General features: G+C 38.4%; 3 protein-coding genes across 3 annotated transcripts in view; 1 reads left to right on the top strand and 2 right to left on the bottom strand.

The window, feature by feature from the left end:
• Positions 1 to 46576: 46576 nt before the first annotated feature.
• Positions 46577 to 114556, bottom strand: LOC131993547 (kinesin-like protein KIF20B). Its single transcript, XM_059359506.1, has 35 exons — positions 114441 to 114556; positions 111835 to 111891; positions 111637 to 111745; positions 109106 to 109195; positions 108762 to 108884; positions 107420 to 107558; positions 105557 to 105741; positions 103617 to 103671; positions 101686 to 101892; positions 101061 to 101172; positions 100562 to 100633; positions 99986 to 100132; positions 98732 to 98894; positions 96858 to 97007; positions 96625 to 96750; positions 93879 to 94018; positions 93671 to 93791; positions 92069 to 92267; positions 90682 to 90830; positions 88933 to 89400; positions 87122 to 88299; positions 84784 to 84922; positions 83208 to 83330; positions 82988 to 83042; positions 81897 to 82022; positions 81313 to 81446; positions 79568 to 79723; positions 78603 to 78779; positions 75568 to 75687; positions 73959 to 74066; positions 72548 to 72757; positions 53922 to 54008; positions 52140 to 52257; positions 49099 to 49253; positions 46577 to 47920 (listed from the first exon to the last, which is right to left on the bottom strand). Exons 3-35 carry the CDS (start codon positions 111742 to 111744, stop codon positions 47840 to 47842), a joined length of 5721 nt encoding a protein of 1906 aa, XP_059215489.1. The 5' UTR covers position 111745; positions 111835 to 111891; positions 114441 to 114556; the 3' UTR covers positions 46577 to 47839.
• Positions 114557 to 119018: 4462 nt separating this feature from the next.
• LOC131993649 (high-affinity choline transporter 1-like) lies at positions 119019 to 134300 on the top strand. The gene is made up of 8 exons (XM_059359641.1): positions 119019 to 119202; positions 124003 to 124119; positions 126224 to 126379; positions 128706 to 128854; positions 129014 to 129157; positions 131467 to 131620; positions 133193 to 133410; positions 133536 to 134300. The coding sequence occupies exons 1-8, from the start codon at positions 119019 to 119021 to the stop codon at positions 134094 to 134096; spliced, it is 1683 nt and encodes a 560-aa protein (XP_059215624.1). The 3' UTR covers positions 134097 to 134300.
• Positions 134301 to 138687: 4387 nt separating this feature from the next.
• The window catches only part of LOC131993625 (steroid 17-alpha-hydroxylase/17,20 lyase), an 11053-nt gene continuing 5561 nt past the window's right edge, over positions 138688 to 144179 (bottom strand). The window contains exons 5-8 of the mRNA XM_059359617.1: positions 143659 to 143877; positions 141783 to 141952; positions 141089 to 141192; positions 138688 to 139174 (exon numbers count right to left, since the gene is read on the bottom strand). Of these exons, the coding sequence (XP_059215600.1) occupies positions 138894 to 139174; positions 141089 to 141192; positions 141783 to 141952; positions 143659 to 143877 (774 nt within the window). The 3' untranslated portion in view covers positions 138688 to 138893. The remainder of the gene's footprint in view (positions 139175 to 141088; positions 141193 to 141782; positions 141953 to 143658; positions 143878 to 144179) is intronic.

Here is a 144179-nt window from a genome sequence, read left to right as displayed (position 1 = left end):
ATCCCCTACAAAACAATCGCCCCGAGGAACACATTTCCTTACCAACAAACCGTCTTGGAGAAAATAACTGCAGGCTGCACTGTCCACCTCACCATCTGTGAGAACCTTCGTGTAAAAAGCCTGAAGGGTAGGATCATTTCTCTGCTCTTTCACCAGGTCACTGCAAGACAGAGGCAAAGGAAACATAGGCACAGGAAACACAGACTCCCTTTTCCGTCTATCTGTTTTGTCAGAACCATCACTGGGTCGGCTCTGAGCACGCGTCACAACACAGCTGGGAAGGATCAACTAATTTCTGGGAGACTCAGAACCTTCCACCTGGGAAATGAAAGTGTCTACTGGCACAGGGACATCAGGCCACACCCGATTTCCAGCCAGGTAATTTCCTAAGATGACCTGTATACCCCCCATAGGCAAAGAAGGACGTACTGCCATGGCCACATCACCTGTCACTAGACTTGAACACAACATCAACTAATGCTGTGGAGCAGCAAATACTGTCAAACCGATCCCTCGGACATCAACACTGAAACCAGTCTCTGTCTCAGGGGAGAACGGTAACACAGAGTCCAGAATGAATCAGTCCAGTGCCCCAGTATCTCTTAATATCTTCACAGGCACCTTTGTGTCACTCCCCACCAATGAAATAAAACCAACAAACACAAACATAGTATAACCAGAGTCAATCTCATCAGCTAATGAATCCGTCTTTTCTTGCTCCACTACAGGAAACTCCATCACAGACTCAGAGGAATGGGGTTTTGTATGTGCCTTAACTGCAGCAATGACACTGGCCCTTTCTTCTGCACGCAAAGATACAGTAGCCCCAGATGGTTTTGCTCTTGGAAAACCAGCCTTGGATTTTCTCCTCCACACAGGACACACATTTCTCCAGTGACCCTTACCAAAACAGTAGTTGCATACACGATTAGGGTCAAATCTTCCCTGTAAACCACCATCAGCTTTAACAGGAACCTTTCCTGTGTCTTCAGACAAGCTCTTATTGGAGTAAGTCCCCACAAAACCCTCTCTACAACCATGATTCTCAGCAAAAAAAACCTTATGGGTCAGGACAAATTCTTCAGCCAACTGGGCAGCATCAGAAACCTTGGTTACTTCCTGTTCATTAATGTAGGTCACAACGCGATCAGGCAACGTGTTTTTGAACTGTTCGAGCAAAATAAGATCCTGCAGATCCTCCAAAGTCTCTACGTGGGAAGCAGCATGGCAACGGATCTGAACCGCTGGCGATAAGCTTCTGGTACTAACTCGTATGCTTTAAGTACTGCCGCTCTAACCAACTGATAGCTACCGCTATCCTTAACGCTTAAGGCAGAGAAAACCTCCTGAGCCTTGCCAGTAAGTACACACTGAAGCAGCAAAGTATGTTCCGTGTCAGACTAACCATCGAGCCTCTGCCAAACGCTCAAACAACACAAAAAAACATCAGGGTCCTTTTCATTAAATTTGGGGATTAACCGCAAATTAAGAGCAACATCAAATTACGTAATCTGAGAATCAGAAACTTCAGCCCCTCTAACCTTCGATGGCTCAGGCTGAAGCTTCCCTTCACTTATAAGCTCCAATGTGTAACGTTCCAACTCTAACTGAATCTTTCTCTCCACATGAGCCAGTTCAGCTTCTCGAAGGCAAGCATTCTGTCTCAACTTTTCCAACTCCAGAGCATTATTTTGTTCATGCTGGAGCTGTAGCAAAAGAAGCTGTTTTTGTTGTTCAAATGTCAAACCTGCCCCAAGTCCAGTCAGAACAGAAGCTACATTAGCCTGTTTACTTGACTCACTTATCACAGGAGAAACATCAGAAAAACCACTAATTTCTACAGGTGCACTAGCACCCACTGCTGAGGCAGACAAAACCTTTTTCTCCACCAGATGTGCCTTTAATGTTGCCAACATAACATCTTTTTTGGGCTTCTTATGAAGTTCAACATAATAATAATCAGCAACCTCTAAAAACTGATCCTTTTTGTACAAGTTAAGCAATTCCATTGTTGGTCACTGCACAAATTCCTCAATTGAAGCCATTTTCTTATTTAGGGAAACACTAAATACTCAAACACTATAGATAGGCCAGCACTGTGCCCTGCACAAAGTTTTCCCACCTTACCAGAGAGTGTAACAGGCTGCTTTAGATATGGAACCCCATCCCTCTAGCTAACTGCCTAAACAAACTATCTGACTCACTCAACCCTAGTCTTCATGCAGGTTAGTGGCAGGTTAAATTAAGCACCAAGCCCAGTAACCCGGTTGACTTCCAGCATGCTGAAAACCACCTAGACAGTCATGGAGTGCCCCTGAGCAATTGCTCTAACCATTTCACTGCACAAAAATAACAAACTAAAACAAAAAAAAGGGCCAATGGAGACAACTAGTGCCACTCATTGCTTAAGCCTAACAGGAATAAGCGTTCCAGATGATTTTTCAGCCCTTACCTCCACTGGCAGCTGTAGAAAACAAATCTGCTTCAACCAGCCAACCTCTATAGAGTTCACTTCCTGGAATACACACAGCCCAGTAACAAAACAAGTGTTTTACCCCTACTAAATACCAGAGTAGAATGTAAAATCTGTGTGAAACACCCCCCTCAAATACCCACAATACAAGATTCCCAGCATTAACTTTGCCTACGGACGAGCCCCCATTTGTTACCACCTGGCTCTAAGGTGGCAACAAGGAGGGAGGTCACACACAGATAGATCATGAAAACTAATTTTATTTAACATAATTGAATTAACTTATTTACAAATGAGTGGTGTGTGTAGATAAGAAAGGAGTTAGTCATGTCAGCAGTGTGTGGATGCGTGGAAAATATGGTGAGGTTTGTGTTGTATGGTGCGACAAACCAAACAAAGGAAGCCACAGTGTTGGACCTGGAGCCTGCTGAGAGAGAGTGAAGCTCTGCAGAAGGCCCTCCTTTATGCCTTCTGGAGAGCCCATCCCACATGGGCAGGTACAATCACAACCCTCCCACTCTACCCTCCTAACCACTCCCAGTACCTTCAACAAAAGCATCTTCTTCCATTTCCACAAATATGTGGCAGAGTGCTGATGCCAAAGCCACATCCATGTTGTGAACTGATTTTGAAATTGCAGCGCTGAATTTAAGCACGACGTCCAATAACGCGATGAAGCACAGCTGCACACTCTGAAGGCTGTTCCATTTGTGCCTTACTGGGGATTTCCACCGGTCCACCTGGTTCAGGACCCCTCACCCTCTTCTCCCGCAGAGCTGCTCATGGTGAAACTTTCTGCAGAAAATCTCCTGTTCAACAAGGAATTCTGGAAGAACTCCCAGTCTACCCTGCACATCAAGGTTGAATTAATGGGCGCAAGGTTCATTGTAACCGCCAGAGAAGACTTCCTCAACAACAAGGAGGAGCTGGCAACTTAATTTTCAAGGCAGCAAGTTTTTGAAACTCAGCCTGAAACCAAATCTTCTTCAACGCCCTCTTTGAAATGGTTTCTCTAATAACTGGGCTTGGATGAGAAAATCAGCAAGAACTTTAAGTACAAAGGATTTGGCCTGTACTCAATTATTTGGTTTATATTTAAGTATTATTGTTGTGATATTCCTGTAGCTACATCATCTAGAGTTTTATGTTAATCTTGCTTACATGCAAACTAACTTTACTAACTTCTTTGATTTACTCACACGTTGATTTACATACAGTTATATTTTAAATTAGCTTTTAACAAAAACACAGCTTTGTAGAAGCTTGTATAGCTACACATGGCCCAGGCCATCCCTTTACAGCATGTCATGGGCTCTGGTGCAGCGTGCCATGCTCCCTCATCAGAGGGGATCTGATGCACCTGATGAGCTCAGCTGGAGCTCATTCAGAGCTCATCAAGCTCCAGCAATTAAGCCTCATCAGCCCAGCACCAGTTGCCAGATTGTCTTTGTCCTATGCAGAACTTTCCAGCGATTTCCCTCGGTTTGATTTCCCGGTTCCGATCCCGTCTGTTCCTGACTGCGTCTACTTGTCTCTGCCCTGATAAACCTGCCTGCCTTCTGTCCCCGACTCTGACTCCAGCCTGTGTGTTTCCTGGTTGGATTTTCGCCGTTCCTGTGTTGGTGTCTGCTGCTCCGGATTCTCTGAAGAGGATAACTCGCCAGTCGCCTCTGGAGTTTCCTGTGGAGCTCAGTGTTTGTCAGGCTCAGGCCCCGTTTACACGAAGAGAAAACGCAGATATTTCCATGACGTTTGGCCTCTCATTTACACGAAAACCCAGTTTTTATCACGGAAAACGATTATTTCTAAAAACTCCGGGCAAAGTGGAGAATTTGGAAAACCCCCGTTTTGTGTTGTCGTGTCAACTGGGAGAAATAGGGTTTTAGGTTCTCACGCTCATTCTATCTAGTTGTTTTGAAAGGAACAGGAAGTGTTATTCGTTGTTGATTCTGAGGATTCTGATTGGCTTGCATGGCTTTATCCTTCTTCTGGTTTATCCACTGCCGGCCGTAGGTTAGGCATACTTACAACTGCGCTCGACGGCGTATTTATGCAGGTTGATGTAAATGACAACTTTTTTGAAAACGGAGGGGGGAAATATTCGTTTCTCCAAATACCCTGCCATGTATAAACGTGGCCTTACCCTGCCAGCTCGATTCTACGCTGTGGACGTTCGCTACTGAGCTCGCCTTCCCTGCTGCAGAGCTGTGGTCGGGACTCTGGTATTTCTGCGTCATTCGAGACTCTAGTTGCAAGACTGTCTTCGTGTTTATTGTTTCCTGTGTTACCTGCTGTGTGTGGAACAATAAAAGAAACCTCATTCTCAATCTTGGTTGTACTGCATTTGGATCCTGCCTGATTCATGACACAGCATGGGATTTAAGACTCTTTGTCTTGAGACTAGTTGCAGCACAAACAGACACATACTTTTCTCTCTTTTGGAAGCCTACACTGTAGATAATCTTATATCAGACCTTGTAGCTCTGTACTCCATAGATTCTTTTTTTGCTTTACTTTGTTTATTCAGAATAAATATCTTTGTGGAATATAAATGCTATCTATTTAAGGTTGTGCACTGTGAATGGTATGTCAACCTCTTCTATGAAAATAATTCAACATTCCTTTTTGATTATAAATATATTTATTATTCACTGTGGATACATAGTTTACTAACTTATATTGTGCATCCTGATTTACTACATAAATATGGGTCATATATTGCCGCCTGTACAAACAACCTATGGGGTCATTTTTGAAGGGAGACTGTTCTTGTGATGGTGTGAATTGTGTTATAACTCCATTTAGTTCATATCAAGGCTTAAAATTATGGATAATAAATGACGTTGCCCCTTTGAGTGACAGGCCTTGGCTCAGTGTGGCATGTTTTTGCTAGAGCCACAGGAGAAACCCACTTTAAGTTTTAGTTCAGGTTTTCAGAAACCTATGGGTAATGTCATTATTTCTATGGTGAGACTTTGCATATTTGAATAATGTCAAAGTAACTTTTCCAGTAGGGGTTCCTAAAACTTTTCCAGCATAACAAAAAATGTCATTTTTTTTCACCTCCTTCATGAGTTACAATGAACTGTGGGTTGACATTTGAGTGCTTTTAATCATTCAGTGTTTTTCTACACTTAGACAGAGGACGTTGAGGAATAACAGCCCTCTTTTGTGCAAAGTTAATGGAAAGCCAAAACAACTGTGAAAAATATATATCACGCAATGAAGAAGAAATCCACTGTTGCAGTGTGGCTGTCATCATGCAGCATGTGGCAAACAGATCTGTTGTCCCTGCTGCCTTCGATATCCAAAAGTGTGAGAAGAACTGCGACATCACTGCTGTCGAGGCCACCTGCCCTCTGAAAACACCCCGAGGCCCTGAGAGGACGGGCTGCCAGAAGTTTTGACAATGTGAGGATTGTAAGAATCCTGCAGCTCCGTGACTCCAACTCCAAATTTTCCCCAGAAGGAATCACACTGAATGATTTTTATCTCCTCCTCCGAAACCCGAGAGAGTAATGAAACATTCAGTCTGATTGTGTTCCACCTTTCAAACAGATGAACAAAGTGGCAGCCCGGCGAGCACTGAAAATAAATAGGCTTTCACCAGGGAGTGTATATTATTAGGTGAAATCAGCAGTTCTGCTTCAATAAATAAGGTGAAATAAGTGTAGAGCTGGCCAGTTAGCTGGTAATTTCAGTCTTTGAATGAGAAATGACAGTTCATAGATAGATAGACAGATAGACAGACAGACAGATAACTTTATTCATCCCTGGAGGGTAATTAGGTTGTCACAGTAGTCCGGTATTCAAGTACAATAAAATACAATAGAATAAAATACTGAGGTAGAATAAATAAAAATAACAATAGAAAAAAAAAACAGAATAGAACAAGACAACACTTAAGAAGTTAAAAAAAGATCAGTTGGTTAGCAAGATGATGGTAATTACACTGATAATATGATGGCAACAATGCTATAGTGACTAGACAGTATATAATAATAATAATAATAATAATAATAATAATAATAATAATAATAGTACAGTATATAATATATAATATAATATGTAATAATAAATAGTAACAATATAAAATACAAATAAATAAAATAATTATAAATAAAATAATATGATATATAATATTTAATAATAATAATAATAATTATTATTATTATTATTATTATAAGGCCGGTTTAATAATAATAATAGTAGTATATTACAGTATATCTATATACAGTATATTCATCACAGAAATGCATGGGTTTGTAACAAGCAGGTACTCCTAAAATATGATTCCATTCCATATTTAGGAAAAAGTGACAGACTTCATACTAATTTCTGGTAAAAGTGTTATCTAAGAATACATTTAATGAAGGGCAGCCCTAAAGGAAGCGCTGCAATGATTGGAGAAGTTTCTCCTTCAGTTTTTGTGCCTCAGAGCTGATGAATCTAACAAGGACACTCAGTGTCATTGATGTGACACAACACTCAGAGACAGAACATGTGCACAGCAGCACGCACAGCATTATGAAGGCTGAGGAAAAGGGACTTGGTAGTTTTATTCATCATTAATAGTTATAATTAAGTAATTATATTTTTTCTGATATCTTCTACATTCAGATTCTTCCAAATTGAAATGTTAAGGTAGATTAATTGCTTTTTACTATGATTCTAGCATGTTAATATGCACATTAAAATAATAATCAGCCAGCTGATAAAAAAATCATGGTTATTTGTTGACAATGATAACAGCACAGGATGCATACAGCGTCCACCATTTATCTCCAACTCTCTCCTCTGTGCAGTGGTCTTTGCTTCCTGCCAGGAGGTCCCAGTCTTATTGAGCTCCATTTGTTCTTGGGTCTTCCTGGCTTCTTTCTTCCTTGTGGGTTGTAGTCAAGAGCCTGTAGTGACCAATCCAACTCCACTTTCCTCTTTTGATTTGAATGTTAATTTGCTGCTGGCTTGTCTGTTTCCACTGGTCTACATTTGTTATTTTGTTGGGCCACCATTAAGGTTGCAAAAAATACCGTGAATTTTCAAATTGGAATTTACGAGATTCTATGAGAATTAACAGAAATTTAAAAAAATTGGCCCTGAACAGGGAACTTAGATACAGTTGTGGAAAATATATTTTAGTAGCAGGTACACTTAAATATCTGCTATTCCTCAATAACATGGCACACTCTTTTTCAACATTCATATTTTTGTTGTTCAATGAAAAGGAATATTTCCAAAATTCTCAAGCTTAACTTCCCCTCAAAAGTTTCTGGATATTTACCAAAAATTTACCAGAAATGTTCCACCCCTTTGCAACCCTAGTCAGCATATCCTCAGTATGTATCAGAGGCAGTTTTCAATAAATACTTGCAATCTGTTGTTGATTGCTTTAGCGTTTTTTTTTTAGGTTTCACAGCCATAGAGAAGAACTGATTTTACATTTGAGTAAAAAGAAAATCAGATTTTTGTGTTTTTGGACAGCTGGGAAGAGAGTCAGCACACATGGTAAATGTTAAGTAAAGCTAATTTACAGCTAACAGCTCTGCTGAATCTGCAGCCTTCTACATGTGAATGGATTTAGTGTAGGGTACTTCCATGTGATGCATCAATCTGCAAAATAAGGCTGGGCAATGTGGATGCAGTCATTATCATGATTTTAAGGTTTTTTTAAATCATAATTTGGAGAGAAACCGTTAAAAAGAAACATAAAATCAAAATCAAATTACCATGATATGATGCAGCTAAAAGTTAATGAATGGTAATATTTAATGTCCAGCCATACTGCAAAACTATATATATATATATATATATATATATATAATAAAAGATAGAGGGCATGTTTTATCCGCCTTATTAAAGGTGATCTTGATATAAAATGAACTAAATCTTTTCCTTGACTTAAGTGCTGCCTTGAGTCTGGATTTCATTACAGCTTTCTCCTTGCAACCTGCACACATCCTGCACGCCCCCCACCTTCCCTACTTCACCATTTTAAAGCTCCTTCAAGGTTAGCTATGTTGTCCTGTGAATGTAAATTAACAGAAAATCTGCTATTTGGTGGACTCTTTGATCCCGGGTGCCTGCATCGAGTACAATGAATGCATTTTTTAGCATTTATTCGTCTGCGTAAAGCCGCTGGGAATGGAACTTTGTAACCCTGAAAGTGTAAGTGATGTGCAAAGTGTAAAATATGACCAAAATTCTTCTGGTTCAGGTATGAAAATATGTAAGAGAGTTGGGAATGAAAAGCTATTCCTGTTCAGTCAAAATATATCCACCTATTTGAGGCTTGCCTTAAAAAAAAGACAGTTTGTTAAGAAATGGGACAAAAGGGAGCTGAAGTCAGACTGAAGGTCAGCTGTCAGCTCTGTGACACATTCCTGCTGCATTGTTTTCCAATAGTTTGAAGCTGTAAATCCAGTAGACATAATCCTTCTCACATGGTGACCTTAGATGTACTGTAGCTGCAACATATGTCATCTTGGGGCTCGGTGTCTTGCTTAAGGGCACATTTGCACGGATATAATCCAGCTGTTATTGTTTTTTTGAAGGTTGTTCTAACCAGCAGATTGTCGCAAGTTTACCAGAAAGCATCACCACTGGGAATCCCTTAATAAAACCTAATTTAGAGTTGCTTTATTGGGCATATTTGAAATAATCTTAATGCATCTGGAGCGCAGCCTTTTCTTCAAGGGCACAGACAACAAGTATGAGTGATTTACACAAAGACGGGCCGATAAGGAGGCACACACAAACACACACTCCATCTGTAAATCTGTAAGGCCGCGGGGATTGACAAACTGCAAACTGTATAAAGAGCCAGAGCGAGCTTGGAGCAGTTTGTTAGGATTATACAAGATGAAGCTACTGGAAAATATCAATAGACTAGATTAGTTATCCCGGAGGGGAAATCAGGCTGTAGCAGCAGCAGTAGCAGGTAGTAATGGGATAAATCAAAGAGGAAAGGGAGATAAATAAGAGAAGGGCAAATGGGGGTTCTTCAAACATACACAAAAGACAATTTGTGTATGTGAATAAACATGCATGAGTAAACAGTCCTATCGGCTGCAGGGGAGCAGAACAGAGAGGAAATGAGAAATATCAGCGTTACTAAACAGAGCGGAGCAGAGGAGGAACAACAGGTTTAAAGTTCCGCAGCACTGAGATTATACACTTTAAACTTTAGTTTTCATGCAAATTAACGCAACAGAAAACAGGAAATTAAATCAGTGACTTCATAACCTTTTAACGACTGACTGATGTAATTATTAGGGCTGGGACTGAATTAAAAAAATTAATCTAATTAATTAGAGGCTTTGTAATTAATTAATCGAAATTAACAGCATTTTAATCGCATATAAATATTTGACCTGAGAACAGTGAGAAGTATTTTTTTTCACATGGATTTTTAGTATACCATTGAATAATGACTGAATACATAAGCTTAAGCAACAAAAATATTGTTTATTTTTTCAACTTCTGATACATTTAAGCTACATTGTACTTTCTTAAATGTTTTTACATTTTGGTATAATTCAACTTTTGATTGCAAACATGGCAGCATAGCTAGAAACAGCAAATGTTTATTATTATTATTATTATTATAACCTTTATTTAACCAGGAAAAGTCTCATTGAGATTAAGAATCTCTCTACAAGAGTGCGATAGCCAAGACAGACAGCAGCACAATTAACAGACATAAAACACGTAACAATGAATTAATATTAAAAAAAAAAAAAAAATAAAATATCCAAAATATTTTACATAGCGGCAACAACAGAAATCATTTTCTTTGTTTTCATAACTGTGGCCACTTTGTTTCAACATTACAGCTCTGAATTATTATACAATGTCTGAGTACTGTAAAATCTATAATGCAGTACATACCTTAAATGTGTGCAATGTTGTGGAGGACATTAACGCCCTTCATTAGACTCCGAATGTATTATTATTATAAGATGATGATTATTGACTGGATTGACAGAGTCAATTGTTGCAGGTTTCTCCTTCTCTGATGAAAAGTGTTTGTCATTGCTCTGCCTCTAATTAAATGTGCTGCTGAGGCTGTTGTGACCGACTCTCTATTGGAAAAGAAATCTGCAATCTCAGTGGAGCTAACCTTGATAAATGAAGCTTAAATGAAAATAAATAATATATGCATGAATATGTTTTCATTATGCTTCATTTTCTAGCATAATACATTACCTAACTAATTATCATTGATTACAATTCTTCTCACAACATGCTGCAGAGGTATTCTGTGAAACTCCGTCCTGGACTTAAACACTCAAGTCGGTGCTGGAAGGATTTGCTGATTGAAAAAAAAACTAGCAGTGCTGTTTTTACATGACATTGAATGAATTCTATCTTGTGTTTGGAGTTGTGGGCGAACAGAACAAGACATCTGAAGATGTTGCCTTAGGAGCTCAGACATTTTACAGATTAAATGAGACCGTACTTAACATTTCTACTGTGGGCGTAGCACTTTGAAACAATGAGCCCTCATTTAAATCTGTTTTTTCCAAGTTAGGCCTTACTAAGAAAGCAGCATAAAAAAATAAATAGATTTGAACATCTGTCTCCTGCCACTAAAGAGCTTAAATTACAATCCATGTAGGATGTATAGGTAGATGTATAAGTAACTTTGATGCAAGATATCTATACCTATACTATACTCTATAACTATATATATAGTGTAACTAACTATGTAACTATATATAACTATATATATATTACTATATATATAGCTATATATAGTTACATATAAATATATATAACCTCTAGGCCAGGAATCGGGCTTGTAACTGGAGAGTCGCCGGTTTGAATCCCGGTACTGACAGGTCAAGGACTGAAGTGCCCTTGAGAAAGGCACCTAACCCCCCTGCACAGCTCCCTGGGTGCAGTGATGTGCTGCCCACTGCTCCTTGCATGGTGTGTTACACTTGTGTGTAAAACAGTATGGGTTAAATGCAGAGGTTGAATTTCCCCATTGTGGGATTAATAAAGTAATTAATCTAATCTAATCTAGAGGTGGTGACGGTTTTCTATATATATATATATATATATATATATATACATATATATACATATCTGGATGTCATGGCGGCAATGGAAGACTACGGGTTGCCGTCAGTCAGGATGCAGCCCTCTGTCTCTCTGAAGGACAATTTCAGGCGCCGTGATCACCGCCGTGGATCAATTGCAGCTTTGCCGTTTCCAGAACTCAGCCGCCTGATTCCTCACCTGCACTAAAAAACGTGATCACATCACCCCCTCCTCCATCGCTCCACTGGCTCCCCATCCGTCACCGTATTGACTATAAACTTCTTCTAACAAATTCCTCCATGGTCTGGCCCCTACATACCTGTCTGTTCTGAACCACCACACCCCCTCCAGAGCTCTACGCTCAGCTGACCGGCTGCTGTTGGAGGAGCCCAGGTGCACATTAAAAACAAGAGGTGACAGGGCCTTCTCAGTAGCAGCCCCCAGACTCTGGAACTGCCTCCCCCTCCACATCCGTGCAGCGCAGTCCCTAAATGTTTTTAAGTCTCACTTAAAAACCTGCCTCTTTTCTCTTGCCTTCAATTAAAGTTTTTTTTTGGTTGGTTGGTTTTTCCTCCGGCAAGTGCTAGGGGATAGTGTCCCCTAGTAATCCCACAGTGCCTTTAAAGTTATCTATTCTTCTTTTAATTTATTTTAACCCTTGCAGGCAATGTCTTTTAACCCTTTTTGTTTTGTTTTATCATTTTTGTTTTTATTTCTTTCACCTTTCTGTATTTATTGCACTTTATGCACTGTTATGTGAAGCACTTTGGTGCAGCTCAGCCGTCTGTAAATGCGCTATAGAAATAAATCTGACTTTGACTTTGACTTTGACCTGATGGGATACAGTGACCATCTGGAAAAGAAAAACCTTGTGCAGTCTGTACCTGCACCAAAACAGATAAATCATTCCTGAGCACACACAACAGTATCTTAGCTTCATGTTTATTCTGTGTTTTCACATCCCAGAAAGAATTTCATCATCTTTACAGCAGTTGGACATAATTCAGGAGGGATCAGTCTAATTGCGGTACAGCTGTGCATGTGCATGTCTTCAAATCTCCATCTGACTGTCTGATCACGACTACACTGTGCCGATAACCCCTGTTTCTATTTCCCACTGCCTCCACACTCGTCACGGTGATGTGGGGAGAAGCAGCACCGTGAATGTGTGACATACTGCTGAACAGATGGCTCCACTCCGCCAACAGTAAGAAATAATATAGATTTATTCCATAAGGATCTGACACCTTTGCAGTGTGATGTTCTCTAAGTGGAAAAAGACGCTTTCTCAACTAATGCACTTGAAGCAGCAAATGACACCTTTTAATTCACACCAGCAGCCTGCCCTATTCAAGGTCAGAGGCAAAAAAAAAAAAGGTCAGGGTCGGAGATCAAATGAAATACAGTGATTGAATACACTGAATCACATTAACATTTATGTTTGACCAAAGGAAGACTTAATGGAGCGTGTGCAGAACCAAAAATTAGTTGCTGCTCAGAGTTCAACAGCTGTACTTTTTCATTGTGAAGCTGGATGTTGCATGAAAACTTCCCTGGGGAACATAAAGCTGCAGAAAAAAAAGGCAAGAAAGAGCTTGACCTTGCGAATAGAGAAATCACACATAAAGATATTTTATGCCTCATTAGATCATACAACATCCAGTGGAAAGGAGGGAAATGCATCCATACACTGAGTCATAAACACACTGTAAAAAATGTCTGTAGATTTTATGGTGAAAAACTGCTATACCATGACAGTAAAAGGCCGTAAAATAATAAATGGGTTAATTCAGTTTCAGTAACAATGAAACACCGTAAATGTTTATATCAGCCAAAATAGCATTTTTTTTACATTTTCTTTTTGAAAAAAAATTACTCTACTGTAAAATACACTGGCACCTTGTTTGTAGCAAAAAATATGCTGTAATATATATACAAGCCATCACTGTAATTTTTGCATTTATTTTTTGTAAAAAATACTTTTTCTTACTGTTAAATGTACTAAACACCATATCAACAAAAATATACTGTAATATTTAATGGTAAAAGTATGTTCTTGTCAATTATATGGCAGAACAGCATTTCTTTTGATGGAAAAACTTTTTAATTTTTACACTAAAATACGAAATAAAATGGCAATCTTAAATGTGAAATCAACAGTGCTATTATTCTTCTACCGTAATATTAGAAAAAGTTGCACCGTATTTATTACGGTAAAGTTCTGGCAACCACAGCTGACATTTTTTTACCGTAAAACAACAGGTTTTTTTTACAGTGTGCAGGATCACTGTAAAAAAAGATTGTAGAAATGACAGTAAAACATTGTCAAATTGCATCAGAAACAGGATGTGAAATTAAAAACTTAATGTCACTGTAGTAGACACTTTTTATTACTGTTACAGTTTTTATTATCTAAAATTCAAGGAGAAATACCATAATGTCACAAGGACACCATTACCCTAAAAATAAAGGGACTACTCAGTCTACATTACAGTTTTATTTTAGAAAACCCACTCACTATATTTTTTACGGTGAAGTTCTGGCAACCACAGCTACCGGTATTTTACTGTAAATTAAACAGATTTTTTTTTTTTACAGTGCATGTTGTACATTCACTGACTTTGCTGATGAAATGTGAGCAGACAAGTGAGTTTTAAATGGCTGCCACATCACCCAGAGTAAAAGCTGTTATTATATGACCCTTGAAATGGGTTCAGAGGTCCAAATAATGTCACACACTGCAACAGTCCTGGGTTTGAGTCTTTCATGCATTGTCGCAATAAAATGAAACATTTTTTTCCAACATATGATTTATAATGAACACCAGTTATAGACTAATATCGCTTTCTTATGGAAGAGGATTGGGGCCAGGTAGGACAACATAATAATGAGAGGATGATTTTTTAATTTATTATGCAGGTCAAGAAAGAAGTCGAAATGTTGAGATTAAAGTGAACTTTTTGAGTTCTGTAAAGTTGTAAAGATCTTCACAGTTTGGTTGTTCCTGTCAATAAGTTCCTTATCCTGTCAATAAGTCATCAGAGGAATATTGTTTTCTATCCAAACAGCCTTGATTCCAGTCCCAAGATATCGTTCTTTAAATCCCGAGAGTAGGACATGCAGCTCACCTCTCATGCACAGATCTTACAGAATGGATAGAATTGTGGTTGATTTTTTAACAAAACAGTCCCAAACTGTTTATTTTTTTGTTTAATTTAGATGCAATGAGCAGCCAGGGTGACATATGAGTAAAAGATAAGAGATAAGATTAGATGTAACTTTTTCATTTAATGGGGAAATTGAATTGTCACAGCAGCTCAATATACAGACATATAGATATAAGAACAGAAGAATATAAAAAATAAGACTGATACATACGTTCTATGCACATTATATACATACATTTTTGCTATTTGCCATTATTATTAATATATATTATTGTGTTGTTAGTTTTCCTGAGAGTACTATTCCAACGTGGCTATTCCAACATACAAAGTGATTATGTACATTCACTGAGTGAATATTTAGAAAATGAAACATATAATTCTTGCTAGAAATGTGATCAAAATCAATTTTTACGCAGAAACTAAGTCAAAATATAGATTTTTTTCACTAAAAATGAGAGAACTGTCCGCCATGTTTTCTGTTCTGACCGCCGGAACCTTGAAAGTCACGTGACTTGGAACAAACCAATAGGAAAAAATATCCATGGAATAGCCACAGGATATGACATTGTGTCATTATGTCATTAACTTGCATTGTAGCGAAATCTGTGTCAGTTTCACGGAAATTTGAGTGATTCCGTGGTTATTCCACGGATTTTGAGTTAAGCGAATCCGTGGCTATTTCACGGATTCCTGTGAGACCAGGTTCAGAAAAACATGACACGAATGCAGTGTGTAAAGCCTATAAACTTGTATAAATCGCTCCCTGTGGGTGAGAATGGATTGTATTAATAGACTTAATTTGAATGGTTGCATCTACAGTACAATAAGCTGAAAATAGAAAACGGTACATTTCAAATTGGTGCAATATTGTGTACATAATACTGTAACAAATATAGAGCTGCCCTCTGAACGTCACTGATTGGTGTGCAAGCCAGGCTATATAACGATATAAACATTTACTAAAAGTCTCTCTTAGACACTCAGCTCTGGTGCTGAATGTCAACAAATCTGGCTAAACCATTTTTGAAACAGACACTGACACTGGTGCAAACTGTTCAACTGTTGAACAGTATGATTGAATCTTCCTCTGACAGCGCTGAGACACTCTGGGGTGTGCTTGGATTTTATAGCTGAACTATGAGCAAGTCGCACATTTTTTATTGCTCTGTGTGGAAATCTGATGTCTCCCAGTATGTAACTGTGATTTGTAAAAAGTCACAGTGGAATATATAGTTTGGAAACAGTGAGGTCGTCCCGTGGGTGAGGTTATATGTGTGGGTTGAAACATAAACAAAGAGTGAAGTTTCTACACCAGCCTGAGCTCTGGTGAAGGGCAGTGTGGGTGGTGGAGCAAATCAGAAATTGCAGTGAAATTGCCTTCAACAGTTTGTGAGTGGAGCTTTTTCAGAGATGATTTTTCTGCCATCCAGACGGACAAGAAAACATTTCTGTTAAAGTTTTATGTAATCCTGTGTGTTTTACCTTACTGTCCAAATATGGCTGTAACATGAATGACTACCAAGAGAATTAATCTAACCTTGGTAAGATTTACAATGCATGGTCTAAAGCAGTGGTTCTCAATTGGGGGTACGTGTACCCCTGGGGGTACGTGAAGGCACTCCAGGGGGTATGGGACATTTTAAAATATACATTTAAAAAGTAGCATCCATCCAAAAATCCTTTAAAAATAATTATTTAATAAATATTTTTAGGAATATATCAGTATAAGTTCATAAAATGAATTTTATATTCAGTAGGCTATTCAATTTCATAATCCTAAAAAACCCAGAGTGTCCCCCATACCAGGATGGCTGGACACAACCTGTCATATGACACCTGGCATCACCTGTCAATCACTTGAAGACTCAAAGATGGAGTCGTGGTTGAAGTGTAGCAGTTATAGTTTTAAATGGTTACATGGTCACTGTTTTTACCACATTAGTTTCAATCACTACATTTTAGTGATGAGAAATATTTGTGTGTTTGAATGTTTGAAATTTTTTTTTTTTCAATTGTATGAATTTTGTATGTGTTTATCAGTTCCAAAGTTTAATAAATCAGACACTGATGGCACAGCACTCTGGTTTTAAGTCTTTTTTTTTACCCAAAAATGCTTTGCCCTGGTTAGGGGGCACTTGGCTGAAAAAATATTTCACAGGGGGAACATCACTGAAAAAAGGTTGAGAACCACTGGTCTAAAGTGTATTTAAAACGTGTCCTGCTCCACTTTTACGATTTAAATATCATATAATCTGCATGCAAAGTAAGACACAGGTGGAAGTTGGGTTGTATTTAATTATTTATTAAATCATAGCTGTGTTTTGAGTCTAGGTGCACCTGAGCACTTGGTGCTTTGGCACTTATGTGTTGAAGTGAGCAGATTTTTGCAGAGGAAACAGATCTGCTCCTGCTGGAGCAGATCTGTTTCAGCGTGTGAGCAGACAGTCAACTGCATTTGACTGCATTTCAGCAGAGTGTACACACGCTGTGCGCCCTTTAAATACCACAAAATCCTGACATAAGCTTTATTTAACAGTTTTAATAACAGCATCATGAAGATTTCTGAGGGTGTGTCCTTCTGCTCCTCATCACCATACCCTTCTCCTGCTCCCTGGGGTATGATGGATGCTCTTTATGGATCAAAGCTGATGGGAATGGAGGTCATGCAGAGTGAAACGACAGTATGACTGCCCCCAAGCACTGTGGTCATGAGCGGGTGAAGGTGCTGACATGAAATGTTCCTTCTGACCAAACCTGAGCTAATCCTCAGGATATCTGCTAGTATCTAACAGAGGCACGGAGCTTGTGTACACCTAGGGCTGTTTCCACTACTGGGCAATACCCGGAATGAGAATGAATACGAGCAGTCCGGAGCCGGCTTTTGTCGGGCCTTTTTTGTCCCTGTAGAAGAGCAGGGTCTTTTTTCTCCCCTGAAAACAGCCTGGTTACTGATTGGATAGATCGCTAAGCAGGATGTGACGTAGTACTCTACACAACAACAACACGCGCCTTGTAAAAGCCGGCAAAGCAGTGTTGCCAACTTAGCGACTTTGTTGCTAAATTTAGCGACTTTTCAGACCCCCTTAGCGACTATTTTTCAAGAAAGCGACTGGAGACAAATCCAGGAGGTGTTCACTTAGCGATCTCTGTTTGTTTACAACAAGCTGTGCACAGCAATGCTGTTAATTCACAATCACTATGTTAATGATCAGCGGAGACTCTGGGCATAATTAGTCATGCTGCTTTCAGCTGCTGACGTTGTGCACAACTAGCGATGGCAAAAACCATACGTCACCTCTGAAGTCTCTAAATCCCTCTGGGGGTTAACTTGCAGTGGAGACACGCAGAGTGAGCGGACTTTTGAGAGGGTGTGGCCTGAGACTTTCCTGGTGGACACTTTCCCCCGGAGTGTTTCTCCGCAGCACTGTAAGGTAAAGTGTTGATAATATGTTGCAGGACTTCGGCAGAGCCTGTCCCCTGCAGCTGACATCTAACAGCTCACTGTGCCTTCATGGAATATTTATCCCTGAAATATTTCAAACATATCTGCTGATTAACCATCTGAACTCCAACAAGCTGTTTCAGGGCTTTTTTTTTTTTTTTGCTCTTTCAAATTTTACTCACTGTGACCTCATATTTCACTGCAATATATAAAATCGTTATAAAATATATAAGTCCTGCAGCTCTATGCAATCAGCACAATCATTGCTAGAAGTGGAACAACTCAAATGTGTGAAATGTGACAGAATAACACAGTTATAATGACAAAAATCATAACAAAAAAAATGCAGGTTGAATTTCTCTGCCCACAAGTGTGACAAATGTTGTAAATACAAATAAAACAGTTTTATCCACGTATTGTACAGATTGAAATATTGTCATGTTTTCAGTCTCTCCTGTCCTCTCCTCTCTGCTCTGTGTAAACAGATTTTAAGTGAATATTTGTCATCTTTGTCATCTTTGTTATCTAGTTTTAAGAGTTAATTTCTTATTTTAAGCGTTCAACATGCTTATTTCTAGATTTAACAATCTTACAGTTTTTTACAACCGCTATGACCCGTTTGTCAGAACCCTAAAAAAATTTTCAAAACTGTTAACGCACATCACACCTGAAACACACAATTCCCCAAAGAGTTAATTTCATGGTCAAAATCACGCAGTGTAACTAAACACAGACACACTCATCCAAAATACAATAATACACTAAGACAGTTCACGAAATCTACCAAAGCACTGACACACGTTGTCTTCAACAGAAACATTTAGTCAGTCACAGCACAGGGTCATAAAAAACAACTGATGGAAGAACACAAACTGAATCAATTGCATGTGTCAAATCTACTTTTTTCCTTTTTCTTTTACAATACAGTTTTTCACAACCGCTATGACCCATTGTTCAATACTTTTACCGCTTTTTCAAAACTCTTCACACAGTTACCACAACATCAGCCTGTGTGGGCGATACAATTAACACAATTCTTCTTCTTTTGACACAAAATACACACATTTTACACAAATGAGTAAAATTTATACAAAATTAGTTTTAACTCCTTTTACACACAAGCTCAATCAAGACCAAAACAGTAGATGATAACTGGTGAATTTTCAATTGCTTTCACACAGTTTGTCAAAACAGAAAACCTCATGTTCAAAACTAATGAATTGAAGATTACATTGATCAGCTTCTGCTCCTTTTTCTTTTTGTCTATTTGGCAATACAGTAATGAATGACAGCTGATTTTTTTTACCTCTTTACTCTACTGTAAGTCATTTTAATTTGCAATACAGTAAAGTGTTTACTGCAAATCCTGTCATTTACTATCTTCTTCTTTCATACGTAAACATTCTGCAAAGCTGCTCTGACACGGCTCGTTCACTTTCTGTACTGAGTGTTGTACAAAAAAGGACCAAAATTCATGGCCAACAAATGAAAAATGAAGAACATCATCACAAACATTGTCTCTATGGAGGCTATTTTGTCCATTTTTGAATCATTTTCATGTCTTTTCATGTCTTTGTAAGTCATTTTGTGTCTTTTTTAGTCATTCAGTCCAACATAAAATGTGATTTTGAATCTTTTTTTACTTTCAAAACACTATCATGCTCAATAAAGAATTTTACAGTAAATGTTGCAAATGTGAACAAAGGTCGCAAATACAACATATACGTAAGAGGGTTCCATCCAGTTCTATCATTTTATACTAAATATATTTGAGCTTGTCTCCAGATTTACTTGGTATATCATCATCAAACTGAAACTGGCCTCATGGAGTTTACAGCCAGAACTTTAGAGGTAAATTTACAGTAGGGCTCCACGCTGCTTTGTTTTCTAGTCTGGATGATGAAGAAGTCATGATTTGGTGCTTTTGGAGACTCCAGAGGGTTAATTTACATGTATGATCAATACAATAATCTGTTGATTGTAAAAGAAAAAGGAAAAAAAGTAGATAAGAAACATGCAAAGTAAGTGATTCGGTTTGTGTTCTTCCATCAGTTGTCAGTGTTTTTTATGACCCTGTGCTGTGACTGACTAAATGTTTCTGTTGAAGACAACGTGTGTCAGTGTTTTGGTAGATTTGGTGAACTGTGTTAGTGTATTGTGTGTCTGTGTTTAGTTACACTGGGTGATTTTGACCATGAAATTAACTGTTTGGGGGATTGTGTGTATCAGGTGTGATGTGCGTTAACAGTTTTGAAAAAGTTTTTAAGGTTCTGACAAACGGGTCATAGCGGTTGTGAAAAACTGTAAACAGATTATTGTATTGATCATACATGTAAATGAATGTTTGTGATGATGTTCTTCATTTTTCATTTGTTGGCCATGAATTTTGTTCCTTTTTTTTGTACACTTTTGAACACTCAGTACAAAAAGTGACCGAGCCATGTCAGAGCAGCTTTGCAGAATGTTTATGAAAGAAGAAGACAGTAAATGACAGGATTTGCAGTAAACACTTTACTGTATTGTAAATGAAAATGACTTACAGTAGAGTAAAGAGGGAAAAAAAAATCAGCATTTAGCTGTCATTCATTACCGTATTGTCAAATACACAAAAAGAAAAAGGAGCAGAAGCTGTGCAATGTAATCTTCAATCCATTAGTTTTGAACATGAGGTTTTCTGTTTTGACAAACCGTGTGAAAACAATTGAAAATTCACCAGTTAACATCTACTGTTTTGGTCTTGATTGAGATTGTGTGTAAAAGGAGTTAAAACCAACTTTAAACATGTAAAATGTGTGTATTTTGTGTCAAAAGAAGAAGAATTGTGTTAATTGTATCGGCCACACAGGCTGATGTTGTGGTAACTGTGTGAAGAGTTTGGAAAAAGCATTAAAAGTATTGAACAACGGGTCATAGCGGTTGCTGTAATTCAAGAAATCTTATCAAGTGAAATTATCTGTCCATGCAGCAAGATTATTTCCCTCAGATTTAGTGTTTTTATCTTGTTTTTAGACACACCTTTTTTGCAGTGTCCAGCTTTTGGCAAAGTTAGCTGCTCTGATACATCTGAAAGTGATCCTGAAATATGGCTGATATCTGAAACTTTACTCCACAGAACTGGTGGCTCTGATAAGTCTTGATCTAAAGTAACCTGGAGTTGGTGACCTTGATTCAAAGTCTGCCTCGCGGCATCAGTACTTCATGTTTCTGGCCTGAGCTGCAACTTCAGTCTGACTCATTGCCTCGTTGTTGCAGGCTGCAGCGCTGTCAGTCTGCCCTGGCAGGCAGCAGAGCCTTCATAAATCCAGACTAAGCGGCGCAGCCATCATCAGTCATCCTTAATGAGAGCAGCTCTCCACATGCAGGACTTCCAAGTTGAAAAAGATGAATTTTCTTGGTAGCCAACGAAACAAAAGCAAGAGCGAGGCAGCGTGACATATCTGTGTCAGGTTTGTCACGACGTCCATGTTAACGCCTCACAGCGTATCATTCGTCTCTGCCGGGTCTGTTTCTGCATCTGTTTGATTGTTAGTCTCACATTTTCAAGCGTCGCAGCAGCACTCACATGCACCTTCAGATCTGAGGCGTTCTCACTTCAGTGCACACACCAGTGAAGTAACCTTGAAAATTAATTTGGGCTAGATGTTTACTGTGATGGATGACTTCACTCAGGCACGTTTCAGGAGTTACTTTTTGGCTTCGTAGCAACAACTGAAACAAATGACTGCTTGAGAGGAAGAAAAACACATTAAAAGCTTAAATATGTGAGCAGAGTAGTAAATGGGTTTAGTGTTCTCTAACGTCCTGCAGGCCACGTTGATTCGCTTCAGTTTTCTTCGGCCTTCTATGAATTAATGTTTTCTTTTGAGGATTTCAGTACGGTTCTCACCTCTCCTGAATGGTATGTTACGTTTTGTTAATTTTGTCAATTTAACAAACTCTGACTCTATAAGACTGGTTTGTTATTCTTTTGGTATGTCATGGGACCACCTGCTTACACTATAAAAAAAAGATAAACAATCGCTACTCAATAAAATTGAGGCAACAGATTGCACACAATATAATTAATTAAATCTACTACATTACAAGTTGAGTTATTAACAACTTAACTGGAAGTGCCTGTCATTGAAAAACAGACTAATTTGTGTTGGATTCATCCAAAATTCTCTTGAATTACATACACATAAAGATTATATTTAATGTGGACAAAATAAGTAGATTGTATCTCAAACATCTTTATATTAAAGTAACTTAAACAACTGCCTCAAAATCAAGTACGCATTTATATTTAATACATTTTATCAAATATATTAAGTAAAATGAAATGACTACAGAATAATTTATTACAGTGTAGAGACTGTTGCTGTTTTCCAAAGTCACTTCCTTCGGAGTCGGGTCCTCCAGAGGCGAGGCCAGAGTCCTTCCTTTCTCTCGTGTAACGCACAAATGGGACAGCCATTGCGTAATTGGACGTCTTGCTTAAATTCAGCGCCGCTCTCTGCCTTTTGCTAAGATCAAGTGTAGTATCTGTTTTTATCAGTTTAATAAAATGAATAAATAATTAAATTTTAAAAATCAGCACCGCAATTTTAGAATCAGTTCACAACATGGATGTGTCTTTGGCATCAGCACTCTGACACATATTAGTGGAAATGGAAGAAGATGCTTTAAGGTTGAATCTCCACGATTTAGCAAGTAAAAGCCACAAAATAGATTAAACCTGTATATTTCATTGACCCTGGCTGAATTTAGACACTACTTAGTTTCATAAAAGCAGCGGTGCATAATTCACCATTGAGATGTGTTCTGTGTTTTTTTATTTTTTATTTTACAGTACAGTACAATAACAGTTATTTATAAGTAACAATAACAGATAATAGCAGACTTTCGGTCCTTGTAAACACAATAAAGAAATGTATAACTTTCTGAATGGCATAGCTATATATACTTTGCACAATGCACATAGTAGGCCTACATCATCATCTGACGCATATAAATTAATTAACAATAACTTTAGCGACTGAGACGGCATTAATTAACCGGTAATGTATCAAGATGACATTTATTGTCTTTAGCTAAATATTCTTTCATTTATTTATGAATATGTTTTTGCTTGACTTTGAACACAAGCTCTGTAAGTTATTTGATAACATTCAGTGTAAACTGAAAATTCTTATATATTTAAATTCATATTGCACCGCCGGCATCGCTCTTTCTACGCTCGCCATTTTTAAATCTCCCGGTAGACCGGTGTGTGCAATGCTTTATAGGTAGTCGGAGCGCATGGAGGATACACACACGCATCCTTGGAATTTGTACAGAAGAAGGACTCTGTCCTCCGGAGGATCCTCGACACTGGGACAGTCCTTCGGCGGACATAGTGTCCTTCTAATCCAGCCGTTTGAGCATCCTTCCTTGACATTGGGAGACAGACTGTTTTTGTTTTTCCTCATCACCTGTTCATCTGCCTGTCACTATCTCTCCTGTCATTGCACATCTTGCCCCCCTCGTCTGCCCTGCAATCACCTCATTCCCTTCACCTGTGCTTCCCCGCCCACTGCCACACCTGGCCCTCATTATCCTCATCAGCCTCCCATTCAGTCTCCCAGTCATAAACTACCCATTCTCATTCACCCTCTGTCATATTGTCATGCCACAGTTTTGCCAGTATTTTTTGCTCTGCCTGTGACTTCTGCTAGAGGATTTTTTGGCCTCTCTCCCCTAGTTTAGTTAGCCTTTAGTTTAGTGCCTAAGTTGTTTGCTGCTTTAAATAAACTTTGTTTTTGGACACCCTGAAGGGTGTTCCATAAACAAAGCCTGGCTCATTTTGATAAGTCTCGCTAATTTAAGTGAGAGATGCGTTTAATCAAAGTGGCTTACGTGACTCCCTGCTCAGTAACCATGGTAACTTGTACTGCAGAACTAGCCTGGTCTGGGTCAGGCTAACTGACGAGCTCACAAAATCCTAAAATACAGTTCTGTCATGTTTCTTTTCGTCCACACGTCACTTTTGTCATGTCCGTGCTGTAAGTTTAGACTGACTTTAGTACAGTCTGGTTTAGACCTTTTTTTTTCTCACAAAGTGACGAGGCATGAATTTACACACCTATTTAAGTTAATCTGTTTTTTTTTTAATTCCTGCAACTTTTGTTTTGGAGTGAACCCTTTATTTGAAAGCTAAACATGTATAATAAAAAGAAAAGTGCGCAAAAGTTTGTAATAGTCCTTTATTCATTCATTTTGTTCTAGCTGTTAAGACAAAACCCACATTAAATCCAGTCTAAAGCATGACCTTCTGCTGTAAAATGTATACTTACATTATTCTCTAGTTTCTTTATCTCCAATTTAATTACATTTTTAGCTTTTTGTCTCCAGATCGAGTTTTTGGTTTTCAGTTCCGCTTGTAGATCATGCTGATATCCTGTGAAAGAAAACGTTGCTGATTATGTAGTTGCCAATTATAATTTAATTTCTCAGTTTCATCATTGCTGCTGCAGTACTTGTTCCAGCTGTGTCCTGCAGCAAGGTGCATGGTTATACACAATCAGAATGAAGATACAGCCCAAACATTATTACGTTTTCACTTGTCCAAGTCCTTTTAGCTGTTCAGATTTCTCCTGTTGAGATGTAGCAGCATAATTAGTATAGGACAGGGTTACTCCACCCAGTTAGGCCAATTAACAGTGAATTAATTTTAGTTGTGAGTTCTCCGAGCTTAGCCTACAGCTAACTGTGAACATACAGCTGTTATTATCCAGCCTACCGATAATATAACCAGTTATTGATCGAGTGATCTAATTGGTAATTTATTAACAACTACAAATAACACAATAAGTAGGATTGAATTACTCGTGCATTTTATCAGTCTGCATTTTTTTAGTCATGCCATGTCCCTGGCTCTGTTAATGGCAGCAGTATTGTCTGTTATTGTGACGTCACTTGATATTCTTCATAAAGCTCCAACAACATTGTTTGCTCGGCCGCCAATGAAACATCAGCGCTGCTTTTCACCACTTTTTGCAACATCTTATTGGCTGCTCCCGGCTGTTCCATGATCGATTAATACTGGCTGCTTATATACTCTGCACTGGCGCACAATGCCGGCTTGTATAGCCTGGGTTGGCGTTGACTAGACACGGCTGAGCTGCGTTAGTGGAACGGCTTAAGCCTCAAGTGAAAGTTGTTGTTAATTCTAACCAGTTTAATATGTTTAATATTGTAACAGCATACTCTTCCTTAGATCGTTTTCTTTCCAAGTAGTTTCGATAGTTTCCATCAACAAATGTCTCTGTGCATTTCGAAGATTTGCATGAGAAAAGCTTGATGGAAACACCACAATTCGCAAAAACTTTCGAAAATGTGCAAAAAAGTTTTTACGTTCGCTTGAGGTGTTCTTTGTCTTTCTCAATGAATTGTTGAGGCACTAAACAGGAGATGGAAACATTGTTCTGATGCAGCAAACATTTAAGTCACATGACTGATCAGCTGTTTCCTATGACATGAAAAAAACAATTAGAAATTGCCCAGTTGAATCTAATTCCTGAAGACATATTTTCTCTAATGGGTGGACAAAGTTGTCCGATCAGCAACCTCTTTTTAATAATATTTTCTCTCTTGCTCAATCTCTTCTTCTTCTCCTGTTTACTGATGGATTAGCCTACTGCAACACATTACACTGCCATCTTCTGACCAAAGTATGTTACTGCAGCTTTGTTTATTTGCTCTAAACCAGCTGATGGAAACTCACTAATTTTGCATTTTCTTTAATGAACATTTCATGATTTTACTTAAAAATTTGACACATCTAATCACTTTTTAAAACAGCTTTAGTTACTGAAACTACATTCGACTTCTTCCGCTGTGAATTAACTTGTAGTTTCCCCCGAAAATACTGCTTGTAAATCACTGAACATTTTTCCAGTATTATAATCAACAGTTCTGAACATGTATGTAGACATAAATATATAGATGCTGTGTGAAAACCAACTGGTTTTCTTAGTCTCTTCAAAAATAAGCGTTAAATGGATTGACAGACGGTTACATTTATAGTTCACGTATATTCTGTGTCACACTGTAGCAGCCAAATGTTCCCGATATTAAAAGATGTAGAACCATGATTGTCGCTGCAACACACTGACACATTTTACATACATGATTTTCTATATCCATATCTAAATCTTGTAGTCAAACCTCTGAAACTGTGAGACGCTGAATGAGTCAAACTGAATGTGATATCTCATCCAAACATCCAAAATATATCAGTCTGAAACTCAAATACTCTTTTTATATACTTTAGTTCTACTTCAATTTTTTGCTCAGAATGTGGCCAAATCATAAAAAATCTGATTTTTTTTGAGTTCCTTTTGATTTGAATTCTTCAATTGACTTTAGAAAACAGGAACATGCTGCAATTCAACTCACATCTTCTTTTCACAACTTCTGTTTGAGCTTTTCTAAGGACTCTTTTCTTTTGTATTTGATATATAACTTTTTCCAGTTTCTCTTTAGTTAATTAAAAAAAATAATCTCTACGAGAACTGAAACATTTTTGCAGAAGTAAGAGAAAGCTTATCGAGAATTGAAAGTACATTTCAGAAAGCAGAGTGAGCTCCTGTGCCTGTACAGTTACTCCTAAAGAGTAAGTTTCCAGATACAAGCAACCTTTTTATAATTCCACCAGGACGATAGCATCAGCTGATAAAAGCTTCAGAATGACCCCGTTGACTTGTAATCCTTAAAGCTTTAGAGACTTACAGTACAATGCTGACGACAATCTGATGACTTTTTGCTGCTTCTTCTAGGCTCAAGCGAGTACATTTAGTTTCAGGTTAAAGCTGCAGGAACACACACTAAAAGTGCACACACACACACACACACGCACACCTTCACCACGACATTGGAGTACTTCTGGTGAATATTGGATGGAGTGATGGGGAAGCTTTTTGGCCAAGATAGAGAGAGAGAGAGAGAGAGAGAGAGAGAGAGGATGAAGCCAGGGGGAAAATGAAATGTGACGGAGGCTTTCTCTTTGTCTTCTGCTCTTAAGTGCTAAAGTCGATTCAGTTCAACTGAATTTGTGCAGTTCACATCAGGTGTAGAATGACAGGCCTTCACATTGACACCGGTTCGGCTGATTAGCACGGACAGACTGAGCTTCACAGCAGTCACAAATAGAATGATTGAAGGTGTCATATACATTTTCTCAGTAGCCTCACCTGGAGGTTTTTGTTGGTAAACCAAATAAGGAAATGTAAAGTTTTCTGCATGCACACTGCACTTAACCACGGGGGGTATGCAAAAATAAATCTGGAGTCGTCAGGATTACACATGAAAACAACTGAAGTGGACTTGTAAGGTCAACTGTCCACACTAGCACGAACAGGAGAGAGAAAAATTAGGGCCGGGACTCGATAAAAAAAATTAATCTAATTAATTAGAGGCTTTGTAATTAATTGATCATAATTAATCGGGGGTAAATTAATCACCTGAGAACAGTGAGAAGTAATTTTTTTCACATGGATTTTTAGTATGCCATTGAATAATGACCAAGTCCAACAGACCAGTGCAATTTTTGCCATTAAGTGTAGCAATAGCATATTTAGAATCTTGTTGCATAGCTTGCACACAACCATGCTCTTATCAACGCTTCCATCCGTTGGTTTTTAGTAACTAAATGTCCCATCATCCACGGGGCCAACCAAAGCGTCTCATCAGCTTCTTCCTTCATGTTCACAGTGGTTTGTTGTTGTCTGAACCATAGATATATATAAGAAAGGCTAGATGGCTCGAGGCGGAGTCACCAGCGTCCGTACACGGCGGCCATCTTACCACAGGCAGCTCGCCCACTCATAACATCAGTCATGGTGCACGTAGCATTTAAATAACCATAGTTTGCTTAATTTGAACCGATTTTCAAACGGTTTGGTTTGTTATAAACCTCAGAGTTGTTATTTTCAATATAAATATGTCTTATGCCTTCCTGTATATCCATATACATAAACACACACACACACACGTCTGGATACGGATATACATGCACCTTTCTGTATATCCGTTCTGTGAGATATATATATGTGTGTGTGTGTGTGTGTGTGTATATACATATATATTACTCTACCTATCTGCTTAATGTTTTTTTATGAAAGTCCATGGTTAAAATTATTCTTCAGTATGCAGGCACATAACCACAACTCTGAGGTTTATAACAAACCAAACCATTTGAAAATCGGTTCAAATTAAGCAAACTATGGTTATTTAAATGCTACGTGCACCATGACTGATGTTAAGAGTGGGCGAGCTGCCTGTGGTAAGATGGCCGCCGTGTACGGACGTCGGTCTCCGTTGGCTAACAGCGAGCATGAGCCATCTAGTGTTTATATATATATATATATATCTATGGTCTGAACTCATGAACGCTAGTTGGTGCTCCAGTATAATCGGTCCGCCTGAAACTCATCCAGTGAGAAACGTTCCGGGGTGCAAAAATAAGTGCGATTAAAATGCGTCAATTTTTTAACGCGTTCATTTTTGTGTAATTAATTTATCTTAATTAACGCGTTAAAGTCCCATGTTAACCCTTTCAACAAGCTGTTTCAGGGCGTTTTTTGCACTTTTTACATTTCACTCACTCTGCCCTTGTTTTTCACTACAAAATATCAAATATATAGAATTCCAAGTCCTGCAGCTTTATGGAATCAGCACAATCATTGCTAGAAGTGGGAACAGCTGAAACTTGTCTTTGTGCACAATAACACAGTTAGAATGACATACATCATAAAAAGGATCTGGTTAGTGCAAACGCTCTATTTTTGGACACTTAGGCCCCGTTTACAAGAGGCACTTGCGGGTAAAAACGACAAAATATTTTATGGGAAGTACCGTTTGTTTAGACGGTGACGGCGTTTTTTGGGGCTTAAAAAAGCAAAAATCTGAAACCACCCTCCAGAGTGTAAAACTGTCAACCGCTCTGCCGTAGCGTGTCCGTCTACACTGCCAAGACACAAAACTCTGCTCAGATCTGCTCACGTCACGTACGCGTTTATGTCATATACATGCTCCAGTACAGGGAAATAAACAAACATTATTAGAGCTGCTCTGGCAGCTCTAATAAACTTACAGGAGTCTTTCCACCAAATGTACAGGATATGTACAGATCTGTGATTACCTCTATCATGTTTTGGATGCACCAATTGGTGGGAGGCGAGCCAGACGGCTTTGGACGAGACCTGGGAGATCTAGTGGATGGTGGAGAACTTTGTGGAAGGAGTAGCTGATGAAAATGCGTCGCGTGAAAACTTCCACATGCCCAAAGATGCTCTTATGGCTTTAAGTGATGCTGCCTGGCATGCATACCCAATCCAATTCACACACTTTTGCGTCACCGTATGCACGGAGAATTCCTCCCGACAACACTCATCTAAACGCGGAATAAAGAGTGAAGTCGCGATGCCACTTTTGCGTCTTCTGTTCAGACTGTCATCATGTAAACGTAGCCTAAATGAAACATGTAGAATATGGTGATCTTAACAATAATGCCTGCTTTTATAGTTTCTTTCTTGTATTCTTGGCAATCGTTTACAGCAAACTACTAATATAGTTTTTAATCCCGTTGGTGGTTGGTGGGTTTCAGAGGGTTAATGTGATCACACATTTATCAATGGTTTAACAGCACGCACGCACACACACACACACACACACACACACACACAGCCAATTCACTGTGGTTATCTGCTCTAACACATTTAAAAGATTCAATCAAGACATTCGCACACCCACACACACATGCACACTTTATCTATGAGCCAATTTCGTATGGCCTGGTTGTATGTCAGCTCTGAAGGATTTTGAATATTTTAATAATTGTTCACACACACACACACACACAAGGGAATCCACAGACATTTCATCAATAAATTATTTTAATGTTGCTGATTTGTCTGTGTCTTTGACAAGTGGAAAAATAACACACATACACACATACACACAAACACACGTCTGGATGGTGGAACAGATACAACCATCTGGATCCATGGCCGTCCTACATTCAGCTCTTACCGCCAATTACCATCTGAGAGCATAAATGATGCAGAGCTGTAAAGGTTTGTTACAGAGTGAAATGTTTTCTGAGGAAAATGTTGGACGCATAAAATATATATTTTTTTTTCAGTGTAGGGTGCTATATTTAAATATCTATATTGAGAAGTGACTCAGACTTTTATGCAATTGATAGTCCAGTTTGTTGTCTCAGCAGAGAGAGGGATCTTTGGATTTGGGGTTGACTACTTGAACAGCAGCTGGTAACTCTCCTGTGAGGCAAACATTTGAGTCAAACGGCTGACATTGTGTTTGAGAAATGTGAAATGACAAATAATTGGATTCTAATGAATTGTTAAGTGCCTTTCCTCTCCATCGCTGTAATCAGGCAGCCCATTAAAAAACAGGGCAGGAGGCGGCAGAGAAGGCTGTGAAGTCCCACTCAGAACGCCCATGTGTGAGGTTTCTCCTGTTTTTACGTTTGTCCAACATTGAACACTGAAATGGGTCAGCAAGGCCTGTTGAGCAAGCTGGTTGTCCCCCTATGTCCCAGGAACTATGAAGTTTTTAGAAGCTAACTGTGTCAGATTACCTGAACATAGAATTTGTTTCTATGACTTGGCTGAGAGACGCGCACACTGAACACAGACCGACAAAAGCTTGAGATCTGTCGCAACCTGCTTTATATGCACATGTGACAGGTTAAAATTAATTGTTCTTTATTACTGTTAGAATTATCTGTTAATGCCATTCGTTTTCATTGTTAGTTGTTAAAGTGTACCAGTAGTTGTTATAGTTAATGTATGCAGCCAGTGACAAGTAGATAAACACAGATAGGTGATAATGTTTAGTATGAGTGGGTTGATTGTTCGGTGATCTGTTAGTAATGCCTCTGGGCTCAGGTAGGGGGAGACCAGGCGGGAGGCAAACCAGGAAGTGCCTTAAGCTGCATTCTACCGAAAATTCCAGTAGGGGGTGCTAAATTTGGCTGCAAAAAAAATCTGTCCATTCATTTCAGTGCAAAATGTGAAAACTTCTCACTTGATTTATTACCTCAGAAATGTTTTTTAGGACAACACTATAGTTTCAATTGATAGTAAAAAATCTTTTTCAAGACAATTTGATGTTAATAGTTCTAATAATGTCCCCATTTAGAAGAAAATAGAAGATAAAGAATCGTATGATTTGGGGCGTGGCTACCTTTGATTGACAGGCCACTAACAAGGCAAGCCGTCATCAGGAGAGAAGCAGAGCAATGCGTATCCATGGCAACGTGTCTATAAAGTTATATAGATATTAAAAAAAGAACGTTTACCGATTTGGTCTCATAACTTTGACCCTTTCACTGTATTTTTAATGACAGTTTATTTGAACGTTTTGTTCATTAAAATGTCTTGTTCAGCGTTTGGTTGGACTAACAGACACTCCAAGGAGTCGCTGCTCACTTTTCTGAGGTAAGTAACATATTTTGTTTTGTTTTTTTTGCTAGCCAAAACTAACATCCCAGTTAGTGCTCCAGTTAATGCTAACATGAATTAGCAGCAGCTTCTCTCAGTCAGGTTGAGGTGTAGAGAGGCTGTAGTCAGTGATCAGATCCCTCTCTTCCTCCACAGTCCAAATATGGTCTGCTCCCCGTATCAGAAACAAGATGGCGATGCAAGATGGCGACGAGTGCAATGATGAACTCGAGGCTTCCAACGGGCCACAAACCAATGGGTGACGTCATTGTGACTATGTCCATTATTTATATACAGTCTATGGGGGAGACATACTCGGATTCCTCATTCAATAGAGACGAGTGAGTAACGGAGCATCGCATTGTTTCTTTTATTCATCTCTCCCACCCATGTTTAAGGTAATTACTGTACAAAGCACCATAAATTTGTCACATCTGTTAGCAATAGCCCACCCTGTGTTAATGTAATATATGAAAGAGACGGTGTTTTGCGTTATGTTGTACTTGTTATTGTTGAAAGATTTTCTTGTTAATGAAGCCGACATTCAAGCTAGCTCCTGGAGACGGCATGGCCGCACTCCCGCCATTTAAGCTAGTGCATATGACAATGACTGATGATTGTGAAATATGTTGAAGATGTTTATTTTGTTATAGAATAAGCATGTTAAATGTTCGGATTAAAGTGAGTTTTGTTTGTGTTGAAATAATGTGAGAAATAATTCAATACAGACGAGTGGGTAACGGAGCATCGAATGGTTTCTTTTATTCATCTCTCACCCTTGTTTAAGGGCACAACACACACAGACACACACTTGACCATGAATAACCATCTGAGCATGGACACTGTCTGTGCCAACTAAACACAGACCCAGTGCACTCAGAACATATTCATTCATCCATTCATTATCCTTAACTGCTTATCCGAACTCAGGCAGAGCTGGAGCTGATCCCAGCTGAAAGATCACAACTATCACAGGGCTGTCGCAAAGAGAAACATAACCATTCATGCTCTCATTCACTCCTTCAGGCAATTTCAACAAGATCTCCAACCTAAATGATGGAATAGGTCAGCAACCTTTACTAACATGAAGCCATTGTTGGCCAAAAAGAGATAAAAAATGTTGGAATGGAGCCGCAAACCTTATTTTGTTCAGTTTAAATTAAGTGCAAGTGCAAATGTGGAATCCAGAGCTAGCCTAGTTATGCAACACAGGCCAGCCAGCGGGTCGTTACATGTCATTCACAGCTGTACTATAAATTATGGGAATGTTTGGGTTGTTAAAAGGCCCATATGGTAATTTTAGAGGTAATAATGTTAGAAATGTGTTACTATAATAAGGTCTGACTGGTGAAATGACACAAGCAATCACCCACGAAGGAACCAAACAAGCAGATTATTGGAGTTCAAGTAGTTCCGAAGACGACATAAGGGACATAAAAGCTTGACGCATGGAGGTTCTGTTATGTTTAAATCACATTGTTTACTGTTGTTTTCATCCTGTTCTCCTGGGGTAAAGTCTGACGTTTTTTCATTACTACTACACCCGCGAGATGGCAACAGGGGACAGTCTAAACAGTCGTATTTTGTTGCTTGTACAAACAACCTATGTGGTCGTTTTTGAGGGGAGTCCAGTCTCAGCAATTCAGCGTCACCACTTAATACTAGGCTGTGTTGGGATCGTACCACAGGTGAATCATGGGTTCATTTGTGGACTTTAACATTTATGGACTAAAATGCAACAGTCAACTCACAAAATGGCAGGTCACCTCCATTTCCAAGGAACTCTCCCAGAGTGCCTTGCATTTACGACACCTACAAGCCAACCTCATTGGTCAAGGGACCTGTGACTCCACATGGGGTCCCCTGATAAAACAGATCAGAGATCTCTGATCTGCCTCTCTCTTTCTCTGCTGACCAGCCAGGGGGACACAGCTCCTGGCCTCCAGAGACCAGGACCCCTCCCCCTCTTCTCCCTCACCCCCTGTTAAGACCTTCTTCCATCTGAGGGTGAGACTTCATTCAGAATCTCCTTTCCATTAGGAATTCTGAAATAACTGCAACTCTGACCTTCTCTGTGCATCAAAGTTGCATTAATGGACACAAAGTTCATTGCAACTGGCAGAGAAAGCTTTACCTCGACAACAAGGACAACCAGCAACTTAATTTGCAAGACGGCAAATTATTGAAACTCAACCTGAGATCAAACTTCCTCCCTGCCTCCATCGAAAAAGGATTTCCCCCCCTTTCAACTGTATGGTGAGTAATGTAACTGGGCTTAGATAAGCAATCAACAATGACTTTAAATACAAGGGATTGGACCTGTAATTGATGTTTTGGTTTATATGTGTGGGTTATTTTTAAGTATATTTGTTGTGATGGTCGTGTAGCAACCTCTTTCAAAGTTGTATGTTAATCTTGCTTTATACAGACAGTCAGTCTTATATGCAACTAACTATACTAACCTTTGATCTGTTCACACACTGATTTACACATAATATACTTTAAGTTAGCTGTAACCAAAACCACAAGTTTGTAGCAGCTCTCCCCCACACACACACCTTTCTTTTCTTTTTTTTAAGCCTAGACTTGTTAGAACTCTGTAGTTATAGATGTGTGCTTTTATTTGCTTTACTTGTTTAGAATAAATACCTTTTGATTACAAATGCTGTCTATTTAATGTAGTACATTATGAACGATACGCTGGCCTCTGCTGTGACAAGAATTCACAATTCCTTCAACAATTACTAAATATTAATAAGGTAACTTGGTTATAATCATATTCATAATTATTAATCAGTGTTCCAAATTGATAGTTAAGTAACTTTATGAGACTGATTTAGGTGAATTGGCTATTCTGTTTTACAGAGTGATGCCCCAACGAGCTATGACTTACAGCAAATCAAGTCATATCATTTCTTATAATTAATACATTTATGATAACTATTTATGATTCTTATAGCCATCTAACCACACTGACAAAGGAGAACATGCAGCAGAAGACACAGAGCATATTACATGTATTAAATATTGAATGAAAATGTTTCTATATTGTCCAGAACAGGGACTACAATGTTTACCCAATATGGATGTAACGCTGGCTGGGAGATAAATTGATATTCTGTTTCCTGGATCTCTCCTTGGTGTCTCTGCCTGAAGATGTTTTGGGGGCACTTTGCTCCAGATGGGAGATTTGGCAGTTTAATACACCCATGCTGCTGAGTGTGTTCAAACACCAGTGCATTGTTTGCAGGTGATGTTTGTAAAACCTGCTCAGTCTTTATTTTAATTAATTCTGGTGCCAGATGGACAAAGTTTAGACATGTTTGGATTTAATGTTGTACAAATACTTCTCTGAGACACAGATTGACTGTGCAGGCTGCTCAGTAATTGAAATTATTAAAGAATCCTCAGTTGTAAACTGTCTAAATGCCTGGGATGGACTGGAAAAACAAATAATATATGACAATAGTTTAATCTGGTCATTAATGAGGTATTTGCAGAAATGTTCAAATCTCTGCATAATAATTTACATAGAAATTAACTGAGAATGTATGCAATGTATTCTCATAATTACTTATAGTAATTATAATAGTTTGATGATGATATACCGTAAAACTGGAGACAAGGTCAAATATATTTTGTATAAAAGGATAGAACTGGATGTAACCCTCTTATATGTTATATTTGCAACATTTGTTCACATTTGCAACATTTCCAATTCTTTATTGAGCATGATAGTGTTTTGAAAGTAAAAAAAAGATTCAATATCACATTTTATGTTGGACTAAAGGACTAAAAAAGACACAAAATGATCCAAAAAGACACAAAATTAGAAGACAAAATGACCAAAAAAGACACAAAGTGAGAAGACAAAATGACCCAATAAAAACACAGAATAAGACACAAAATGACTAAAAAAAAGACACAAAAAACACAAAATGACCCAAAAAAAACACAAAATAACTTACAAAGACACAAAACGACTAAAAAAGACACAAAATGATCAAAATTGTTACGTTAAGACACAAATAAAATCGAGTCCCACTAGAATAAAAACCAGAGTTGGATGACTGGTTCACACACAATCACAAGATCACATTTATGTTGGTTTTTCTTTGTTTCTTTTTGGTTCAAAATTTTAATCCAGTAAATCAGAATAAAAAAATAAATTATTATTAGGTCATATAGGTAAGGTTGTGCTGAAAAAAATATACTAACATGGCATTTAAACATTTCTTAAGTGGTGTATACAGGCAGGATGAAAAGGATTCAAAAATGGACAAAATAACCCAAAACACTACTTCACTAAGCATGACTTCTCCTCTGATCTTGCAACAAACATGAACACTGACCTCCTGGTTTCAAGTCCTGCCTTCATTTTGTTATAGTATGTTTCTCTTTTCTGTTTCCCCCATCACGTCTTAAAACTATTTTTAATGTTTTAATTTCAGTTCTTCAGTGAAGCATCAAGTTTCTGCTCTTCTGTTCTCTCTCTCTTCTTCTTAGAAGCTGTTGCTTCATTTCGATGAACGTTCTCTACTTAAGGTCCTCTTACTCGTGTAGGACGGACTTGGCCACCACTGCTACAAGGATTTCAAGAGGACTTTCTGTGCTGGCCCAACTCAGAGAGATTTTAAGAGGATTACTGTTGCATTTAAGATTTTTTTGGAGGCTTGTGTTCTTTCTCCTTGCCAAAATCCTCCTTTCATAAATATTTCTGAACAAAAAATATGAAATTAAGGATACACAGGTTGACAAATGTTGGAATTTCCTTCATTTAAGATCCTTCTTGACTATGGAGTCTTACTCACATTATACTGTTATACAACATGGTCACATACATCATAGAGTACTTAAACACCAGTCAAGTCTCTCTTCAAGAGAACACTTAAAAACCTTGACCTGTACATTACCATTATTGTCAGATAATTAATAAGTATAAAATATTGGACTTCAATAGCAACCAGTTCTTTTTGGATGTTTGTCTCATTTTTAAGGTTCTGCATGGACTAGCCCCTCCACCATTACAGGATTTCATAAAGAAAAAATCCCCGAGAGTAAACACCAGAGCGCTGACTAGGGGAGACTGCACAGTAAAAAATGTCTGTATTGATTTTACGGTGAAAAATTGCTAAACCAGACCTTAAAATGATAAATGGGTTAATTCAGTTTTAGTAACAATGAAGCACTGTAAATGTTCGTAACAAAAATATACTGTAAGACATTACTGTCATTTTTGCATCTGTTTTTTGTAAAAATACTTTTTCTAACTGTTAAATCTACTAAACACCATATCTCTAACAAAAATATACTGTAATATTTAATGGTAAAATGTTTAATTTATGCACCATTTATAAAGTATTTTCTTGTCAATCATATGGCAGAACAGCGTTTCTTTTGATGGAAAAAACGTTTTATTTTTTACGGTAAAATATGGAATAAAATGGCAATCATAAATATTAGAAACAGTTGCACCATATCTATTATGGTAAAGTTCTGCCAACCACAGCTGCCGTTTCCATCAGAGGAACACAGTGGTGGAACACACTGCCAGCTCACATTAGAAACTGTGACAGTTACACCAGCTTTAAAAAGACCCTTAAACAGTGGTTGAAAACAACCCAGACTTGCTCTCATGGGTAACCTCTTTGTCTTTTCTATTCTGTTTGAACTTTAAACCTTGATGTGAATCGGGACTTATTTTTTGTGTAAGATTTCTTAATGTTTTATCTATTGTCATGTTATATGGTATATTGTCTGTATGTTTTTTGTACCTGTCTTAGGACAACGGGTGAAATTTAGCAACTGTGCTAACCCCGGCACAGTTGCTAAACAATTTATATTGATGCTTTTGCTGATATATTGATTAATGTGCATTGTCCTAATCAAACAAATACAGATAAATAAAAAAATAGACATAAAATCAAACCTTGAACTAAAATTTCAAATTCAGAAAACTAAGACAAAAATCCTGTTTGTCTGTGTACTGTTGTTTTTTTATCTTCAGTAACTGATCTCATCAACAAGACTTACTCTCCCTCTCCAACCATTATACGTTACATTAACACCTAAGAATTTAACTCAGAAAACAGATCGGACCTTCACAAGGCCAGTGGTGCATTCACATGCTCCTTGGGTTGTCCCTACAAAGATGTGTAAGATTTCATTGCTTTAAAGCTGTTTCTAATATTCCCAAGTTGTTGTCCTGACTTGAGGTGTCATTGACCAGAGGACACTAATTTTAAATGCAGCACATGCAGCCCCTCTCTACAGAAGAAGATTAGGGCCAGGTAAGAGAAAAATTATGAGAGGAGGAAAAATAAAAATTGATCATGTTGGAAAATGTTGGAATTGCCTTCATTTGGACATAAACCCTGAACTCAAGTTTTAATCCCTGAATTTGGGCACTGATATTGTAAATATTGTTTTTTATATTCATCTTCTGCCTCACCAACAAGGCCATAGACCCCCACTGACTCTCCCTCTCCACCCTTTATCCATTACATTAACGTATGCATGGCCACTTGACCTGATATTTCACATTGTAAATATTGATACTGTGTACTTGCACACTCTTGTTTGCACAGCTCCTTCCCTCATTTAAATAATTCCATATTTGTATATTGTACATATTGTTTCTACTGTTTATATTTGTAGTATGTTGCCTTTTTTTCTTCATTTTTTCCCATTTAAGCTGCTGAAATATTTCCCTGAATGTACAGTACTGTGCAAAAGATTTAGGCAGGTGCAAAATAAGAATGCTTTCAAAAATAGAAATGTTAAAAGAAAACCTCAAATTAACATTTGGTGTGACCATCCTTTGCCTTCAAACCAGCATCAATTCTTCTAGGCATTTTTTCACACTTACCTTAGACTTTTTGCACAGAACTGTATTTCTATATTTTGTTATGTTTGTATGTTCTTTTGCACCAACACACCACAGCAAAGTAATGCATGTGAAAACCTACTTGGCCATGAAAATAAAATTATTCTGATTTTGATTCAACGCTCTGAACAATTACTAACTAACTTTAAAAGTTATCAATGAAATGTCTACTGAACTCCACACACACATTCATGTCCCTGTGTGTGTGTGTGTGTGTGTGTATATGAACAGGAAAGCGGGGCTGTTCAGGCAGCACAAAGGGCCCAGCTGTGTGGGAAGTGATTGCTAAAATTGCATCATGGCAGCCTCTCCATCATTCACAGAAAACATGGCTCTGAAAGAGTTCCTGAGCTGAAAGAAATAAAGAAAAAGAAGCTGCAGTTGCGGATGTCCTTATTTGAATTCTCACCTTCCCTGCCATCCTTGCTCACTCTCATCCTCTTGTCTCACATGTTCTTTGTTCTGTAAGCTCTCTGTCATCCTGCTCGCCCTGATTTATTTTTCACCCCGTCTTCCTTGTATTTCCTCCCTCTGTGGCTGTCATTCTCTCTCCCCCTCCATTGTAAGGTGATTATGATGCTTCCGCCTAATGATGTCTTTGGATTAAAGTCTTTCTGACGTGCATACGGTGTCTGCTCTCTGCTGCGTGGAGGCTTTCTGCCAGCACTAATGTGACACAGTCAGTAAAAATGCAGACATTTCAAAACCACATATTCACACCTTAATAATCCCAATTTCACCATCAAGCAGAAGCACATGCAAATACACCCCCACCCCCACTTTCATGACTTAATGTTAAAGCTGCTGTGTGTAATCGTATTTTAGAAGTTCCTCCTCATTACTCTGATAATTTCACGCTCCAACACCTGTCGCTCTTCTTGATGAGCTGTTTAATGAAATCTGTGCGATCATATAGTGCTGCAAAAAAAGTACATTTTACCCGATCCAATGAGCCATTGAGAGGTCTTGTATTTATCTTGTTGGTAATTGCAAAGATCTGGGAACACATCAGAGGGGTGTTCCATCAACGTGGATAAACAAACCGCAGCTTCATTGAAAAAGTCTGGTTAGAATTAACACCAACTTTCACCTGAAGCTAAAGCCATTCCACTAACACAGCTCAGCCGAGTCTAGTCAACACTAACGAAGTATATAAGCAGCCCGTATTAATCCATCGTGGAACAGCTAATAAGATGTTGCAAAAAGTGATGAAAATCAGCACTGAAGGAGCTTTATGCTTCAAAAAACAGACAATACTGCTGCCATTACCACGCCTCCTCTACGAAAAAATGAATGGCTGGTTTCCAGACTAATCTCATTTGTGATTAGTCTGGCGTTAGCCGGGCTAGGAATACCCCTCAGGTCTCATGCAAGAAACAAACAAATTAAGAGACATTTTTAATAGAAAAGACAAGTCGTTAGAGGCATAGCAAAAAAAACAACACATAAGTAAACAGTTTTTATGGTAAATGGACAATATTTCAGTCAAGCAACTGTTGCTGCTTCACTTTAGAAACACATTACTTGGTGTCTAATTTCACATTTACATTTATTTGAATTCAACATAAAAAACAAAAAAATAAAGATGTTATGAGGTGTAGCAATCAGTTGATCAGGCTTGCATGCACGGATGACAGAACAATGAGTTTTGGTTAATGGTTAAAAAAAACTCAAGATGGCATGAGGAGAGCACTGATCTCTGATGAAGCACCTGCAGTGTGTTCTTATATAATGAACACCAGGCCCAGGTGTTTCCAATCACTGACAAGCTGCAACACAAACCACAAAGACTGACAGCAGGTCGTCACACGTCATTCACAGCTGTACAATTCATTCTGTGATTGTTTGGGGTTGTTTAAAGCCCTGAATGGCAATTTAAGAAGTAATAATGTTAGAAATATGTCACTATAATGAAGTCTGACTGGAGAACTAACACAAGCAATCACCCATGTTGGAACCAAACTAGCTAATTATTGGAGGTCAAACATAAAGTGACAGTTGTTGAGGTGTGCTCACTTTCAAACAGAAAGTTAGGGAAATCATTTTAGTTTCATGTTTTTTTTGTTCTTCAAAACAAGTTTGTGTGACCTGACCAGTTTATCACCAACCGGTCTGATTGTCTGACTGCTCAAAATGGCTCTCTCACACTTCTAAGAAAAATTGTGTCTTCCCCTAGAAATAGAATAGAGTATTTCTATCTGTTCACGGCCCTTGAGATATTCGGATTTGGTCCTAAATTTCGTTCGTGGATTAAGATAATATAAGCGAACCTCCAGGCTATGATAAGAACAAACAATATAATATCTGAACTTTTTCCTCTGTTTCGGAGAACAAGGCAGGGGTGCTCTTTGTCACCCCTGCTCTTTGATGTGGCAATTGAGCCCCTTGCAATAATGCTGAGAAACGTTGCTCGACTGGGGTGAAAACCATACATTTTCCCGATACGCTGATGACCTCCTCCTTTTCCTGTCGAACCCTGTCACAAGCAACCTGCTGGCTCTTGGTATCGAAGACTTTGGGAGGGTTTCGGGTAATAAAATCAAGCCTAGAAAAAAGTGTTCTTTTCCCAATTAATATACAGCACACATTGGGGGGAAATAAACCTGAGCATCTGGATGATTCTTGCTTGACAGGGGAAGAAAAGTGGTGAATCTCACTCAAGTGCGACAAGCTGAAGTGAAGATACTGACGTGCAGAGGGAAGAAGATTGCCTGACTGAGAGAAAATTAAATTTGGGCTCAATTTTGGACCCACACTTGACCATCAAAGGGCTGCTGCCTGAACCTTTTTTGAAAACAGCCCACAGAATAAAAGCCTGTGGGTACAGAGCCTTTTAGAAACACACACACACACACACACCAGCTCCTCACTATGGGGAGGAACAGCGTGAGTTAGTAACAGTGTCAGTGTTTGGACAAATGGGCTGAGCATCTCTGACATCAGCAACAGCTCATGTGAAGAAAACACCCAGACACACACAAACACTATTGTTACCACACTCATTTCACAGATACCCCCCTCCACATGTAGCGCTGAATAACTATCCATGCTGGGCATCTAGCTGACATTTATCCAAAGAAAATTAAGTCAAAGTAGATTGTTAGTGAGGAGTCTGAGGTGTCCAGACTACAAATGTAAAAACTCAAATAGTTTTCCTTGAAAGTGAAGAGGGCAACAGTTCAAGCAGTAATCCAGGAAATTTGCTTACCACAAAGCAGTGCTGATTCTTTAAACTAATTTTTTTGAAAATTACAGCCCACACTTAAAGCAGGCGTGCAGCGAGGGAGCCTTGTATGAGACAACTCAATTACTTTCACTCCTGAGAGAAATTAATTAAAGTCGTGCTTGTGTAAGCTCCAAAAAAACCAGAGCTTTATTCCTTGTTATTTGATTATTTTTCATCTGCCCTTAAAACAGAGCAGCTTCTGATTTAAATGTTGCTTTGTGTTTATTGTAATTGATCACCCAGAAGACCCCAAATGAGGTGTGAGGGCAGTTATTAAAATAAGGTTTTTATAATTGCAATTACAGCCACATAATTAATACAGTTGGCCAAATAATACGGCAGATGAATTTGTGATAAAAAAAATAGATCATACTCCTCAGAATCATACGTCGGTAAAAATCGAACGTTCAGGTATGAAACTTATATTTATAATTGGGTGTATTTTGAGGACTATTGCATGGGCCTAGTGTGTGATTTAGACATAACATACTTCAGTCTGATCAGCTAGAAGGTGGCAAACGCACTTCCAGGAGTTTGATCCGTCTGGTCAAGAAAACTTCTGGCTGCTGCAATGTTTACAGGTTGGTTCAAACACATAATTCGGCCCATGTTTGCCAAATATGGTAGGTAAATTCTGTCTGTATTTCTACTTGATTGTTATGGATTTGCATGGGATTAAAATCCCAAATGACCTCCACGATGAATGCAAATTACCAGAGGTCTTCAAGTAATGTTTGTCCTGTCCAAATATGGTTTTACACATCCCGAATAAATCATTAAAATAATAAAGATTAATAATAACTGTATTTCTAAAGCAACTATAGTTTACAAAGTGCTTTGACAGAGAGCAGTTAATCACAGAGGAGAATGACACCAACGAAGGCCAACAAAGCAGAGATAGGAAAACAATTCTTGCAACTGTGGAAATGGGGGTGGGGGGGTTAGGGTAAGGTTTAGCCGAGTTGCCGGCCACCACTCAGACCAGAGCAGTCAACCGCAGCTGCTCCTGTGACATTTGATGCCACTGAGAGAGAGAAAAACAGCTGTAAGATCCCCTCGAACAGAAAGCAGTTTTGGCCAAACCGTAGTTCCTAACATTGATCAGACTTCACTTTGAGCTTCCTCAGTTCTTCCTGAATGCCTACAAATGTGTTTTGTGAAGAAAATAATTGTTGTTGTTTTTTGAGCGATTAGAGGAAACTGGTGAATCTGCTTTCCTCCAAAAATGTTCCCTCCTTTTTACCATGGTGGTCTTTTAAGGCTGTGGGTGCATGTTGGTGGATCATCTGTGCGTCCTACGCCCAAACTATAACTCTGACAGCTTTAACAGACAAATGTGAGTGAGAAGACGAATTTTCCTATGTTTTTATGTATAATTATTTCTGTAGAGTGGTATCTGCCGGGGCGGCTGTGGCTCAGTTGTTAGAGTGGCTACCCACTGATCGGAAGGTCAGTGTTTCCCTGACCATGGCAGCCTACATGTCTAAGTATCCTTGGGCAAGATACTGAACCCCAAATGGCCCACCGATGCTGTGTTCAATGGTGTATGAATGAACTCCCAATGGTTTTAAGTGGCACCAGTGTGCCCTGGTAGCCTCGGCCACCAGTATGAATGTGTGTGTGAACGGGTGAATGAGCGTAGTGTGTAGTGTAAAGCGATTTGGATAAAAGCGCTATATAAGTGCGGTCCATTTACCATCTGTGGCCTCGAGCGCAGTTTCCAAATGTATTTTTGGGCAATTTTTTCTCACACTTTCCACTCTAGCTATGATGTCATTCACTCTAGCCTCTCCATAAGGTAACATTGGGGTGATTTTTTGTCTTGTTTTTGACAAATAATAATGAGTAAATAATGTCATAGCATACTTGTCATGGCCGAGCTGGTCGATTTAATTCGTTTTTAGTGTATGTGCCAGGTGGATAGTATATAGTTTGCTCTTACAAGCACACTCAATTAGATACCTCAGAAAAGTAATACAAACAAAATTAAAAAGGTAAAGGGGTACTATATAGAGAATAGAGTAGAATAATAAATGAGGATGGAAAACATTACGGAAAAGAGTCTATAAAAGTGTGTTTTAAGAAGTGATTTATAAAAGGGTAACAGATTCTCTCATCATAAGCAAATGCCTTAAGGTCATGTTTTTAGAGTTTTTCTTCATTCTAAAAGTACTCCACTGAGAGTGTCTGTACATCCACAGGGGTATCTCTGTTACTTTATGTAATTAACAGAGAGCAACACTATGAATTGCTTCCAAGGCCGTTCACTACAGCTATTAAAATTTTTGACCTCAAGTGTTAATGGACAGCACTCAGTATGAACTAGTTCTGATCAAGTCTGCTCATAACACGTGAGACTAATGTACTGTAGTTGTCCAACACAATTAGTAAAATCACTGGTTTCAAAACAACTAGTAGTTGCTGAGATTTTATCCTTTAGTCAAAGATGATGACCTCTCAACAACTTGTCAACAATTATTCACTCGTACGTCACCACTTCAACCACTTAATTTGGTTCAGTGGCTCATCTTGAACCATTTACAATACTTCTTCACTTAACTCTATGGAGTTTTGGGCTATTTTGTCCATTTTGAATCCTTTTCATCCTGCCTGTATACACCACTTAAAAATGTTTAAATGCCATGTTTGTATATATATATGCGACTATTTTTAGTAATTTTGTGTCTTTTTTTTAAGTAATTTTGTCTCTTTTTTGGTCATTTTGTGTCTTTTTTTGGTCATTATGCATCTATTTTTAGTCATTTTGTGTCTTTTTTTTGGTCATTTTGTGTCTTATTTAGTCCTTTAGTCCAACATAAAATTTGATTTTGAATCTTTTTTTAACTTTCAAAACACTATTATGCTCAATAAAAAAATGTAAATGTTGCAAATGTGAACAAAGGTTGCAAATATAATATATAAGAGGGATACATCCATTTCTATAATTTTATACTAAATATATTTGCGCTTGTCTCCATTTTACTTGGTATATCATCATCAAACTGAAACTGGCCTCATGGAGTTTACAGCCAGAACTTTAGAGGTAAATTTAAAGTAGGGCTCCACGCTGCTTTTTTATGTCTGGATGTGATGAAGAAGTCATGCTTTAGCGCATTTGGCGACTCCAGAGGGTTAACTATATTTTCTATATCTGTGCTCACACATCACAGCAGCAGCCGGGGAACAGTCAACCTCCGACCCGAGCCACATGGGGGGCTCGCCATCAGAAAGTTTCAAGTTTTCAACCTGGTTTCATTCCACTTTGACACAGTTTGTCTTCAATCGCAAACGTCAGAAGTGCTTCTTGAAGCCGATGACAGCAGTAATGTGCTTGTCTGATTGTTCAGGTGTTTGTTCACTCACATAATGTACAAAGATTATGCAAAATATCAGTGTTTACAGGCAGAGAAACAGCTTCCTGCAGAAGCTGACCTACTTTAGAGCAGCGAAATATTTGCAACATTTAGGTCTTGAATCAGTGCATCAACCAAAGACGAGACGTGTGTGTAGAAGGTAAATGTAAATCCATAACTTTGGGAACTGGTCCTTCTCATTTCAATTCAAAATTATTCTAATATTTAGTGTATTAAAAGGTCAAAATAGTGACAAAAAAACATATGCAACAAGCAAATGTTCTTGATTTTTTTTTTATTGTCAAATGACTGATTAAGACTTAAAGAACAGAAGTTTGAAAAAGGGGAAAAACATGATGGTATGACAGAAAAGTGTGTAATATGTTTCTCAAAAACAAGGGAAAAATACTGAAAATTGCACAATTTCAGAAAATCAGGAATGGAACAACAAACCTTTGAACTCAGGCAGCTTTAACAAAATTTTACAGCACAAATGAAAAACACTCAGCTGTCCCTAGTCTAAAACAGAACAAAGTGTTCTCAAGAGCGGTTTCAGTCAGGGCACTTTCACAGCCCAAAGTTTAGTCAGTTTTAATGGAACTCTGGTGCAGTTTGGTCCTTGTTATAGTTTGTTTGGTTGCTTGTTAACGCTCCAATCGTACTCTGAGAGGGTCTCAGTCCGTTTCCAGTGCGGTTGGATTGCACTGTGAACGTAATCCAACCAGAATCTGACCAAATTAAAGGAAATAAACCAAAACAAAGTGGAGTGTGGGCTACCTGTGAGATGTACACAGATAATACTATAAAGACTACCACTGAGCTAAAGCTAATTTGTCATTGCAGAATAATCAACATATTGCTCAACATTACTTGTGTTAGGAGCATCAAGGCTCTCCTTCTCTGATTGTGCTGAAATATGTGCCACCAGAAACTGAATTTGAATTATTTATATTTGAATTTGAATTGCTTAACTTGAATAATTGCATTAAAAAACTGAATTTGAATCACATAATTTGAAAAACTGAATCTGAATCGTAATTTGAAATTTAATTGATTAGTTTAGAACAGAACATTCAGTTCTCACGATTCAGATTCAGTTCACAAAATTCAATTTCAATTTTCTGTGTCGAACATCCGTGTAGCTGAGGCAGAGCAATCGGTTGCAGATACACAGAGCGCCTCTACGGCCAATCAGCACCTCCGTTTTTCTGCGCTTGATTGCTCTTCCTCAACTACCTGGATGATCGTGGCAGAAAATTTAAATTGAATTGTGAGAACTCCAAACTAATAAATTAAATTTCAAATTACAATTCAGATTCAGTTTTTCAATGCAATGATTCAAATTGAACAATCCAAATTCAAATTATGTGATTCAAATTCAGTTTTTTAATGCAATTATTCAAGTTAAGCAATCCAAATTCAAGTTTCTGGTGGCCCATATTTCAGCCCATAATAATGGATCAACACATTATTGACGACCCGGAGCCTCTACAGGCATAGCATTTCTCTTCAAATTAGTTTGTTCAGAACACAAGCTCGGAATAATGAAATAGAAATAATGAGTATGAGTAAAAGTATGAGATTAGTAGATTTCCAGACCTACACCGTCATACAGGCTCCTCTTCAAATCTTTTTTTTTTTTTTATTTGGTCCGCTTACATTTGTGCACTGTGAAAGCAAACCAGACTAAATTAAAAACAAATCAATTTCACTTTGATTCGGACTTCGGTTGTGAAAGCACCTTTACAAGTACACGGTAGAAACATTCATTATCTACATTTAGTGTACAATCAAATTTTGTTCCTTTTCTTAAGTTTGTTCGAGGAAAGAGATAAAGTGCTGTAGGAGTTAAGTGAAAGTTTTACAGCTGAATATAAAGTGTTAACACTCTGTACAAAATGTAAATACAGTGTGCATTTGAATATCCAACTGCTTATACAAAAAGTCCAGCACTCTACTAGCAGCTTTAACGGATCTATGAACAGATTAACATTAGAGCGGTTCGAAAAATAACAATAACTATTAACTGTATTCACTTAAAAATAAGACTAAACAAATAATATAAACCACGCTCTAGCACAGCCCAGACATTTCAATAAAAATTGCACATGAAAGTAAAAATAAAAAAATCTGCTTTTTTTTGTTTGTCTAAAAAGTGTAACGATATACAAATTTAGAGTGCTTATTAACTTAGAGTATAGGTAGTGATTCTGTTGGTAAATGTGGAGCAAAAAGAAAAAACGTTGATTCAGTAATTCTTCAGTCTTGTGAAGGAAGAGTTCAACATTTTATGAAACACGTTTATTTGAGACTTAGAAAACGAGAGCGATGCCACTTGTGCGTGTGTGAATTGTTCAACTCAAAAGCAAGTTGGAAACTGCTCGCTGGCTGAAATTCTGCACAGAAGAATTTAGTGGATGGAGAAAAACTTTCCAGCATGTTCCTCCCACTAAAACCACCAACAGAAGACACATTTCTGTTTGTGCATGGGAGAAACAAACAGAAATATGTTCATGAGCTTTAAAGATCCTCTCTTCTTACTCTCAGCAGTAAGAGGTGAATATGAATCCAAAATATTGAACTATTCCTTTTACTGCCACCTTGTCACATAACCAACAGTATATTAGTGACTATTCAAATAGATATGTAGATTAAATAAGATAACTTAGGGTATTGAGTTTATCAGCAGCTAAATGCTCCCTTCATTTGAGATAGTGTTAAGAGAAGAAGAGATGATGTACAGTATTGTCAGTCGCTTCATTATTTAGCCATCCTGGAGCGCAGGCGCCTCTTAATGATCTGATGGTCACTCTCTTTCTCCTCGGGCTCTCTGCTGATGATCTACAACGAGACAACAACAAACTGTTAAATATGTGTGCGTTTCAGAGGCACAGACTCCATATCTTAAAGGAATGCTTGGCTCTGTGAAGTGTGTGTGGCTGCAGCATCACAAGAGTTTTGCCAAAATAAAAAAAAGTCGAACTACTGCAAAACTTTTTTTAATGAGATAGTTGCCGATTTAAAAATAGTCCGACCAATGTTGACAGTTTTTTCACTTCATACAAATAAAGTTCATTACCCAGCTCAGGGCTCGGCAACCTTTACTAATTAAAGAGTCATTGTTGGCCAAAAAAGAGAAAAATATCATAATGGAGCCGCATACCTTATTTTGAGCCTTACTATGAAGATGAAACAGCCTACTGAGTCTAAATGAACCTAGCCATAATACTAATAGGTCATAATGTACTGAATATACATAAGCTGAATAGCAAAATATCTTTCAAGTACCATTTGAGAATGTGCTATTTAAATCTGTGAGTAGGGAATGTACTGTATGAATATAATACTTGTGAATTCAATAACTTATTTGAATGATTTCTGATGATTTTTAATGATGTCTACAATGTTTCATTGTTTTTACATTATCATTGTTAAGTGATTTTTTTTTTTTTTTGGACCCCAGGAAGACTAGCTCATCCCACTTTGGTGACAGCTAATGGTGATCATCAATTAACAATAAACAATAATGAGTATTTATTAGTATGGTTTTGTCAGAATGCAGCCAGGACCCAAGTGCAAATGAGAGGCTGGACACCAAAAATATCTCAGGAGATTTGGATTTGAAGGAAAAAGTCAAAACCAGGCTTGATGTTGGCAAAATTCAGAGGTTTAGATGCTGAGCCTTAGACTTTATTCATCTGTGGTGCACCTTTTAGTTGACTGAGTGTAAAAATAACATAAAATGTAATGCTGTATGTAAGCCACACATTTTTATAATTCAGGAACACATTGCTTTGAGCCTACACCAACAATCAATGAAAATTAAAATGTAAAAAGAATAGAAAAGAAATTTCATTTGGTATATTTTTTTGTCACAGCCACAGGGAGCCACTGCAGACAGCCTGAAGAGCCACATGTGGCCCCAGAGCCGCAGGTTGCCTACCTCTGACCCAGCTGTACTGTAGGACTATCATGTGACTGTTTGTTGGCATAATGAGGTTATGTTTAATGAAACTCACGGGGTGTGAAGGCATGTCCATGGGGGAGGAGATTTCAGGCCTGTAGAGTTTTCTTTTGTTCTTCTTGGCTCTCAGACTGATGGATGACGAGGAGGAAGAGTGGGCTGCTGAGTCAGCATCAGCCCGACCGCTCACCAGACTCATCATCTTCTTGGCTGCAGAGACGGAGACACTTTTTAAACATGCTGAATAGATACTTAAGACAGATTTGGATAGATATTTTTAATTGAGTGCTTAATTTTCGGACGGTGATCCATTTGATGCTATAAACTATGGTCAGTGTGCGTCCATTTTACTATGAGTAAATCATTTTAACAGTATATTTGTAGCATTAGTATAATAACTCTAAAAACAGCCACTGTCACACTCTAATTGACAGACAATAATTGTTTGCAGGATACAGTCATTGTCGGTCTTTTCAAGGGATTTGCCAGCACTGCAAATATAAACTAATTTCACCTATATGCTTTAACCCTCGAGGCACCTTAGGGACCAAACGTTTACGTTCAGCTAATTTTATGTTTTTGATTCTCAATATATCAGTCAGTTTAAAGGCTAATTGTATGAAACTTGGCCAGGGTTTGTTTTTTATTATAATTGTAAAAATCCCTCTTTTGCAAGGTTTATAGAATAGGAGATATGCATAACACTCACACTGACCCTTAAGGCCCGTTTTGGTCCCATTGACTCCCATTATAAACACATAGTTTTGATAGACTGTAATCCTGACATAATATAATGCTTTTCCCACAAATACCTAATAAATATAAGCCTCTCCCTTCAAAATACATGGAAAATTGGTTTTAGGTCTGATGATCCCCCTGAAACCACCAGGGGCAGCAGAGCTAAATCACACACAGTTTCAATGGAGGCCTGCTTCTCTTACCTTGCAATTATGGCAATGAAAAAACTGAACACCATAAAAATGGTCTTGGTGTGTTGGGATTAATTATAAAGGAGTTATCAATTAATTACGTAGTCAAGGCTGTAATACCTTCACCCCAAATATTCCACTTTGCACCTTATTTTTGAAAATATTGCATATTTTGTGTTTTGCCCATGAGAAAATCAGAGTTCCTTATGACAAAAAGGGAATCGAAACATAAAAAATGAAAAAAATAAAATAATTTATATCTATGGTTAGGCCGGTAGCTTCTAAAAGGTTTGATGCGGTGAAAGTGAAAAAAAAAATTTTATATATCACATTTTTATGATAAGTGTATGAGAGGGACCGTTTCGGGACCTTAATGTGTAAAGTGTAAGGTAATTTTAAAGAGGCCTCGAACAATGACAAACTCTTCAGCAAAGATGTCATTGTTGTAATTTACTGTTAAAGTGGAGAAAAAAAGCCAGTCAGAGGAGTGGACTGCAGGTTGTAGGAAGGAAAGGAAGGATGGGAGGAAGAGAAAGAGATGGGAAAGATCAGAAATAAAAAAGGATGGGGGAGGGAAAGGACGGAGCAAAGAACATATTGAGAGAAAGGAAAAAAGTAAAATAACGAAGATAAAAGACAACGAGGTAGGAAGGAACAGCAGAAAGAGAGAGGTGGAGGGAGGGAGGATGAGATGCCGGCAGGCGACAACACCCTTGTGTCGGAACCCAGGGGCGACAATTAATTGACCGAGTGAGACTGCCGGTCCCCAAGGATAAAACTCAGAGATGAGTCCGGTTGATTCCAATATGTTCGCTGTCTTAACTTTCTCCTCTAAGCCATCATTAGTGTCCCAAACTGCGCTACCCTTGCCCGGTTCCTTTGTCAAACCTGCGTTATCCTCCTGAAAATGACTCTGACAGGAACTCCAAGGTTTGTCCTTGTGTGTCCTACGTTAAAAAACCCATCCGGGCCACCTGGACGATATCAGGCCAATAAAGAGAATGCACCTCAATGCACTCGGGAGAATAAGCTGTAAATATTAGGAAGCTTTGGTGTTTATGCATGTGTGTATGTGGGTAGATTGGTAATAAAACCCCTCCAAGCCAATAACCTTCGTGTCCTTTTTGATCGTGATTTGAATATTGAAGCTCATTTTAAATATCACCAAAACTAATTTTTAGTATCTCAGAAATGTTGCATCATTAAAGCAATTCCTGTAAAGGGCAGATAATGCTAGACTGATGCAGACTTTCATGATTAACAGGCTTGATTACTGCACTGCTCGCATTTGCGTTTTATTTCCAAGATGCCTGTAGATGAATTTGAGATCATTTAAAGTGCTGCATCTCGTGTGCTCATCAAAAGCAGAAGGGCGGCATGTGTTACACTCGTGTTAATGGTCGCCTGGTGATTTTATGTTGTTTTAATTGGTCCTCAGAAGTTTTTAGTGCCTGAGAAGTAACTTTAAAGGATATTTTAGTCAAGAAATCCAATGAAAAGTCCAGAACCAGCGATGGTAAATCTGTCTGAAGCATTCAAGACATTCAAGATATTCAAGGTGTGAATCTTTAACAATAGTTCACAAATAAAGTTCCATTAAAAAAAAAAAGAGGCAAGGACAGTTGGTCACTGTACAACAAAAATGTATCAGTTTGAACATCAATTAACTCTATACATGTCAAAAAAAATTTGCAAACTATCACATTCTGTTTTATTCATGCTTTTGGACTATTTTCAGGGGCGGATTAATCTACATGTGGTGCTGTAGTGAGTATTTGTGGCCTTTGTGTGCTCATGGCAATAAAGAAAACTCATAATTAAATAAAGTTGCCTTTTAATTTCATCCATTTGATTTTTATTAGTGTTGGTTGTTAATTTATCGTCTTGTCTGAAATAACTCTCGTGCGCTTTTGAAAAAACATGTTCCAAACATTAAATGTACTAGATTTTAATTAACTGAATGATATGTGCACTTATTATAATTAGACAAGCATGAGTCAACCCTCTAATGGTGTACGATTTTCATTTAACTGCTAAATCATATTTAAACTAAAAAAAAACTGCAGCCTCTTCCCTTCAAATCTTCACTCTCATAATTCTCTCCCGCAGAGAAGCTGATAAGAGTTAAACATCTCCTACAGTAAGAGTCGCACACTGACACACTAACCTTTAGAGCCAAGCAGCGTGGGGGAGCTCTGCAGGAAGTCTCCGATCTTCTGCAGAGTTCCTTCCTTTCTGCTGAGGATGCTGCTCTGGGAGTCGTGGCGTCCTGCAGCGGAGGAGACCTGATCACAGGAGACAGTCAACTGTGTCAGAATGTACAGTGGGGAAAAAGCTACATGTGGTTTTGGTGCAAGTATACAGAGAACATGACGGGTGAGTTAGGCTACGTTTACATGATGACGGTCTGAACAGAAGACACAAAAGTGGCGTCGCGTCTTCACTTTTTATTCCGCGTTTAGACGAGTGTTTTCGGGAGGAAATCTGTGTGCATACGGCATCGATCTTCTGCTTTAACAACTAAAAAGAAAACAAAGCCACAACTCATCTATGTATTTTCTCTGCCTACTTCCAAAAATATGTAGTTAGTTTGTCCACAGCACTCTTTGCACAGCCCTATAATTGTTTATAGAGGTGGTGTGCAAAAATATATGCATAGGTAACAAATTTTTTATCTTTTTAGGCTACGTTCACATGATGACGGTCTGAACAGAAGACGCAAAAGTGACGTTGCGTCTTCACTTTTTATTCCGCGTTTAGAAGAGCGTTTTCAGGAGGAAATCTGCGTGCATACGGTGACGCAAAAGTGTGTGAATTGGATTGGGTATGCATGCCAGGCGGCATCACTTAAAGCCATAAGAGCATCTTTGGGCATGTGGAAGTTTTCACGCCACGCATTTTCATCAGCTACTCCTTCCACAAAGTTCTCCACCATCCACTAGATCTCCCAGGTCTCGTCCAAAGCCGTCTGGCTCGCCTCCCACCAATTGGTGCATCCTAAATGTGATAGAGGTAATTACAGATCCTTCTCTGTTCACTAATACTATCTGTACATATCCTGTACATTTGGTGGAAAGACTCCTGTAAGTTTATTAGAGCTGCCAGAGCAGCTTGAAGGTTTGGTTGGTTTCAGATTTTTGTTTGTTTTTAAACCCCAAAAACGCTGTCACCATCTAAACAAACGGCACTTCCCATAAAATATTTTGTCGTTTTTACCCGCAAGTGCCTCTTGTAAACGGGGCCTAAGTGTCCAAAAATAAAGCGTTTGCACTAACCAGATCCTTTTTATGATGTATGTCATACTAACTGTGTTATTGTGCACAAAGACAAGTTTCAGTTGTTCCCACTTCTAGCAATGATTGTGCTGATTCCATAGAGCTGCAGGATTTTATATATTTTGTATATGTTGTAGCGAAAAACAAGGGCAGAGAGAGTCCATTGCTTCTATGAAGCCAAACTCAATGCAACTTTCATGGTACCCTCTCTTTTTCTTTTTGAGATATTCAGCGTTCTCGTCTCCCTGACGCTTCGCCATTTTTCCATTAGCTCTGTGTTTCTGTTGCTAGGTGAGGTTACCACTAGGTGAGGTTACCTGTGTCTACTGCAGGAGGGATGTTACACATGCCCTAATTCTCGCGATATAGCCTATACATTTAAACTTTTCTGTAGGGATTTTTTTATTAAAATAACTACATAAACATTTATTGTAGCCCTTATTTAGTTGTTTTTGTCACACTAATGAATTTAATGCTGACTCATCTATATTTAAACACACTAGATTTATTACACCCCTTCAAATCAAGAGGGCTTCGCGACCCCCCGTGAATTTTTGGTGCTCCCCTGGGGGGGTCTGGCCCCCCTGGTTGGGAATCACTGGTTAATAGGATGTATCAGCGCGCATTTTAATTGGTTATGCATGTTTCTGCATGTCTGTGTTTGTGGTCGTCACCTCCTCTTGGTGTGTTGGGGTGGCTTGGGTTGGCTTTGGCGTCAGTCTGGTCCGCGTGTTCTTTCTGTTCTCTGCATCCACCTCTTCCTATCAACACACACACACACATACAAGATGAAGACACAAACATAGTGTGTACTGAGTCATCAGTACCAGAGGATTAGTAAGAGGCTGATGAGGTGAGAGGGTAGAGAGAGGGAACGAGCGAAAAAAAAACAACAACCACAGAATGTTTCATAATGACATGACGGGATGAGATGAGGCTAGATGTCAGGAGAAAACATTCAGACACTTTGTGCACCGGTCTGCTTGGTCAATTCCACTTTTACCATTTCACCAGCCGGAATAATTTTCAAGGAGAGAAAACAAGCTCCAATTTAGGGTTATTTACCTGCCACATGGGCTCAAAGAGCTGACAAGCTCAACTGCTACCAGTCAAAATATGTTGTCTGGGTGTCGCACAAACACCCAATTAATCTTCAGTTTTCACTTTCCAGCAAGAATCTGATGTCAGTGACAGGCACTTTTATCAACCGCGGATAGAAAACCGTTCATTAACATGCAACGAAGAAAACAAATGTGAGTGTTTATGATGTTTTCTGCAGTTCTCAGTACAATGTTGCAGGGAAGTCTTTGGTGTTCAGAAAAAAAGCACTTTTTTTTTTTTGGCACTGGTATGCCAAGGATACCCAAAGGTATTTTTTCATCAAGTGAAGCATTTTTCTGTCTGGTCTTCAGTATGGGAGGTAATGCATTGAATGACATGGTGGCATGGGAGTAAATGGGAGATGATTGTGCAAAAATTCTAACTTCAGACAGCAACATTTTTCGCCTTGAATATATTATTTAAAAAACCCAAAGATTTGTAAAAGAATTCAACGTTTGTTTGACATGTTACTGGTGTACTCTTGCTTAATTTGTTATTCAACCTATAAAGGGAGAACAATAAACAAATGCACATTTTGTCCCATTTCCAGCAATCGATAAATAGAATTATTTAGCATGAAAGGTTTGAGTTTTGAACCACACTGTATGGTTGAAGAATACATACGTTTTTCTGATGTGTGAACATTCTAATATATATACGTGTGTGTGTGTGTGTGTGTGTGTGTGTGTGTGTGTGTGTGTGTGTGCGTGCGTGTGTGTGCATGTGCATTTTATCTTATTAAGGCAAGGCATAAAACAACCAGCACCAGGTAGAGACAACAGTCCAAATGATTTAACCTTTAAAGCTCCTGGATAATGTCATAGGGCAGTCTGAAAAATTAAACAGAATACATTTAATTTTCTTTTTTCAAATGGGATGTAACTCACTCTAAAGATATTACTATTATTGTAAAACCTACAAACTACAGTCATCCTTATTTTTTGACACACGACTGTGTTAACTGTGGTTAAATCTTTGCTATTTTCTTGCCCTTTTTAAGTTTTCAGGTATGTTTCAGTTTAAATTGACTCCTTAAGTGCCTAATCTGTCAAAACTCTGTTGTTCATGGACCATTTGACCTTTGTCATATTTCTCCCTGGGTGCAGGGCGAAGCCAGCCTACAGCCAACACAGGGACCTGGTCTAATTCTTCTGCAGCAATGATCCCAGATTTTAATTGACATTGTTGCAAGGTGGTGAGGCCAGTGAGGAATGGAGCCTTTTTTATATGTGACAGAGGCCAACACCATGGCGGAACTGGATATCCCAAATTGGGAGGGCAAAGGTGCCAAAAAAGCAAACATAAAAAGGCATAAACTTTATGAAAGACTAAGAAATGTGATCCTTCTGTAAATCCCTGCTTCATTGCAAAAAATCCCTCAACATACTTTGGTAAACTAGTCTGACTCACAACAAGCCGCTGGGGACGAGGCCGACCTGAAAGGGTGGCTCATCCACCTGACAGTAGAGTGAGCGTAAACATGCTCCACTTTAACCCATTTAAGGCGGGAAAGCATTACCGCATTTCAACCATTAAAACCGGGAGCGCTGTTGTGTTATTCTACCATTAAGGCCGGGGAAAGCGGATATGTCGTTTTGTAGTATTTGTAGTTTTTTCCACCTATTTTCGGTCTCTTGGCCAATGAAATGCATCAGAATACATGTGGGAGTGTCACAATGCAACATGGGACTTTTCCAGAACTTTGAAATCATGGCAGAAGACGACTATAGCGGAGGAAGCTCAGAAGTAAGTGTCGGAAGCGATCTTGATGAAAACATCGCCGGTGATTTTATTGCTGATCCGGACCTTGAACCCTCGGAACCAATCGACCGGGATTTATGGATGAGGAATATGTTTTTAGACAACATATTTTGTGCTGAAGCGACAGAGGTTCTATTAGCAGGGCTGAAATGTGTTTCTATGCAGATACCTGCGATGCATACAATGAAAGTACCAAATTTTTCCACATCTGAATACTGACAGACATTTATTGAAGAGGAAATCTAAAGTTTAGGTAACTGTGGAGCTGTGGGGAGGAGGCTACTACCTTAATTCTAAAACTGCAGCTAGAGAGAGAAGGGAAAATAGAGGAAGCAGAGATTGGTGGAGAAACTCCCAAAAAGAGTATGAGAATGGAGAAAGGAAACAAGATGAAACGTGTGTGTGTGTGTGTGTGTGTGTGTGTGTGTGTGTGCGATGTGATAAGATGATATAGGGAGCGTGTGGAGAAAGTAAATAAGACATGAGATAATGTGAATCAGGACTGAGGACAAAGAAAGATGCAGAAAAGATAGATAGGCAGAGGTGTGCTGCAGGAACATGATTTCTTGCAAAATTTTGAAGAAAAAATGATTTTATTCCCAGACCATTTCTCTAGGATTTTTTCTGCAGGGGGGGTATTTGTCCCCTTCATGGTGTGTGCCTGTAAATATCTATCAGCAATTTAGAAAGTACAAAAAATGACACTGAACTGCCAAACAATCTTTAGAACCAGTGTTTCCTACAGGATTTCTGAGACTATGATGGGGGTACCTGAACAAAGTCGGGGGGTCTGGGTGCATGCTCCCTCGGAGAAAATTTTTGCCCCCAAAAGCCTAAATTTGGTGCCTCTCACACATTCTAATGCCACTTTTCCATCTTAATTATTGCATATTTTAATTAATTACTTTATACATATATAATATATACATCTCCAAATAGATATCATCTATTGCTCTATCCAACTACAAAGTTCTCAACATAAATTATACTGCTTAATTTACATAGTTTTATGATCTTTCTCAGTTTTATAATTAATTGCCTCTTAATTGCCTCCACTGTGTTAATATTTATATCTATACCGTCATAAATCCACAATAACTGTTACACTGACTGCATATATATTTTGTGCATTTCGGGTCTATGTAATATTTTGTGAATTTATGTATTTTTATGTAAGCTCCTCGGGCTGAGGAAAACATTAATACAACCTTCAATCCAAAAAAGTTTTAACAAATCCGGTTTTCTTAGTGTATATTTGAGAAAACATAAGTTCATCAGTTTGAACATTAAACATATTGTCTCTGGAGGAAAATTTGAAGAACTAGAATACAGACAGTGAGGGAAAAATGCTACAAGCTGCACTGCAACGGTTATATAGCACAATATATTTCTGGATGTATGACAGATAGAGTCCTTGAAGCACAGCAATTCTGTTGACAAGGCCACACAAACACCAAAATCTTAAGAGCTTAAAATTCAGATAAAGATTTTCTGGGACAGTGGCAACGTCGCCTCTAAAGAAGAGCCACAACATCGTCAATAAATCATTTAGAAGTCATCTGCTGAACAGACATGCAGCCATGACTGGCTGGGAGAGACAGAGAGAGAGGGTTAAAGGACAGAAAGAGAAAAGGAGAGAGAGACGGATGAAACTGGAGGACAGAGGAGAAAATGATTGAAAAAAGCAAAAGCAGTTTGTGTTCACATTGTGCCAGTTTACATGTTCCAGCCTGCCAACACTCCATTATCGGAGAGAAAAATTGAATGGTGCAGGAGTGTGAATGGTTGATGAAATCGGCTGCCATATCACTGCTAGGTCACTGCCTACTGATGTCAGACTCATCAGATAAGAACCCACTTTACCATGAAAGTCCCTGCCTGGGTGCCACATTGATTAAAATACAAGCACTCTATTTAAAAATGGAGCAATTCAATTTACATTATTCCTTTGATTTTGACAATATAATTACTGGGGAAAAAACAGGACTATGGCAAGAAGAATGGAATAATCTACTTTTCCCATTTAATAATGTCTTAAAAGCAGAAAACAGGGTAACACTACTTATGTGATGAGCACTTGAAAGGTAATTAAGGCTGGGCGATATGGACCAAAAGTCATATCCTGATATATTTAGGCTGAATATCGATATACAATATATATCCCGATATTTTTATTGCAAAGTGAGAGAAATGTTCAGTCAAAGCCAAATATGACATGTCACAAGTAGTTTTATTGAAACCGTTTAAGTGAACATAAATACCATATAACAACAGGAGTACCTGTTGTATTTTTTTTTTTTTTTAAATCAAAGCTCCATGAAGTGCACATTTGAATAAAAAATAACTTAAATAAAATTAGCCTATGAAATAAAATAGGCCAATTTTTTTTCTGAAATAAATATATTTATATGAGAAAAGAATAACAAACATTGCAAAAGAACTAAATATGACAAACACTAGTAAGGGCAGCATTTATATATAAATATATATTTTTAAAAACTATATCGATATATGTGATAGTCTAATTCCATATCACATTTAAAAATATATCGATATATCTTTTATATCGATATATCGCCCAGCCCTAAATGTAATCCTGATTATTAAAGGAACACTCCACCGTTTTTTCACATTAAAACATGTTATTCGGTCAAGTGAGACGAGTTGATACAGACCTCTTGCGTCTCAATGCGTGCACTCAATCGCCCTGGCGCGCGGGGCCACTTGGCTAGCACTTAGCTTAGCCCAGTTCATTCATTAGGATCCAAACAGATGGACAGTTAGAAGCGACCAAACTCCTCCACGTTTTCCCTATTTAAATACAGCTACACGAGTAGTTAAACGACCAAGTATGGCAACACAAAATAAAACGTGGCGCTTTTCTAAGCGGATAAAAAGGATAACTATAATGTATGGCGGAATAGCACTTGGGAGCACTTCGACTCGGCGCAGTAATATCATCACTCCTGAGGGGAGAAGATTTTTCAGGAGTGATGATATTACTGCGCCGAGTCGAAGTGCTCCCAAGTGCTATTCCGCCATACACGTGGAGGAGTTTGGTCGCTTCTAACTGTCCATCTGTTTGGATCCTAATGAATGAACTGGGCTAAGCTAAGTGCTAGCCAAGTGGCGCCGCGCGCCAGGGCGATTGAGTGCACGCATTGAGACGCAAGAGGTCTGTATCAACTCGTCTTACTTGACCGAATAACATGTTTTAATATGAAAAAACGGTGGAGTGTTCCTTGAAACTATTACTAATAATGACAATACTGATACATCTGTGGTAAACTAATGTTGGTATTGATGGACGCTCATCTCCACCATTTGATGAACACATTAACGAGCAAGCTACCAGTCTTCTTAACAAAACTGCCACTGAAAGTGATTGATAGAGGGAGGACAATATTAATCTTCTTTTTAAGCTACAACGCAAGATAGGAATAATAAAAAATTTTTATAGTTTCAATGAAATGTTTTCTTCAATGTAGAAATCTGTGTTCTGTATAACACAATAATCGTCCATGAAGTTGTGTGAATGACCCTGCAGAAAAACTGGAAACTTTAATACACAGTACTCCAGCTTGGACTTCACAGACTCATCCTTCCATTTTATCAAGTTGTAATTGTTAAGGTTGTTTCTTTGTAAATGCAGCAGTACAGGACAAAGTGATTCCATCAGCGACTGCACACTCAGCTGGGAGCAGTCTAGGCCTGTGGTCATACAAGCGACCCTGTAATAATAATTTTACACTTTGCCCCTGAGTTATCTACTCAAGTGTCCTTGAACAAGAACAAGAAACTGAATCCCAATAATTTCCAGGAGCACAGCCTTGTAGCTCATCTCAACTCTGACCCTCCTGTTGGGCGAGGAACAGGAGAGTGTGTGCCTACCACAGCCTTAAACCAGCATCTCTGCTCTCACCGGCTACATTTTCCCCCTCAAAGACCAAATGTGATCAAGGCAGAAATACAAACAAGGTTTAGCACATTACACTACCACACATTGATTAAGTTTTAATGTGATTTATCTAATGACCATGATCTGCAAACATATTCTCCAATTGAGCTATGAACACACAGCAATCAGAATAAAAATAAAAATAAAAGTGCTCAAAAAGTTCTGCAAATGACTACTACTGAAAATGATTCCCCCCACCCATCTTATGGGAAAAATAAGATTGGACAGCTATACTGCACCACAAGGTTATACCACATTAACATCATGGAAGAAATGTGTTTTTGAGCGGGGATACTGGAGGGAATCTGTGACATTGCAGAATAATGTGAAGACGGCGTCTTTAGACATTAGTCACTTCGCTTTGTAGCAAGCAAATGGGTAAATTAATGAAACACTCCATCAAACAACCCATTTTAAATATCCTTATTTGTGTGATGCCTTACTCTAGTTATTGGCTAGAATCAGATTATGTTCAGCTAAATGTAGCCTCTCTCCCTACTGTAAGAGAGAGATAGACAGAGAGAGACAGACCTACAGACAGACACAAAGAGAGACAGACAGAGACAGAGAGACACACAGACAGACAGAAAGAGAGAGAGACAGACAGACAGACAGACAGACAGAGACAGAAAGAGAGACAGAAAGACAGACAGAGAGAGACAGAAAGACTGAGACAGAGAGAGAGAGAGAGAGAGAGAGAGAGAGAGAGAGAGAGAGAGAGAGAGAGAGAAAGGCATCTGTTTTCAAATCTTAACTGATGCAAGTAAGGTTGAATGAACAAATGAAGTTTCCTGCATGACATCCTCACTGTTACTCATTCATTCCTAAGTCCTCTTTTGGCCAAGAGCCAACAAAGAAAATGGAGGTGAAAAACACGGTTAAAGGACCACAGCGCTCTGTGTCTCCTGAGAGAGGTTTCCCCAGCAGTCTCTGCTAGATTTATTTGGAAAGTTGGTGATTCAGGTTAGCAGCACCAAGCACTCTTTTAATGTGTATACTTTTGCGACTGCTATACGAAAAACTTTCTGTAAGCAAGGATTTACAAAATAGCGTACAATATCCATGATGAGCAGATGAGCCATTTTGGGAGCAGTGCATTTTTTGGCCCAGAAGTGAAAGCTAACCTAATGCGGTGAATGACGGTGAAAAATGTCATGACTGATGAGGAATGTTTGATTGAGTATGGGAGGATAAAAACATGATGCTTTTTCATGAAAGAAAGAATAAGGTACCTCTTTTGCCGTTCGTCGTTTACTCCTCCTAAAAATATAAGACTTCAGAAAAGAAAAAACTGTTGTTAAAACAAAACCACTTACTTAAAACAGAACAGAAAACATTTCTAACATTACATGCAAAATTTGAACCATCACCAACCATGTTTGGGGTATCTTGGCACTGGTGAACGCAGCAGCTTCAAACTCAAAATTTGGAAAAGGACCAGGATGGCAGCGCCACCCACAAACACTCAAAAGGAACCCAGCAGCGCAATGTGGGAAAGGGGGCTTCTTTATGCAAAACTCCTCTGATGTGTATGAGGGGCAACCATCATGCTCCTGAAACTCTAACTGGAAGATAACATGACTGTGGCATCTGATCTAAAAAGAAAACAAAGCCACAACTCATCTGTATATTTTCTCTGCCTACTTCAAAAAATATGGTGTTTGTTTGTCCACAGCACTCTCTGCACAGCCCTATTATTGTTTATAGAGGTGGTGTGCAAAAATATATGCATAAGTAACAAATTATGTATCTTTTTAGGCTACGTTTACATGATGACGGTCTGAACAGAAGACGCAAAAGTGGCGTCGCGTCTTCACTGTTTATTCCGTGTTTAGACGAGCGTTTTCAGGAGGAAATCTGTGTGCATACGGTGACACAAAAGTGTGTGAATTGGATTGGGTACGCATGCCAGGCGGCATCACTTAAAGCCATCATCTACAGGCACCTGTGATGTACAGCTAATTTTTTAAGTCAAGTACGCCTGCACTAGAAATTTAACCCACACCATTTACTATTGTTTGGGATGAATGATACGCGTTGATCATTGTTTTAGTTTCTTTGCATTCCAAACTAGTTAAGACACACTTAACTGTGACCTCCAAATCCCAGGACCCAATCATCTCTGTGAACTGTAAATGGACAGAGTAAGAAAGGGCGTACTTGAATCAAGGTACATCAGTTAAATAATGTTTTATCTACTGGATGTTAGTCCAATAATAATAATTTTTTAGTCCATCATCCTTTGTTAGTTTCACATGTTCCTTTTTATTGGGGCATTCCTTTGCCCAGGTATATGTGCTTTGGCATACTGAACATCTCATTCTCCTCCCATGTTTGTCGAGTGGGTTCGATCCTGGAAACACTGTTTGAGATTGTTGCCAGTTTTGGCCAACTCGCCTTGCTTGCCTGTGTCTTGTGTAGTAGGTAGCGTCACCAGTATCTCCACTGATCTGCAGTGCACTGCCGCCCTCTTGTGGTGGCGTAATGTCATTGACAAAAGTTCTTTCCAAGGCTGATTTCATATTAACAAAAGAGACGCTGGGGCAAGCTGTAAGTGCCAACTGTTTGTCTTTTACATTAGGTCCCCCAGTGTCTAATAGCTTGAAGGCTAACACGGCATCTGGCAGCTCCATTTAAACTTGCGTATCTTGTTGTACCAAATTCAATGGTCCAATAATCCACCAAAGAAACGCCGATTCCTCGAGCAATCTGGTACACCTCGTACTGCTGGTCTTTTTCTTCCATTAAATACACAGAGTCCAATTTTGTCAAAAGTGCAGTCATTCCCATTTTGGAATTAAGTCGCCTGCAGCAATTTCCAATGCACTAGCCTTGGCTTCCCCCGTTAGCAACAATAGCGATGTTTCCACTACCGGGCAATACCCTCGCCGAAACACCCCTAATTTGAATACAAGCAGTCCGGAGCCGGCTTTTGTTGGGACTTTTTTAGTCCCTGTAGAAGAGCAGGGTCTTTTTTCTCCCCTGAAAACAGCCTGGTTACTGATTGGATAGATCGCTAAGCGGGATGTGACGTAGTACTACGACAACAACACACACCATTTGTGAAAGCCTGCAAAGCAGTGTTCCCAACTTAGCGACTTTGATGCTAAATTTAGCGACTTTTCAGTCCATCAGACCAGTGCAATTTTTGCCATCAAGTGTAACAATAGCATATTTAGACGCTAGCTGCTATATGTTTTGCATTGAGGTGATACTTGAGGCTGGATGTGCTTCGGTGATATGTGAATTATGTGAATTCCTTGTTGCATAGCAACACAACCATGCTCTTATCGACGCTTCCATCCGTTGGTTTTTGTAACAAAATGTCCCATCATCCACGGGGCCAACCAAAGCGTCTTATCAGCTTCTTCCTTCATGTTCACTGTGGTTTGTTGTTCTCTGAACTCATGAACGCTAGTTGGTACTCCAGTATAGTCGGTCCGCCTGAAACTCATCCAGTGAGAAACGTTCTGCAGTGCAAAAATAAGTGCGATTAAAATGCTGCAATTTTTTAACGCGTTAATTTTTGTGTAATTAATTAATCTTAATAAACGCGTTAAAGTCCCGGCCCTATGAATAATCTATCAGGAACCATGGATGCAGCAGCAAACAAAGCCAAAAATCCCATGTGTATCCTGCTTATTCAAAAGGCACTGAAGGAAATCTATTTGAGCTCCATAAAAACATTACTATTGTCTATTTGATGCGGAAATTTCTCATCACTTTCTCCTTTCTTCCACATTCGCGTTAATGCACCACCACTACAGCCAAACAGAAACTCACGCACCATAAATATTCTCCCACTCTATCCAATTAATGAAGAGCTAAAGAGCAATACTGAGCAAGACGGATGGGTTGTTGTTTTTAGTTGAATGACCTGAAGAAAAAGAAATAGCAAATCTGCAATTCCTGCCAAAAGCTGTGAGGACTTCACAGTTTGCCTGTGTCTGTCTGTCTGTGCACTCTCTCACTCTCACTTTCTCCCTGACCTCTGAGGCCCTATTAAGTGCTGTCCCATTAATCAGCGGTGAACCAGCTTTCTGCCCGTGCTACTGCTGACTCTCAGCTGGATCAAGGATAGGCCAAGATCCTGCAGACAGAGAGATCGGTGAAGGGGTGAGACAGATATGATGTAGGGATCAATTTCAAATGATATAAATCAGATTATATAAGCACCCTCTGGCTAACACACTATGTGTTTAGCCAGAGGAAACATTGAATTTGAGTAGCTGAATGCAATACATACTCAGTCCCAAAAGAACTAAATAAATATATGTAATTGTTTTTTTCTTACAGGAGGTGGTTTCAATCCATGTCATTTAGGTTGGTTTTACATGCTGAGGGGTAAACCGTATTTCACAACAACTTCCGTCACCAACACAATATTAGTAGCACCATGCAGATTTTCTGACATTTGCAAATCTTACATCCCCCTCAAGTTGTCTGAAAAATTCAGACACACAGCCTTGGTACCCAGCTGTCCTATCAAGCTTCCTTTATTAACCGACTAACATCGAGAGAGAAATTGTTCATTTGGAGTTATGTTTGTGTCCACATAACCAACAACCACTTTTCTTTTAGCTCGTCTTTGGTCTCCACCAACTCCTAAAGCCTGATTTCCACCGGGCGCGTTACTGCAGCGTCACGTCAGCGTCGCGTATGCCATTGCAAATAGGTAACACTCTAATCAATGGGAGCATTTCCACCGGGCGCGTAGCGTAACGTTACAGCAGCGTCACGTCAGCGTCTCTACGCGAGCATTAGGTAGGACTTCTATTTCTCCGCGAGACGCTGCCAAATCGCGTGAATCTCAACAGAGCAGATCGCACCAGACAGGAAGTCCGACTCAGAATCAGCGTAAAACACTTCCGCCCCTTTCAAAATAAAACACAATACGCAGTTCATGCAGCCTAAAACTACTTCACATCAACATTATGTTATGACCGGGGCACCAGATCAGCAATCAATCAATCAAAGGGTCTCAGAGGATCGGCGACATGGACGACAAGAGACTGATTGTTGAAGTGGAACATCATACAATCATTTATGACATAACATACTGTAGGATAGATGGTCAGATCAACATATCTTTCACCTCAGAGAAGCAAAGTAAGTTGGTTTTTGTTGTTGTTGTTGTTGTTGTTGTTTACTTTATACACACAGTTTATCCATAGACTGTAAAAATAGAGTTTAAAGTTTATCACGGGATCTTGCGGTCTCCCGTATGGTCAGGATTATCGCGTGATCTCGTTATCTCGCGTGTATACGGCCGGCTCGCTAAGCTGACGTGCTGCTGCTGTAACGCGCGCCGCGCGGTGTGAATTGACAGACGCAGCAAAAACGCTGTGGAGACGTGCTGCTGCTGTAACGCGTCCGGTGGAAATCCCCAGTAAGAACAATATTTGACCATTAAGCAACTGAATGTTCCTCTTATGTTATTTTGTTTTGCTTTAACAGTACACTGACTTAGTGGATTCACTCCTAAAATCCAAAAATATCACTTAATGGGGCTTTAAAAGTATCCTGGTACTGCATGCAAATGTCATGAATGAATCATCAAACTGTGCTTAAATCTTACTGTGAACACTTAACAACACAAAGTAATTTTGGCAAGGTCTCAAGGGGATTCCTACGCTCTCAAAATTCGCCACCGTAACTGGTGACGCAAGTAAAACTTCCGAACACAAAACCTCCTTGAGTAAATCTTAAGCCACTAGAATAATTTTTCTGTCTTGCCTGGCTATTATAACATATATTTAGCAGTTATTTCCATGCAGTTATTTCTCCAGTGAACCTCTGTTTATGACAGCCGATGCAGTTGGTAGGAGTTTAGTGACGGAACTAGAAAGCCTCTATTACAGGCTGTGTAACTGGAGAGGGAGAGTGAGAGTGTGCTGAGATCAATTACATGCTGTGTGAATTGGAACAGTAAATTTCAGTAATTACAGACCGTGTGACTTTATACAGTGTGGTTTGGAGTGTACATGTCATGACGCAAGAATACAACATGTCTGATTTTTCCTACAGTGCAATAACTATAGGCAACTTCTATGAAGAGTGCATGAATTTATAACTTAGCAAAAGGCAATATCATGCTTGCTTAAGGTGATGTTGCACCATGTGTCTGAGAGTTAAGAATTATAGGCTATGTTGTCTACAGACAACAAGACAAGTTACAGGGCTCGGGTGGTACAGTAAGTATACACATCTTCATTTCAAAATGTCACTGTGTAATAAAGCAAGCGCATGAAGATGTTGTGATAATGCATGTGTACATTAAGTACAGGCTGTGCTGTTAGACTCTGCTCAAATCTAAATTTGTCACCACTGTGTCATCTTCTGCTCCCTTTTTACCCTCCTCCATTGCTTTTAACTGTGCTCCTATCTAACCATCCTACCCCCAAATCCTCCACTTTCATCTTGATATCTAACTTTCCTCCACCCCCTGCCCATCCCTGCTTGCCTTCTACTTTTATCTCCCCCTTGCCTTTCCACCCTGCTTTCTCCTCTTTTCCCCTTACCCTTCTTTCCACTCCACTGCTGTATTCCCTCCGCTGTCTTTCTCCATCTGTCCCTCCTCCCAGTCTTGTTTCATTTCACTTTCTTTCTTCCTGGCTACCATTTCTCCCTCCAACCCTTAACCAATCTCTCTCAATTTATTCTTTCTATGCCACCTCTAGCTCCTTTTGCACTCGTTCTCTCAATTCATTTTGGCCAGTTCCTCAAAGCTCACCTCCCCGTTTTGTTTTCTCGACACCATTTTCTCTCCCTCTTCTGTTGTTCCATAGTTAACGTTACTTCAGCCTCCTTTATTGGCCTGCCACTGTATAAAAGCTGACAGGGTCATTGGTGTGTTGACACTCCATGACCCTTGGGGCCTTGACACTTCAAACACCCCATATCATATTTTCTCATATGTTCAGATGTGGTAGGCTCCATTGCTTTCCAAGTGGAAACTGGGTCATTGCAGCAGCATGAATAAAAGAATTGGTCTGAGAACAAAGTGTACAGAAAGGACAAAAAAGGAGGACCATCTCTATGAAGCTCTAATATGATTTTTTTTTTATGATTAAAAAAGGCTTGAATATAAATACAAATCTTAGGTTTAATAATTTTATTTCACTGGTGTGTGTCTATGGAAAACAAAAGATATCTTTATACCCACAGACAATTTGTCTGGGTCTGAATCTTTTCTACTGCCTTTTTAAAGAAATATGTTCATAACTGTTCACTGAAATGCCCCAGATCCACAGAATAAAATCTAACGTAACGCTATATCACTTTGGATGTGCTGCAGAACCCTTCCCGAACACAAACGCCTACATCTTTTTTTGGGCTTTCATTACAACCCCCTCTCCTCTGTTTCTGTTCCAGTTCTCTTTGACCCTGGTTAGTCAGCACATCATCAGTCATTAGTCAAATTAATTTGGGGTTTCATGGCAGAGCATTCACCCCGATGCAAGTTATCTTAACTTTGGTATTAAAATAAAAGCAGAGTACAGAGAAACTGAGCCAAAAGAGCGTTATTTGGGTGTGCTTTTACATGAACACGGTCTAATATGTTCCAGCTAATGAGCTTTTGTCGGAGTTTGTAGGAAAAAGGCAAACATGCCTTCACACAGTTCTTACTACTGACAGTAATAAAATCTTGATGTCCCTTTTGTTGCTAAGTCTCTTGAGGAGCTGTAACAATCCTGAAATATAATAAAAACCGACCGTATGTTTGACATTGTACTTAACGCCATTTTCCAACAATCAAGTAAAGCGAAATTAGTCTTCATTGTATAACAAGATCCGTTACTAAGTATTGCTAATCTCATTTTAATACAACCTTAAAACAAAATAACGGTTCCTAAACACAAGGATGAAACCCCACTAAATATGCAAAAATTTTGTTGCACTAAAATATTGTCTTAATAAAAACCTCAATATGGACCAAAATGTTTGGTAGCCAGTGTTTCCCACAGGATTTTCTGAGTGTGCTCTTTATGAGCTAAATGAGAGCAAACACCTCACATAACATTTTTCACAGGTGGGAGATAATGTATTATAGAATCTTTGTTATCCTACTGCATCATTTTTAATTGCCATCAACATGCTTTCCACTGTTTTTTTTTCCATAAAAGCCCAAATTTGGCCTCTCACACATTCTAATGCCACTATTCCATCATATACAACGATCTTAATAATTGCATATTTTAAATGTTTTTTTTATAAAGAATAAGGGTTCTTGTATATTTTATCTAAGGTATCTTATTTTGACAGTCTTCTTGTATATTCTGTGGTCGACACTGTGCTCTTATTTTGAAGCTGCATGCGTTAAGCGACAGGAAGTTATTCAAAACAGTTAGTCACAGTTTAGTGTGACTAAAACAACTTTTAAAAGCTAATGTTAGCTTGCGGCTAAAGAGCGGCATGAAGCAGCAGTGTGTTTGGATCTGACCGGTACAGGTTGATAGTATTTAGTTCACCGCACGCACACAAATACAGAGCGATCATGTGGGGTCGGGACTGAATTTCCATAGCTTGAAATGTGACGTTAGTGCAGCACATGAGAGTCTGGCGGGCTGCCAGGGAATCTTTGGGAAACCCTGGTAGCCACAAGTTTTTACGTTTTTAAACTTTCAAATGATACCCTGCCCTTGTTATGGGAAAGCGTACCTATACTTTTCAAACAGCAGTATTGTTCATATTCACTGTCACACATGTGTGCCGTGCAGTTGTATGTGTGTAGTGTTGTGACATTATATGCTTAAAGACATAATCTGCCCTGTGTGTGTAAATTAAATTGAGTGGCAAATAAATCTAATATATAAAACTGATTAGCTGGAAATTATCAGCTTTCTACCAGCGGCAGATCGGCACAACTTTATTCGGAGCATTCAATTTAGCACATATGTATTAAAGGATTAACGCAACAAAAATAAACACATTATGAGTCAGCTGAATACTGATAAATAACTACTCAGCCCTAAAAAATATGAATGCAAAAGTGTGTTTTGTTGGCTCATAATAGGAAGGCCACTGCTTGTTCTGATTGTTTTGCTCTATTTTGATTGTGCTTTACTGTTGTTGAATATGTATGGAATATTTATCAAGGAAGAAATATGTAAACCTAAAACCTATTTATGTCATATGAAATTAATTCCAGTGTTCTGAATGTTGCAGACACTATCAAGCCACTACTTGAAAAGCTGCTACGCTCAATGTTGAACTCCACCATAAGTATCAAACAGTCTCCTTTATTTACCCTTTTGATATCATCTCTAAATGATAATTTTTGCTACTCCATGCATGAAATTGGCTTGATGGCTCGGATTGCAGCTGCTATTCAAGTAACTTACTAGTATAAAGTGTTTTCAGGCTAAATCAGCACCTCCCAAGCACACGCCCTTGGGAGTATGTGTAAAAAAAAAAGGGAAAAATCAGCATTTACAAGATGAATATCAAGAAGCAAACACAGTGACATAACAATAATGAGAATATATATGTTATTACTGGGCCTTATTTGTGTAGTTATATAGGAATTACGGAGTATAACATCCACAATGTAAAGGACAAAATGAAATTTGAGATATCTCAGTTTTCATATTTGGAATTTTAACATTCTAACTTCATAAAGTCAATTGGGTTCTCAAGATGGTTTGCAAAGAGAGGAAGGGAGAAGGAAAATAGTTTTCTGAAACAGAGGAGTCGTACAAGCTGCAACCAGCATTACCCTTTGCAGACAGTGACAGAAGAACTGTGATGTGACAAGTGAACTGTACCCGACCTTGTGTTTCTCTTGAGTGGGATGCTTGTTTAATGTGTTCTCTGGGGGGAGAGTGTGTGTGCTATCACTAAAGCAAGTGTGTAAAGTGTGTTTCTCCTCCGTGAGTGATATATAAGATTAATGAGATCCTTTTCCCTCCCCCCTATGTGAATGGTACATGCATGCGAGTGTTTTTAATATCTATACTGTATTTATGTCTAAATGAATGACTTATGGCGAATTGTTAATACTAAAAACATGCTTCATTTTTATGGAACAATAATACTAAAGTCTGAAAATATTCTGTTCATATTAAGACATGAATATCAAGCAAAAATATGGCCTTGAAGTGTATATAACATTTTATCTTCCAAAGATCTTTAGTTGCACAGTAAAATAATGTAAACTCATTTTTTTTTGTCTACTTGTTAAGGTTGGCGGAAATATTATGGGAAGTTATGAATTGGCAAAAGTCACATTCTCTTTCTTCTATCTATGATGAGTAACTGTAAGAGTGTTATTTTCTTCTTCATTTAATAATTCAGTTATTAAGAACTTAAGTTAAATTAAGTTTGCTTACTAAAGCTAGATTGGCCAATTTTCTTACTTTTGTTATATTCTATATAACTTTTTTTTGCACTTAAAAAACATACAATCATAAAGAAAGAGCAGTACAAGAAACAGAAAAAAAAATGTGCAGGAAAGATCAAAAAGCCCAAAGGGCTTATAAGTTACCCTCCCTCTTAAACCTATAAATAAGTATACTTTACTTAAATGACATAGCTAGATGAAAATAAAAAAAATACAAACAAAATATCAACAAAACAATAATACAAAGGTGATTAGAACATCTGTAGGGATTTTTTTAGCTTGGTCTTAAAAGTAGTTAAAGATGATTTATTATTTAATTATTATTTAAATCAAATACTATTTTATACTATTATAATACTATAGTAAACTAATACAATACTGTTTAAGGATACAGCATATGGTGTATTTATCAGTCACTGATTTTGTGACTGATAATGTTGTTAGCGATTGATCGTGACAATGAATTGCATTTCTTCTTATATTTCTTCATATTTGGAAAATTGCTGTGCTGCTTACATGTTTATTTTGGTTTGTGTTATCTTGTAAACTCATGCGGTGCAAATATGTATTCACAAGTGTTACATGCCTTTGGGAGCCAAATGTAACAGAGGCATTAGCCTACTTCCCGTGCATCACTCGGAACAAACAAATTAACATAAGTGCATCTCCCCCGCTGCATTTAATCAAATTCTAGGGAAGCAATGTCCTGAAAACAACCTTTACCCTGTTCACCATCCAGTGTACATTCACTCTTCCACACGGTGTGGTTACGCTCCCTTGGAGCACTTCTAGTTTTTATCAGATTTAGTCGACCTCAGAAAAGGTGACGGGAGAGGATTTGATCTGTCTCGGACAAATAAAAACAACAACAAATAGATTCCCAGCCACCTCTGTACTGAACATGCATTGAACCATAAGCCAAACTGTGACTTCTATCTACCATTAAATATTAAAAACCCCAGTTATGTTTCATTATATGTAAAACATACAGAGAGGCAAACAGAGAAAGGGGGAATCACAAGAAATGCCAGTCTTGTGCCCGATTCATACTAAATATCGAGCAACAACACAGTTTGCACATGGAGACAACTCGGTTACATGTTTCTTAATACCTCAGTTTCATTGTCTTGTTTCGAAACCAGTGCAAACATATTTGTGGGAAACTTTTTGGGTATGCTTTGTACCAATCTAGAAATGCCAACTGCCATTAACCCTGTAAGACCCAGTGTTGCAGAATTACAACAATTTTGGTTATCCCCAAAAATCCTCTATTTTTTTTGGTTCAACCACATTAACATGATCATTGGGTCCTATTATTTGTACTCACAATGCGATTGGATACAACATTCGTATATAAGGCCCGCCCTCAGGTCAAGAAGTCACACAACCTCCAATTTTTTGATCGAGCAACATCCCTTTAATTTCCTGGACTGGATTCATCTGATTCAAGTAAGTAAAATGCTTTGAATATTTTCTTTTGTGTTTGTTACAGTGTCTAGAACAGGAACATATGTAGTTATTGTGGAAAATATGCCCTACATTTTACTTAGAGCTTGTTTTATAATTGTTGCAATATTACAAACTCCATTTTCACCCCCAAAGGCCTCCGACAACAACATCTGAATGGTTGAAATTTTTTTTTGCGTTTTTCTATTTTTGGGTTTTACAGGGTTAAAACTGCTGTTCCTCCTTTCTCAGAAGTAACTGTTAAGACAGTCCTGCACCACCTGTGCTGGATTGATAGTAGCTGAGAGAAAGGTTTCACACAGTGACATTTTCTCCACAGAACATCATCTCCGAAAATAACTGAAAAGCCCATCTCTGAGGCTCACGTTGCAGAGGTTTTTTTAGTTTTCTATTGAGGATTTATTTTTAGGAAACCTAGAGGGGAACATGGTGTACAAATGCAGGTTCATACAGTGGTATGTGTTCACGTGCACCATTTTTTTGTATTTGAGCACAGATAGTAGGAAATGTATGCATAAAGAGGTGAAATAATCAGTCAATTAAAACCTACCTCACTGATGAACTTACTATAATTCAAAATTATCTCTTATATAGTTGACTTTGGCTGTGAAAATATGTTTCAGACGCTGGTGAATGTGTGAACAAGCTACTTCTGTTTGATTGGCTCTTACCCTCTCCATCTCTCCGCTCTTCCTCTTGCGTGCTGAGCGTGTGATTTTGACGGTGACAGCGTTCTCCTCTCCCTGGCGCCGCAAAGCCATGCGGTTTGGCTGCAGAGGGCTGAAGGAGATCTCCAGCTCCGGCTGGGGGAAGCGGCTCATCCTGCCGTTCTCTGTCGAAATCTCAGAGGAATCCAGCACTGATGGACAGCCAGCTGAGCCCTGTGGCAGCACACGTGATTTTAGGGTTAGCGATCACTTCATGGTCACTCCAGAAAGAAATGTGTCTTTGTCTCGGGGATACAGGCTGGTCTCTCTGTTAGCACAAGGTGTCGGGGTTAGCCACACCTTTGGACTGTAGCTGCATAACATGATATCTAAAAAGTTGAAGCTTTTGACCGCCTTTCTCATGCTACCTATACACCAGAAGACTTTGTAAAGATTTGGAAAAGACTCCTGGAAAACTATCAGCTCACACCTGCTCACATCTAAAGACAAGTGTTGAGAGTTTTTAGTCCCAGCCTAGTCTCACACTGAGATTTTTGACAGACTGTCAATCTTGCAGGGTAACTATTTACAAGACTACAACTAGATTATTTTAGCAGTTTTTCCTACCATGCAATTTTTCCTCATCATGCTTTTAGTAAAAACTTACAGAATGTAGGAGAAGCAGCTTTTGGCTCCAGCTGCTCTAGTGTGTGCAGTGGTTTGTGTTGAAAAAATAAAGAAAAAGGGGAGAAGACGCCACAAAATGCCCCTCACAAAGCTGAAAAAGTGTTTCTGTTTTTCTGACATGAAAAGTTGACTCTTTTACAGTAAAAATAGATATAAGGAAGAATAAAGGAAAGGAACATTTAGAAATTAATTCATAATAAAGATTTATGTCCTATTTAATTATGTGTCTTATTGAATAGTTATATTTATCAGCTCTCTCAACTTTCATTTAGTTAATCATACATTAATCATCGATTATTTATTACTTAGTAACTAGTTTACAGAAGGTCTACCTACCTATAGGCTACCTGAATTTATGAAATGTACTATATTTCTAAATATGCTATTGCTACACTTAATGACAACTTGAACAAAAATAAACAATATTTTTGTTTCTTAAGCTTATGTATTCAGTATTATTCAATGGTATACTAAAAATCCATGGGAAAAAGATTACTTCTCACTGTTCGCAGGTCAAATATTTATATGCGATTAAAATGCGATTCATTTTGATTAATTAATTACAAAGCCTCTGATTAATTTTTTTAATCGAGTCCTGGCCCTTATTTTAAGCACTCGTGTAAAAATTGTGTGCTTGCATCAAAATTGTATTATTTTAAAACATTGTGGTAAAAACTTAAAAGACCTAATCTAATAACTTGTGCTTAACATGCGTCTGCAACCCAAATTTAGAGTGTCATATTCTTACCTGACTGCTGACTGACGCCCTGGTATCCCTCAGTCCTCCCGCCTTCCTGTTAATGGTTTCACTCTGGGGTTTGCCAACCAAAGTAGCAGGGCTCACGTTGCTTTTATTCTGTCACGGGCAGAATAAGAAATTTAAAACAACATAAACAACATTCAATGCATTATTTAATGCTATTTGTCTCTACATTTATCTGTCAGCTGTAACTACAGCCTCTATGGGGGAGTTCGGATTGACAAAGCTTTACAGATAACAAAAACATCCTTTGCATTTTAAAGTGCCTCCTCTGTTTCTTGAACTGGGTTTTTTTCCCTCACATACAGATGCTGTAAAATCCAGACATTGAGTCGAAGATTCAGTTCAAAGCAAGAAAATCAAAAAGATCCAAGTCTTAAGTGTCTGGCCTGCTGTCCGCATTTCTATTTCCTTTGCAGACGGAGAACAATTGAGAACAGTGTATGAATAAATAAAAAGGTGGCATTTTTCGTGTCACCATGACATGCCAATTTATGTCCAATCCAAGCACTCTCTTCCAGTAGTGAATTTTATTTTTATATTTGATATTTGAAAAAAGACCAAAAAAACAACCCTCTATCCTCCCAGGCTCCTACGACATCTTTATCCTGCGTCTGTGACCTGATCACTCCTGACCTCAGCACAAGTAAACAAACAATCATCACTACTGAAAAGAAAAAGACAGAAAATAAGAGCAAAATGATGCTGCCTGCGAGTCAAAAACATCTTTTGCTTCTGGAACAAAACAATACATTTATACGTTGTTGACCATTTAGACCATGGGTCTCAATCTCGCGGCCCGCGGGCCAATTGCGGCCCTCAAGACGATATTTTGTGGCCCTCACCTTGATATGAAAGTTTTATATGAATGGAACTTTACCGTGTTGTGTGTGGAAGGTCCCTTTATTGTGCAAGCTGGAGCTTTGTTTCACTTGTTTCTATGACGACGTTTACAAAAAGAATGATAATAATAATAGTCGTTTTGTGTCTTTTTTTTAAATTTTGTGTCTTTTTTTTGGTATTTTGTGTCTTTTAAAAAAAAAAAAATTGTGACTTCTTTAGTAATTTTGTGTCTTTTTTTAGGTAATTCAGTGGGGTTTTTTTGTAATTTTGTGTCTTTTTTAAAGTAATTTCGTTTTTTTCTGTCATTTTGTGCCTTTTTTTCTTGTAATTTTTTGGTCATTTTGTGTCTTTTTTAAGTACGGTAATTAAATTTTTTTCCTGACATTTTGTGTCTTTTTTCTCTCGTAATTTTGTGTCTTTTTTAAGTAATTTAGTTTTTTTTTCTGTCATTTTGTCTCTTTTTTTAGTAATTTTGTGTCTTTTTTTGGTAATTTTGATACTGCCTCCAGCGGCCCCCAGGTAATTTGAGTTTGAGACCCCTGTTTTAGACGGACGCAAGAGAACTTCACTTTGAAACTGGAGTTGTGGAGTTTTGATAGATTTATTCAAGTAGGACCAAACTAAGAGCCGCCTGTTATATTTAGGTGTGCAAACTCCTTTAAACTATGAAAACATGACCACATCGTTTAAAAAGCCACCTTTAAAGTTTAGTAAAATGATCATATTTTGGGTGAAGCATTCGTTTGAGACAAACCTGTGTGATTGTGTCCACTTGTTTGGCTGTCGACGCCTTGAGCTCTTCCTTCAGTCTCAGGATCTCTGCTTCCTTTTCAGAGAGAGCGGCCTGCAGTTCCGCCACACCAACACCACCATTCTGTAAGAGGAAGTTCATGGAAACTGAGGACTTTTGTTGTTCTCCGCTCCTTTATGTTCATAACTTTTCACCGAAAGTATTGCCTATAGTTGAGAACCATCAACAGAAATGCACATTACATTTACAAACAAGCTGAAATCAATTATCACTTTCTTACGCCACGTTTATGATTTATGAGGTGTACGGCTCAAACACAGGGAAAAACACAAGTAAAGCTACATAATATTTTGAGTGAGCATGGAACCATGGAAACCTACTGAGGCATGACCAATAATATCCCCAGGCAAATGTACAAGACAATGCAGTCAGTGGAAAGACTGGCTGTATGAAACAAATGATGGATTTTTTTCCAATGCACCATGACTCTGGTCCCAAACCCGCATCCCACCTTGTAAACATGAAATGCATTACTGTTGACAGACAGCAGTATTATCCTGGAGCAGAATATAGTGTTGGTATGGAGCAAGGTTATAATGGTTTTGGATTTTTCATTAGTTTTAATTTCGTTGTGAATTTTTGTTTTCAAATTCAATTTGTCTTAGTTAGTTTTTAGAGTGAGTTTGCTAGTTTTTTTTTGTTTTGTTTTTAAAACTCTTAGTTTTAGTTTAGTTTTTTTTATTATTTTTTTTTTTTGGAATGGGCTGTGTTGGGTGCGAGATTCAAAGAGGTCATTATACAGCCCCAATAAGGTTATTACCTCTTACAGTTCAGGGTGTTTTGAATTTTGGTTGGAGTATAGACAATAAACATATTTATCATGTGTTCCTGCAGGTTCAATTAGAAACACTGAATTATGTATGACAAAAGTTGACAAAGACGAAAACTAAGGACATTTTCACTCTAATTTTAGTTAGTTTTGTAACCACAAAATACAGTTTTGGTTAGTTATCGTTTTTTTAAAACTCTTGTTTTTATTTTTATTTCAGTTAACGAAAATGTGTTTTTCAATTCAAGTTTTTGTCATTTCGTTAGTTTTCGTTAACGATAATACCCTTGGTATGGAGGGATGTCAGGCTAAAATGAATGGAAATAAAAATGTGTGAATAAAATGACTACTCTGTTGTTGTTGTTGTTGTTGCGTTCAAACTCCAAAAAAGTTTTCTAAAAGTGACTTGGCTGAAGGTTCATCCTCCTCACATCAATCAATCAATTTTATGTGCCACGTTGAATCGTACAAGATAAAAATCAATCCCTTCAGCTCCTTTAAATTCTAACTCCTATGTTTACCCTTTCAGAAACAGTGCACGCTTTTCATTGCACATTTCCCTCCTCCATTGTGCCTGTGATGCTGCTATCATAGTTAATAATGTACGCCAATGCAGAAGTCATGCAGTATAGGCAATTTAATGATGCCTATAATGTTCTGTTTTGTACAGGGCTGTGTCAGAGACAGGTTCATTAAACTCCAACGGAAAGTTAGAGGTCATAAGAACTTGGCAATTTTTAGTCCACTGATCTGATAACTTCTTAATAATGCCAGTATCAAGTCAAAATATTTGGTAATGGATTTATTATTTTTTAACAATAATCTAGTGTTGTTTTTGCCAACAATATGCATGTTGATATAGCCACAGTGTCACCCCAATATTTTCAAGTCATGGACATATTAAATCATAGTTTTATGAAATATTACGGAGTGTGATAAAGTCCTTTCTGACCGCTGGTTGCAATAATGAATCTGTGCATATATTTGGTTCAATTGTGGCTCTCCTTCAGTTTTATATGAAATTTTGAAGACCACCACAGTATCCCATTTCAAATGTTATTGTTGATAATGAAAAAGAAACAGTGATTTGAATAACTCTTTTAGATTAGCAATGCAATTTTGATATTTCACTGCTGTGGCAGGTTTTGCACTTTGTCATATTGTGGTGTTTACCAGATACAAAGACATCTGCATAAAATTAGCTGTAATTCTTTCACTATTTTTTTCTATATTTTCTAATCCATGCAGCCATAGCAGACATTGAGCTGAGCATCAATTTGATTAGGTGAATCATTACAGCCTGCCCTTCACACTGTCTGCTCTGCAGTTATCTTGGGAAAGCTGTCTGGTCACAATGAAAGAAATTCTGTTATTTTGAAAACCGAACAAAGGCTCAGCGAGGACAAAGTGTGACAGAGATACCGAAATGTAAAATGTTTGGAACAGAGATACAGCTCTATGTGATCGATGCGGATTCATCTACAAAATCTCCTGGAAGTTACCAGAGGAAAAAAGAAAAAGAAAGATGGAACGAGTCAAACTGCTGACCCAAAGTTCAATAAACCCAATAATGTGATGATATTAATTTGTGGAATTTTCTGTCAAACTGTGTTCCAGTGCTGTCCTTCTCTTCCTCCTTCAATCAGGTTTTAATACTGGCTGAGAGGTGTTTTTCCAGTCTCTGTCCTGGCACTACGTTGGAGTCTTCTGTCCCCATAAGTCCTGTCTAAAGGGTAAATGGATGAAATGGGGCAGAGAACTGTTGACACTGAAGTTTCACCTCTGGCTGAACCCCGATCGATGATTTCACAGCTGGTGTTTTTACCTGATGGATGATGGGAGCGAATCACTCTGACATCATTGATTGGAGTATGTACAAAGGTGACACATACTACTAGAAAGGTCTCCAAGAGAGGAGAGCTCCTTTTTGTTGCCAAAGATTGAATTATACTATAAAAACCTTTGGATATTATTCACAAGAGGGATGTTATTTGGCTAAGAGATGTGAGACGCTGTAATACTGTAAATACCACCACATATCCTCCTTCCTTTGCCGCCTCATTACCATCTCCCCTTTAACTGGTGCAGATCTAATATTTAAGAAATGTCCCTTGTGTTCAGTCTCTATGGTTTAAGAAGCAGCCACTTGAGACAGTTGACTACTGTAGTGTAGCCCCTGTATCTGTTATCATCTTTATGTTATACTGACCTCTTGTGGCGGCTGTGTGTTGTTTTGCCGTAGCTGCTGAATGAGTTTATCTTTCTCTGCTTGGCTGGAGAGAAGCTTCTGTAGCTGGATCTCCAGAGCTGCGACCAGAGTGTCTCTCTCCTTCCTCCACTGCTCCATGGCCTGCTCCTTCTCAGCCAGCTGGGATGACAAGGACTCCTGACAAAGAGGGAAATGTACATGCAAAATATGCGTGTGTGAGCCAGAAATACACAGAAAAAGAAACTCAAGGCTTGGTCCCACCAAGGTTATAATAGTTTTGGATTTTTCATTAGTTTGTGAATTTTTGTTTTCAAATTCAGTTAGTTTTAATTCTTTAAGCTTCTTCCGGAACATAAAAAAAGGTTAAGGCGATTTGATCTCCATAGTAAAACTATTACTACTACCACAATATGTATTGACCTTCATGATAAATTGATTCCGCAGTTATATGAGCGTATACAAAGGAATGTATTACAGTGAGAAGAAGGGAGGTTTGGGCTGTTTTGCACTGGCATTCAGCTGTTTAAGTGATTTAAGAAAGGGTTTTGTCATGCATTCATAGATAATACGCTATTTATGATTCCATGCATTCATCAAGTTGTAGTCTCTTTTTAAGAGAACCCCACTTATTAGATTGAGTGTAACCACATCTTCTGATGTTCTGTCTCACGCTTCTCCCGGAAACCCACAAAACAGCAATACACACACTCAGCGGTGGAGAAATAGAAACACTGGAGTATGTATGAAAAAAGTTAACAAAGACGAAAATAAAAATTTTTATTTTTATTTCAGTTAACGAAAATGTTTTTTCAATTTTAGTTTTCATAATTTCGTTAGTTTTCGTTAGCTATAATAACCTTGGGTCCAACTGTCATCAGTACTTTAAGATGATTTCTAACATGGTGGCATGTTTATTACATGTTTCAGCTTGTGTATATTGCATTTGCAAATCATCCTTTTCTTACCAACTGGCTCTGTTGTCGATTGTAGCGCTCCCTGTCTTCGGCAAACTTCCTCATTTCCTGGTTCCTCTTGTCCTCCGCCTCTTTAGCTTGGCTGATCAGAAACAGCTTCTCCTCCAGCCACTTTCTGCGTTCAGTCTGATGTTTCTCTGCACACAGCTGTATACAAAATGGATATTATTTATTTTATAAGAGGATGTCTTTTAGTATCTGGAACAAGTTTGAGTAAAAATGACTTCATTCGAGGTAACCAAGATGACTGCACAGCGGCATAGCTCTGACACTGTGTTTTAACTCTCTTTAAAAAACCTTAACACTGCTATCATCTCATAAGGAAGAAGCGACGAAGTCATGCCAAAACCACCGGGTGGAAAACAGTGTGAGCTTTTCACTCATGGAGGAAAGACAGGTACTAATCCAACGCAGTTGAGCCCTACGAGCAGCATAGATGCTAACACGGCGAGTGCTAATATGGCTAGCATAGAAGACGTGTTGGGTGAGCTTAAGTCACTGCGGTCAGACTTTGGGACAAGATTCAATGTTGTTGAACAGAAGCTGGTGCGTATGACAAATACTCTGAAGGATTCAGTTAATGAGATAAAACAAGATGTTGCGAACAATACAGCTCGCATTGACCAGGCGGAGACCCGCATTGATGAGACAGAAACGGCGCAAGGCGAAACTGAAACAGCCCTGAGATCGGCTGTCAAGCGAATCGCTCTTATGGAGGCAAAAACTGATGACCTGGAGAAGCGGGGGAGAAGGAAGAACTTGCATATCTTTGGATGACGAGAGGGAGCAGAAGGGACACGGCCACTCATTGACTTTATAAAGGAAATGTTTCCAACGTGGCTCAGGCTGTCACCTCAAAAGACCTTAAAAAAATTAATCTAATTAATTAGAGGCTTTGTAATTAATTAATCAAAATTAATCGCATTTTAATCGCATATAAATATTTGACCTGAGAACAGTGAGAAGTAATTTTTTTCACATGTATTTTTAGTATACCATTGAATAATGACTGAATACATAAGCTTAAGCAACAAAAATATTGTTTATTTTTGTTCAAGTCCAACAGACCAGTGCAATTTTTGCCATCAAGTGTAGCAATAGCATATTTAGACGCTAGCTGCCATATGTTTTGCATTGAGGTGATTCTTGAGGCTCGATGTGCTGCGGTGATAAGTGAATTCCTTGTTGCATAGCAACACCATGCTCTTATCAATGCCTCCATCCGTTGGTTTTTAGTAACTAAATGTCCCATCATCCATGGGGCCAACCAAAGCGTCTCATCAGCTTCTTCCTTCATGTTCACTGTGGTTTGTTGTTGTCTGAACTCATCAACGCTAGTTGGTGCTCCAGTATAATCGGTCCGCCTGAAACTCATCCACTAAGAAACGTTCCGCGGTGCAAAAATAAGTGAGATTAAAATGCGTCAATTTTTTTAACGCCTTCATTTTTGTGTAATTAATTAATCTTAATTATCGAGTTAAAGTCCCGGCCCTAAATGTTACCAACGTGGCTTGGGCTGTCACCTCAAAAGACATTCACGTTAGAGCGAGTTCATCGTACGTTGGCTCCCGGGAGACCAAACCATAGCAGAGCTGTGTTTGTTTACCGGGAGAGCAGAAAGAAGGGGATCAAGCATGACGGGCTAAAGATCACGTTTACTCAGGACCTCTCAGCGGAAACGGTACGTGTCCGGAAAGGATTTCAACCTGTGATTTAAAAAAAAAAGATTTTATTACCTTCAAGCTTTCCTGAGCCTGGGCAGCTTCCTGTTTGGCCAGTTTGAGGTCATCTGACGGGCTGTCAATTTGACGCTGTGTGTCGTTTCCACGATGGTCCTGCTGCAGCAACATCCCTTTTAGTTTCTCCACCTCTGAAATGGTTAAAACCAGGCAAGAAAATAGTTTCAACAAAATATGTGCATTCAAGAAGTAACTTAGTACTTTTAGTATAATATTATATAATTTTGTTTTTACAACTGTTCAGCATAAACATGTGTAATAAGTAGGATGAAATACAGATCTATTCTCCATGTTCAAGTAACAGACTACATCTTTATTTATACCATCTCTGAACAGATTGTGTTGTTGCTGTGAGAAAATTCAAGTTTGCTGCACTCTCAGTGTCCAGTCAGTTTCACTGAATGTCATTTAGTAGCATTCTTCTTTCTCTGCAGCTTGTGAGGATAAGAGGATTAGACGAAACTGTCCATGAGCCAAACCATTTTAATTCATTACAATGAAATCCAATGTCTGTCACTGTCCAATGTCACAGTGTCTGCGATTGTTCTTCATGTTCCTTCTTTGATTTTTCAGATTCTTACCACTTGAGAGCTCCTGGATGAGATTAAGTTTCTCCTCCAAGGCCTGCTCCATCTGGTCCTGCGTCTCCTCCTGCTCTGTCAGGGCCAAACGCATGTCTTCCATCACACGCTCCTTTGCCTCAAGGTCTATAAAACAACAAAAGCACACCCAGCCACACAAACACACAGGTTAACCAGGAGTGCACCATAATCAGAAGAACACAGATCGATAGTGACAATGATCGTTATTTGCACACTGCAAAAAAAGTGGTGTCTAAAAATAAGATAAAAACACTAAATCTGAGGCGCTTAAAATAAGAATTGAACTCTTAAAACAAGATAAATTAAAGCTGCAAGCAGCGATGAACTGGCCTGAGCAGAGTGCACTGCAAATTATTTGTTTCTTACCAAAATAAAAAAAACTTTAGATTTAGAAGTGCTACATTATTTATCTTGTTTTAAGAGTTAATTTCTTATTTTAAGTGTTCAACATGCTTATTTCTAGATTTAATAATCTTAATTTAAGAAATCTTGTCAAGTGAAATTATCTGTCCATGCAGCAAGATCATTTCCCTCAGATTTAGTGTTTTTGTCTTTTTTTTAGACAACACAGTGATTCCCAACCCGGGGGGAGCCAAAAGATCCACGGGGTTGCGAAGCCCTCTTTATTTTAAGGGGTGTAATAAATCTAATGGGTTAAACGTATACATATAAACCTATACATTTGGAGAGAAAAAAAAGCCAAACTACAAGCTCAATACACATGGCAAGGCTTCATGCAAATTTGAATGTCTTGCTTTTTTCAAAAGTAAAACATTTAGCATACAAGTGTAAATTTAACCTCTTAAAAACCTAAAGTCCACACAAACTTGGTGTCCTGTGAAAGCAGAAACTACGTTGATTACAAAGATATGTGTCACGTCATTGTGCGGAAAAACTAGACCCCAAGGGTAGGGGGTCGCCAAAGTTTACAATGGTAAAAATGTGGGTCCCTCAAGAAAAAGATTGGGAACCACTGACCTAGATCATTTCAATATGCAGTTCTTTTTCCCACAAACATGACAAAATGCTTTTCTTCTAGTGCAACACACACAGTGACACACATTGTTTACCTTTACAGGCCTTCTGGTAGAGCGTTTGGTCAGACTTGGTGTCAGATGTTTGATCCTTGAAGAAGAGATGAAGAAATTAGGAGAGTATGAGGGCAGCACATTAGTAAACCAGTATGGATTGCATACTGGCACAAGAGGGAACTGCTCTTTCAGGGAAAACAGTATTAAAGCTTTTATAGATTTAGTCTGGCAAACAGAAGTCAAAGACAGATTATTTTACCATTTTAAATTGCTGAATGGTTCTGTCTCTGTTGGCCACCTCAGACTGAAGCTGCTTCTTGGCTTTCTCCATGTCAGCGAGCTTCTGCCTCAAAACCTTTTCCTCTTCTCTCATGGAAGAGATCTTCAGGGAACCCAGAAATTACACAACATTAAAGATGATATAAGTTATTCAACCGGTTTGCTGTTTATATCACTAATTGTGTCCAATTAGCATCCATTGATGCAAGTTTGGGGGTTTTTTTGTCCCAAAGGGTAATACTTGTCACTTTATACAAGTGGAATATGAAATAAGTATTCCAGCTACATGGAAACATATAAATTGTGATGGCTTGTATTCTGTTAGTCAAAAAACGAATTAATCATCCCAAGTTTTAAGCAAATTAAGGTAATCCTAAGAAATACTTTGAGCATACAATATACAATATAATATGATCACATTCCTGCATCTTGCTAGCCTGGGTATACACATACTGCCTTGGGCGCTTGATTTCATTTTGAACTGCAATACAGTCTGGTGTCCATGGCCGATTCTTTCCTGTTTTAGGGATCCAATCACAGAACGGGGAGGGACGGCAAGACGATGACGCGTACTACCCGGCAGACAGAAGCTTGTAGTTACTTATTTTAAAAGAAAAACAACGTTTGGCTTTACACTCCTGTTTCACCACCAAAAAGGACGTTTTAGCCTTGCTAAAACATCCTTACAAATCCTACAGATCCTACAGATCCTTACAATCCTTACAGGATTTGGCCAAAGCCTAATCTACCAACTAGCCCCGCTACCGCTCGCTGCTGTAACGCCGGTGATCTCGCTACGAGCCGGGGGACAGCGGAGCCGCCCAGAGACCCGCAGCAGCTCGTCTATTGACCATAAAATCAGTGGATGTGTGTGGCTGAATGACATGAGGGGAATAAGGCGTAAAAATAAATAATCTTGCAGAAAGCGAGAAGTGGAGAAGCAAATCAGCAAGCTATCCCCCTCCCTCCAACACACACACACACACACACACACACACACACGGTAGACTGTGAGCTGAAACTATAGAGCAGCCAGAGCCAGAATGCAGAAGCAGAATTGAGCATTTTAGTCTCAAAGTAGAGATGGGCTAGTCCGGCTATGCAAACATCAATTTCTGTCGCTCAACATACGTCATCTGGTATAACTGGTACGATTGGCTAAGGGCTCCGTAAAGACGCTTGTGATAGACATTCGTAGCGCCCAATAAACGGCTCTGGAGGATAGTAAACCACGCCTCCTCTACGGAAAAATGAATAGCTGGTCTCCAGACTATATCTCAATTGTGATATAGGCTAACATCTTGCAACATTAAGGTCCTGTCTACATTTATGTGTCCATGCAAAAGGTTTCCAAGACCTAAATCATATAGTTATTGTTGTGATATGAGTCTGAGTCAATGACTGAATCAAGGTTTCTAGCTTGGATTTGAAGGCGAGCTTAGGCTTTTGACATTTCTTCTTTGACAGTCAAACAATTTTCAGCTGAGAAAACTAACAATCAACGTATTATTGAAGGTTGTTCTTCAAGGAATAGTGTGTTAAAAAATGAAATGTACCTCCTTCTGGACCTGTTGGATCTGCTTCTTATAGTCGGCTAGTTTCTCTTTGAGGTCTGAAGAGTCCTCCTCTTTCCTCTGAAGGTCGAGGCTGAGGCTCTTGACTTTGTCCGAGTCCTGCTTGGCATTTTCTTTTAGTCTGGGAGAGTGAGACAAGATAAAAAAAATGCTGCAACCAATTCTTTAAAACAGACAGGATAGTACATTGCAGTCCAAAACACCCCTACTGCTCTTCAAACTGTTTAAAGTGGGTGAATGGATGGAATAATGCAACAGTCCCCCTAGACACAAAGTTACCGGTGGAAAGATGAAAAACAAAGCAATACACAGAGACTGCTTCTCGCCATTTATATTGGCTTCCTCTGCACTGGGGGATAATCTCAGACAGGAGGATAATGAACAACTCCACGATAACAGCACAGCATTCTCTAAATCAGAGAGGCTTCTTTCTGACAGATTAATTCACCTCTTCGACTTCTTGAGGATGCTGGCGTCCACAGTCAAGGCTCAGCTTTAGTGCAGTTTTAGTGATAATATTGAGAGGACATGTCAGTATTGTCAGGAAACGGGCGGGAAAAACGCTGGTCAAATTGATTTAATGCCATGTTATTCTAAAATTAATTTTTGTTTTTGTTTGGCGGGAGATTTGACAAAAACAGTAGACAGATTATTTCAGACAAGTACACTGACTCTAATTGGAAAATTGAATTGGAAATAAACTGATTCTGTGACCTGGAGTACACCAAAGTTATTACTGCCTAAACTGTGTACAGCTGAAACAGTATGTGCACACAGAGACAGAAATATTATTCATACACATTTCCTTTTTGGCAGATTTATAAAAGCAGGGTTCGTACACTTTTTCAGTGGTCAAATTCAAGCACTTTTCAAGGACTTTCAAGGTCCATTTTCAAGCTTTTCCAGGACCTTTCAACGGTTGTAAATGGCATGTTTTAGATGAGTACTTCGATACTAAAAGGGCCGATTTCACTAAACCATACCACCAGCAATGGTATTACACTTTTAACAACTAAAAGTAATTTGCTAAACTCATAAAACATACTGGTATGGGAATCTAGGGGCTAGGAATTTAGAATTTCAAGCATTTTCAAGCACTTAATCCAAAATCCAAGCACTTTTCAAACCTTGAAATTCAACATTAAAATTCAAGCACTTTCAAGGACTTCAAGCACCCGTACGAACCCTGAAAAAGGCACGTGTGTGCCCAGTTTTGTTGTTATAAATCTTAATCATTGTGGAACTAGTCACACATGCACAAGTCACAGGTTGCTATGAATGGATGGAGAAAAGCCCTTCAACATCCGTTTGCATATCAATACTTTAACCTGCTCAACAACTCAGCATTGATGCACCATTCTGATTTTCTCTGTCCCAATACCGATAGTTGGGAAGGCTGTGCAGACAGCAAAAACAACAATAAGGGGGAAAGCCAGGCTAATGTGGGAATATCCCACATTCCCTGATGCTAGTGCAGCTATTCTCAACCTTGGGGTCCCGACCCCAATTGGGGTCGCAAGATGATTTCTGGGGGTCGCTAAATAATTTTGGAAGTCAGCTCTGTCTCCACTGTGTTAAAGTGTTAATGTGTTTTAGTCTTTTTGGTCATTTAATGTCTTTTTATAGTCATTTTTTGTTTTGTTTTTAAGTCATTTTGTGTCTTTTTTGGTAATTGTGTGTCTTTTTTGGTGGTTTTGTGTCTTTTTTTTATCTTTTTGTGGTCAATTTGTGTTTTTTTGGTCATTTTATTTCCTATTTTTGGTCATTTTGTGTCTTTTTTTAGTCATTTTGTGTCTTTTTTTTTTTTTTTTGGACCATTTTGTGGTCATTTTTTGTCATTTTGTGATCAATTTGATTATTTTTTGGGTAATTTTATGTCTTTTCTGACAAATCCCAAAGTACCAAGTTATTACTTTCCAAGGAGTCTCTGGCTTGAAGCTGACTGCTACAAGTTTAAAGGTCCATTCTGTGTGTAACAAAGGACTTAGATTAAAAGTAACAATAAAATATAAAATATATATAAATGCACAGACAGAGAGATGTTTTAGTTGTTGTCTGCTTCATTATTTGTCCAAAATTCGTCGTATCAACTGAGTTTGTATGATCTGAACTGTGCGTGTGAGATTGTGTTCAGTGAGCGGGGGTCACGGACAACATGCATGTTAAATTGGGGGTCGCGACTCAAAAAGGTTGAGAACTACTGTGCTAGTGTACAATACAAAATGAGAAAAGACACTTTAAGTAACTAAGTAAGTAAAATGCAAGTTTTCTAATAAGACATTAATTGTAAACATGGTCCAACCTTTACAAGAACAGTTACCTGTTGATCTCCTCAGCTTTCTTCTCTAGCTCTGCGTCCTTCTGAGCAATGGCCTCATGTGCGACAGCAAGCAGCTCCCTGCGCCTTTCCACCTCCCTGCGCCGGGCCTCCTGGACTGCCTGGCTCTCCTCCTCCTCCTGCTTTACCTGCGTCTTCTGTAGACTTTTCTGCAGGGATGTGACCAGCTCCTCCTTCTCCAGCAGCTTTTTCTGCAGCTCTGCCTCTTTCTCTGCAGACACTTTTGCTGCCTCTGATAGCTTACCCTCCATCTGTGTGTCCTTTTCTTTTAGGAGTCTCTCCACTTCTGAAGGGGCTAGCTGAGTTTCAGTTTTGCTGGAAGCTTCTTCCATGCTGGAAATCTTTGACTTCAGGGATGAGATCACAGTCTTGAGATCAGAGTTTAAACTCTCAATATTCTCTTCAGCAGCAGAGCTAGAGGAACTGATGGCTTTTAGTTGGCCCTCGAGCATCTCTGTGGTTTGCTCTTGCTCACTGAGCATATGCTTGAGATCTTCTAAAACTTTGACAAAGGTTTTGTTTTGTTCCCTCAGTTTGTGATTTAGCTCCTCTAGCTGTTGTTGTGATATCACTTTTTGTTCTTGCAGCTTCTCATTGAGCTCCTCTGCCTGCTTTTCTGAGGCCTGTGTTTGTTCCTCAAGTTTGGCCCTCAGCTGATTGACTTCTTCTTTGGAAGCATGTTCTTGGCATTCAAGCTTGGACTTGAGGTCATCCAGTGATTGCTGCGACAACTCTTCTTGCTCCTGAAACTTTGTTCTCAACTCTTCAACTTGCTGTTTTAAAGCCGCTTCTTGTTGATTTCCCTCTCCTGAAACCTGTTCCAGCTGCTGGGTGAAGATCTGCTGTTTGTAGGCCAACTGTTCTTTTGCTTGTCCTAGCTCATGCTCCAGCTCCAAAATGTGTCTGTGCTGGCTCTCATTCTTCTCCTTTTCCTCAGCCAGGTTCTCCCTGAGCGTCAACATTTCTGCTCTCAGCTGATCACAGACACCATCAGAGGTCATTGCTGACGCCTGGAGCTCCTGTTTCAGGCTTTGAACTTCCTGCGTCAGGTTGTGGATCTGGACATTTTTCTCCTGGATCTTTTCAGGGTGTTCATCCGGCTGTGCCTGAGCAGTTTGTAGTGGGACAAACACTTCAGCTCTCTCTATTTTTGTGGTCACCTGTGGATATTTAATGAAACACAAATAACCATTACTTCAAAAGACAGACGTGCTTAACATAAATATCAGACATCTTAATACATTTTCTTGCAGAAATCACCATTCAACACAATTCAATTTTTGAGATAAGTAATATTATTATAATATTATACTAGAGAGGCTGTGGCTCAGTTGGTAGAGCGGTCATATATATATATATATATATATATATATATATATATGAAAATTATTGTTAGTTGCTATATAGGGCTAATATATATATTAGGGCTGCAACTAACGATTATTTTTCGTTATCAATTAATCTGTCGATTATTTAAACGATTAATCGATTAGTTGTTTGGTCAATAAAATGTTGAAAAATATCAATCACTGTTTCCCAAACCACAAGATGACGTCCTCAAATCTCTTGTTTTGTCCACAAACCTAAGACTTATTGTCTTTAAAAAACTGCTCAAACCAATTATTCGATTTTCAAAATAATTGACGATTAATTTAATAACCGATTATTGTATAAAGTATCGTTGTTTCATGTGTTGTGTAAATGTCAATGCTGATAACATTTCCAGCAGCTACACCACTTTTGTTGGATGGTGGATTTACGGATTAAATGACTGTAATCAAACTGTGGCCCACCTGCTGCTCTGTGGCTTCCAGTCTGGCAGTCAGCTCTCTGACTTTTTGTCGAAGCGCATCACCCTCCTGCTGCCTCTCTTCAACGAGCCTGCTGATCTCCTTCCGCTCAGCCTCAAGAGCAGACAGAGCCTCCTCTTTGGCGCTCCTCTCTTGACCAAGAGCAGCAACTATGTCCTCTCTGCTGTGCTTCTCTTCTGAAAGGGCTACTACTGCATTCTCCTTGGCTCTCCTCTCAGCTTCGAGGGCTGCCGTGGCTTTCAGTTTGCCTTCCTGTTCTTCTTTAAGGGATGTTAGCACCTCCTCTTTGCTTTGCTTTAGCTCCCTGATTGTGGCCACGGCCTCCTCCCTTGCTGCCCTCTCCTCCTCCAAGGATGCCAGGGCCTCCTCTCTTCCAATAGTCTGGTACTCTAAAGCAGCGAGGGCATCTTCTCTGCCTCTCTTTTCCTTCGCAAGGGCAGCCAACGCCTCCTGGGTGATAGGAGAAATTATTAATTCCTAATTCTTTAAACTGCATTGAAGAAACGAGCGTGGGGACAGTATCACTGAAAACAGAGGTTAACAAGTCTTGCTGTGGATTAAAGCTTAGAACATCTTGAATTACATGTTTTAACTATTTAACAAAAAAGTCAGTTGGTGAGAAGCACATTTTAGAGTAGAGAGGGACTTTAAATATTTCACATGCTAACCTATATGAGTAAGTCCTATGCTGCCTTACAAAGTCTAACTGCAGTAACTACATTTTTGGTCAAAATTGAGTTCCAACTAAAAATGAACTCCTTGACGTCTGTTTTATCTTGTGACACAGTTTTAGATTTCAATTTTGCTTTATTTCAGAGAAATAATGATATAAAAACCACAAAATCCAACTCAAAAGCAAGCAGTAATTTCACTTACCACAGTCTGCTTTGGATATATATACTAATTAAAACATAAAAATAATAGAAATTATACATTTATCTCTAGATAGTGATGAAGTAAAAAAAGACATAAAACTATATTAAGACTAAAATATAACATTAAATTATAATATTAAGTCTAAAATACGCACATCTTTGAATACACTGATAACAAAATCAATTTGAAAATGTTTATTCACTGAAACAAAATACAAAAGCTGAAAGAAGACGACAACATTGTAGTTACTGCACCCTGTTTATCATTACTATTAGAACCTTTTACAGCAAAACCAGAGAGCAGTAACTATGTTTTGGGGGTCAAAGGTCAAATAAATCATCATGTTTTTTGAGCATAAAAATTACATCATCACTACATGTAGAATAAGCGTACAATAAGTGTCATATCACTTATTTACATGTAACCAATTTGGCTGGCCAGTTAAAACACGTTAAAAAACTTTAAAGGAGTTTTTCTCACTTTTACCCTTTGCGTAGTTACTGCAGTTAGACTTTGTAGGGCGGTATACATGCATGGCATAACCAACATCAGGCCAGTACTATGTAGGCCAGTGATTGCCTGCGGGTTAGAAAAATGAGCGTGGGAACAGGTCATTGGTTTAACTCCATGAATCCATAAAATGATGAGTGCACAAAGTAAAATGGAAACATTTTAACCTGCTCCTGTCAACATACGACTTGAAAAGGCATTTGCGTCCAAATAATAAGCTCATTTGTCAGCATCACATGCCTGTGGCAGCGGGCAGGGGGCTTCAACTAATAGTAATTAGGGTACTGATGGCAGGGCATTCAGCACTTCCTCCATGTAATGCCTTTTTTTCCCCAATATTCTTACCTGCAGCTTCTCTCTCTCTGGCAGCAAGGAGCAGCCCTGTGAGTCTGGCTCTGCCACCTTCTGTAGATCTCCCACTTGTTTCTCCAGTCGGGCAATCTCTGATGACTTCTCCTTGAGTTGAAAGAGAAGCCTCATTTTCTCCTCATCATCTGTAAACGAAGATATAAAACAGGATGTGAGAAGTAGGTCAAAGGTGACAAACTGGTATTGAGCGTTCAGTTTTGGGAGAAAAACATGTTGCCATTTACCACAAAAAAAATATTGAACTGTCAAGTGGATGCCTCATAACGCTCAGATGAAGGTTGTTACATTTTTGAAATTTTCATTATAAAACATGACATTCCTATATTAAATGTGTTGTTTTTAGGGCCGGGACTTTAACGCGTAAATTAAGATTAATTAATTACACAAAAATTAACGTGTTGAAAAAATTGACGCATTTTATTCGCACTTATTTTTGCACCGCGGAACGTTTCTCACCAATTATACTGGAGCACCAACTAGCGTTCATGAGTTCAGACAACAACAAACCACAGTGAACATGAAGGAAGAAGCTGATGAGACGCTTTGGTTGGCCCCGTGGATGATGGGACATTTTGTTACAAAAAAACAACGGATGGAAGCGTCGATAAGAGCATGGTTGTGTTGCTATGCAACAAGGAATTCACATATAAGTATTGTGTTTTATTTAAAAAACCAAAGTATTATAGTTTAAAGAAGGTCTACCTACCTATAGGCCACCTGAATTTATGAAATGTACTATATTTATAAATATGCTATTGCTACACTTAATGGCAAAAATTGCACCGGTCTGTTGGACTTGAACAAAAATAAACAATATTTTTGTTGCTTAAGCTTATGTATTCAGTCATTATTCAATGGAATACTAAAAATCCATGTGAAAAAAATTACTTCTCACTGTTCTCAGGTCAAATACTTGTATGCGATTAAAATGCGATTAATTTCGATTAATTAATTACAAAGCCTCTAATTAATTAGATTCATTTTTTTAATCGAGTCCCGGCCCTAGTTGTTTTGTCAGTGATAGGTCTTCTTTCATTCTGTGGGAACATTTTTGCAAAGCCATCTTGGTTTCAGGATAACTTTAAGGTGATTCCCCTAAATAACTGTCACCGTTACCAAGCCATGCAATAAGATCTTAAGTTTTCAGATTAATGTGGTGGAAATAACTTTATTGGAAGAACTCAAAACCACTGCAGGTGACGTTTTCAGCTGTATTTTTGTCACACTGAGTAATGCTCATTAACAGTTGCCTTTGGAACTACTTTCTAATGAGAAACATAATTTTTATGTGGATCTGGGACTAACAGAAAAACAGTCATAGAGACACGGATTAAGACGATGATGGATTCATTTGCGTTTTTACCATTGTGTTTAATAGCCCTCTGCTCTTGGTCTTTCTGCGGGTGCTCATTAAGGTCCAGCATCTTCCTCTCCAGCTCCTCTACAGCATCTCCTTCCTCTCCCAGAGCCCCTGCTCCGCCTGAACACAGACATTTATGAGCAGCCTCCGCAGCCTTCTTTATGCCTGCCAGTTCAGAGGAGTAGCAGTCCAGAGATGTTTCCTGGAGGGGAAAGGAACATCAGAGAAATTAATCAGCGTGATTAGTGAGGTCTTGCCACAATCCAAACATTCAGATTTGGTGCCCTGAGGCAGTTCAACCACACCGCTCAGAATATCCTGGAACAAGATACTTAACAAGTACTTTCTTGCAAAGCTACATAGAAAATTTCTGCTAGGGTAATCAATATAGGGTGTCAAAAAGAGATCCAATGTGTGACTTTGTAAGGAATGTTAGAAACTGCAATTCTCTTTGCGCTCATGGTGAATAAAGTCACTCCAACAGAAATTATTATTTCAATAGTAAGCTGGAGGCAAAGCCATACACCAGTCAAACTCAATTATTAAGACTAATCTGTAAGAAAGAATTCACAACATTTATCCTACCAACAATAGAGCTGTAACCGTTTATGTATTCACGTAGGGTTTCCCATTAATTACCTAGACTCTGTGGCCCGCCAGACTCTAATCTGTCCCGCGCTAACGTCACATTTCAAGCTACTGAAAGTATATTTACACGATTCATGATATGAAGTTATTTTGCGTTGTGTTGCCATTACTCAGCAGAGTGTCTGTCACCCCGACCCCCACCCCTCGCCTCCTCCGAGTCATGCGCATGCTTTCACACACTTAAGGGCTGTTTCCACTACCGGGCAATACCTGGAATGAAGCGTGTCTCACTCGCCGAAACGCCCCTAATTTGAATACGAGCAGTCTGGAGCCGGCTTTTGGTGGGACTTTTTTAGTCCCTGTAGAAGAGCAGGGTCTTTTTTCTCCCCTGAAAACAGCCTGGTTACTGATTGGATAGATCGCTAAGCAGGATATGATGTAGTACTCTACAAGACAACAACATAAACTATTTGTAAAAGGCTGTTCCCAACAGACTTTGTTGCTAAATTTAGTGACTTTTCAGACCCCCTTAGCGACTATTTTTCAAGAAAGCGACTGGAGACAAACAAACTCCTTCTTACTCTTCTTAAGGAGCCGGAGGCCGGCTTGTGAAGAAGAGCACAGTGTGTTAACAGAATCCACCACAGAATTTTCAAGAAAACAGTCAAAAAAAAAGATGCCTGAAATAAAACATAAAATAACTTTTATTCTCCATTAAAATATTTCTTAAAATATTCAATCATTAAGATCAGTGCATGTCATGGAATACTGGCATCAGAATGTGTGAAAGACCACCAAATTTGGGCTTTTATGGAAAAAGAATTCTGGCTATTCCATGTCCTAGTGGAAAGCATGTTAACAGAAAAATGTTATGTGAGGTGTTTGCTCTCATTTAGCTCTCAAAGTGCATGAGATTGATGCATTTTACTATTTTACTATGCAATCTTTTGGTGCCCCACCTCCCAGAGTATCATAAAATCCTGTAGGAAACACTGATTCACGTCATTCTTGTGTTACCATGGCTTGTGCATCCTGACTGGGTCCCGTGGTAGCCATTTTGTCAATGAGGTTCTTGAAGATTTCCAGCCTTCTCTCTGCTCGCTCCTCTAAGATTTCTCTTTCCCTTGTTAGGCGATCACTGAAACAAACACCAAACACAACTTAACCATCATTCCTAAACCTTCTTGGTCACATCATATGTATGTATGAACAAAAAAGGTCTCACTTATAGTCATCTTGCATCTCAGAGAAGAGCTCTGAGAACTCTCTGCTGATTTCCTCTCTGACTCGCGCCTCCATCAGCAGGTTCTCTGCACGCTCCTTCTTCAACTTTACCTGCAGCTGTTGCAACAGTGCCACCTGCCTCTGAAGAATGAGACACAAAGTAGCAACACAAAACAAAGAATCAAATAATTTTTCTTATATATAGAGTTACTGAATATATTACCTACATGCCCCATTTATTCAAAATAACATGTAATCTATGTATATAAATATGAACAAGAAAATTTAACATTGTATCTACATGGTTTAGTTAACCATCCTACAAGAGCAGTAAGATGGAGACAAGTGCTCATTGCTCAGACAGTTAAGTGTCAGAGCCTCATGAAACTTTACAACCACAAACTAGAGCATTCAGAGGATGGATGGCTTTCCAAACTACATTAACAATAAGGGGGTTTCTCAGTAGGCAACACAACACAAGTGCTTGCCATACAATCATAGAAAATGCAATTCTTTCAGGAAACTCCAAATTGTCAAAATACAGATGAAAGCATGGATTTTTCTATGCAGTCCTTCAATGTCTTGGTGTCTTTATGTAGTGTTTTGGAGGGATTTTATTATCTATTTTAAATCAATTCTTGAGTGCTCAAAGAGGCAAATCTGTGTAACAAATTACAGTGGCAAGAAAAACTATGTGAACCTTTTAAAATGACCTAGTTTTATGCATTAATTTGTCATAAAACTTGATCTTATTTGCATTTAAGTCTCAAGTATAGACAAACACAACCTGCTAAACCTAATACCACACAAACAATTATTATATCCCATGTCTTTATTGAAAAGAACACATCTGTTAAACATTAAAAGTGATGATGGCAAAAGTTAGTGAACCCTAATGACTCCATTAAGAGCTAATTGGAGTCAGGAATTAGCAAACTTGGAATCCTAACAATTACATGAGATTTGAGTGAGGTGTAGAGATACTTTGACCTGTAAAAAATACTCAAACTTTTTGAGATTGCCATTCACATAAAGCATCTGCTCATGTGAACCATGCCTCGCAAAAAAAGAGATCTCGGAAGACCTGCGATCAAGAATTGTTGATTTGCATCAGACTGTTAGGGGTTACAAAGTAACCTCAAAGACTTTAGGTATTCACCAGTCCACAGTCAGACAAATGGTCCACAACTGGAGATGATTTAGTGCTGTGGCTCCTCTCCCTAGAAGTGGGCCTCCAGCCAAGTTCACTCCAAGGACACAACACAGAAAGCTCAGTGAGGTAAAAAAAGAACTCCAGAGTAACAGGTAAAGACTTGAAGGAGTCATTGGAACTGGTTAACATCTCTGTTTGCACAGAAGATTGAACAGGTGTGTTGTCCATGCCAGGACACAAAGGAGGAGGCCGTTGCTTTCCAAAGAAACATCAGTGCATGCCTGAAGTTTGCCAAAGAGCAACCTGACACTTCTGGGAAAATGTTTTGTGGACTGATTGAACTATGGTGGAATTGTTCATGAAGAACACCCAACGCAGAAAGCTCAGTGAGGTGAAAAAGAACTCCAGAGTAACGGATAAAGACTTGAAGGAGTCATTGGAACTGATTAACATCTCTGTTCACACAGAACATTGAAAAGTTGTGTTGTCAATAGCAGGACACCAAGGAGGAAGTCGCTGCTTTCCAAAGAACCATCAGTGGATGCCTGAAGTTTGCCAAAGAGCAACCTGACACTACTGGGAAAATGTTTTGTGGACTGATTGAACTATGGTGGAACTGTTCATGAAGAAAACGCAGCAATAGGAACGGTGTAAAAAGGGCCCTGCTTTTCAATCCGAGAACATCATCCCAGCAGTGAAGCATGATGGAGGAGCATCATGACTTGGGGCTGTTTTGCTGCCTCAGGGCCTGGACCGCTTACTATCATTGAGGGGAAAACGTATTCCCAATTTTATCAAGGTATTCTACATGTTAATGTCAGGGTGTCTGTCTGCCAGCTGAAGATCAGTAGAAGTTGTGTGATGCAGCAGGACAATGACATTAAATATCAAAGTAAATCTACTTCAGAATGGCGACTGGGAGTGTCCCAGTCGGAGCCCAGACCTCAGTCCAATAGAGATGCTGTGGAATGACCTCCAGAGAGCCGTTCACACCAGACATCCTATCCATATGTCTGAGCTGAAGCAGTTCTGAAATCAAGAATGGTCTCAAATTCCTCCTGAAAGTTGTTCAGGTCTGATCAGCAGCTATCAGAAGTGTTTGGTTGAGGTTATTGCTACTTAAAGGAGATTCTACCAGTTATTAAATCAAGAGTTCACTTACTTTTTCCACCATCCCTATGAATGTTTAATGGATGTATTCAATAAAAACATAAAATATCATAATTGTTTGTGTGGTATTAGGTTAAGCACATTGTGTTTGTCTATACTTGGGACTTGTGAGATGCAGATCAGATCACATTTTATGACAAACTAATGTAGAAAACTAGGTCATTTCAAAGGGTTCACATACTTTTTCTTGCCAATGTATAGCAACCCAAAAGTCACTGAAACAACTTATGAGATATAACTTTGCATGGGAATGGCCTTCTTATACATCCATCATAATGTTCTATACACTTTTACAATTTATATTAATAAACTAGAAAAACTTCCCCTCAACATCCCCTGTCCCCATTGTGCTGCATGCTACTTAAGCACTTTGTGGTAACTTATTTATTAACGCACTTTATTATTAGAGTAGTAAGGGACTGACCTGGTGTGTCCTTTTACCGATGAGAATTTTATCACCACTTTCATCACTGTCTTCATCAATGCCCGTCTGATCCATTGTGTCATCCATCAGGCTCTTTGTTTCTTCACACTCATCATCTTCACTCTCCTGGACAAAAGATTTAAACAACGTTGACAAAATGAATCCAGTAATAATTCAAGCCAAGTAAACTAAGATTGTCATTGTTGTAATAAAGATAAGTGCATCCACCCCACCTGTACATCCTCCAGGCTACTATCCCAGCCAATCAGGGAGCTCCTCCGGCCCTCCAGAGGCTTCCTCTCAGCATTATTGATGATGAAGGACAGCTCACTGGCGGATCTCTTGGGTATGATGGGAGGGGGCCTGGTGGAGAGAACCACAACCTGGACACAGACAAGAACAAAATATTGCATCCACAGTTTAGAATGTTTCAGTGTGTGTATGGATGGATTAAAGTAAAAAAAAAAATCTTCTGACTGAAATTTTATTTGCGCTACAGTCAAGTCACGTGCAGTGTGTGAAACATGTTCCAGGTTAGGTTACTGGACACCTGCTTAAGAAATACTAATATAGGACATAGCATAAGAATTCAGCACCAAATGCAGCCATCACATTTAAATGCTCAACCAATACTGTTTTACATGAGGAGGATTTTAAACAGCTGTTCTATTGCATCTTGTCTTTTTTTGCAAAGCTTGTCTTTACTCTCTAATCAAGCATCTAGCCTACATAACTTTTCTAACTGTTTTTATATTCCTTATCATTTCAAGTAAACCTTTAATATAGAAGAAAATAGAAATAAAAAATACATCAACAAACAGCCCCATGATTAAAACACAATGGGTGTAAATCTCTATAGTGCTTTGTCTTATTTAAAAAAAATAACAACAGATCAAGCATCAAACAAACAACACCAACTTAGCGATCTCTGTTTGTTTACAACAATCACCGGACACTGTGCACAGTTAGCGATGCCGGTTAATTCACCATCACTATGTTTATGATCAGTTGAGACGCTGTGCATAATTAGCCATGCTGCTTTTGTTTTGGAACAGTTGCGTCTGGCATGTTTAATCCGTCGCGTATGTGATCATGGATCACGGTCGAAACAGTCGCTAAGCGATTAAGCTACAATCAAAAACCATACGTCACCTCTGGAGTCTCATAAATCCCTCTGGTAGGGGTGGGCGATATGGCCCTAAAAGATTATCACGAGATTTCAGGGTATTTTTGCGACAATGATATTCTTGACGATATTACAAAATACTGAAAAAATATAGAAAATATTTTTTTTTAGTCTGTATAAATAAATAAAAATAAAATAATACTCTTGACTCTTGAGTAATAGCAAATAATAAAAAATAAGGGGGTCTGGCGGCCCAACCAGGAGAAAATTTTGTACATTTTTAAGTAATATGCATCAATCTCGTCCACTTTTGGAGCTAAATGTGAGCAAACACCTCACATAACATTTTTCACAGTCAATAGGGCTTTCCACTAGGACATGGAGTAGCCAGACAGGGTTGAAAAACAGCTGGCTAGGGGGGTCCAGGGGCAGAAAGTTGGGGGTTAGGGTTTAGACTGACTGACGGGTGACAGACACTCTGCTGAGCAGATACAACGCAAAATAACTTTATATTATGAATAGTGTAGATATACTTTCAGTGGCTTGAAATGTGACGTTAGTGCAGCACATGAGACTATGGCGGGCCTCCACAGTCTAGGTCATTAATGGAAATCCTTACGCCACTAGCTCAAAAAGTAGGAATGTTGCCAATATCATGATATACATTTTTTTTACCCATAAAAAAAAAATATATCGGTATAATCGTGAGTGATATGATATGGCACGCCCCTCTTGGGCCTTTTTGTAATGGAGACACGCAGAGGGAGCGGACATTTGAGAGGGCGTGGCCTGAGACTTTCCCAGCAGCCACTCTTCCCTCAAAGGAAACACGGCTATTGATCTCATAAATGGCCTCTGTGAACTCCAAATGACGGAAATCCGTCGTAGCGACAGAGAACTTTAATCCATGTGTATGTCTGTTGACAAGGTCTGCAGCTGAGGCTAAGTACATTAAGAGAGAAAATGAAAATGTGTATGCACCTTCTGTGCTACAGCAGAGAATTTGAGGACGTTGAGAGTCTCATCGTACATGGAGGCACACTGGTTGATGTTGACGATCATACAGGCTTTACCTCGACCACAGAAGAAACTCTGCAGGTAGTGGGTCAGCTTGCTTTCCCTGAAGGGAACATGCTGGAGCAGCCTGAGAGAGGGAACAGGTTAGTTGACATTGATATATGTCCATGCAAATATATGTGTATGCAAATAGTTAGGACACTGGACAACTATCATCCTACTAAAGTCCTGTTTATATCTACTTAATGTTTTCTCTGGTTTGGGTTCCAGAGACACCTCAGCCAGAAGAATATCTTTTTTGTTACTGCTCGGCATTATACATATACTGCCCTACAAAGTCTAACTGCAGTAACTACGCAAAGGGTAAAACTGTGAAAAACTACTTTAAAGTTTTTTAACGTGTTTTAACTGGCCAGCCAAGTTGGTTATAGGTAGGTCAGTGATATGACACTTATTTCTACATGTAGTGATGATGTAATTTTTATGCTCAAAAATCATGATGATTTATTTGATCTTTGACTCCAAAAATGTACTGTACTCTGGTTTTGCTGTAAAAGGTTCTAATAGTAATGCACAGTCTTTCAGCTTTTATATTTTGATTTCAGTGAATTAACATTTTCAAATTTATTTTGTTAGTGTTTAACAACTCTATTCAAAGATTTGTGTATTTTAGACTTAATATAAAGAACTGTTAAATTATAGTCTTAATATAATTTTATCTCAGTTTTTACTTAATCACTATCTAGATAATAATTTCCCTTTCAAATGAACTTATAATTTCTATTATTTTTATGTTTAAATTAGTATATATATCCAAAGCAAACCATGGTAAGTGCAATTACCGCTTGGTTTTGAGCTGGATTTTGTGGTTTTTATATAATTATTTCTCTGAAATAAAGCAAAATTGAAATCTAAAACTTTATCACAAGATAAAACAGACATCAAGGACTTCATATTTAGTTATAACTCAATTTTGACCAAAAATGTAGTTACTGCAGTTAGGCTTTGTAGGGCAGTTTACATTAAAGATATTTGTCAGTCTGATGTAGGTTGTTTACAGTGGCATGGGTCCATCTTTTTTGTTGTACAGTAAACTGAAACTATGTACACAAAGGGGGATAAATAAACTGAAGAGTTTCCGAGCTGGGTGCTAACTCTCTGCAATTTCAGCACTATGGAAAAGCCTTTTGATTCAAATCAAACAGGTAAAACTCTCACTTGGCCTGCTGATTGTGTCGTAGCGCATTGATGCATTTTCCTAGGATCAGCAGTGAAGTGTTGATGTTTCCTGCTTCTTTTAGCCGCTCTCCTTTATTCTGGGTCTTGGCACATCGCTCCGAGCCAGCCAAGTCACACAGACACAACCTGATGACAAACAGATCTATTTATTTATCCACACAAAGGACACACTGGCTTGTGCACAAAAAGTAGATGATGTACATTTGTGTTTCTAGTAGCTTTGCGACCACTCAAATCGCTTTACACAACAGACTGCGCTCATTCACCCGTTCACACACACATTCATACTGGTGGCCGAGGCTACCAGGGCACGCTGGTGCCACCTGCCACCATTGGGAATTCATTCACATACTGGTGAATGCAGCATCAGGAGCCATTTGGGGTTCAGTATCTTGCCGAAGGATACTTCGACATGTAGTCATCCATCATGGTCAGGGATCGAACCAACATTCCAACCAGTGGGTGACCACTCTACCAATTGAGCCTCAGCCGCCCCAATGCTTAACAAAAAACACTTCTATACTGCATGCCTGTGAAATTTAAAGTGTCACTCACTCGCTGACTGTCTGGACCCTCGGGGTCCCAATATCCTCAATCTTCAATATGCGAATGGAGAAAATACTGTGACTGCAGGAAGACAAAGACCAAAAAAAAAAATCAATAATACATTTCAGTTACTTTGTATTAGGATTGAAGAATTGTAATAAGTCCTTAATAATGTAATGCTTCCAGTAAGACTACCACCACAATTGAACAAGTGCAGAGAAAAGTGAAAGAATAAGTGAGGTGAGACTTTGTCAAGAGAAGGTGGATAGAATAGGTTTTAAAAAATTGACCACGTAGAGACAAAACTGAGGGGATTACAGGAACACTGGGCCTCTCGTGTAAATAAAACAAAATACAATAACATCACCAATTGCTCGTGTGAAGCGATTTCAATTTATAGAGCTCTCTTGTTTCTTTAATTTCCTTTGGCCATATTTTGAAATATATATATATAACACAAAAAGTTTTAAGCTTTATATGTGTAAATGCAGCCGGCTGTGGTTCTCACCTCCTGCTGGAGAGCTGGTTGAGTCGTGTGGAGGAGAAGCTCTGGTTCTTCTTTCCCAGCTTCATCACCTTGTAAGCCTCTTCTGCACTATTAACCTGAATCCAGCGCAGATCTGAATACAAATACAAACACTACTCAAAACTTCTTTTCAACTCTTTTGGCATGATCAATAGTAATTCTTCTATATTTCCTTAAAGATAATTTTGGGTGCTTCCTAAGGACGGCTGATAAATGAGCAGCCATGGTACATAACATGTTTGAACCATGGACCATATCCAGTCAGTTTTATATGAATATTCTGTTTTTTTGTGCATTTTAATTATCTTGAAGTAAATATAGAAGATTTACTAGGATGAGAAAGTAATTACATCTATAAACCGAGAAATTTCACTAATTTTAAACAAGCAACAGTTTTTGAAAACAAGCAGAGCCTTAGTGTTTTATTAAACATCTGGTGAAATAAAATAAAAAAATAAGTTGATTGACAATAAAACATTTATTTAAACACATTGCAGTATGCTTTATATGTTTGGCTAAAGTTACCATATCCTAAAATGAGAAAGTACAATAAAGTTTGATAGAAACAGTTATTATACATTGTTTTAATGCAAAAACTAGTTCAAACCTTTGACAAAGGTGTTGCCCTTGACATCCTGAGACAGGCGCAGAACGGTCCTCTTCAGGGCCCCGCTGGGTGCCGTCTCCAAGAGGTCGTGAATGTTCTCATTGTAGATTTCACAGAAAGAAACCCAAACAGAGAACTTAGTGTGTGCTTCCACTGTCAGGCTGATTTTGTCCTCTGCTGCAACTGACGGGCCCAGCATGGATGAGCCTGAAGTGACAAACATTAAAATCAATGCCATGCACACAGCACTTGCAGTAGTAGTGAACAGTGGCACTTTTGTATTTCACTGCTGCATATAACTAGCCTGGGTATACCCATACTGCCTTGCGCATTCGATTTCATTTCGAACCTGCAGCCAGTCTGGAAACGACGGCCGTGTCTTAGCCCTGTTTTAGGGATCCAATCACAGAACGGGGAGGGACGGCAAGACGATGACGCGTACTACTTGACAGATGGAAGCTTGTAGTTTTGTAGTTTTCTTACGGATCCAACATGGCTGCAGAAGACGCAAAACTCTTTTTCGATCTAGCTGTAGACGGCGTTTTAAATAGTTTCGAGCGAAAGTTGATTTTAAAAGAAGAACAACGTTTGACTTTACACTCCTGTTTCACCACCAAAAAGGATGTTTTAGCCTTGCTTGCCACAGGATTTGACCAAAGCCTAATCTACCAACTAGCCCCGCTACCGCTCGCTGCTGTAATGCCGGTGATCTCGCTACAAGCCGGGGGACAGCGAGACCTGCAGCAGCTCGTCTATTGACCATAAAATCAGTGGATGTGTGTGGCTGAATGACATGAAGGGGAATATGGCGTAAAAATAAATAATATTGCAGAAAGCAAGAACTGGAGAAGCAAAGCAGCAAGCAACACTCTCTCACAGACACACAGACAGAGACACACACACAGACACACACACAGACACACACACACACACACACACACACGGTAGACTGTGAGCAGCCAGAGTCAGAACATGTTGCAGAAAAACGTTGCAGAAGCAGAATTGAGCATTTTAGTCTCAAAGTAGAGATGGGCTAGTCTGGCTATGTAAACATCAATTTCTGTCGCTCTACATACGTCATCTGGTATAACTGATACGATTGGCTAAGAGCTACGTACAGACGTTTTTGATAGACATTCGTAGCGCCCAATAAACGGCTCTGGAGGATCGTAAACCATGCCTCCTCTACGGAAAAATGAATGGCTGGTTTCCTGGTTAGCCAGGCTAGCATATAACAAAACATGATGAGAATTTTAGGTATTCTTGCCTTTGGGTTAAATCAGGGGTTGGCAACCTTTTTGGGCAAAAGAGCCACTGTTGCCAAAAAACTGGAAAAAATGTCGTAATGGAGCCGCAAACCTTATTTTAAGCTTTATGATGACGTTTAAACAGCTAAGTCTATACTAGCCTACCAACTTTACTCATAGGTCATAATGAGCATTTATTAATATGATTTAGTCAGAAAGCAGTGAGAACCAAAGTGCAAATGTAGAGGTTAAGCTGCCGTGCCGTAGACTTTGGTGAGCTATGATGCGCATTTGAGGTGACCAAAAATTAAAGAGAAAAAGATGTTTAAATCCTGTGTATAAGCTGAACATTTTTACAAACGAAGAATATCAATTGCTTTGGGTCAAGACCAGTGTTGAATAAAAATTAAAATGTAAACAAATAACCGTTTCATTTCATATAAATGTTTTGGTCACAGCCACAGGGAGCCACTGCAGACGGCCTGAAGAGCCTCATGTGGCTCTGGAGCCACAGGCTGCCGACCCCTTGGTTAAATGGTAAAATTTGACTGTGCCTTCAATAGAATTGGTACAACAGAATCACAGTGCACACATGCTTTCTTTGTCACATTTGCAGCTGCTGCAGTGTAAAAAAACAGCAGAAAAACAACAAATAATAGATAAAAAGACAAATTTAAATCTTGCCTTCAAGGAGAGTCTTATAGGTCGAGTTTAACAGGCTGGCGTTGCTCTTCTCACTCTAAAAGACAAAGAGTAAAGATGAAAACAATAAAATGCATCAAAGACACTTTATACTATTCAAAAAGTTATTCATGTAAAACTTTTAGAGCCATGGCAAGAGAAATGAGGAAACTTCTACACTTCAAACACTTCTGCCTTCAGACATCTCTCTCCTCAGACAGTAAGAAAGTGCCTTGTACAAACTAGTTTTTCAAGCATACTGAACCATCAAAGGGAGATCTCGGGAATCTTAAAAAAAAATTAAGCAATGTTAACTTTCAACATAGATTTGCCCCCGCCACACATAGTCACAGAAATCCATGAATTTTATTTTGCAATCCAACCTCCCAGTTTACAGCCGCAAGCATTTCAAGTCCCAATCCCAACAAAGGTCCTAATGGGTGATTCTCATGATGTCTGTGAAGATTATAAGGACATACTTTATTAAACTAAATATATTTCACTTTTATATGAATGAACAATATAGCCACAATGAGGCACAATTCATTGTTTTGTGCTAAAATAATATTTTCTATATTTTTGAACATATTTTTGATTCACAAATTAATTACCGTAATGCGTCCAGATAAAAATGTCATGGTTTCCCCACACTTACGTACAATACATATTTAATAAACTTTATAAAAATAAATATAAATTTGTTTAAAAATGTATCATTTAACAGAATATAATCAAACATAATGGTTTTTAACAATGTATAAAGAACAAAATCTGAATGAAAATTGATGAGAAAAAATGGTTAGATGTTACGGTAATGATAGTTTTTGTTTGAATTAAAATATGTGTAAATTTTAATAAAATACATTTTGGTGATACCAGCTACCCTTGAGCATATTCAAGTGCATGCCACGGAAAAAAAAAAAGAAAAAAAACCTTTCGTTGTTTTTTATTTCTATTTAAAAATGGTTTTGCCCATGAGACATTTGGGTCTGCACAGAGCCAGTGCAGACAGGTGCATGGATTAAAATGAGAGCATAGGTTGCATGAGAAGTTTGTGTGAAAGTTGCAACTGATGCAGACATTATTTATTTTTTGCACTTACTGGTGCCATGTGACTGGCTGACTCCAAAGTACAGTGAGTTACAGTAATCCAGCCGAGATGTAATGAAGGCATGGATTTCTGTTTCAAAGTGCTGGTGCATAAGAAAAGGCTTCACCTTAGCCAGCTGCCTGATCTGGAAAAAGCTGGACCTCACAAAAGCACTAATCTGACGATCTAATTTAAAATCACTGCCTATCTTAAAACCTAAATTTGAAACAGTCGGTTTTAAAAAATCTGCCAGAGGGCCCAAGTCAACAGGAGGGGTCACACAAGAGCCACTAGGGCCAAACACCATCACTTCTGTTTTCTTCTCATTAAAATTTAAAAAGTTCAAGGCCATCCAGGCCTTGATGTCTTCGAGACAAGACAGGAGCGGTGTGAGACAGGAAACATCTTTTTTCTTCAGCGGCACATACATCTGACTGTCGTCAGCGTAGCAATGAAAAGGGATGCCGTGCTTTCTCAAAATGGAGCCCAAATGCAGTAAATACAAAGACAAAAGCAGGGGCCCTAAAATGGACCCCTGTGGAACCCCACACAGCAGAGGAGCAGGGCTGGACTCCGAGGTACCAAGGCTTACACTCATACTTCTGTCAGTCAGATAGGACTTGAACCACTCCAACGCAGTACCACAGATGCCAACTAGGTGGCGTAACCGAGCCACTAGGGTGCTATGGTCCACGGTATCAAACACCTCAGTCAGGTCCAACAGAACCAGTAATAGTCCAATAGTCACCAGAGTCATTAGCCAGGAGGATGTCGTTAAAAACTCTGAGTAGAGCTGGTGCCAGGATGTCCCGTTTTCTTTGTCCTCACAGATTTTGCACATATTTTGGATTACCTCTTTAAGTTGTCTGAAGAAGTTTCTCTTGAATGCCACTTCCTCAGCCTCCTGCTCCCTGGAGAGCCTTGTGAAGTCTCGGCAGCGGTGAGGTTTGATGGTCATTCCAGTGAAAACATGCTCATCAATACTGCTAAAAATGACATCAAGAGATCTGGGTAGAATACCAGCATCAACATCTGGACCTGGAGAGAAAGAGCATACGTTTTAATTTAAGATACTTCTATCATCATGAAATCAAGACAGAAATATGTCTGAAATACAATCAGGTAATCCCTTTCTCAGACACAGGCGTGTGCATACATTTTCATCACAGCAATGATAATGCATGAGCAAACAGCAGCCCTGCAAAAAAAAGGTGTGTCTAAAAACAAGATAAAAACACTAAATCTGAGGGAAATTATCTTGCTGCATGGACAGATAATTTCACTTGACGAGATTTCTTAAATTAAGATTGTTAAATCTAGAAATAAGCATGTTGAACGCTTAAAATTGGAAATTAACTCTTAAAACATGATAAATTATCAAACACTTCTAAATGTAAAGGTTTTTTTTATTTTCGTAAGAAACAAATAATTGTCAGTGAACTCTGCTCGGGCCAGTTCATCGCTGCTTGCAGCTTTAATTTATCTTGTTTTAAGAGTTAATTTCTTATTTTAAGTGTACAACATTCTTATTTCTAGATTTAATAATCATAATTTAAGAAATATTTTCTTTCTGTTTTTCTTTTTCTAATTAAAGCCTATAGCTGCACAAGATAGGACGAAATGTAATATGTGCAACACATCCAAGTTCACTACCTATTTGATCTACTGCATCTGACAAGATAACAGCTTGAGATCTCCTGACACTGAAACGAGAGCTAGCCGACGTTAGTATGTGGTGCAACCAGACCTTAACAAAGAAATGACACCTCTCTAAGTGATTTATGAGAGTACTCTGCAGCACAGCATTGTTTGAACTGAAGTAAAAAAGAAGTGTTCTTCTTTCTTGAGACGGACAACATTCCAATCTATTAAAGTCATTTTAGCTCAATTTAAAAAGTATTGCTTATTAAATGCAGAACACACCTGGGTGATTCTCATGAACATGGTACAGCTCATAGCAAAAATCCAAGAGCATTGAATACATATTTTCTTTGACCCTTTATAACATAAACAATCTAAAGTCACTGTTTAATATTTTTATAAATATTTATATATTTATAATATAAACTATAACTAACTATACTAAACTATAAATAAAATATATTTATAATCTATTCGAAAATTTTAAGGTATTTACTGACATTTTTAGAGACACTGAGCAACAAATTTCATTACCGTAACACATTTTTAATTAAAAAAAACAACGAAAGGTTTTTTTTTTCTTTGGCAAGCACTTAAATATGCTCAAGGGTAGCTGGTATCACCAAAATGTATTTTATTAAAATATATACATATTTTAATGCAAACAATTACCAAACTTTTACTATCATTACCGTAACATTTAACTATTTTTTCCTCATCAATTTTCATTCAGATTTTGTTCTTTATACATTGTTAAAAAACATTATGTTTGATTATATTCTGCTAAATTATATTTTAAACAAATGTATATTTTTTTATAAAGTTTATTAAATATTTATTGTATACAAGTGTGGGGAAACCATGACATTTTTATCTGGATGCATTACAGTAATGAATTTGTGAATCAAAAATATGTTCAAAAATATAGAAAATATTATTTTAGCACAAAACAATGAATTGTGCCTCATTGTGGCTATATTATTCATTCATATAAAAGTGAAATATATTTAGTTTTATATTTAGTCTTATAATCTTCACAGACAAAACTTAGACTGGCTTCATGAGAATCACCCACCTAAGAAAGTGAAGGTCTTTCCAGCATTGGTGACTCCATAAGTGAAAACCAGAGAGTTTCCTCCTTCGAGAACATCTTTCACCAAATCCTTCACAGTGCCTTGAAAGAGCTCTCTCTGTGTTGTCTCAGGACCATACACCTGTTGAAAGGAGGGAATGATTAGGAAATGATAATTAACAAATAATAATAAAAATATTATAAATATATATGGTATAAATATCAGGATATCTCAACCTTTACTGGACATTTGCCCGGTTTTCAGGTCCAAATATTAATAAAGGTAAACCACAATGCATTGATTAGAGGTGACACTGGGCCTCATTCACCAATATCTTCTTAGTCCTTCTTAAGAAGATTTCTAAGAAGACCCTATGTCAGATTCATCAACGTGTTCTTAAGCCGCTGAATTGTTCGCAGCAGTGTTCTTAAATTGATGAATGCCATCTCCTCGTAAATAGAGCGGGCGTGCCAGGTGAGTCTATTTAACATAGGATTAGCATAGGTAGCCGCCCATTAATGCCCATAAAAGGGCCCATAAAAAGGAGTGCAGGGCCGTGTGTAGACGCCACACAGAGGAAACAGCAACAGAATGCCTAAAGCAAAGCATAAATCCGTCTGAGCACAGGTAAAAAGAAAAAAAAAACTTTGGCAGTTCAGAACTAGAAGTTCTGCTGCAGGAGATCACTCGGAGGAAGAAAATTATATTTAGTAGCCTTAGTGCAGGTTGCAACAACACAAACCAAAAGGAGGCCTGGGAGGCAGTTACGCGTGCAGTGGATGCATTAAAAAGAACAAGAAATGGAAGAAAACGATGTTCTAATAATTTTTTCCATGACTGTGTATACACTGCTCAAAAAAAATAAAGGGAACACTTAAACAACACAATGTACAGTAACTCCAAGTCAGTCACACTTCTGTTAAATCAAACTGTCATTGAATGTGTGCTATCACTAATTTACGGCAAGATTTCCAATTTACTTGATTCATGTTGCAGCGTTGGCACATTTAATTTAATTAAAATGAAAAATGAAAAAAAATGAAATGAATACATAAATATAAGGGAAATTTCACTGTAATGTATTTTATTGAACCTAACAAAAGAATGTCAGCACTGAAAGAGTACTCCTGAGAGTTCCTAGGATTTGTTCTTACCTAAGAAAAATCCTGGATAAGAAAAAAAATCATGAATGCCAAAATCTTCGTAAAATCTTCGTAAGTAGGACTTAAGAACAAATTTGTTCTTCAGAACGGTTCGTGAATGAGGCCCAATATTTTCAAAGGGAATTCCTTTAAAGTACAGTTAGAAAATGTCAGCACCACAATACCCAGAAAAAAAAACAACCTGAGAGAACTGGAAGCGCTGTCCGGTCTGTGGAAGAGATCTGTCTGTGCTGAGCCTCGCTGAGAGGGACAAACTGGGAGGTTTCAGCAGAAGCGTGTCAGGGGGCTCAATGGTAACACAGTCCTTTTACAAACAAAAAGAGGGAGACAGTATGAGACAAGAAATATGTACATCTCTTCCAAGACTATTCCATTTTTGTTTAAATTTAATGAAATGGTCTGCAGCAGGGCCAACTAAAATACCAGGGGATTTCAGGCAATTACCATAACAAAAGTTTTGACTACCAGAACACAAAGCAGCTACCAAACACATTGGTATTCGTTTCAAATCTACATTTTTTTTACCTGTGATTCTCCATTATCATTCTCTACTGAGCTAAAGGGTCGGATGCGGAGGTAGACCTGAAGGTGTTCTCTCTCCTCAACGCTGGAATGCTGCAAAACAAATCAAGGTTTCATTAAAATGCCAACAGTTAAAGGACAGGTGTGACACGTTATCCAAGTCTGTCTAGAAACAAAACCTGCACACTAAAACACAGGTTTTGCTTGCTGTAATCATTTCTGCCGTTCCAGCAATAGAGGGAACAAAATCCACAGTCCTTGTTCTGTTTATTTGTAGTTGACATGGGGTGTCAGCGCTCTCCATCATGTCTTTTTTAATACACAATGCCCCCTTTTTCTTAACAAACTATGTCTGTAAACACTAGGGTTGTTAAAAGTATCGATACTCAAAAAAGTATCGCACACACCCACACCCACACACACACCCACACACACACACACTAGCAGTACTTCAAACTTGGCGAAACATCTTAAGGACCGACACCCTGACCTTTACAGTGAATTTCGACAGGTTAGTGTCTTTCGTTTCAAACTGACCTATTACTGATGTTATCGTGGCCGGTGGCTCACATTAATATTGCCCGTGTTATTATTAGCCATTAGCCACAGCTAGCAATTAAAGGCTGACGTCACGTTAATGATGATAAGCAACGTAAATAAATGAATAAATAAATCAGGTACGTAGTAGGCCCATATTACGTTCATTGACACAGTGTCCGTATACATAAGCATAGAGTTAATGAGTTTACATAAATGTTGGTGACTGAAAAGTGTTATTTTCTCTCTTGAAGTCCCAGAATGAAGCAGAGAAAAGTCCAAACAGCAACACACACAGCCCACTCTACCTCTTTTTTATCAAGCTTTCCTAATATTGTGCACAGCATACAACCTCAAAATAGTGTTTTAATTGTTATTGTTTATTGTATTTATTTATTTCTTTATTGCACTACCTCAGACCTGAAGCTTGTTATCATAGTTGCAGTTTCTTTTTGCACTGTTGAACTGTTTTTTATTATAAATATTTAACCCGTGGTTCTGTTAATTTTAACATGTTGCATTTTTCTTGTTTATAAAAATATTTCTGTTAAATTTTGGGGTCTTTGTTTTTTTTCTCCTTGTGGTATCGAAAATGGTGTCGAGTATCGAATATTTTACTGAGTATCGGTATCGAGTTGAAAATTTTAGTATTGTGACAACTCTCATAAACACACAAGTTTGGAAATGTATGTACAAACCTTGACGTTTGAGAGACAATCACTTGATTTGGTTAACCCAGACTGAGGAAGCCTTATATAAGCTCACATGAGACTAATATGACAGTAGTCTCTTGAAAAGTATTCAGGGGTTGTTTCAGGTCAGAGTAAGTACACATGCCCTGCCAGGTATATGTGTACTGAAAACATCTATGATAAGGACCAATTCAAAGTATCACTGCATTACAAGTAATGGAGTGAGAATATGGAACAACTGCAGCGATTAAATGAAATGATGCACAACAATTGTTAAGTTAAAAAGGCTTATGAAAAATTATATGCTAAATAAGTATAGGTTGCAAACTGGATGAGGACGTTCTTGTAACTGCCTTCAGTGTTTTGTTGTTGTTATTTGTTTGTCCGTTTGTTTTCTTTGCGGGAGTAATAGAAATTCTCAGATCTAATTTTTTTTATATACTATGGTTGACTGATAAGAAAATTAATAAATAATAATAATAATAATAATAAAGCGTGCACACCCCTCAAGATACACATGCTTCAAACACACACACACACACACACACACACACACACACACATTTTGAGGTTAAAGGTCATTGGTTGCTGTATAAATTAATACTTGAAAAGGAATGCTTGTTGTAGGTGTGCTCCTTGTATATTATATAGTATTATAACATTACTAGTATTAATTGTTTGAAATCTCTGAAGAATCTCATCATAGTGTACACAGACCGGCAGTAGCCCCCGTGGCCCTTTCAGAATTTCCCCAGAGGAAATTTCCTAGTTTTGTTTGTTTTTTTCTACCTTTTACAGTACATTGTAGGCTGTAAACTTTAATTTGTATTTGTCAATTTCAGGATGATTTCTTTCACAGTACATATGTTTCAATGCAGAGTAAATGCTGAATCCACTGAGTTGTGCAATCTGTTTTTATTTCTATTTTTTTTTTTTTTACTTTTGAGATTCAAAATGCATGTGCTATACTTTAATGTGACCAATAAACATTTCCCCATGAGCTACAAGCCTTGAACACTGTGTTTTCAATTTTTTGGTGTAGTATGTAATGACTGCTCAGCATTTTTTTCTATTTTGACCAATTAGTTCAAGATGTGACAACATTGTTTGGTTTTGAGAACAGGTAAAACTATTTTGAGGAAATGGGATGGTTTTGCTAAAAGAATCAGAGGTTTTGTGAATGTAGTGTGAGAAAAGAGTTTTGTGTTTAGAATTCTGAGAAAAGGACAGGAGGATTCGAAAAATGTGTTTCAGCAATTGAGAAAAACTGTAATCTGTGGGTTACCCTGTTGAGACTGGGTTTACCTGTGGGTCTGGCAAAGGACTGAATTCTGATGAGAGATCTCTCTTCAAATCGTTGACCTCTACCTGTTCCCTTCTGTCTGCCTTGTTGTTCAGGCATGAGTCCATCATCCTGCAATGCGAATAAACAAGGACAACATAAAGAGTCAGCCAAAGCGGCACCAAGCAGGCAAAAAAATCAAGTGAATAATTTGAACATACTTTGCGCTGCACCACGCTGCGGTAACGTCAGGTGTAGCTTCCTTTTTCTCCCCAGATCTTTATTAACAATGAGAGAAATACAGGCATTCAGGATATAAACAAGATATATAAAGAAAAATGTCAGTTACAGTGACTGTAGAATAAAATATATATAGAAAAGTAAAATAATATAATAAGGCACATAGGGTATAAGGTGCTTACTTTTATACTATTCTGTGTTTTTTAGTAGCACAGTGCGTTTATATTTCTTATTTGACAACAACTCTAAAGTTTCCATATAAAATTTCAATTCTATTGAAAAAACAGTTAAGTAAGGTAAGGATTTGGAAAACTTCATCTTGTGGATGTGAAACTTACCCATCAGAAGCATAAGATTTGTTATAAAGCATACTGTTTTGTCATTAGATTCAAATTTTGAGATAACATCTTTAGGTTGAAAAATGATGGGCTGTCCAGTCATATCGAGTATGAATTTTTCTATATCCCTCCAAAATATAGATGACAATGGGCAAACATAAAATAAATGTAAAGTTGTCTCTGGCTTATCTCCACAAAAAAACTTCTCTGATCTTATTTGAGAGAAAGATGTGGAAGGGAAACAACTGGCTCTACGCCAGTTTATTCTCTTGGATCCCAAAAGAACTTTCCTCTGGGGGTAATCTTATTTTGTCTCTGTAAAATTTTTCCGATATGCTTATTTGTGCATTTTTAATCCATTATATCAATCCCTCAAATTTTTAGAGAAGGTATATGAACAGTAACATTTTGATAATTTAAGTGACATTTAATTAACTCAATCATACCAGTGGGGATGGCCTTTACAATAAAAACAAACTCTCTGTATTTGACTGGAAAGGATTTGGCTTCTCGGAAGTTTTTGTAGCTATAAAGACTTCCCTTATCGTCAAACAAGTTCGTCACAAAGATTATGTCCCTCTTAATCCAGCTCTCTTTATGTACACTTTTGTTTTTAATAGACTTTTTAATAGTACTTTTTTGTTTTTAATGACCATTGTTCCAAAGTAATTCCTTGTGTGGAGAAAAGGTGTAGCTGTCTATTGTCAGCTACGTTAAATTAATGTTACATCAAGCCTTTAAAAAGCTGGCACTTTATATTGCTTTGGATATAAAAACATTTATAAATCACCTAAAGCTTATCGTGAATTCGACGTACAAGTTATCACCAAAAAGACTCTTGCTAAACAAACCACATCGTTTGAATAAATATGGTGTAACGTTAGATTATGATTAATACTTCATAAAATGTCACAAGGCAGTGTTGGTGTTACTATGGAGTTCAAGCCAACTTTAATGCCGGGCTTACACCAAACAATTTCCCCAGTCCCAGACTAAAAACTGAAAGTCTTTAGGAAATCTAGGAGTTTTACTGGAGTCACAGCGCTCCTGTCATCTCCATGGTTAAGTTTAAGTTAGTAATCTGCTCTGTTTCATATCAGTCTTTTCCTAGTCTTGGGTTTGGATCATATCAAACGTGTTTGATATTATCTCAAGTCTCAGTGATGTAACACAATCACCAACCAATAGATGAGCGGGGGAAAGGTCCCCGGTTCCAGACCGGCCAGTAAAACCACTTCCACAGGAAAAAGGAACATCACAATAATGCTAGTAGCTCAGTCCTCAATAAAAATATAGTGATGTCATATATTTAGATTTTTTGGTGTGCTGTTTCTTAGTAAAGAGAACAATAAGGAGACCCAGTTAAAATGTATCAATAAATGTATACATAAATAAGTAATAAATAATCGATGATTAATGTATGACTAATTAAATGAAAGTTAATAGAGCTGATAAATATAATTATTAAATGAAACAAATTATAATTAAATAGGACATAAATGTATATCATGAATTCATTTCTAAATGTTCCTTTCCTTTATTCTTCCTTATATCAATTTTTACTGTAAAATATACAACTTTTCATGTCAGAAAAACAGAAACACTTTTTCAGCTTTGTGAGGGGCTTTTGTGGCGTCTTCTCCTCTTCATTTTTTTTTTTTTTCAACACAAACCACTGCACACACTAGAGCAGCTGGAGCCAAAAGCTGCTTCTCCTCCATATTTAAGTTTTTACTAAGATCATAATGGGGAAAAATTGCATGGTAGTAAAAAATGCTAAAAGAATCTAGTTGTAGTCTTGTAAATAGTTACCCTGCAAGATTGACAGTCTGTCTAAAATCTCAGTGTGAGACTAGGCTGGGACTAAAAACTCTCAACACTTGTCTTTAGATGTGAGCAGGTGTGAGCTGATAGTTTTCCAGGAGTCTTTTCCAAATCTTTTCAAAGTCTTCTGGTGTACAGGTAGCATAAGCTGTCGCTGTGACAACATTAGCCGTGGAAGTCGATGTATAAATAAGTCTTTACAGAAGTCCGAAACGTCTCAAATGATGTTTACGGACGCTTCGCGTTTCTTGGTTCAGCTAGCAAACAAGCTAAACTAGCTAACTAGCGTCAGTTGGACCTTTTCAGCTGATCACTTAACGGTGGCTGCATTCCATCAACTGATCATTCTAACCGTTTCAGTTTATTTTCTTAAAATAACTAAACAACAACGGTCCAACTGGAATATTGTTCGACAAAACACTTACCTGACTGTTATCTTTGGGACATTAGATGCCGAGAAGGAATAAAATGATTTTGTGTGCTAGGCTAAACACAACAACACAGCCGCGGTCTGAGTTTGAAACGGACCAATCGGAATCAAGGAAAAACTGCGCATGCGTTCTTTTAGTGTTGAGTTCAAATGTTCCGTTTGTGTTTGGAAATCAGATCATCTCAGGTTAAGGTCTGATGCTATGGTGCGTTTATGGTAACAGTTCAGCTCCATGCCGCTGAAATTCACCTCGGATTTGTCGACGCCGTAAAATCCACATCACTGTAGCCGAATCTGTTAAAACAATTTGCAATTCGCAATTAAATAATTGTTTATACATTTTATTTAAAAGCTACTTGCGCTTTACATGCTTTAACCAGGATGAAACATAGCAGGACTGAAATTAGTTTAAAAAAAAAGGAATAATAAACAACAAAAATATAACTATAAATAAAAAAGAGACCAACCAATGCAACCGTTAAGTAGTGTAGCTCCCTAAAATTGGTTAATTTGGTAGCAGTATTGTAATGCAAACATGACAAAATGCACATAGTTCATAAGCATATGGAGAATTTTATTTGCGGGGAATATGTTGAATTAATTTGGTCTAATTTAATTAATTATGGTCTATGCCATGGTCTTGTCTAAGACATTGTGATTTCCTTTATTTGTTAAAGAAAAATACTGCTGTGTTATTGTTTTTCAATAAAATAAGATTCAAACGTTGAAGGTTCAGCTGTGAGTTATAAAAAAATCGGAATCGGCATGTCAGGCTTTTTTAAAAATCGGTGATCGGCCAGAAAATTGCAATCGGTGCACCCCTAGTTAGCACCTGTCATACACTTCCCAGGATGCACTCTTGAGGACGGTGTTTATGTCCAGTATTCTCCAGTTAAGACCATCTCCATGCTGTCTGCCATTGCTGCCATCTTGTTGTTTTCCTACCTGGCTTCTGTGATCGTTAACAAAGGTCTGCTTCCTGAGAAGTGGGATGTGTTCAAAGTGAAAGCACAGAACTCACCACAACCACTGACACCAGTAGTTGGCACTAAAGAGCACAGTGAGACTGAAAAACTGCAGAGAAACAACTCTCAGACTGAGGCATTAGAGCCAATGAACAGCACAACCTGTTAATGTTTCTGTGTATATATATATATATATATATATACATTTAGTGGTTTGGTCTCATAACTTTGACACCCTTTCACACTGTAAATTTTGTTCATTATTTATGTCTTGTTCAGCGTTTGGTTGGACTAGCAGACACTCCAAGGAGTCGCTGTTGATTTTTCTTAGGTAAGTAACATACATTTTGTTTACGTTTTTTGCTCGCCAAAACTAACAACCCAGTTAATGCTGTGTCGTCAGATCTCTCTCGCTCCTCCACAGTCGAGTCAAGATCCTCAATACCTCATGTACGTAAATGCCTGAGGAGCAATGAGGTAGGAGCCTAGACTCCAACTCTAATATTTTCTGCTGTTGCAACACTGCATAACGTGAGTTGTCTGACTGAACTGTCAGTTCCTATCCAGACAAACATCAAAATAAAATGCATCCCTTTTTGGCAAAGGATAATATTTCACAGCCAATTATTCTGTCATCATAGATAAAGTAAAACCTTCTCATCAACTGCCAACCAAAACTATATGAATATGCCATGCCTTGCCATAATAATAATAATTTGAAGTTGACTGACTGACCTTGCAGCTTTGTCCTGAACATGTGGAGTGTTCCAATCTCCACGATACATCAGTTTGTTGTGGTATATTTTGAATATTGAGGAAAATAGAAAACAAATATCTTGGTGTCTGGCTTAAGTCTCAGTTGTGGACTATGGGGATGTATTCTCAACATAAGTAAGACATAAGCAGGGGCAAGGCTTGGCTGGGAAAACAGGTAAACATTATCTTCATCACTTGTGTGGCAGTCTTGACATTACAGTTTTTCTCAGTCGCTTTGGTGCATTTGTCACATCACTATTTACATTTGCACAACATTTCTCAAAACAATAAGTACAAACTGCAAAACCTAGTTGATAACCTGCAAAAGCGTGTCACTTGCTCAAAATGGATAGCTCATTCCTCAAAAGCAAGTATTCATGTCAATGAAAGTGTCGGTGTCATTAATGTGAAAAGTCCTGATACCATGTTTATGAACAAGATAGTCAAATGTCTCTGTCATGTTTTCATTATGACAGTTTACTCTGGAATTTTTTTCTCATGCAAAAAAGTCAGATCTTGGTGATGCTACTTAAAAGTGCTCTTTGCAATTCTAATTTGTTCACAGCATTATGCAAAGAAAAAAAAACCTTATTTACAACAAACATAAACTCTCTTAGGGTAGAGCTGTTACAGTTTTTCTCAGTCGCTTTAGTGCATTTCTCACATCGCTCTTTACATTTTCACAACAGTTAATGTATTTCTCAAAACAATAAGTACAAACTGCAAAATGATAACCTGCAGAAGCGTGTCACTTGCTCAAAATGGATAGCTCATTCCTCAAAAGCAAGTATTCATGTCAATGAAAGTGTCGGTGTCATCAAGATGAAAAGTCCTGACACCATGTTTATGAACAAGATAGTCAAATGTCTCTGTCATGTTTTCATTATGACAGTTTACTCTGGAAATGTTTTCCAGTGCAGATCTTGGGGACATTACCTGAAAATGCTCAAGACAGAACTATATACTATTTGCACAGCCATTTGAAAACTACAGTAAAGTTACACATTACTGTGTTTACTGTAGTGAGGTAACTGAGTACAACACACTGAATATGTATGTTTCATATTATTATAGCATATGCTCTTTGTAATTCTAATTTGTTCACAGCATTGTGCAAAAGAAAAAAAAACTTATTTGCAACAAACATATACTCCCTTTGTGTAGAGCTGTGCAAAACTGTAAACAATATTGCAGTACATATTGGAACTGAACATACAACATACATAGTACTGCAAATCATTCATGCACATCCAGGCGTTCCTCTCTGTCTGGCCACATACTTTCTCTACATCACAGCCAAGATTAATGCAGTGAGGAAAGTATCTCCTCGAGAGAAATTATTCAATTAGGAGACATTTTCAAGGGAAAAAAAGATTTAGAAAAAATATATAAAATTTGCTTGACAGATTTTGACAACTAGTTCAACATTTTTGTATGTAATGACTCAAGCAATGAAATGAAGACTATTAGTTTTATGTGGAATGACTATTCAGCATTCACAAGTATAGTTCATTTTGACTGACATGACATAAGCAAATGATAGTTTGATAGAGAATTGTATGAAAGTCATAGCCTGGGTATACCCAGACTGCCTTGCGCGCTCGAATTTGATTTCGAACCTCCAGCCAGTCTGGAAACGAGGCGATTATTTTAGCCCTGTTTTAGGGATCCAATCACAGAGCGGGGAGGGACGGTGAGACGATGACGCGTACTACTCGGCACTTGGAAGCTTTCCGGATCCAACATGGCTGCTGCGGACGCGAAACTCTCTTTAGCTGTAGATGGTGTTTTAAATAGTTTAGAGCGAAAGTTGAAAGGCGAAAGGTCTCTGGGGGCTCCGCTGTCCCCCGGCTCGTAGCGAGATCACCGGTAGCGGGGCTATTAGCGCCGCTCGGGCGGTTTCTGCGGCTCGTTGCGCCGAGCCGGTGAGACCGCCGGTCACCGCCGGTGATCTCGCTCCGAATCGGGGGACAGCGGAGCCCCCAGAGACCCGCAGCAGCTTGTTTATTGCCCATAAAATCAGTGGATGTGTGTGGCTGAATGACATGAGGGGGAATAAAGCGTGAAAATAAATAATCTTGCAGAAAGCGAGAACTGGAGAAGCAAAGCAGCAGCAACACTCTCTCACAGACACACACACAACAAACATCCATCTCTGTTGCTCTACTACGTCATCTGGTATAACTGATCTGATTGGCTACGAGCTACCTACAGACGCTTTGATAGACATTCTAAGCGTCCAATAAACGGCTCCGGAGGATCGTAAACCACACCTCCTCTACGGAGAAATACATTGTAGGTGTCCAGACCTAATCTCCAATGAGATTTGGTCTGGTGTTAGCCAGGCTATGAAAGTCATGGATGCTTGTCTAAAAGCATTTGTAATTTGTTGTTAGGAATGAGCAACTGCTACTATGATGAGCACAAATGACTAAATAATGTGGAGGTTGAACTAACTGTTGAGCAAATGTTAATAATGATCTGAGAAATGCACCAAAGCGACTGAGAAAAACTGTAACAGCAATGGCTGCTCGCTGAAAACTAAGCGCTTATATTTAGTTAAAAGGCTGTGGTTTACTTATGATTATGCTACATGCACTCCTCTTGGGGCAAAATGATAGAAAATGATCCATTGTTCTACACAACATAAAACAACTGAAGTGTTACATGATAACAGAAAGTGTTGCTCAATATCCAAGATGAACATTGAACATTCCTGTATGAACATGTAACCAGTTTTTTCACCCAAGGTAATCAATGTCAATCAATGTAACTTTAAGGAGGAGTCTCTCCTACTCTGTCAGTATGCAAGTCAGGCAGTCAGCCAGTCAGTCAGTCAGTCGATCTCTAACATGGCTGTTAACATCCCGGGAGTGATATCGATGGTGTTTTTCTACCTGCTGGTGCTTGGGACTGGCATCTGGGCTTCTTTCAAGTCCAAAAGGAAACAGAAGAAAAGTGAAGCCACAGAAATGGAGATGACCCTGCTGGGGAACCGTAGCATCAACTTGGTGGTGGGGATCTTCACAATGACAGGTGAGGAGCGCTTTACTGAAAAAACTAGTGCAGTGTATTTTATGCCACAAATGGTATAATTCATGTTACATTTGGTATAGGAGTTTTGCTTCTGTAAGAGGGGCCTCACCCTGACCCTTGGTCAAAACAGAGTCTCAAGTCTATTTGGGGGCTCTGGGGACAGGTGCATTTTAGACAGAAGAGATGTTGGAATGTGGACAAAAACAAGTCTATACATCAGACAGAAGAGATGTTGGAAGGTGGACCTAAATAATGTTAAAAAGTAAATTTAGTAGTGTGTCTGTGCCCGGGAAGACGCATCCATGTGTTGCGTATGGGCTTAAATACCCTCACACATACAAATAAATTTCAGAGAGAACAAGGGCTACATTGGACACTTTTCATTCAGCAGCCTCGAAATTGACAAAGTTCTCCTCCGCTGTAGCTAGGCAGTGTATTTTGATGATTGATAATAAATAATTGATAATAATAATAATAAAGAAAACTAAAAGGAACTTCCACTTGGTCTTCAATCCATTTTTCTCACTCAGAGAGGTAGTAAATTTATACTGCACTAGAATGGAAACTGAAATTACAAAGTTATGATAATTAAGAATAAATATATTTACAATACAAAATATATTCATTTTAATGTATTTTTTCGTACCACTTGACAACAACAGAAACAACAACCAGCATATGAATGCAAGAAGAAAACGTGGTATACAGAAAAACAAGGAGGTCGAACTGTCAGTCAGGCCATAGTGTAGGAGATTATGCGCAGATAAATTAATAAGTTATTTTGAATTAATTAAATTAAGATTGATTATTAAATCGTAATTTCCTCGTGAGGGCACCACCCTCTTTAAATAAACAGTCCAGTAGTTTTTGGGGGGGTTTTGTGATCAATTTTTTATTGGTTTTTCCATTTAGTTTAAAACATAGACTGTATAAAATAGGTTTAAAACAAACAAACAAGCAGGTGTGGCAAGCATCTATTGGGGAGAGAAAAAGAAAAAATTAAAAAAAAAAAAATATTGTAATAATGAAAAATAGATAACCCCCCTCCTGTCCCCCACAAATTTCAAGGGGTCCACAGGCTTTGTCTCCATGAAGTACACTGATAAACATACAAACAAGCATGTGAACACACACATATACACATAGCAGTTCAGAGCTTTTAAACAAGCCTCAACCAATACTGCCCTCAAAACCCTTGAAAGGGGGTTGGACCACTTAAATGGAGTCAAAGCTAAAAGAAAAGGGGGAGAAATAAATAAGAAAATATATACTTGGAGTGCCACAACCCCCCCTTCCCCACCCACCCACAGGACCCAAAGTAAGAAAAGGAGATGGCTAAAATAAAGATTTTAGAGTGGAGATGGCATCATCCCAACATGAAATATTTTCAGGTTTGGCTAGGTGAAAGTTAGCTGCCCAACATTCCATAATGCTATATCTATGAAATCTGACAACCATTTATTTAAGGATAACAAATGAGGGGGTTTCTATCTACATGCTATCAGCGTTTTAGCGGTAGTGAGACCAGCCAAAAAAAGGTGTTTCAGTTCAGCGGGCAGGTTCAAACCAGAAGAGTCGTTAAGTAATAAAACGGTAGACGAGTAAGGAATCTGCTTAGACAACATTGTGGACAGCACACAACAAACATTCTTCCAGAAAACCACAACACCTGGGCACCCCCAAACCATATGGAAAAAGGTGCCTAAGCTCTTTTGCGAACACTGCAATTAGGAGAGGGCAAAGCTTTAAATTTGAACAAACTGCGTGGAGTGAAGTATGATCTGTGTATGAAATTGTAATGGATAATTGGGTGGTTGGGGTTTCTGGAAGAAAAAGACAAGTTTTGCCAGATCAAGTGCCAGTCCAGATTATTGTCATCAGATGGAAGGTCCTGCTTCCACACTCCGTCAAGAGAGAGTGGTTTGTTTGATGCCTGCATCAGGATGGCATGAACAGTAGAAACCAAACCCTTACTCCCAGTCAGAGCCTTATGAAGAGGGTGTAACCATAGTGTGCCATCAAAAGGCACCCTGTAAGTGTACATTGCCGTTCGCAATTGAAGATAAAAGAAAAAGGAGGAACCAGGTAAGTTAAAGAGTTTCTGAATGTCTGAGAATGAGGGGAGACCTTGGACCTGCACTTATATAGCGCTTTTCTAGTCGCTTTGTGACCACTCAAAGCGCTTTACACTACAGACTGCACTCATTCACCCGTTCACACACACATTCATACTGGTGGCATAGGCTACCCTAAACCAGTGGTTCCCAAACTTTTTCTTGAGGGACCCACATTGTTACCATTGTAAACTTTGGCAACCCCCTCACTGTGTTATCAGACAGTGGTACAGTCTTAAATTTGTTAGCCACCTGCGGTCCACATAATATCGCAGCCATTTTAATGCAAGCAGGTTTAATCAGTATTTCCCCAATGTTGTGTGGCTTTTTGGCTGGTGCAATAAGAAGAGAGCACTCAAAGGACGCAACCGTTGCTGCTTCTGGTTGCTTCCAGTTTCATTAAAACTGTCCATAATGTTTTGGGGCCTGTTTGTGACAACGAGTTCCCTTTTTCTGAGGAAAAAACTCTTTGGGTTTACCCACCGTCTCGGGATTTTTAGTTGTCTGGTGTCGCTTCAGCTTGCAGGGTTTCAAACTTTCATTTGCCAGTTTCTCACTGCAAAAGATGCATTCGGCTCTAATTTTGTCCATTGCTTCTCTTTTTCTTTTTGAGATAGTCAACATTCTCGTCTCCCTGACGCTTCGCCATTTTTCCATTAGCTCTGTGTTTCTTTTGCTAGGTGAGGCTACCTCTGTGTATACTGCAGGAGGGATGTTACACATGCAATATAGTCTATATTTATAAACTTTTCTATAGTATTTTTTATTTAAATAAATGCATAAATGTTTAATGTAGCCCTTATTTAGTTTTTTCACACTAATGAATTTAATGCTGACTCATCTGTATTTAACACAGTAGATTTATTACACCCCTTAAAATCAAGAGGGCTTTGCGACCCCCCGTGGACCTTTGGCGCCCCACATGGGGGGTCAGGCCCCCCAGTTGGGAATCACTGCCCTAAACGGTGCCACCTGCCACCATTGGGAATCATTCACACACTGATGAATGCAGCATCGGGAGCAATTTGGGGTTCAGTATCTTGCTCAAGGATACTTTGACATGTAGGCTGCCATGGTCAGGGATTGAACCACCAACCCTCCGATCACTGGATGAACACTCAACCAAATGAGCCACAGCTGCCCCAAAAATATCATATAATGTAAATACACCATGATTTGCCCAACTGGAAAAACATATAGGACGCCCTCCCAGCTGGAGACGAGAGTTAAAGAATATGGGTTGTGTTGGAGTCCGTTGGCTTGTAGTCAGCTTTGATCTGTGGGTGGACACCCGATTAGTCCTTTCAGTCACTGGACCAGACCACACCCAGTGGCACCTTCCTGGTCTACACAGCTGTCGGGCCTGCCTCTGTCTGCACCAGCGGCCATGTCACCTGGCGAGTGCTGGAGTGATTCCGGCTGTGGGAAGGGGTTGGCTGGTCCTCGTTATCAAAAGTCGTTGGCTGTAGAAGACTAGCTCAGTCTTTGTTGCGTTCACAGCAGGACAGCAGGCCCGTATAATTGAGGCTGCATTTGTGGGCTTGAGGCTGAAGTCTTTGGGTTTCTGAATAATTTTTATCTATACCGCCCTACAAAGTCTAACTGAAGTAACTACGCAAAGGGTTAAACTGAGAAAAACTGCTTTAAAATGGGTAATAGGTAGGTAAGTGTTATGACACTTATTTCTACATGTATTGATGATGTAATTTTTATGCTCAAAAATCATGATGATTTATTTGACCTTTGACCCCAAAAATGTAGTTACTACACTGTATTTGCATTACTATTAGAACTTTTTACAGCAATGCAAAATGTTCTAATAGTGATGAAAAACCAGAGTGCAGTAACTACAACATTGTTGTCTTCTTTCAGCTTTTATATTTAGTTTTCAGTGAATAAACATTTTCAAATTGATTTTGATATAAGCAAATTTAAGTGTTCAACAACTCTATTCAAAGATTTGTGTACTTCAGGCCTAATATTATAAAGCAAAGCTATATTTTAGTCTTAATAGTCTCTCTCTGACATCACACAAAAGACAATGTAGGAATGAATATCACATGGGCAGGATGTTTAACAGTTCAAACATCCTCCAGTATGACTCGTCACAGAACTGGACATGCAACTTCTTATAGTCAATCACTTAAAGGTTTGCTGAATGTAATGACCAGTCATTTAAATAAGCAGATCAGGCAATGGAGGAAGAGGTTTTATGAACAAAGCTGCATTTCAGAGCAATTGATTGGTGTTTTTTGTCTTTCCAGAGGTTTTCCCTAGCAGAACGAATTGTCCTTAGGCCTTATGAGGTCAGGGAGTGAAAAAGACAACATGTGAGATTTTTCACATGTCCAGTAGGGAGAAAAGAGTGAAAAACCAAATGACACTTATTTGATTAAATAAAACATTCATCTTATCCATGTGCCTTTGAGAAAGGTGGCAGAAGTTCCTACAATGGCCATATTTGGTAATATTTTGAGGAGCCTGACCCCCAACATGAGCATAATGTTTACCTCTGTAGTTTCCACAACAATAACTAATTTTGTTTTGGTGATAGTTAAATCACTATTCTGATAATATGATCGTCTTGAGGTGAACCCACTGAAAGTTTATCTATGAAGATGAATCTTGTACAAATAGCTTCTGCTTGTTCACTAAATGACTTGCTGTGTGTCAATCCATCCTGCAGCTACGTGGTTTGGGGGAGGCTTGACTGTCGGCACAGCTGAGATGGTGTACACGCCCTCTATGGGACTAACCTGGGCGCTTGTGACGTACATGGCACGCAGCGCATGTTTTATTACTGGTAAGTTTGACATTTCATCTCTCAGGATTGTGTATGTTTGTGATAAAACAAATATAGCCTGACAAACTCTAAAAGAAAGACAGGAATTACTGTTAAAAAGATGATGTGGTCTACCTCACACCTTGACATGAATGAAAACACCACAAAATTACATCAGTGTTGGCATAATGTGTACCTTCCCTTGAGACAGCCAAGCTACATATTTACAAAACACAATAAGTCATTGCTCAAGTGCAGACTTTTGTTAGCCTGGCTAATGCCAGACTATATCACAAATGAGATATAGTCTGGTTACCACCTATTCGTTTTTCCGTAGAGGAGGCGTGGTTTACGATCGTCCAGAGCCGTTTATTGGGCGCTACGAATGTCTATCAAAAGCGTCTGTACGTAGCTCTTAGCTAATCGTATCAGTTTTACCAGATGACGTATGTAGAGTGACAGAAATTCGAGGAAGCATCGAGCAAGAAGACGACTGATGTTTACATAGCCAGACTAGCCCATCTCTAGCCTGGGTATACCCATACTGCCTGATATATACTGCCTTGCGCGCTCGAATTTCATTTCGAACCTCCAGGCAGTCTGGCAACCAGGGATGTTTCTTAGCCCTGTTTTAGGGATCCAATCACAGAATTGGGAGGGACGGCAAGACGATGACGCGTACTACTCGGCAGACGGAAGCTGGTAGTTTTCTTACGGATCCAACATGGCTGCAGCAGACTCCTGTTTCACCAAGAAAAAGGATGTTTCAGCCTTGCTTCCGACAGGATTTGGGAAAAGTCTAATCTACTAATCTGCCAACTAGCGCCGCTACTAGCCCCGCTACTAGTGCGACTGCTAGCGCCGCTACTAGCCCCGCTACTAGTGCCGCTACTAGCTCCGCTACTAGCCCCGCTACTGTAACGGCAGTGATCTCGATACGAGCCGGGGGACAGCGGAGCCGCCAAGAGACCCGCAGGAGCTTGTTTATTGCCCATAAAATCAGTGGATGTGTGGCTGAATGTGAACATGCTGCAGAAAAACGTTGCAGAAGCAGAATTGAGCATTTTAGCCTCAAAGTAGAGATGGGCTAGTCTGGCTATGTAAACCATAGATGTAAGCATCAATTTCTGTCGCTCTACATTCGTCATCTGGTATAACTGATACGATTGGCTAAGAGCTACATACAGATGCTTTTGATAGACATTCTGAGCCAATAAACGGCTCTGGAGGATCGTAAACCACGCCTACAGAGAAATGAACGGCTGGTTTCCAGACTAATCTCATTTGTGTAGATTATTTATTTTTACGCCTTATTCCCCCTCATGTCATTCAGTCACACACATCCACTGATTTTATGGTCAATAGACGAGCTGCTGTGGGTCTCTCAGCGGCTCCGCTGTCCCCCGGCTCGTAGCGAGATCACCGGCGTTACAGCAGTGAGCGGTAGCGGGGCTAGTTGGTAGATTGTAAGAGTGTAAAGCCAAACGTTGTTCTTCTTTTAAAATAAACTTTGGCTTTAAACTATCTAGAACACTGTCTACAGCTAGATCCAAAGAGGGCTTGGCGTCTGCTGCAGCCATGTTGGATCTGTAAGAAAATTACAAAACTACAAGCGTCCATCTGTCGAATAGTACGCGTCATCGCCTTGCCGTCCCTCCCCGTTCTGTGATTGGATCCCTAAAACAAGGCTAATAATCCGCTATAGACACCAGACCCTTTAGCAGTTCAAAATGAAATCTAGCGAGCAAGGCAGTATGGGTATACCCAGGCTAGACTTTTGTAGGGAAGTGGTGGAAGTGGAAGTGAAATAATCATTTTAGTGAGGATATGGTGATTTTCAAAGTGGCCATCTGACCTCTGACCTCAAGATATCTGAATGAAAATGGGCTCTATGGCTACCCACAAGTCACCTCTTTACACACATGCTTTTATGCTAATAACATGCAGTTTAAGACAAAAACCCAAATTGTTTTTCATTAAAATGTGTTACTTTGGCCAATTGTGATTGAATATTTCTGCTTCCTGGGATTCCCAAACCACCTCAGTTGCATGAATTGGATATCACTGGAAAGCTGTGACTTTTTAAAACTTTTTTGTGTGTTATTCTGTCCTCTTTTAAATGAAGGTGCCTTAGTGTTTGCAAAGCCAATGAGAGAAAGAAACTGTGTGACGATGCTGGACCCTTTCCATGCCAAGTATGGAAAAGTACTAACAGTTGGAATGAGTCTGGCCTCACTGGTTTTGGATGTGCTCTGGGTGCCCACAATATTTATGTCTTTAGGTAAGGTATATATTTATATACATACATTTGTGTCCATGTTTACAATTCTTTAACTTTTAACAAATATAAATGTATATATGGATATAAATTCTTATCAACTGTGTATAGATATGACTTACTTATTCCAAAAAATCTAATAATAACAAACTAATAGTTAAAACTAGTAATTATTTGACTGGGAACATAAATGCTCTTCTCAACTTGGTTTTATATAGCTCAATTACCCATTTGCAAACATTGTTCATTTGTGTATCATTGCTTTGCCATGCTTTTTGCATTACTGCTTTGAGCTGCTTCTCTCCAGTTTGGTAAGCTAACAGTTAAAAAATGCTACATATACTGTTTAACATAGTGTGCAAGTTAGGGTTAGGGTAAGGGCTAAGTAGCTTTTGGAAAAGTTACAGTTATAAACTGCAGAGCTGATGGATTGATGGTTTGGGATGGGTGGAGGATGGCAGGTCTGGACAGTGAGCGGTGAGTACATGAAATAAGCAATGGCAGCAACAGAGCCAGGCCAGGCAAAACAACTAAACAACTAGTCCTTGAAATCCTAAAGAAAGTTTTTTACAGGGTAAAGTATTGCACTGTAGTACTGTGGTACTGTAGCATATACCTTACAAGCTATAAAAGTGAAAGTTACACGGCAGGTATAACTGCAGTAACTAAAACTGCTTTAAAGTTTTTAAACGTTTTTTAACTGGCCAGCCAAATGGGTTATAGGTAGGTAAGTGATATGACACTTATTTCTACATGTGTTGATGAAGTCATTTTTATGCTAAAAAATCATGACGATTTATTTGACCTTTGACCCCAAAAACGTAGTTACTGCACTCTGGTTTTGCGGTAAAAGGTTCTAATATAAGTGCAAAAACAGAGTGCAGTAACTACAATGTTGTTGTCTTCTTTCAGCTTTTATATTTTGTTTTCAGTGAATAAACATTTTAAATTGATTTTGTTATCAGTGTATTTAAGTGTTTAACAACTCTTTTCAAAGATGTGTTTATTTTAGACTTAATACTATGAAGAAATGTAATATTTTAGTCTTAATATAATTACATCTCACTTCTTTACTTCATCACTATCTAGATAATAATTTCCCTTTTAAATAAACTTATTATTTATATTATTTTCATGTTTAAATTAGTATATATATCCAAAGCAGACTGTGGTAAGTTGGTTTTGAGTTGGATTTTGTGGTTTTTATATAATAATTTATCTGAAATAAAGCAAAATTGAAATCTAAAACTTTATCACAAGAAAAAACAGACATCAAGGGGTTGATTTTGACCAGAAATGTAGTTACTGCAGTTTAGGCTTTAGGCTTTACAGGGCAGAATAGAGTGCCAAATACCAAAAATGACATGTCCACCAGTAAGTGGCGGTATAATCAATCGTTTAGGCCAGTAACTCTGGAATACCCTGTCACACATTTAAATTTCTTCCATGTGTGAGTAATTTAAGTTGAGTGGACCTCAATTATCAATTACCCCCAAGTTATCAAAGGGACTGTTATAATCCAAAATTGTACAAGTTATAGAGGAACAACTTCCTGTTGGTTGCAGTGAAAACAGGAAGTGCTGGCTATCTTATCTATCCTACAGTTACTCCTATTTGCACCAAACTTGGGACATTTGTTCTCCATGAGTCATTGAGAATGTCAGAAAAAAATGGACACAAATCGGCCACTGGGTAGTACTTTTTTTTTTTGGACTCTGTATCTTTTTTTTTTCTTTTTAGAGAAGCAAATCAATGTTGTTCATGGTAAAAATAAATTTAACCAATCACAACAACAGCAAGTTTCAGCAGGACAACAGGAAATCAGCCCAGTTTGGCTCAAGTCCAGAGACCTTTGTCTCTTTTACACTGCAAAAAAAATTGGTGTCTAAAAACAAGATAAAAACACTAAATCTGAGGGAAATGATCTTGCAGCATGGACAGATAATTTCACTTGGCAAGATTTCTTAAATTACGATTAAATCTAGAAATAAGCATGTTGAACACTTAAAATAAGAAATTAACTCTTAAAACAAGATAAATTTAAGCTGCAAGCAGCGATGAACGGGCCCGAGCAGAGTGCACTGACAATTATTTGTTTCTTACCAAGATAAAAAAAAACTTAAGATTTAGAAGTGTTTGATAATTTATCTTGTTTCAAGAGATATTTCTTGTTCAACATGCTTATTTTTAGATTTAACAATCTTAATTTAAGAAATCTTGTCAAGTGAAATTATCTGTCCATGCAGCAAGATCATTTCCCTCAGATTTAGTGTTTTTATCTTGTTTTTAGACACACCTTTTTTTGCAGTGTATATAATGTGTTTGACAGGAGGAACCATGAGCGTGATCCTGGATTTGTCCTTCACTGTGTGCATCTGGATCTCAGCTGCTGTGGCCATCTCCTACACACTGCTGGGAGGTTTATACTCTGTTGCCTACACAGATATTATACAGCTTATCCTTATATTCGTCAGCTTGGTGAGTTTGCTTTACTTTAAGCCTTTATAAAATATATAAATATAAATATATTTAAGTCTTTATAAAAAAAAACACATTACACAAGGTATCATGACCTTCCAAGTATATCTTTAAATATTTTTTTTATGTTTGTGTTTATTTATTTCCATGTTTTTTCAGTGGATCTGTGTCCCCTTTGTTTTGATGAACCCATCTTCCTTGGACATCAGCCAGACACTGATGAACAACACCTTACATGCTCCCTGGATTGGTCAACCAGGGCTGAAAAAGACTTGGATAATGATTGATGGATTCATACTCTTTGTAAGGAAGCAACAATAAGATTATATTATATATCAAATGCAATACAAATTAAGCCAGAAAGAGAGGACACAACTTTGATAGGCAAATTTCTATGGAAAATATTTTTTAGATTTTCATGGTATGCATTGTTTTACACATTATAACCCTTATCTTTGATATAAATGTTTTCACAATTGTAGAGTTTTTAAGTTTTTGGGGGCTGTGAATATTGTGACCTCTTGCTGAGGACTGAGTGGCAGCTGTGGCTCAGTTTGTAGAGTGGTCGCCCACTTGGTTGGTGGTTCGATCCCTGACCATGGCAGCCTAAATGACAAAGTATCCTTGAGCAAGATACTGAACCCCAAATTGCTCCCGATGCTGAGTTCATCGGTGTGTGAATTAATTCCCAATGGTGGCAGGTGGCACTGTTGTAGGATAGCCTCGGCCACCAGTATGAATGTGTGCGTGAACGGGTGAATGAGCGCAGTCTGTAGTGTAAAGTGCTTTGGATAAAAGCGCTATATAATATATATATCGCTATATATGTACTCCATTTGCCATTTACAATAGAAATAACATGGGCTGTCTATCTACTGGTCATACATTTAAATAAATATCCCCCAAAAAGTAATTATTCATGCCAGGGATGGGCAACTGGAGGCCGCACCCTGACTTGAAGTGGCCCTCAGTACAACTACATTCATTTGAGCATGAAATCTTAAAAGTGCTGTGTGAAAATGCACAAAATGACTTATTGCAATTAATGTCGGTCTGCTGTCACCGTAAGTGGTTATTTTTTATTTGCTTCAAACCTTTTGTATCCCTATTTATACTGTTCTAGCATTAGAGCATGAAATATGTTAAGTTACTGCACTGTAAACATATTTAAAATTGCAGTTTCATCATATCTGGTTAAGTGCCCGGTCCTATATGTGGCCCTGTGGTAGTGTCCATGAAAAATTGTGGCCCCCTCCAGCGTTTAAGTTGCCCCCATCCCTGATCTATGCTAAGACATAACATCAGTATTCACAAAACCTTTAGATTTAACTTTGTGAGTATGTCAATCATTATTAATTAATTTATTTTTTATATAAATAAGACTTGCCTGTGTAGAACATGTTTTGTCCCCACTCTCAATAACAAGTGAACTTACATACCAATGACAATTTTGTAGCACAATCCACAAAATATCTGTCAAACTCTGTAGCACCAGTGCTATAAGCAAAAAATAAGTTAATGTACAGCCCTGTAATGTATATATCAGTGTTGAACATTAAGTCCCAAAAGGCCATTATGAACCTATTTTATTTCAATCTTTGTAGCATTTTGTGAATGGGCAACAAAACAGTGCCTGTCTGTTCCATGGCTGCTGGCGGGCATAGCAACAGTAGCTAAGGGGGCAGAGCTTTTGCAAACTGTCAATTCCAATATGTTCCATGCACTGTTTATGGTGCCCGTTCCCTAACTAGTCCTGATTTGACTGGTGATTCCAAAGAAAATTTGTGAAATTGCGTAAAACGAAAATAAAATAGAATGCAATAATTACATAATTCTTTTTTCACATATATTCAATTAAAAACTGTTAAATGCAACATAAATGAACCACTGGAGGTAAACACAGTGATAACTTCTAAAAATGCAAGTCAATACTCATCATCATGCAAAAAGAAAACCAGATTTCCACAACATCCAGAAACGCTGCAGACTTCTCTGAGACTGAGGTCATCTGAGATGGATTAACACAAAGTGTTAAAGTGTGTTGTGGTCTCACGAGTCCACGTTTCAAATAGTTTTTGGAAATCCTGGGCGTCGTATCCTCCAAGCTAAAGAGGAAAACGATAGTTCTGATTGTTACTAGCACAATGTTTAAACGTTTCTGTATGTATGGGGGGTGTTTCGGCCCATGGCATCATGGGTAACGGTCACATCTGTGAAGGCAGCATTGCTCAAAGATTAGAGATAGATTCAGGTTTTGGAGAAACATATGCTAAATTGAAGTTTAACAATCAGTGTCCTCAGTTCATAAACAATTACTGAGAAAAGCTGATGTAAAACACTGGTAAACATGCCCCTGTCCCAACTATTTGGAACGTGTTGCAGGCATCAAATTAAGAATGAGTCCATATTTACAATAAATGATAAAATGTATTTGTTGTAACATATTAATTATTTATTTCTTATACAGCGTTTGATTAAATATGTCAAAATGATCTACTCTGTTTCATCACAGTCTTAGACGGTGTACCAACTTTTTTGGAAACAGGATTGTAGATATCTTTAGTATGTCACACTAGTGATTGAGTTAACTACTGGACTGTTTTACATTTAAGACGCTGGGAAGTTTGGGATATCAGTGTTTCCACCAGAGGACCTTGTCTGCATCTTCCACAGCCACAGCCAAGCTCACTTGCTTTGCTGCTGCTTTCATCTTACCTATTCTTGGGATACCATCTATACTAGTTGGGGCAGCAGCTGCATCTACAGGTATGTATAGCCATGTATAATTGGGCTGTTTCCACAATACCCAGAATGAGGTGGGTCTCACTTGCCGAAACACCCCTAATTTGAATATGAGCAGTCCGGAGCCGGCTTTTGTCGGGACTTTTTTCCTCCCTGTAGAATAGCAGGGTCTTTTTTCTCCCCTGAAAACAGCCTGGTTACTGATTGGATAGATCACTAAGCAGGATGTGACGTAGTACTCTACACGACAACAACACGCGCCATTTGCAAAAGCCGGCGAAGCAGTGTTGCCAACTTAGCAACTTTGTTGCTAAATTCAGCGACTTTTCAGACCCCCTTAGCGACTATTTTTCAAGAAAGCGACTAGAGACAAATCCAGCGACTCCTTCTTACTCTTCTTAACGAGCCGCTAACGAAAGGGTGTTAGCGACAGTTATCTACAGTTAGCTCTGTCGCAGAACAGTGTGTATGTGCTGTTGCTGCAGGAGGTGTTCACTTACCGATCTCTGTTTGTTTACAACAAACACCGGACACTCACAATCACTATGTTTATGATCAGGGGAGACTCTGTGCATAATTAGTCATGCTGCTTTAGCGACAGCAAAAACCAAACGTCATCCCTCTGGGGGCTAACTTGTAGTGGAGACACGCAGAGTGAACGGACTTTTGAGAGGGTGTGGCCTGGGACTTTCCAAGTGGCCACTTTCCCCCTAGTCGAAACGCGGCTAATGATGCTGTAACTTCCGGTGATATACTTAGCACGCTGGATGATTATCATGCTTTTAACACTGAAGATCTTTTAAGCAATTTTAATTCTGCATGTGTGGACATCCTTGATTCTGTTGCACTTTTTAGAACAAAACGCACAAAAGCACTTTCAGAACCGTGGCTTAACGACTCCACATGCGCTCTCAGGTGCTCATGCTGGCGCGCTGAGAGAGGGTGGAAAAAAAATAAGCTCCATGTCTCTAAAGAAGCTCTTCGTGAAAGCCTTTCCGTCTACCAGAGTGCTGTTAAAGCTGCGAAAACGGAATATTTTTGTAATCTTGTAATAGTCACGAGCACCAAGTCCTTTTTAACATTTTTATTTTATTTTATTCTATTTAATTTTTATTAGGGCCACGGGGCAATCGCACTGAGCACTGGCCCCTACAGCTGTGCAATAGTTGCAGGGACCAGTTCCTTTGGGGCGAGCCATCTGAATCGATTATATATTAGGATTATTTAAATAATGCTTGTTTCCAGCCGCCACATTTACGTTGTGATTGAAGAGATGCGAACATTTGATGAATAACACGTGAACCCTCTCGTAAGACGATATATACGCTCAGTTTCTATGTTCATTTGACAAATCAGGGCCACTGTGTCAAATGAGGGCCACTGTGTCAAAATTGGAACTTGGTGGAATTTTAATGCATAGTAAGTGCACAACCATTTACAACTTTAGTTGCCATTTTCATAACTCAATCTACATCTGTGGTGGCTAAAAAGTAAAAAGTACATCTACCTTTTTGTGTATTGTGCAATACAATTTGTGGAATGTAACAGCACGTTACCATGTTACGGTCTTTCCTCTTTTTTGTTTCCATGCCTCAGACTGGAACCTCACTACCTATGGTTCTCCATCTCCATATGAACGTGGAGAAGCAGCTCTAGTTCTACCCATCGCCCTGCAGCACCTCACTCCATTCTTTGTCTCCATTATTGGCATTGGAAGTGTTGCTGCTGCTTGCATGTCATCGGCTGACTCTGCGTTGCTTTCTGCAGCTTCTGTCTTCACCTCCAACATATACAAGAACATCCTGAGGCCTCAGGTGAAATAACACACTTTTTGAAATAGTTCATCACAACAAAGAAACCTGAGGTCTGCTTGATCAAGATTTTGAGATTCATGACAATAATGATCTTTGACTGTTCTTCCTCTTTATTTCTTCTTCAGGCCTCAGAAAGAGAGATTCAGTGGGTGATCCGTGCTTCTGTGTTGGTTGTGGGCTTGGTTGGTACATCACTTGCCCACCTGGAAAACAGCATCTTTTTGTTCTGGTTTCTTGGTTATGAAATTTCCTACATTGTAATCTTCCCTCAGCTTCTTTGTGTGCTTTTCTTCAACATCTCCAATGGTTACGGGGCTGTAATGGGGTTTGTGGTTGGAGTTGTACTAAGACTGCTCAGTGGAGACCCATCACTAGGGTTAGCACCAGTCATACACTTCCCAGGATGCACTCTTGAGGACGGTGTTTATGTCCAGTATTCTCCAGTTAAGACCATCTCCATGCTGTCTGCCATTGCTGCCATCTTGTTGTTCTCCTACCTGGCTTCTGTGATCGTTAACAAAGGTCTGCTTCCTGAGAAGTGGGATGTGTTCAAAGTGAAAGCACAGAACTCACCACAGCCACTGACACCAGAAGTTGGCCCTAAAGAGCACAGTGAGACTGAAAAACTGAAGAGAAACAACTCTCAGACTGAGGCATTAGAGCCAATGAATATGTGTGTACAGTAGTATCTGTTCTCTTAAATCATGGGTCTCAAACTCGCGGCCTGCGGGCCATTTGCGGCCCTCGTGACGATGTTTTGTGGCCCTCACCTTGATATGAAAGTTTAATGTGAGTTTTATATGAATGGCACTTTTGCGTGTTGTGTGTGAAAGGTCCCTTTATTGCGCAAGCTGAAGGTTTGTTTCACTGGTTTCTATGACGACGTTAACAAAAAGAAAGGCAGCTGCTACTGGACCGTTTATTATCTGCCGTGTTGTTGTTGAAAAAGTAGAAATGTTATGTAATGCAATTTTGTGTCTCTTTTTGGTAATTTTGTGGGAGGGGGTTGGTAATTTTGTGTATTTTCTAATAATTTTGTGTCTTTTTTTGTAATTTTGTGTATTTTTTTGGGTCATTTTGTGTCTTTTTTAAAGTAAATTAGTTTTTTTCTGTCATTTTGTGTCTTTTTTGGGCATTTTGTGTCTTTTTTTAGTAATTTTGTGTCTTTTTTGTCATTTTGTGTCTTTTTTAAGGAATTTAGTTTTTTCTGTCATTTTGTGTCTTTTTTAAAGTAATTTTGTGTCTTTTTTTGGTCATTTTGATACTGCCCCCAGCGGCCCCCAGGTAATTTGAGTTTGAGACCCCTGTGTTAAAGCGTAATTTAGTAAGTACTAGTAAGAAGCTCAAGGTACATCAGATGTAGAGGGCCATGACAAAGCGTTGGATTATACAAGTTGAGATGAGAAATAATTTGTAGATAATAGTTCTTACTTTTCTTTTTTTGACCATTAGATAGACACCTAATACTACTAACTATCCAGTGATGCTTGGCAAAAGTCTATGTTGTATATGCTTGCTATTTCCATTCAAAGTTGTTATAATTTGCCCCTCGAGTTTCAACCTGTCACAGATTGCACCATGTCATAGTATGTCATCAAAATGTCATGAAAAAAGTCAGTCTGTCCTTTTCTGACCTGTCACCGATTGCCCGATGTCATATTATGTCGTCAAAATTTAATGAAGTCATTGTATGTTGAGAAATGTCATGAAAAAGTCACTGTATGTCATCAAAATATCATGACAAAAGTCAGTATGTTGTCAAAATAAAGTCATTGTATGTCTTTGAAATTTCATGAAATAAATCAGTATATTATTGTCAGACCTCCCACAGTGTACCCCATGTCATAGTATGTCATTAGATTTTTATGAAAAAAGTCATAGTATGTCATAAAAAAAAATAGTCATAGTATGTCGTCAATATTTCATGAAAAGTCAGTAGGTCGTCAGTTTCACGAAATAGTCATTGATAGTATGTCATTAAAAATATGGAAAAGGTCAGTGTTTTGTTAAATGTCATGAAATAAGTCATAGCATATTGTCAAAATTTCATGAACAAAGTCAGTATATCATTCTCTGACCTGTCACCGATTGCCACTTGTCATAGTATGTCATCAAATATCATGAAAAAGTTATAGTATGTAGTCAAAATGTCATAATTACCATTCTGTGCTTCCATGTTTGTTTTTGTTCGTCTGTAATTGTAGGAATATCATTCACCCTCCTGTTGTCTTTGGGTCCTTTTTGACCTGAAATAATTTTCGCCATACCATTTTTATAATTCAACATTCATAGAGTTGCTTGAAATTTTCAGCTATTGTGCCCTTCTGCATTTCAACTTTCTTCATACATTTTAAAGTGTTTTATCAAATTTTTTTTAGTACTTGTGGTCTTCATGGACCCAAACAGACCTGACACACAAAATGGAGCATAACGGCCACAATATTGTAATTTATAGCACAATAAACTCCCACATGCACATCCACAGGTCCACGGGCATGTGTAACGACCTAAGACACAAAACTGGTGGACTCAAATGCACGACTCTCAAGCAGTAGAAGGTATAACAAAAAGTCTTTACTTGGCAGTAGTTCAATACAAAACAAAAATGCACTCACTATGAGGATCAAAAGTTCAAACAAAGAAAAGCACTAACTGGAAGGATCAAAATATTCACAAACTTAAATCAGACCTGAAAACATGAAGAACCTGGTTGGGGCGTTGACGAGACAAAACATGCTGAACAAGACGAACCGGCAACAATACAAAGAGAGATAGACGCTGCCACTAGTACATAGACAATGCTATGAAACAGCATGGAAATGAACTAGTAGTGGAGTGGCTAAGTGATATAATCGTTCAGTTTATGATACAAGCGTGAAAATTGGCATGAACACTCTCCATGAGTCACTTAACAAGAAAATTGTCCGAGACATTTGAAATTTTAAGATGGCGGCCATCTTTCAAGATGGCCGCCATCCACTATAGGGGAACATCAGTCAGTTAACTCTCCTCTCTGGGTGGGAGAGTGGGAGGGACGGGACTAGTCCCTGTTTGACCTCCATTAACAGGGCGGTGAGCCCTGGGGAACCCCGGCCTCCGTCTGCGTCTTGCTGGCTTCTATCATTTTAGTTATAGTGTAGTTACAACTGCACTTATACAAAATGGAAATTAATGGATAAATATTGACTAAGACTGAATATTGTTTGCTTGGATAGCCCACAGGCAAATAGATTCAGATATCTTAGTGAATAAATAAATGTAGTGAAATATTATGACAATGGTGCTAAATAGGCTAAATAATAATCTAAATCACCTACATTTGAAGTATATGAAAGTAAAACATGCAGCCAATTTGATGGAGCTGAATTAATAGTAGCCTTATCTATATTTTACAGGTGCCAGCTTCATATAGGACAGGCACAGATGAGCCAGCTTCATCCAGTTTCATTTCTGAAATCCTCTATTCACTTGGCCATTATTGGTTGTTTAGAACAGATTATCAATGGGCCTATGAGGGTCTACTCAGCAGTCGGCTATGTTAAATTGATTAATGTATCAGGGTTTCCTCATTTGCTGCGCTAACGTCACATTCCAAGCTACTGAAAGTATATCTACACTATTCATAATATAAAGTTATTTTGCGTTGTGTCTCTGCACAGCGTGAGTGTCTGTCACTCACTCATACAGTGCCGTGTATTTGAAGTCCGCTGTGTACAGTGTGAACAGGAATGGAGCCAGAACAGTGCCTTGTGGAGCCCCTGTGCTGCTTATTAATGTCCCAGAAACACAGTTCCCCAACCTGACATACTGTGGTCTTCCTGTCAGGTAATCTGTGATCCAGGAGATGAAGGAAAGATCCACTCCCATCTCTGTGAGCTTGTTTTTGAGTAGTTATCAAAGTAGTTTCTCAATGATTTCCTTTAGATCAATTAATCAACTAATCGCCCAAGACTGTTTTTTATTGGAGACTGTTCACGCTCTTTATTGTACACTCCTTTTTAATGAGTTTTGACAGATCTACACTCATGTGGTGGTAATCAAGAACCAGGAGGAGCTGAGGGGGAGATCAGGAGAAGATCAGAGTTCTACAAGATGAGATCAATGTGCTGAGGAGACAAAAAGCAGAACTGCAGGGCAGACAAAGCACTGAAAGTGATACAGAGATTGCCCATCAGTTGAAAAATCAGGCAGGACTACATTTGTATACATACAGAATACACTAAGTGCACCTGCTGTCTAATGATGGCTGTTGCCTCTTGATCAACTGCAGCATCTGAACTGGTGAATTTCAGCTAAATGAGAGAAAAAAAGAAAAAACATCTCATTTTTGTTAAATGCAGATTATATATTCATGCCACTCCCAGTGTTAGAAATAACAAATATATCTCCATTCTTTCCTGACAGGTTCAGAGACTAACTGAGGAGCTTGAGAGTCTGCGAGCAGAAAGAGACAGTAAGCTGCAGGAGACACTGGAGGGACTAAGGCAGGACAAGAAGCAGCTCAGAGAAGAGGGAAATGCAAATTAATTGAATATAAAACATTTTTTGAATAATAAAAGGTTATTGCAATTCAACTTTCTGGCCTTCACTGTTTGTGTAATGCGTTGTAAGGCATTGTTCTAACTGCATTTCTTGATGATATTTCACCTTGATATTATTTAAAGCCAATCCTTGCCCTGGAGTTCTCTCTCCAACAACCCTACTTCATGGCTGATAAATTAGATTAAGTACAATAATATACAGCTCAGGTTATAGTACAGGTGACGACTTAATGATTCACAAGTTGGTTCTGGTGAACAGTTCACAGGTGATCTTAGGTCAGCAATCATCCACACATAAAGTTTATGGATCACTTTTGTACAAGCTAAAATTGAAAGGCATATATAACATGAAATAACATGGTTTGAAACAGGAACTTCAAATGTAATTAAGAGGAGGAGAAAGCATGCAACTGTGAAGGTCAGTGGTTTGTACTGGACCCTTAAGCAACATGTTTCTTTGAATATATAAGCAACTTTGTTTCTCTTTAATCAACTGTAATACTGTGATTCATTCCCTAAGAGTGTGTGTATAAATCTACTATTTGTGCAACATACAGATCTGCTCTTTGTATGCCCAAATGTAAGGCATAAAATTACTCTTACCCAAATAGTCTAAAACCCCAACAACAGGAATTATGTGAAAGAGAAGTGTGTTTCCTATGAAGAATTAAACTTTTGCTATGGAGATTAGTGAAGTATATTGTGGTAGCAGAAATAACTTGGTTGAGATTCAGTCAATCAATCAAAACTTTATTAGAGACGGTGTGTTCAAAAAAAGACAAGACATTACATAGATTATATTACCTATAAATTGTATATTATGTCACACTGTGAAGAAAGAGATGCTTTGATATTTCCAGTTCACTACAAGCATGATCATCTGCATGCGTGACAATCAGGGTTACCATTAAGTCAGTAGGAGCCAGAGATGTTAAAACAGTCTCAACATATCGGGGACTTGTTTCTCTCCCAGCCTGGTCTTGGCATAGCGTTCACCTTGTACTTGGCCGGCTGGAGGACCACACCAAACTTTCCCTCCAGATTGGGCAGAGAGTGTCCCGGTGGGACAGAGAGAGAGAAGCGCTGTAGGATCCACGATAGGAAGAGGAAGAGTTCCATCTTGGCCAAGGCCTCGCCCAGACACACTCTGACCCCAGCACCGAACGGCAGATAGCTGGGCGACGGAATAATCAAACCTGTGCCTTCAGTGTTCAAGAACCGACCTGCAAAAAAACACACCAAGGTTACAATAGTTTGGGATTTTTCATTAGTTTTAGTTTTAATTTCGTTGTGATTTTTTGTTTTCAAATGTTTAGTTAGTTTTAATTAGTTTTTAGAGTGAGTTTGCTAGTTTTTATTTGTTTTTATTGTTTGGAAAACGCTTAGTTTTAGTTTAGTTTTTATTGTTTGGAAAACGCTTAGTTTTAGTTTAGTTTTTATTAGTTTTAGTGTTAGTTTTTGTTTTGTTGTAATGGGGTATTTGTTGGGTGCCAGATTCAAAAAAGTCACAATAAATGTTTCCTTTACTTCTTTTGTCTGATCCATCTCAGCCCCAATAAGTTTATTAAGTTATTAAAACCAAATAGATGAAATACATTTCATATCAACTAAAAAGGTTTACATATGAAAAAAGTTCACGAAAACGAAGGACATTTTCACTATAATTTTAGTTAGTTTTAGTTAGTTTTGTAACCACAAAATACAATTTCAGTTAGTTATTGTTTATTAAAAACTCTCATTTTTATTTTTATTTCAGTTATCAAAAATGTTTTTTCAGTTCTAGGTTTCGTTATTTAGTTAGTTGTCGTTAACAATAATAACCTTGGAACACACCAAAGCAAAACTACAAGCCTCAAAATCAGAGTCCTGGAGCAAAGCTGCTGATGGCTCATATTTGGTCCACTTATAAAAGAAACTATTCAATTTGATGTTTCATGTTTTAACCAAAAACTTGACAAACAAACCAAATGCTATCTTAAAGGGGTTAGTTCATCAACATTTCAAAAAGAGAGAGAGACATTTTTTTTTCTTTGAGTCCAGGATTTGATATACCTGCTTTTACAACAGCTTGTATTCCCAGAAACAAGATAGGTAGATAAGTGATACGACACTTATTTCTACATGCATTGATGATTTAATTTTTATGCTTAAAAATCCTGATGATTTATTTGACCTTTGACCCCAAAAATGTAGTTACTACATTGCTGTAAAAGGTTCTAATAGTAATGCAAAACCAGAGTGCAGTAACTACAATGTTGTCGTCTTCTTTCAGCTTTTGTATTTAGTTTTCAGTGAATAAACATTTTCAAATTGATTTTCTTATGAGTGAATTTAAGTGTTTAACAACTCTATTCAAAGATTTGCATATTTTAGACTTAATATTATCAAGAAATGTTATATTTTAGTCTTAATATAATTTTATCTCACTTTTTTTACTAAATCACTATGTAGATAATAATAATCTGCTGGTTAATGTTCTAATAGTAATGCATAGACAGAGTGGAGTAACTACAATATTGTTGTCTTCTTTTAGCTTTTATATTTTGATTTCAGTGAATAAACATTTTCAAATTGATTTTGTTATCAGTGTATTTCAAAATGTCAATACAACTTGTATAAATAATATAATATCAAGTCTAAAATACTTAATATTATAAAGGAATGTTAAATTTTAGTTTTAATGTCATTTTATCTCACTTTTTTTTACTTCATCACTATCTAGATAATAATTTCCCTTTCAATTAAACTTATAATTTCTATTATTTCTATGTTTTAATTAGTATATATATCCAAAGCAGACTGTGGTAAGTGCAATTACTGCTTGATTTTGTGGTTTTTATATTATTATTTCTCTGAAATAAAGCAGAATTGAAATCTAAAATGGTGTCAAAAGATAAAAACAGACATCAAGGAGTTCATTTTTAGTTATAACTCAATTTTAACCAAAAATATAGTAACTGCAGTTAGGCTTTGTAGGGCAGTATTGAGTTCTGTAAAAAGTGTGACTCCAGCTACCTGTCCAATGCCACATTAGTTTTTTTACCCAGCAGATGAGAGAAAATGCTTGTTGGCTTGATAAATGACACACAACAATTACAGGATCAAACATGACACATTAGGCTTTAGTTTCCTCTCACCAGGGTCAAACAGCTCCGGGTTTTCCCATTCCTTCTCATCATGGTGCAGAGACCACAGGTTGATGATGACTCGAGTTCCTTTTCTCACTTTGAAGTCCCCGATGCTACAAGGCAGCACAGACACAGAGGAACTCTGTTCTCTCACATTGTCTATTGGCAGGTTTACAAGACTGTATTAAACACATTTTCCAGCATCAAACCATTTATATTAAACTAGTCAGTATAACACAGGGATGGGCAACTGGAGGCCCGGGGGCCGCATACGGTCCGCACCCTCACTTGAAGTGGCCCTCAGTACAACTACATGCATTTGAGCATGAAATATTAAAAGTGCAGTGTAAAAATGCACAAAATTACTTCTTGCATTAATGTTTGTCTGCTGTTCTTGCACTGAAAAAAAAGAAATCACAGTCAGTGGTTATTTTTTATTTGCTTCAAACCTTTTGTATATCTATTTATACTGTTATACATGCATTTTAGCATGAAATATGTTAAGTTACTGCACGGTAAACATATTTAAAATTGCAGTTTCATCATATCTGGTTAAGTGCCCGGTCCTATATGTGGCCCTGTGGTAGTGTCCATGAAAAATTGTGGCCCCCTCCAGCGTTTAAGTTGCCCATCCCTGGTATAACATATGTGGTGCTGTATTGATCAGAGGTGAATTTCAGTGAATGGCATGAGTTGAGTGTACCTGGTGTCACTGAGGGCCACGTGGGGGATGAGCAGAGGGGCCACAGGGCGGATCCGTAACACCTCCCTGATGGTGGCCTCTAGGTAGGGCAGGCTGCCTCTGTCACTGAGCTGGGGGGACCGATCCCCCCCCACCTTACTGTCCAGCTCCTCCTGGATTCGCCTCTGCACCTGAACACAAACAGACATATCCATGTTCCGCATGAGCATCTACAACATTTTCATCTGTTCGGATAGGGTCTTAAAAAAAGATTCACAAATTCATATTTACATGATTCATATAATATTCTCAGTCCTTGGATTGGAATGAATACCACATTTTAAAAAAATATACCTTTTATTGCATTTCAACCTTCTTCTTGAGGGGCTATTACATGCAACAAAGGTACGTATAGGCACTTTGTTGTGCTTCTTAACAAATCAGCCATCTGAAATGAATATCAAACTTAAAAAAATATAAAAATCATGTGTTTCCATCATAAACTACATCAGGGATGGGCAACTTAAATGCTGGAGGGGGACACAATTTTTCATCAACACTACCGCAGGGCCACATATAGGACCATGCACATAACCAGATATGATGAAACTGCAATTTTAAATATGTTTACCATGCATTAACTTAAAATATTTCATGCTCAAATGCATGTTTAACAGCATAAATATGAATACAAAAGGTTTGAAGCAAATACAAAATAACTTACTGTGATTTTTTTTTCAGTGTAAGAACAGCAGACCAACATTAATTGCAAGAAGTAATTTTGTGCATTTTTACACTTTCATGCTCAAATTCAACATCCTGATTCTTAGCAGTCATTTACGTCTGAAAATCCAAATGTGTCAGTAATAGAAGCCTGACTGTACCACGCTGTGTTATCTGTCAATAAAGCTGTGTTAGAATATATACTGTCATACTATCCATAACAACAACCAAGACTCACACAAGTAGAAGCGACATAACTATAGAGAGACTAATCCCTGCATGTAAAATATCTTTCCACTATTTTCAATGGAGTCAGAGTGGCATCTAGGGGACTGTAGGGGAAATGCAGCTCACAACACAAGATTAGTTTGCAAAAATGCAAAGTGAAAAAAAAAAATCCAACTTGAACATGATAATAAACCTTGAATAATAACAGACAGAGGGTCACCCGTGTTGACTGATATATGATATGGCTGAGTGCACTGTAAAAAACAAACAAAAAACAGTTGTTTTTACGGTAAAAAACTGGCAGCTGTGGTTGCCAGAACTTTACGGTAATAAATGCGGTGCAACTTTTTCTAATATTACGGTAAAAAGATATTAGCACTGTTGATTTCACGTTTAAGATTGCCATTTTATTCCATATATTTTACCGTAAAAAAGAAAAAGAAAGAAAAAAAAAAGAAAATGCTGTTCTGCCATATAATTGACAAGAAAATACTTTATAAATGCTGCATAAATTAAAAATTTTCCCATCAAATATTACAGTATATTTCTGTTAGAGATATGGTGTTTAGTACATTTAACAGTGAGAAAAAGTATTTTTACAAAAAATAACTGCAAAAATTACAGTGATGGCTTGTATTTATATTACAGTATATTTCTGTTACAAACATGGTGCCAGTGTAGTAACAAGTTAAGTTAAGTTTTACAGTGGAGTAATGTATTTTTCAAAAAACAAACTGTAAAAAATACTGTTTTGGCTCATTTATACATTTACGGTGTTTAATTGTTACTGAAACTGAATTAACCCATTTTTACGGTCTTTTACTGTCATGGTTTAGCAGTTTTTCACCGTAAAATCTACAGACATTTTTTACAGTGTGGCTAAATAAGACACTCCATCACCAGACAGACAACCCTCTGGTGCATGCCACTGCTGCTCCCACCTTACCTGTGGGTGATGGATGAGGTAGGTGATGGCCCATTTCAGTACAGTGGTGGTGGTTTCCACACCAGCTCCAAAAATGTCTCCCACAGTCATGAGGAGGTGGTCGTCACTGAGAGCCACAGATTCTGCACTGATCTCTGCTGTGTTGTTGTTCTCGGCGCTGCGTTTGGCTCTCAGCAGGGCGTCCAGCAGGTCTCTCTGCACATGGTCACTGTAGTCTGCCTGGGACGGGGCAACATGTCACTATACAGTATGCATAGAATAATAGTATACAAAATACTGCATGTAATGGGGTTTGCATTTAGCAAATAAAGTGTTAGTTACACTGCAAAAAAGGTGTGTGTAGAACCTGATAATGTAATAAATTCCCGATAATGTAATAACCCCAATAATGTAATAAAAATCAGCAGTGCATTTCCAAATAATGTAATACACTTTTTACCAATAATGTAATAAAGTATAACACCAAGTACCTATAGATTTCAAGAAGCTGTTGAATGCATTCGTGTGTCATGGATACCTTG

The sequence above is a fragment of the Centropristis striata genome, chromosome 20 (assembly GCF_030273125.1).
Source record: "Centropristis striata isolate RG_2023a ecotype Rhode Island chromosome 20, C.striata_1.0, whole genome shotgun sequence".
Lineage (NCBI taxonomy): Eukaryota > Metazoa > Chordata > Actinopteri > Perciformes > Serranidae > Centropristis > Centropristis striata.
This window is presented reverse-complemented; position numbering and strand designations above follow the sequence as displayed.

Coding starts and splice junctions, on each gene's coding strand:
- LOC131993547 (XM_059359506.1), bottom strand. CDS start 111,744: ATGATGGACTCATGCCTGAACAACAAGGCAGACAGAAGGGAACAGGTA. Junction 109,196..111,636: donor GTCCTTTGCCAGACCCACAG/GTAAACCCAGTC, acceptor TTTGTTTTGCAG/CATTCCAGCGTTGAGGAGAG. Junction 100,634..101,060: donor AACCAGCTCTCCAGCAGGAG/GTGAGAACCACA, acceptor GTCTTCCTGCAG/TCACAGTATTTTCTCCATTC.
- LOC131993649 (XM_059359641.1), top strand. CDS start 119,019: ATGGCTGTTAACATCCCGGGAGTGATATCGATGGTGTTTTTCTACCTG. Junction 126,380..128,705: donor CACAATATTTATGTCTTTAG/GTAAGGTATATA, acceptor TGTGTTTGACAG/GAGGAACCATGAGCGTGATC. Junction 131,621..133,192: donor GGCAGCAGCTGCATCTACAG/GTATGTATAGCC, acceptor TCCATGCCTCAG/ACTGGAACCTCACTACCTAT.